This window comes from Lutjanus erythropterus, chromosome 14 (assembly GCF_056507025.1).
Source record: "Lutjanus erythropterus isolate fLutEry1 chromosome 14, fLutEry1.hap2, whole genome shotgun sequence".
Lineage (NCBI taxonomy): Eukaryota > Metazoa > Chordata > Actinopteri > Lutjaniformes > Lutjanidae > Lutjanus > Lutjanus erythropterus.
The window spans coordinates 23875503-23979003 of NC_139330.1; the positions used below are offsets into that span (position 1 = coordinate 23875503).

General features: G+C 38.9%; 1 protein-coding gene across 1 annotated transcript; it reads left to right on the top strand.

Annotated features, from left to right (window-relative positions):
• Positions 1-476: 476 nt before the first annotated feature.
• Positions 477-100361, top strand: LOC146315596 (AT-rich interactive domain-containing protein 5B-like). Its single transcript, XM_084735819.1, has 10 exons — positions 477-605; positions 937-1191; positions 14544-14778; positions 43547-43777; positions 73265-73428; positions 76162-76447; positions 84923-84975; positions 86034-86131; positions 96893-97097; positions 98236-100361. The coding sequence occupies exons 1-10, from the start codon at positions 585-587 to the stop codon at positions 100216-100218; spliced, it is 3531 nt and encodes a 1176-aa protein (XP_084591945.1). The 5' UTR covers positions 477-584; the 3' UTR covers positions 100219-100361.
• Positions 100362-103501: the final 3140 nt, after the last annotated feature.

Consider the following 103501-nt stretch of genomic DNA (forward strand, 5'->3'; position numbering starts at 1 on the left):
GCACCTCACGGCTCCCACATTGCCTTTTGAGGAATCATTTGATAGCCCTATTAACTTTCATGTAACATTGTTTCTTGAAGGCATCCACAGCAAGCGCCTCAGTGTCATTACTGTGAGAAATGTGCTTTCATACTGAACGTCTTTTACAGAAGTCCTGGAAGGAACATAGTCTGAGAAAAAAACGTAAATGCGGAATAGTCGCATAAATTCGGCTTTCATAGACAGATAATTTTGCAAAAACGTTGTTTTATGTATTTATATACATTTATTACTCACCGGTCATTAAAAAATCTTGATATTTTTACAGTTATAGATTAATATGTGGTCTAAACGTGCGATTATGCGTAATAAAAATGCGCCAATAATCATTATCGCATACTTACTCCAAAAAACACACACGCAGACTTACACAATATTTCTTGCCGCGTATTCACCCTGGAACACCATTTTTCCGCGACTCTTTATCGACTAATACACGATGTTTTAAACTCCACAGAAATATGTCCCTTGCAGGACCTTCGGCAATCCATTCAAGCCAGCAAGTTTGGAGAGCGTGTTGAGTTTAATCAATTCATAACGTCGAGATGGAGCCGAACTCACTGAAGGTAACGTTTGTTATCAACCGTCGATTTATTTTATTTTCTCATCGCATGAATCGACACCTGCTCTAAACTGTACTCACGTACCTGATCCACCAAAACTTTGACACATTGCATTTAGTATGAACACATCTGTGTCATATGTTGAACATCTAAAAATAGTTACATGATACTAATTGTGTGGCGAAAACGGAGATATCCTGATGTGATATTTGCCAACCGTGCGTAATAACGCAGGCATGTTTGAAATGTTTGAGTCCACATCGCTGCGATTTGTTTACCAAACGAGTTGATAAGCCATTCATTAATTTGTCCATTTGTGTTTTTTCCTCTACAGTGGGTGGGCTCGTCTTGCGGTTTACATGGACCATATATATTCTATAAAGCCTTTAAATTTCACCGGGACGGCAAACCGAGGATTCTGTCTCTCGGAGACTTTTTCTTCGTCAGATGTAAACCGGAGGATCCTATTTGCATAGCGGAGCTTCAGCTGCTCTGGGAAGAAAGAACAAGCAAGCAACTTTTATCAAGCTCCAAACTTTATTTTCTACCGGAGGATACTCCCCAGGGACGGACAGTCACCCACGGAGAGGTAGGAATATTAATCGCCTGCTGAGTGATCATTAACGACTGCTGTTTCTTCGTTTTTACCCCCTGTGTTCTCGAGCATTTGTATTAAACAACATCTTTACTGCATTAAGAGTTGGCAGAGGACGTGTAGTCATTCATAAACGCATGTATTGATGCTGGCATTGATGTATCCGAGCGGTTAAAGGATTGACCTGCAGCGCTATTTGTTCTCTAGTTTTACTTTAGCCTATTTGCCTATTGTGGTGTGTCAACTGCTGAATGTGCACTTGTCCAGCTGCGCTCAATAAGACTGCCGCTGCGCTCTATGGGGTTAATTGTGTTATAAAGGGGAAAATCCGCAAGAATCCTGCGCCGAGGCTCTGTCATTTCATTTCTTGCTAAAGCGTGTCAAATACTGACATATGGGCGGAAATTGCGAAACGGTAATGAATGCATGGGGTCAACTTGGCTCAGATCGCTCGCTACGATAGTTATTAGATATTTTGTAATGCCGCCTGATGTTGAAAGAGGCAGTGCGAGTCATAAAGCCAGCGCTGACACGTTTTAACTACTCTCCGAGCTTTGCATAATTTTCCATGTGGACATTTCCATCCTCAACAATGTGATGTTGTCAGCTCACATTAGAGGCAGCACTTAAAACGCCTCTGTGTTACATTACGCCGCTGCTGGCACAGAAAAAGCAATAGTTATGATTGACTGTGGCCATATGTGGCGCTTGTGATCCGGTTACGTCGCTGCACTGGATGGAATTACTCTGATATTGAGAGTTTTCCTTTAAAACAAATGATGTGTTGTTTGCTCTCTGATATTCCTCAGCCGTCGACAGCAGCACTTTAATTACCGCTCTGCGCTTTTTGATCACTTGCGGCTGGATGGAAATGATTCTCTGCTGCTGTTATATTGTTTGTAGGGAAGGACAAAGCCGTGTTTGTACTCGACTCTTCCGCTGATGGTTTACTTACATTCTTTCCTCTTGAGTAATAGAGTGGCTATCACATTTCCCTTTCATGAGAAAGGTGGCTATTTATGGCATGCCGCTTAGACAAGCTATCATCTTTGAGGCAAAATTCTTCTATGAACGGGTATCATCTCCTGAAGCCCTCTCGCTTTAGCCTTTAACACGCTGCAATTATTTAGTAATTACTTTGAGTGCATGCATCGCCGAGTCTGAGGCCACACTTGCGCAACGACACATCAGCTCCGCCCCTTTCCCAAAGACTTATTTGCATTGCAAAGTGCTTACATTCCAGTCCATTGGCTATATCTGGAAAATATTACATTAACTAGCAGAAGGGCTACACTGCCAAAGCAAATCAAATTTGAGAGAATCTGGGACGCAAAGTGAAACAGAGTGATACAGTTTGTGTATATGATAAAATCATAAAAGCAATTTCCCATGAATGCATCAATTATGCAGTAACTTGTACCACAGCACACAATCCTGCAAGCAGCAGAATACAGCTGCAGCGATTAGTCGATTAACTGATTAGCTGTCAACTATTACATTAAGCACCAACTATTTTATGTTTGTTTTATTTTCAAAGGGACAATGCACGTTAATTAACACAATCACTTAAGTGCAACGTGGAAATGTTCCAGATTTAGCCATACAGGCTCATTTTCATCTGCAGTCCCTGGCAGGTTGATGGCATATGAAAGACATTAAAAGATAATTCACAAAAGTGCAGAAACACAGACAAAGGCAGAGTGATTGCGTGCAAAAAAAACCCCAAGAAAATACATGAAAGAGCACATAACTATACAGAGAGCACATTAGCACATTTTGACAGCTGATTAATCATTTTGAGTCATTTTTCAAAAAGAAAATCTGTTTTCAGCTTCTCAAATGTGAATATTTTCTGGTTTCTCTTCTCCTCTCTGACAATAAAATGAGTATTTTTGGATTGTGGACAAAACAAGACATTTGAGGATGTCCCTTTGGGCTATGGGAAACAGTGATTAACATTTTTTGCAGTTTTCTGGTATTTTATGGACAAAAAACTAAAAATAATCATTAGTTGCTGCCCTACACCAGAGACAACTTGCACTTGCTTTGAAGTTTCAGTCTAATTAGAGAACAAACCATAAATAGAGCCTGACCAATACTGATATTATCAGCTCAGTATTGCTCTGTCACAACTATATTGGTCTATATCAGTATAACCGTATATGTTGACCTATATGAAAACTTTTTTTGAACAGATTATAGAGAATAAGCAGATTGTTTTGATTTGTTAGCTTAATAGGCAGCATTCTGTCTATCTTTGATCCTTTTTCTTAATTCATGTTTACACACATGTTTTGCTCTATTTGTACTTTTTATTTATAGTTACTTATAATGCAGCAATAAGTTTAATGTTTCAGTGCCCTGATATCATTTTGGGAACTACCTTTTATTGTTAAAAATGTTTGTCAGAAGTGTTAACCACTTTTGAGGGATTCATGCAAAAATAAGCGTATATGTATATATTTTATTGGTGTAAAGTATATTGGCCAATATTGCATTTTTTTTTAAAACTCTAGTGGTATCAGCGTTGGCCCCAAAACTCCAGTATCAGTTGTGGCGTAATATGAAGCAGAATAAGTTTGGTTGTTATGTCTAAGTGTAATGTAGGTGCCTGCAGGCTGACCTCAATTAAAGGGCTTGTCAAAGCTCCTGCTCTCAGCACATCAGACTACTTACTGTATATTACACACAGTGGAAATTGCCCTGACAACTTCAAGTCAGTTTATGACCTTCAGTGAGCCCATTCAGATTCTCGCTGACTTTGCCCCATAACACTAATCTGTGCTGCATGAGTCAGCTAGGAGCGCTTACAGATGCACATACCCATAATCCAAAAAACAAACAGGAAGGGTAAACCAGCAGCCTCACAAAAAGCTGCGATATTAAAAAGTCATCGGCTGTTAAATTCTGCGGCTGAGTGATGCATGTGTGAAAAGATTATTTGTTTTTTTCAGTGTAAACATTAGCAAAGTGTTCATTTTTAGCTGCACTGAGGAAGTGGAGTTTATAAAGCTCACATTAGTCATTTTTCTTCAGCACTCTGGTTGCGTTTGAAGACAGATTAATGGCTGTGGAGTTACTCTGAACTGTAAATCTGTAATTGACTGGCTGAAAAAAAATCAGGAGTTCAAATTAGCCCAGTGACTCACACAGATATGAAGCTGATAACGTACAGTTCTCAGGAAGTGTGCTGTTTTCACAAGGTTTAAGTGCCAAATGAGCACCAGCAGGCAGAGTTTTTAAAGCCATAACTCAGTGTCACTGAGGCTCATGACATTTATTCTTAGATCATGTTAGATCTACTTCTTGAATATTTTCACACGACATAAAACAGACTCGCAATGTTTGACATTTGACATGTAAACAGCCCGTGCTGTGAGATCACACCTCTTATCTTTGTAGATCGCTATTATCTTAAGCCTGAAGCCAATTTCCTCCAAATACCAAAAGACATGACTTTTTCAAGACACCAGAACGGCTGTATATTGAGCCGGCTCACTGAAATTGGATTACTGATTCACTTGTGTTCTCAGCGCAGAGCTATGATGTAATTTCCTGGTTATTTCTCAGGTATTTGTTTGCTCTCAGCCTCTCTTGCGCTCTGTTTTGCCATGTTTTTTTGCTGCGCTGTGCAGCGACAAGAGGAACCAACCCCATGACCTACTGTGCTTGTTTTTCTTCTGTCACAGGGTTGGAGGTCAATTCCTTTTAAACGCAGCCAGCTTTAAATCCAGTCAGCTTCGGCTGGAAATAGAAACAATGATTCATTGAATAAACCTTCCTTTTTCCTAATAGATGATGCACAGATACAAAAATATATTAATCTATTTATCCTGAGTTAATTATTAAGTCCATATGTGGAGGAAGCTCTATTTTTCATTGTGTCTCCGCCTGACAAGCTGTGTTTACCCCCACCAGTTGAGCTCTGCTTGCTCTTTAAACAGGCTTTGTGTCGAGTTGCTCACCCATTATGACAAACCCTCTATTGGGGCCTCTGCTCTATTTGTCTGCCTGCAAACTGCCACCGACTAAACAGTCACATGTGTTTTTAAAACTCATTGAGTGACACATTATTTCTTCTCACTCCAAATGGCCTGTGTCTCCTGCCGGCTGTAATACTTTCTGTTTTTGGACCCCGTGGTTTTCAGGAGAGAGCTGTTGTGTAGATAACAGCTCGCCCCACACACAACACCCACTTATTGTATACTTTGCTCCAGGCGGTTAATTGCTTATGCTTATCTTATACTATATATCCCACTTTAGTGCAAATACAGCAAGGCGCTCTTAATGGGAATTCACAACCGTGGAGAATATTTCTGGATCATGTTATATTAATGTGCTATTATCATCACCTCTGATTTCATCTGACCTCTCTTCTCCTCTATTCTGTCCCTCTAGCTGACAAGGCTTTGGCACACACACACACACACACACACACACACACACTGACAGGCCAGGGACTGCAGCAGTAGGCCAGTATTGATTGCTGTGGAAAACACTTTGGCATGCATCCAGAGCCATTTCTTCAGTACATGGCAGTAGTCCATGCATGTGTTTCAGTGCTTGGAAAGCCAGCTTGTAGGGAAATTAGATTGTATTCATTTGCTGCTTCTTTGATTTTTCCTAAGGGAAAAACCCTGAATGGGTAATTCAGGCATCTGGGATGCTAGTTGAATTAAGTGTAAGTGGCTTAGATATGCGAGCAGCATTTTGATGGATAAGGTCGTTCTGCTGAATGACTCGAGCGTAAATGTGATATGGCAGATTTTTACAGTGATCTTTTTAGAGCGTCCATACTGCCGCCTTGTCTTGGCCGGTCTGTGCATTATACCAAATCTCCCCATTCACACAACAATGGCAGGAATTTAGAGGTGGAGGGAGGCGTGGTGGTGGGGGGGCTTGTAGTGTGCATGTGTGGCGTGTGTGCGCGCATGTGTGCCTCCTCCTGCCGCAGAACAAGTCATTAACTCTGAACACTGCCCTCCAGTGAATTCCTCACCATTGCTGAAATAGCATGTAAATTATTACTAGCTTTTTAGGATAGTGTAATTTAAAACCTTTAAAATGGAATACCCTGGACTTCAAAGGCTATAAAAAACCTCCGCTAACATTTCCCATCGGTTTAGGAGTTGTCATTCTGCTCCTTCACAATCTCTCTGATTCTTTTCACCAAACTGTTTTGTGTCTTTGCCGCCTAAGTAATGATATGTTACAGCAGTGGTTTGGTTTGTCAACACACACAAGAGCCTTTTGGTGCTCTTTAGCTCAGATTTTTCCACTTTGTCATTGACTAACCACTTGAACAGGCAAACATTTGCCTTGATGCATGACTCCAGAGCCCCCGGCTACAGTGGATCGTTATTATAACCTTTGAGGAGAATGTGGCCGCAGATGAGAAGCTCTTGCTTAATACTCGAGTCAATATTTCTCATTCTTAAAGGGCCAGTTCAACCGAAAATCAGACACATATTTTTCTTCATAAGATAGATAAGATAAGATAGAACCTAATTAATCCTGATGGAAATTCTTGTGCCAGAGATTGCTCCAAAATGACAGTAACATAACCAGAAAAGAATAGCGTATTAAATATAAATTGAAATAAAAAAAAAACAAAAAAAAAAACAGCAGCAGTTATAAGATAACATTTAAAAAAAAAAAATCTAAAATAAATTAAAATAGAAAAGTGATTATGGCAGTGACATTGAAAGTAATATTGGTCAGTGATTGAAAAGTAATAAACAGTATTAATGCACCTGATAATCAACTTAATATTGCACAATATTAAACATAATATCGCACATGAAAATGATAACAATAAAGAAAAGTAATAGTTCCCATGATAATGAACATGTTTATTTTGTTTATTATTATTATTTATTATGTTAAATGTAATAATGTATGTCAAAAAGTTGGAATTAAAAAATTGCACTTGCTAATGAGTGCAATATTGCACATCATATTGAAAAAGTAATCCAGCAATAATACTGCACAGAATACTGGTATTATTATTCTTAGTTACCTCTAGTGCTATTTATCCATCTAGATTACTCAAGACCTTGTGTGAGCAGTTTCATTGGAACATTCCTCTTTGTATGTTAGAATCTACTGAAACTATTTTCTCTTCCTACATGAAACTGTTCACGACAAGGTCAGGGGACTGTTTTGAGTAACCGGGTCATGATTTCTGGAAAGACACACTGCTGTTGAGTTTGGGTTGTTGAGTTTCAAATATATTTCTGGGGCTCTTGAACCCCACAGTGCAAGTTCCATGTCATTCCATTACATAGGATAGAAGGCAGACATCTCTACAGCAGATAACTCAAAAACTCTGTAACTCACGCCAAAACTATCTAGATATATAAATAGCACTACAAGTAACAGAAAAAATATGAATTTTTGATTTTAGGGTGTACTGCCCCTTTAACAGCGCTTTAGATGTAGCATGTAGAATAATCACACATTCATTTAGTGTTTTTCTCTTTTGTCTGCGTGTGTGTGTATTTGCCAAAACACAAGAGCACAAAGATGCAGGGATTCGAGGGAGCTGACGCAGCTTTTTTGCGGTGTCACCTTACATGATGGATGCCTCACCCACTTTGAGAGAGGCTTTGAAATCTCCTGTTATCTTGCTATTTTTCTCTGTCATTATAGCGGCGGAAAGAATGCTAAGTTCATATATCACCCCGGCTCATGTAAGAGCAATCTCTTAATGGAATCAGTGAATAAAAGATGAGTTCAGCACCCTGCAGATATTACAGCAACTTTTTATGCATATGAATAAACTGCATGCATTAAGTGGCAGAACATTATGTACAATAACTCTCACCTTCTAAATGTTGCACCTTGAACTCTTTCTGGTCTTGAGGCTGCCTCCAAAAAAAAAAAAAACATATTCTAATTCAATTGTCGTTGGCTCACTCCCCAGAGCTGCTTTTTAATTCCCAGATAAGTTTGTTTTGGGACACTGAAGCCAAGGTCAGTCATGGGGAGGGGAGACAGATAATGAACTCATATTGTGTTTCATTCCCTCGTTCTTCCTCTCTTCCTTCTCTCTGCTCTCTCTGTCTCCTCATTGTCCATGTCACCATGTCCATTACTCAATTACTAATCTCCTTTGGCCTCAGGAATTCCAGAGCTGACCTCTCTGAGGCAGCAGGCTGAAACCTTCCCAGCATGACAGGAGCAGTGTGTGTGCGCGCGTGTGTGTTCGCCCACAGTATAGAAAGACACCCACCCACTGGGAGCGTGCACCCCTTGACTCTTAAACTGAAAGTCCTGTCCGAGCGATGAGACGCTCCGCCGCAGAACGCTGACAGTCAGGAATGTCTCCCTCGCTGTTTGCGCACAGTGGCGCGGATTTCTCGCAGGGAATTGTTTGGAGCGATATGGAATATTTCAGGGTGCATTGTTTCTAATTGGATCACCGAAAACAGAATTGGGAATGTCCCTTATGTGCTGTTTTTGCCACCAGTACACCACTGCATCCATATAAATTGAATGATATGGATTTTAGCGAGTTTAATTTCAATGAGATTGCCGGAGTCATGGGTTGCTGGAAGAGAGTTATCTACAGTTTCACAGCAGAAGTCCGCTTTTTTTTTTCCACTTTCACTCCATTATGTGCAGTCATAGCAATAAATTCACTCAGTAATGTTTTTGGAGATATCATGCTGCTGCAGTAATAACATGAATTATTGATAGAAGAGCAGAGACAGAATGTAACATTCAGCTGTTAATGTGTTACCTTGCATTTTAACTCAATCATAAAATGAGCAGTTTGAGAGTGTGAGCGTTTATTGACATACCTGAGGTAAAATTATAGTAGCGCATTAAGATTTTTAGTGCAGGATTCACAGTGTGTAAATGGTCTTAATGCATGTGTGTAGGAAGTGTCAGTGAAATGACACCCGGCTGTTTGGTATGTTGCTGATGTGGAGTGTCACCTCTTGGCTGTGGGCTTGCAGTCCTCTGACCTATATTATCAAGTGGCCTGCTGGCTGTGTCTGCCGCTCCTCTGAGCTATCAGCCGCCTAACTCGAAATGACAGGACAGTGTGGACAGGCGGCATTTACAGAGGAGCAAGTTTCTAAAGCTCATCTCTGAAACTGAAAATCCAAATAGTGAGCAGAAGCACCCCCATGATGCTGATGAATGCAGCTAGAATGATTCATCCTGTTAGAGAGCTGAAACAATTAGTCAGTTTAATTGATCTGATGGAAAATGAATCAACAACAACTTGAGAAATAGATTAATCGTTTAGATGATTTATTAAGCAAAAATGTAGGGCTACAATTAATGATTATCGTTATTGTCAATCAATCTGCCAATTACTAGCTAGATCCATTGATTGGTTAAAAAAAAGACAAGAAAATTTGACCAAACGAAGTAATCTGAAGTAGAGATTGACTTGATTTTGGGGATGATGCCAATACTGTGATACAAGGGCAGAAAAAAAATAAGATATCAATGTATTAGTTGATATTCTTTATACAGAATATAATATACAGAATACACAACATATACATAAACACTCATTGTTTCCAGTGGTTCCTCAAAAGTGGTTATCAATCACTTGTGACAAAGATATTTAATAGTGGCAAGATGTTTTACAGTTTAACAATAAATTTTGTTGTCCAAAAAGATACCAGGAGACTGAAACAGTAAACTTCCTCGGTAAAATTATTTTTAATAATGATAAATAACTCTAAATAATCAGAAATAAAGCAAAATATATCTATATGTTAAAGTTGAATTAAGAAAAAGATTTAAATATACACAGAACGCTGTCTATATAGACCGATATAAACTGTGAAAGGCCAATATCAGGCACATATCGGTCAATTAATGTATCAATCAAGGTCTTGAGTAATCTGTCTGCTTTCATTTTAGTGATATTCCAAGACCATTTTTCCTCAACAGATTGATATCGAGTACCAATTCAATATTAGTGCATTTTCTATACTGGTATCGTTATCAGAAAAACCCTACTGAATTTTTCACACGCAATAGAAAACTCAAATTTGTGTTGAATCAACAGATTATTCAAACAATCATTGGTTGCCCTATTTTTCTCTTTTTCTCATTATTACAGCTGTAATGTGTCAATATTTAAAGGTTATTCCGTGACATACAATGAATATTTTGATGCACCTTTTCTCAAAAATAAAATATCATTGGGGCTGGGAAAAATGGACGTACAGTCACAATATTTTTGACAAAATATCTCAGTATTGATATTGCGAAAATACTGTAGGGATGACTATTAGTGCTTTTTGATATTTTGATAAATAATCAATAGTAATATGGATAAAATGATTAAGCAGGTAAAAGCAAACAATAGAACAGCTAGAACGGTCTGGTAAGATCATAAATTGTCATCACTAAACTGTAATGCAGCCTTTAAAACTAAGAAAAGACAACACTTCTTCTATATCATAATAAAACGATCAAAATCTAACACAATATCTGGTTTCATATCATGATATTGACGTAGTATTGGTGTATTGCTCAGCTTTAGTCAAAATTCTTCTGTATTTTGTTCTATGGTGGAAAACCAGGCTGCTGCAAGGCTGTTGTTATGATCGTTTCTCAATAACTGACTGTTGTCTGGTTCGCAGGAATCCCCACTCATGCACACACACACACACACATTTCTTAATTCTATGGGCTCGTATCAACATTTCTCAATCAAATATCATGACTTGTGCAAACCACAAGCCAGTATTCAGCTTCCTGACTGCATGTGCTGCATCACACAGAAACCCACAGACGGCGTAAAGTTGGCTGGTAGAGTTAAAAAAAGAGAAACTAATGGGTGCAGCCTGCTTTGGCCCCGTTCATAGACTGATTATATTCTGGACTGTGTTGACAGCTGCTGAATTGCTCTCACCTGTTGTGTTTTGCTCTCAGGCCGAACAAGTCCCCAAACAGGATCTGTTGACACTCACACAAGGCACCATGTCATCCAGCTGATTGATATAGAGGGAAAGCCTGTGTGTTTTGAAGGTTTTGCTGTTGCCGTTCGTATGCTCTGGTGTGCTATTGAATTACTTGAAGCGTCGCTGTTTGACTCATACATCAACGGCAGAACATTCATTGCATTATTTTTGTTTCAAATGGACTCAACTGAGATTTTTCGTGGCTTTGTTTCTTTACGTGCTGTCAGTAGATCGCATCAAAGTACAGTAGCTAATTCTGCAGAGATACAGTACAATGTGGTTTTTGGCTGCAGGCTGAATGCTATTTACTGTTGCTCTACATTATCCAAATGGCCTGCTTTTCTGAAGGCAGAAACAGCAGTCAGTTTTTCATTGCATGGAAAGCCGGTTACAACCACCCGCCACCACTTGACAGCTGAAGACAGCTCATTATAAGAAGACCGAAAACCCATGTTTGATGTTTCTACTTAGTGAGGGAGGCACAGCTATATCAAGCTATCCCTCGCAGGCTTTTCCTTTATAAGGAAATACTGTCTCCAACTGGTTGGGATTTGATATGCCTGTAGTTGCAGATGATGTGAGAACTGAATATGGGTAATTGTATAGACAGAGCACTCAGTGAGAATATGAAACGCTGAAAAGTCATGTGTTTGTTTTTAGTAGGCGGCGAAAAATAACAGGAACAATATGAAATAGTCGATTAAAGGGATAGTTTGGATTATTTTAAGTGGGGCTGTATGACGTACTTATCGGTAGTCAGTGTGTTGCCTACACTAGATGGTGGTCCACATGCCCCCAGTTTGGGAAAGCAAACTGGAGTACCAGTGCAGGAAGAGAAACATTTTTCAGCCTCCAAAAGGTCCAGCTAAAAAAAAAAAAGAATCAGTTTAAGCGTATGCTATATTTAGGATATTTTCACTCCTTTACTTTGCTGTCAGACTGTCTTTTCTAACAATAAACTGACGTTATATAGGCCAAATAGTGTTCTCTCTAAACCAACCAAACGTCTTTGGAAAAATCTGTAATTTTACATTGCAGAACACACGAGTTGTTGGTCTACCAGTACTGTTAGTACTTAATCTGTTAGTCTGATGTGTTATTGTATGACTTAGGTGTTGGATAAGGTTGGTTTTGACTCACATAATAACACAAACAAACAAACTGCTAGACCAACAACTCCTGTGTGCTGTGAGGTAAAATTACTTAAACTGGTATTGATATATTATAGCCGAGCCTTTTTGAAGTGGCTAAAATGTGTTTTGTTGCTGACGCTGTCCACCACAGTTCATTGCTTAGCTTCCATGCTGGTACTCCTCTCTGCTTCTCCACACTGGGGGGGGGGTGTTGGCCACCATCTACTGTAGATGATGAAATAATTAGCGATAGTACCTCATACAACGTCATTTAAAAAAATCCAAATTATCCCTTTAAACATGGGACATGCAGCTGAAAAGAACTTGACTTGACTTTAAGTTTCACAAAGGTCAGATTTACTGCTGTTGAGTTTTTCTTCTGGATTTTATTGGAATCATATAGGTGTTGCTTTTATTGTGTCCCTCACCCTCTTTACATTCATACATAACAGCACGTAAACATGTCAATACAGAGTAATTGAATGTTATTTTAATGTCAGTAATATAAAGTCTCTTTTGAGGGGAAATGTGCACGGCCAGACAGATGCCTGGTAAATTGGAGATAACCAAGGTAAAAATCAGAGACCTACTCAGAGTGTCTGCGTTTCTGCCTGTACACATCTGTCCTCCAGATTTCCCCCCGTTTCTGTAAAAGCCATCTTCCAGCACACCACTCCACTCTGTTGGTAACAAACACTTCAGCCATTAGCCCTTCAAATGGAAACACATTTTACCGTCTCTGCTCGCTTCCCTCTCCATTGGACTTCTTCAAGTATGAGAGTTATTAAAAGGGGTTGAATCAACCTCAGGAGGAAAAAAAAAGAGTTGAAGCACATACTGAAGAGAGAGCAAATCCTATTAAGAAAGCCAATAGTATGTACACAAAACCACTGCAGCTTTATTCGGCGTACCTCAGTGTCAGCCATGCACATCACTGCTATAGATTTACATTTATAGTTTCCTGACAGTGTCACATTATTTTTATTGCGTGTAGTTACACTCTCACATAACTAATTACATTTCTTCTACTTTTTTCTTTTCTCTTTGAAGGTGTAATCCAAGCCGCTGAGTGTGACTTGATTCTCAAAAGTGTAAAATCTCAACATTCATGGTGCATGTCAGGACCCAGACTTCCTAAACGCTAATCAAAAAAGTCCAAAACATCTACGTCCTCATTGACATTGATTTAGCTGCTGGCATCAATTCAATTCAGCAATCATCCACATCATCCATATTCATGCTGCCGTAATTTACTTACATTAATGTGCATCCACACAGCCGTAATGCTACTTGATGCACATACCAATTTAGCTGATAAATAGGGACGCTCTGTTGTTTGTCCTGTTTCCTCTGCTGCTCTGATTTTGATTCTGATCTTTGTGCTCATTTTAAACCCGTTTTTATGACCAGCTGATACTGCCATACAGTACTTAGCAGTAGTAGAATGTAACTAAGAACATTTACTCAAGTACTGTAGGTAAGTACAAATTTAAGGCAGTCGAACTCTACTTGAGTATTTCCATTTTATGATACTTTATACTTCTACTGTAAGCAAGGTGATATTTTGCTGTTACTTAACATCAAATTTTATGAAAACTGTCATAATATAAAGAATGCAACACACCACATATCAACACTGTTACGTAACAGGAGGTTTAAACACGTCACAAACTTATCCTTGCTAATAAAATGTTTGAGTCGTGTGTTATTTCAGACATTTAAATTAAAAACAACCAACAACTAAAAATTACTTACTAATTAAGACCTCTGAGGACTCCCTCGGGGGTGCGGGCCCCCTGTTGAAGACCCGTGACCTAGACCTGTGTTGTGACCTTTGTGTATTAAAACATGTCGCACACTTTGTAAGTTTACAAAATACTGGACAAATGTAAAGACATGTAAAATGGTGTGACGTTACTTTGACATCAAATAGATTGTTAAAAGACTAGGCCTCAATAAGCTACAGCTTAATGGCATCATAGGAAGTAATGAAATTGTTATTTTGTTGTTGTTTGTTTTTTAATTGTGTTATTTTAATAATAAATTGATTGTGAAATTGTTTACAAAGCAAAATAGTTTTCAGTTTCAACATTTCTTTCATCTCCACATGTGTTGTTTGTGAAATGTTTGTATGTGCCTGTTTAGAAAAACTATTGCAAACAGCCGTAAACCTGTGGCACAAGTAAATGATCCGTGACCTTGGCACAGTTGCATTGATGTAACAGCCTTTATGTGCTTGTGATTGTAATTTGGATTCCTTCCTGCTTCCTTTCAGCATGAGGTAATTGCAGTGTCTGAGAAGGTGATTGTGCGGCTGGAGGACCTGGTGAAGTGGACTGTACCAGACTTCTCAGGATGGGCCCACTGTCTGAAGGCCGAGCCTCTCAAACAGTCCGTGCTCCGGGAGCTGGGGACCAATGGGAGGCGGGAGGCCCTCCACCGCTACCGAGAGAGCACCCTGACCAGCGGACTCAACTTCAAGGATGTCCAGAGGGAGAGGGCACAGCTAGGTGAGCGCCAGCAGACACCTCAATTTCTTTTAGCCTTTTTTTTCTTTTTAGGTAGGGTTTCTTCATCTCTAAAGGTTATTGTGGTTTTTCCAGTCTGTCTGGGGCTGCTGTGTTGAATGTTTATGTATTTGTGTCCCGTCTCTGCCATAAATCAGCTTATGTTTATTGTCCTTTGGTTGGTTTAACAAGTGTTGTCTTGACTGGAGTAATTCATCAGTGTGTAGTTGGAAATCCTCCCGATATAATGAGCTGAGAATCACACTAATAGAGGCAGGCTAGAGGTAATGGCAGCGTGTTTGCCAACGCATTACCGTCCTACAGTGGAACAGCTCTGTTTTCCAAGTGTGACAACAACAAAGGCAGCAAAAAATCACATAATTCAGCTTTAAATAATTGAGTCACATCAAACTAGAGTCCACAGCACCTCTGACACCTTCTTATCCCTCAGTTCAGATTGTAATTGGCCGCGTACCTCAGGAGCTTTAAGGATCATTGCTGTGCGTGTGTCTGAATGGCTGTCGGGCGTATTCATCATGTACATGGTGCCATTAAGTGCCAGTGATTGTTTGATTCTTGCACCGGGGCTCTCGGAGTCTCACTACGGCATTACCCATGAATCAGTCCCAACATAAAGCTGGATGTCTCTGCGGATGACTCATCCGATGCAAATAGGAAACTGGCATTTGAGCCTAATAATCAGCAAGAACATAATGTTCCCTTTGAAGCCGTTTCCCACTTATTTGCCTCCCTCTCTCACATGGCTGTGATGTAATGCCTATTGCTGATTGTAATGGTATAATGTAGCTTAGCAAACATGCTAAAAATACCAGCACAATTACAGTACATCTTGTCAGGTTTTAAGCATGCATCCTGCTGATTTAAACCAGAATGTATTACCCTTTATGAAAGAAGTAATATGTAACAATTGTACTGCAGTCCAAAGAGCAAGTTGGAGCCATAGAGCGTATATTAAATATGTTGAAATCCTATTTAATATACACTCAATGGTTGTTTCCCCTCACCCCCTCCTCCCCAGACTTAAGGACGCTCAGGCAGGCTGCGGGAGTGTCAGACAAGCGCAGCATTATAATTTGACAATAACAAGCAATGAAGAGTCCTACACTGTAAGTTGAGTTCAGTGACTGTCTGTCAAACTCCATTAACATGTTGCTCAATTTAACCACTATAAAAATCTACTCTGTCTAAAAGATTATTGATGATTTCTTACAAATCATAACCAGACCATTAGCTCATACAGTGAACATTCGGCATTAATTTTAACTCTGATCAACATGAAATGGTCTAAGTAAAACAGTCATTATGGCTTGTAATGGAAATTTCAAAGAATACCACAGCTCTAGTCAGAGAAGCCAGTGTTTTAACTTAGCATGTGTCTTTAAAGCTACTACAAGGAGTTTTTAACTAGTTATGAAACTATCTAGAAACTATATGACCTACATAAACAAACAAGACCATCATTGAGAAGACTGGCTATTTCTGTAGATATTCCCAATGCCTGCCACATTCTCTGTGTACAGTTACAGTTAGTAGCATGTTAGCCAGTTAAAAACAAGCAGGAGAAGATTTTTATTTAGATTATTTATTTAGATTATATTTTGTGCTTATAGCAAAATCAACAAAATGCGCACGTTCCTTGAAGTAACTTAAATTTCTGATGACATATGGTCATTTTAGGCTTTATTGCACTAAATATGTTACATATTTCCCCTTTAATTAATTTTTAATCATCATTTTATGACAAAAGCCTATGTGGAAGTGAAACTGCTACAGGCTTAAAAACACGAGCGGCTTCTCTATAGAAAATAGTGTTTTATTGATGACTGCTGTTCTGTTTTGTGCTCGAGATCTTCCAGGAACGCTGTAATGCCCTTGATTACTCGACTTTGCTTGAATCTCATACGCAGAAAGGACAAGAGAATCAATAATGGATGCTTTGTTGTTATTCCAGTAATCAATATACTTTGATTGTGCTTGTGTGTGTGTGTGTTTGTGTGTGTGTGTGTGTGTGATTGCTTGCTTTCATAATCAGACATGTCGGCCTGCTTCTTGAATGATATTATGTTCCATATCATGGCTTTCTATAAATGTGCTGCATCGTCTAGATTTTATAGATTTATCCGTCGCTGGTGTAATAACCTGACGATGACGCTATTGTTGCTGAGGGCTTGTGTGTGTGTGAAAATGTGTGTATGTGTGTGCATGTGTTGCTAATGAGCAGCGCTGCCGTTAATGACTCCATCAGGCTGTTTCTAAATGCACTTGTCACTCCGATGGGACACTCCGCCAGAGAATCTGCCCACTCAGCAGAACGGGCTCAGACTCTGGCAGGGCACCAGAGACACACACACGCACACACACACACACGCGCGCACACACAGACATAGATGGACACACGCACACACATGCTACACACCGACAATCAGTGGTGTGCACTCACTTATCCATTTGTTTATTTGTTCGCTGCATGTTTGGCGTGTGTCGGTTGTTGACAGTCTTAACAATATGAGAGGGGAGGATAGTTTGGTGGAGAGGGAGACAGAGAGATCACTTATTCATCAAGGCAAATGCACGTTACTGCGAGCAAGGGTTTGCATAGAAATATGAAATATGCCACTGCAATGCTGCTCACTAGCTGGATGAAATATTCATGCCACAGCAGCAGCAGATCAGATATAAAAGTAGCCTTAAAGCGTCCTGGAGCTGAATGTCTGTAATTCTGTGTAATATGTTGGCTCATTGACTAAACTGACTTCTTTATGATAGTGCCACACTCTCTTTTTTGGATTGTATTTATAAACAGAATAGCCCGAGGTGGCTGCTTGCTTTGCTGTATTACTTGAATGATGTATTTGCTGATTGTTATTCTCAGGCTGATCTGTAACTATGTCAGAGGAATTGAATTGTTCCCCATAACAGGATACTGCAGCAATACCACAAGCTGCACAGAAAACCATTGTGAGCTAAAGAGCAATAAAGTGTGCCATTGTTATCGAGGGAAACTGTTCTCTTTTTTTTTTTTTTCCGTGTGCGTATCCTAACTTTTCCTGGCACTGTGCCACTGTGAATTAAGTGCACTGTTATGGATTTGTGTCTCACAGGCAGCATATGAAAAATACTACAAGACAAATGTGTCTCAAATAGCAGAATGACGACTGGGTTGTTCTTGATCTACGTTACATGGAGCATTACGGTTTGGTGAGTGAACAAAGCTCCGCTCTGTCGTCAGAAAGGCATAAAGAGTGAAACCAAAGATGCCTCCACAAAGTAATTAATTAGCGAAACAAGTGACCTTTGCTGCTGTCCTGCAGCATCGACAGCTGTGACTCTAAAACCTGTGAGGCAGAGAGATGATTGGTATCATAATTCAAATTCCAGCTTTAGCCAGGCTTTGAAATGCAGCGTTTAAAGGTCCAGTGTGTAAGATTTACAGGGGTTTGCTGACAGAATATAATAATAACATAGTATTCATCATTAAGGATGTTTTCATTGGTGGATGAACACCTGAAAATAAGATTTGTTGTGTTTTCTTATCCTTAAAATGAACCCTTTATAGCTACAGAGGGAGCAGGTCCTTTTCCGTGTTTCTACAGTGTCCCCTTTCATGTTTTGCATGAGTTTTGCAATCAGCATAGTTTCTCCTACACATTTGGAAGTGGAGAGTGACACAAGGTGTTTGCAATATGTAAGCTCACTGCTAATTGCCACTGAATCTTAAACACTGGTGCCTTTAAAGGGTATTTGACTTGGCGTAAGAGGTTCTTGACAACGATGCAGCGTCCTCATAAACCTTTCAAACTAAAAGGACAAATGGTGGATGGTGATGTTTCTGATTGGCTTAACCTGATATTCTCACCCTAACCCTACTCAGTCACACTCCTCATACCTAAACCTGATTTAGACCTCTTCTTTGGGGCAACCTTTGAATTTAACATCCATGCCAACATGAAGGACGCATGAAAGTATGTGGGCAGTGTTGGTTACATCGTTTGTAATAGACGTATCTGTTTTCGTAGGCAAATAAAGTGTAAATGATCCTTAAAGCTCACTAAATAACATTTTATATCCTGTTTGTTTAATCCTCATATAAAAAAAAAGAAACTGAAAAAAAACTACACATTATGGTTTTAATGGGACAATTTTGTGGACAGTATCTTGGCTGTATCCCTCATTTATATCTTTGTACTAAGCCAAGCTAACAGCATCTGGCAGTAGCTTCATGTTTACTGTATAATAGCCATATGATTTTGTCTTTAAGTACTGTGTATTGTTTTTCAAGGATCAGTCTTATTGTGGTCGTCATAACACAAAGGACGTTTAATTACATTAAAGATACCACATAAAAATGATTGCAGAATTCTGAGCCAGGAGAGCAGCCATAACATATTTCCACGAGTGCATGTGTTGCATTGTGCACTTCTTACATAATCTGCAATGCAATTCACTTAATCAGGTAATACAAACTGTCCACTCAGTTTATCTTGTATTGAAGTGAGCATTAGAGCTTCTTTTTACAGTTCAATCCACCGGGGATGGCTTGCCAGTGAAGTTTACATTCTGCCCCTCTATCTCTCCCCAGAGAACTGGCCTGATTCTTTTTTTTTTCTTTTTTTTTTTTTCGTTGCTGCCTGCCGAAATTGGTTTCTGGTCGTATACTAGGAGGCCGAGCGTTGGAGAGCTGGATCTGCTGATACAGTTTGTTGGCTTGTGCTGGGAGGTACAGAGAGCTGTAGACGGAAAATAATAAAAAATGTAAAAAAAAAAAAAAAAAAAAAAAGAAAAGAAAAAACACAAAGGATGGCTCTTGCTCACAAAGTAGCTCAATATGTTTACTGTCATGTCTTTTCTTCAATTCAGGCCTTCAGTGCTGAACCCAGTGAGCAGAATGTGAGTTGAGATGTTGTGGAAGATTATACAAGGTCGTAGCCTGTGACTGCTGCATTCAAAGAACATAGATGGTGTTCCTGACTCCTGCCCTCACCTATAGTATCATCTGTAGCTGGTTCATACCTCAGTGCTGCGAGGATCTGGGTGCTCTGAAAAACATCCTGACAGGAAAAAGTAACCATGCAGGCGGAAAAATATACATGTATTGCAGAAGCAATCAGCTCTACTATTGATTTTTTTAATACTATTTTTGTGCTGCAAAGTCTTTTGAAAATGAAAGTAAATGAAACCAGAAATTAACAAAATAATAAAAAATGGGTTATTGATTTCTCTAATAATTATTTGTTTAAGATATTAAATGCTTCCTGCAGCGCTGAATATTAATTTGAATTTATACAGCTGATCACACTAAAGTCGAGGCTGCATGATGGATTAGATATCAGAAAATATGAGTATTTTCAGTGAATATTCAGTTAGTGATGATAATGAAGTTCAGTCATTATTATCTGATGTTCGTCGTGTGTCTCTTTGCTGTATGAAAAGCTGCGAGTGGTGTGCTTTGATTGATGTTTTCCATCCAGTGTCTCCGTCAATGTTCAGGGTAAAATTTGATGTGATAGATTTGAATAAAAATGCACTTTGTTGTAGCTGGTATGTATAAAAAAGAATGACATTATGGATTTTCCGATAACCCATAATAACTGACCTGCATCTCTATGCATGCTGTACATTATAAGTTAAGCACATTACATTAATTTGGCAGGTGCTTTTGTCCAGAGCGACCTGTATTTATTTTCATATACATGCATCAGGAGCAGTTTGGAGTGCAGCGTCTTGCTCAAGGACGCTCGATTGTGTGGACCGGAGGAGCCAGGGATCAAACCATCAACCTTACGATAAATGGCCGACCTTCTCTACCAACTGAGCTGTAAAATTGCTTTAAAATATTTTACTTTCAGCTGTGGGCTCTGCAGCTCCTCAGTTCTTTTGTGCACTGCATTGTGGGATAATAGTGCACATTAACACCACAATCAAGAAATGCTATCTAATCTAAATGATATTAGATTTTCACTAGACTACAATTGTGGCCAAAATGATTAATAATTTATTGCAATATCAACAGAACATCTGAAAAATCAAAGACAAAATAAAAATGGAAAGAAATAGATGTAGAGATGGACAGTATGTTTAAGAGGCACATTCACGTTTATTGTCAATACCAGAATATTAATTAGTAACTACTATAATTACTTAGTGTCTCAAAAAAATGACTCGCTATCCCAAAGTAATGACTTTGTTTCTCAAAATAATGACTTATTAACATACAATAATGACTTAGTGTCTCAGAATAATGACTTAGCATCTCAAAATAAGGAGAAAGTTTCTCAAAATAATAGCTCGAGTCATTATTTTGAGAAAATATCTCTTTATAATAACTTACAGAATCACACTGGATGATAATTTAAACTGCTAATATGGTATTTTAATGTTTTGTCAGCACTTCAGAAACAGTAACTATGATGACTATGATAAGGTTGTCTGATGTTGACTGCAGTTAGTTATTGGTTTGATAAATGGTTTTCAGTCTAAGAATATCTGTTTTCTTATTGATTACTGATGGTGGCTGATCAGGTTTATTATCAGCTAATTGCACTTGTAATTGTATATACAGTTTTTTCCTGATATAATGTTGCACCATTGGTTTTGGCTTTGGTGCCTCATTTTTTTTGCCCCCCCAAAATTAATATAACATAATTAATTTATGCAACAAATACTGACCTTTTCAGAGTATATTAAATATTTTTTTTCAGTAAGAACACATTTTATAGTCAGAACCTGCTTAGAATTAGAGTTTCATCTGGAATTGGGACACACTAATGCATCACTTTATGTGATCACATCTTAACACACATTGATTGAGCTGGAAGGTGCAGCAGGCCGGCGAGGCACGGAGCGATATCACTGCATTTCAAGATTCTTTACAGCCTCGCCCGCTCGGGGAGAGAACCACTGTATTTCCCTCTGATGCAACATCTGATCTGTATGCCAGGCTTGGCACATATACCCCAGTTGATATACCGACAATATTTCAGTCGGAACATTTCAATTTGATGTAGAGGGTAGATTCTGTCCCTTTTCAGAGACTGTTCAGAGCGTCTCCGAATGTTTATGCGGGTAGGAGCTGGTGATAAGGAGACAGACAGATGCTGTCTTCTCATGGTTGATTTGTCTTGGTGACAATACAGAACAATATTTGGGACTTTGACTCACTATCACACATGAAAATGTTTTATGTTTCGACTGCAACGTGGGAAGGAGTAAGCGGTTTCTTGGAAAAGATAAAGAGAGCGTGTCGCGGTGTTACGAGAGTAATGGCATGTTGTGACTCTGACAGAGAAAGAATGTTTCTGTAAGACACACCACACTGTACTCCTCCTCCATTCAGAATATGTGGCAGATTGTATCGTTTGCACTTGTTTGCTTTCCGCCCCTCAAACATATTTGCTTCCCCTTCTGCTTTTTTCCGCAGAACTAATTCTACAAACTGTCCAAAATCCCTTTTTGAACTAATTTAATGGAGTGTTTGTATTGATTATGTGCCTCTCTCACCCCCCTCCCTTCTTTCTCTCCTTCTCTGGTATGTTTTTTTTCTCTTTTTGGTGGTGTTGGGCAGGGGGTGGGTGGGTGGGTTTATAGCAGTATCTTCTTCATTATGCTCAGACCTGTAGGAGAGAGAATCACAAGCTGTTTTTCCTCACTGATGTGCTCATATCATTAATTCACTTCTGACTGGCCGGAAGCCAAAGAATTCTAAATCTGTAAGCAGTAAATTGTGTGCCGGGGTGGAAAAATCTATTAGATGTTTGAGCATGCCTCGAATTTGAATGGGAGAAAGAGAGAGAAAGACACACTGTGAGAGAAAGAGAGAAAGAGAGAGACCACCCAACACCCGAGCCATATCCTGTTATGGCTCGCACCGTAATCAAATTCAGCTTCTTTGGATTGCTATATTCATTAATAATTTGTGTTATTTTATTTCTGGAATGTCACATAATGTGTTTTCCGACTTGCGTGAGGGAGGGAGGGAGGGAGGGAAGGGGCTGAAGGCTGGTGGATGGTTAAACAATGAGAGTGGCCTCAGAGGAAATGAAGAGCTCCGTCTCTCCATTACAACAGTTGTGTCTCTCTTCTCTCCATTAGTCAGGTCTGGAACAACAGAGATGCTATTGATGTGACCTCTGCCTGGCATCTTAAATAGACTGAAAGGCAGTGAATTCTCTCTAAGAAATAATTTCTGATTTGTATTTCATGTTAAAGGGGATATATGTAATATCTTTGCTCTGCTTAAACATAAAATGTCATCAGATTTAAGGAAACACGTTAAATTGAAATACTGGCGCGACAGTCAGCATGTTCTCCTTTGAAATTTCCATTCTGGGCCAGAACATCTGTTTTTGTTTGCCCATTTCACATTTATTAGACTTAAAATTAATGAGTTGTAGAAAGTCATCAATAATCTCTTAGAAGGAATAGATGTTTATAAGAGTTAAATTGAGCAAAATGTTAATGGAGCCCAGCAGGCAGTGAGACAGGCGGTCACTGAACTCCAACTCCAGAATGTGGATTTTCAGCACTGGACTTTTCAGGATGACTGGCTTAGCTTTACATTGACAGACATCCGACAGCTATAAGCAGCTGATCAACTTACAGCGCAGGACTCGTCGCCTGTCAGTGTCAAAATATAATCTTGCTTTGAGCTTTGGGAGGAGGGGATGGGGGAAACAACTCGTGTCAACCATATATTGTACATAAAATATGGATTCACCCTATTTGATATACTGCACATGGCTCCACCTCAATATTTGGACTGCAGTACTTATTTTTGAACTCTAGGTTCTTACATATTTCTCCTTTAAATGATTTGCTATGAAAAGACTTTAAGTCACATGGATCAGGAGGTTTTTATCTGAGTTTGTGTGCTGATTGAGGAACATTTGCCTTCTTTACTTAAACAAATTGCCTGCCAGTTCCTGTTACACTCTGACTCACGCTTAAGTGTTACCCAACCAGCAGCCTTTCTGGAGAGATTTCTATATCTGTCTTTGTCAAAATGATGCTCATTTCAAGTATTACAGCAGCATTAATATTTCAGTGCAGGGCTGCCTTTTGTACGTCTCCCTGATATGCTTATTTCTCCCTGACAGTTCCACGTTCTGCCTTCAGATAGATAGATACGGATGACTCTGTGCTGCTCAGTAGGCATTCTAGACATCACAGATTGTACAATTAATAACTCTGCATATTTTATGAGCATGCCAGTCCATCTGCTTTATGCATGCATGTAAAACTGTCCTCTTCTGGACGCCCTGTTGTGCATATCAAAAGGAACTGAAGATCAAATCAACATTAGAGAAACACACATTGTGAAAGAAACGTGAACAGTTGTGGAATGTACAAATTTTACTTATTTTATGCTACTTCATACTTATACTCTACTGCAGTTCTGAAGGACTTATTGTACTTTTAACTCCGCTTTTATTTAACAGATTAAGCTAGTTCATAGATTAAGATTTTACATACAAACTAAATGATGAGTTTATTAAGTATGACATTTTCTTTTTTTTACATATTAAGTACAACATTCTCATAGCAAAATATAGGGATGCAACGATACCAAAAAGTAAAGGTACGATAATATCATGATTGCTGTGATTTTAAAACAAAAAGAGAAAATACAACCTGAAAAAATGTCATGTTTTGTCAGATAATGTGCAGTGATCATAATGCACAGTGCAAAGTGACTCTCTTAAGTGTTTTCTTACTTTTAAACCAGTCGACTAGTCTAAACTTTGACCCCCAAACTTTTACTTTCACTTCTAAAGATTAAGTTGTGTTTCTCAGAACCTGAATCAGGGCTCATTTTCTTCACGTTTTGTGGTTCCATGGTTAAATAAGACTGAACTGTGCATGTTGATGATAATAACTTGAATCCTGCAGCATGTAATTGTGTGTGTGAAAAAATGATCCCTCACATTAAATACCCATTTAATTCCACCTTAGCATTACAGTGTTGGAAAAACACTTTCGGTTAGACCTGAGCCAAGGTAAAAATAGCTCTCACCGCTGATTGCAGATCAACTTCTCAACATCCACTTAATAGCTGTCATAATCTGTAAGGCAGAACTGATGCAAGAGGGTCACAGAGGCAGGCTGCAGGATACATATACTGTAATAGTACACAGTATGTGGACGATAGACTTCTAGCCTTGAAGAAATAACATGTTCATTTCACAGCACAGAGGTAATGCATTTTACCCACATAGAAAGGTAATTGCAATGGGAGATTTGATAGATTCCAGACCTTTGGTGGAAGCAGTGTGTGTGTGTGTGTGTGTGTGTGTGTGTGTGTGTGTGTGTGTGTGTGTGTGTGTGCGCTGCATGCTCACACATACTTGCTTGGGTACATAACTGCTCTTAATGCTTTTATTAAGCCAAAGAAACACAAATGACGTAATTTGTATTTGTAAAACATGCCGGTGCAGATGGTGTAATATATTTTGGTTTCTTTGATGTATTGACTGCCAGAGGAGTTGGAAGGAGCGCCTTGGCTGCAAACAATAGATCATTGATGCCTTTCTGTCCTCTTTCTCAACCTGTCAGTCCGTTTCCTTGTTATGTACTGGCCCGAGGAGCACTTGGCAAAATGAGAGGCATTCAGCCAGTCTTGTTTTTTCCCCCCGATTTTCCCCTCAGCCATAACTCAGGGAAAGCTGTTGTTTCATTTGACGTGTCAGAGGATAATATCTAAAGTTAACAATAGCCGAGTCGCAGAACCACGATGTTCCAGCATTAGTAGGTGCAACATTAATTCACTGAATGTGGGAGAGAACAGCTGAGTAGATGGAGGGCTACACACAGATAAAGTCAGATAAATATGGAGTAAACTAACCTGAAATTTTAGTGTCTAGCTTTCATGAAGAGAAAATTGATTCAGAGGCCATTTTTGATCATTTATCATCCAGGCCTGTTGTAACAATTACACAGTCAGCAACAAACAAACCTAAAAAACAAGTCAGTACCAGTTTAAGTGTACACTATATTTAAATTATTGTTTACGCTTTACTTTGCTGTAGGACTGCCTTTTCAGAAAGTGACATTTTATGAGCCTAATATTGCTCTCTGCAAACCAGCCAAACTCCATTGGCGAAATCAGCAATTTTACCTTGCAGAAAAAAGAAGACGCTGGTTTACTGCTAGTTTATTTAATCCAGGTTATCCTTTTATAACACCTAAGTCACACAATAAAACTAACAGATCAAGATAGCGGTAGACCAGCCACTCCCATGTTCTGCAAAGTAAAATTGCTGATTTCGTCAATGGAGTTTGGTTGGTTTAGAGAGAGTAATATGTGGCTTATATAATGGTGGTTTCCTGTGAGAAAAGGCTGCCTGACAGCAAGGTAAAGAAGTGAAAATATTTTAAATGTCCCCTACACTTAAACTTTTTTTTAAATGAGCTTGAACCAAATACATGTTGTTACTGACCCTGTCCACAAAAGTACATGACATAGCTTCCATGCTAGCACTCTGCACTTCTTCCCCAAATTGGGACTGTGCTGAAGGCTATTTTCATTAATTCACATTCATAAGGACCCCATTTTAGTAAATGCTGTCCTAAGGAAGGTTAGTTTTAGGTTTTATTATAATAAGAACATAATAAAGTCAATAATCGATTAATAATATCTGTCACTATAAACTACATTCACTAAAAATACAACCCTCTTTCTTCCCTTGTTGTTCCAACTTCTGTAAAATGTGAAGAAGAAGAAGTTAATTTTTGTACATTTCCCTTCGCAACCCATTCAAGGACCCCTGTTGGTCCCCAGACCCCAGTTTGAAAACCACTGGTCTAGACGTCTCTGCTAATGGGCAGGTTCTTGTGTTTCAGCTCATATGAAAACATACTTCTGAATTCCCGAAACAAAAAAACACAATTAAATCGTTAATCGCAATTATTTGTATGACAATTAATTGCTCTTGCTCTGCAGCACAATATATCGATCATACCAGTGTTTTGCTCCGTCTGAACCTTTGCTGAAGGAACGTATGATCAATAAATTGTGATGCTGAGTAGGAGCAGTGTGCAGGATTTTATTTTCTCAAGTGTTTCTTTGCCACACACCTGCGTCTGAGACAGAATGTCTCCTTTGAAAATATTAATCAACAAAAAATTCATTATTGTGACAGCCCTATTATCACTTCTGTCTTATGACACACATGTTGACAGTCGTCACTATGACTTTGCAGACAAAAGAGGCCAAATCCTTTCTGTGATTCATGTCGTCGTCTCTTCTCGCTGTGTTATTACGCTGTATATAAAATACATAACAGCCCGTGGACTGATGTCAGAAAATAAACAAAAAGTAGAACATAAACAAAAATATCTCCTTCTGTCATTTCAGCTCATATTGGATTTGTTTTATTGTGGGTGGTTGTAAAGGAAAAGCAATATAACAGAGAGAAATGAAAAAAACATTTTTTGGCATGAGTGACCAGTGAACATAAACTTGTTATCTGAGCTCGTAGATATTCTCCATTGAAGTTCTTATCTTTGCTGTGCAATGTGAGACAAGCAGCTCCAAACACTGTATGTGCTGCATTACAGTGATTACAGCTCTGTTGGTAAAGCAGTGGTTTGCCACATCACAGGTCGTGTTCTGTAATCTGGAATGAATGAGTTTAAACCAAACTCGTAGCACTTTATCAGAAATTACCTGCTTGTTTAGCCAGATACTGTGTGTGTGTGTGTGTGTGTGTGTGTCTGTGTGTGTGTGTGTGTCACATGAATAACACAGCAGTCTTTGCAGGGCCGAGCTGGGGAACTTCAAACGGAGATCATTAGGGCTTGTGGAGAGAAAACAATTGTTAGCGGTTGTTGTTTTCTTTTTTGTGGCGCTTTTAGAATGTGTAATCACAGCTAATTGCACACCAGAATATGCAAGAGAAAAATCCTACAGTTTGCATTTCTGGGATTCGCTTTTGTGTCTTCAATACGCTTGATACCGATGACAGCACATAAACAAGAAATCTGAACAGATGGCGCTGGTTTTTAATGACATATTGCTATCTGTAAAGTCTCCCTCTAAGCCACAGACTAAAACGTCTCCCCTTGGGGAGCGCACCGCTCTAGTTGTTATCATCCGTTGCTAATGTCACTCCTTTCTTTGCCACATTGTCAAGTCCTCCAGCTAAATAAATGCAATGTAAATTGAGTATTGTGCTGGATGTAATTATTGAAAAGGGTTCCAGTTGGCTTAACTCAACGGGCTGTTTATTTAAAGCCTTCCTCCTCCTCCGTACAGATCTGATGATAGAGAGAGAAAGATACAGGGAGAAAGAGAGGTTCTTATATAATGACAGGAATTCACAATGGAGCCATGTTGAATGACAATCCCCCCAAACATCTCCAACAACTACCCCCCCCCTTCTCTTTCTCATTACAGTTTTACCATTGGGAAACATGCCTGTCCCAAATAGCCTCTAGTATTATTCTTTTTTTCCCTCCTGCTCTTTTTTTTTTGCTTCATTCTTGTACTGAAAACATATTAAATCATGTTTCCCTTTACACAGTGTACGCCCAGAGAAATAAGTCTGAGTTGATAATGAGGGGCCCTTCTTTGAGGAAATACACACGGCAACTTTGATCTAGAATGGCATGTAATTCCTTGCCTGACCCAATTCCCAATCTCCTGATAAGATGTTTTTTTTTTTCTCCTCTCCTCTCCCTCCTTTGCTCTAACCTTCCCGCAGAACTCACTCAAATGGGAACTTGCTGTCCCATTAAAGATACATTTAAAGCCAAACATGTCATCCATTTCATTCTGCAGGAGGAGGATATGTGAGATTTGGAAACGCTGTCTACTACAGGCTGAGCCCAGGAAACTCTCCCTCTTTCTCTCTGACTGTGACAACCTCTGAGATCTCTGATCACAGCTGCTCAATTGAGTTTGTGTCGGACAGAGCCGTGTGACAAATGAGAGTGGCCGTCATAGTAGATAGAGTATCATCACCTGGGTGTAAAAGCTTTTAGGCTTGTTTTTTTAGAGACATGGAGAGGGGTTTCACTTGTTTGTGTAGTCAAAAGGCAGCTGCATTTCTGCAACCAAAGATAGTTGATTAAATTTGCTCCCTGCGGTATTTGCACATTTTGGGTTCTTGCAGAGCAGCTTGTTTTTACTCTCTGAATTGACTGCGCCATAAGTGGATTGACCCCCAAAACCCAGCAGTAGTCTTTCATTAGTCGGGATGCAGCCGGGGACCAGACAGCGAACAGCGTTTAGGGCCAATCCATCACTACACAAAACAGGATCAACACGGCACAAACTTGTCTTTCTCATCTGAAAGCCTATTGAAACTCAAATCCACAATAGCTTTTGTAACTGAAGGTCTTATACATAATAGTGAGAATCTAAACAAATTAGAAATTGGTTTTAATCCAAATTTTTTATTATAATTCCAGACTCCTTTGACACAAACAATAATTTTACCTTGCAAAAGCCAATATTGGTATAAATGTATGCTATATTTAAGATCTATATTAATTATCTTCTTACTTTGCTGTCATACCAGAGTCCTTCACAGGTCCAGTTTTGGCCCCTCCCACATCTGAGAACCTGAACTGACCTCTTACCATTAATATTAGACCCGCACCCATGATTAAACACACATACAGTCGCCCGTTGTACTTTCATCTGGCACAGCACCTTTGCTCCTGCAGCTGTCAATGTGTTTCCATAGTGACCACAACGTACTATATTTTATGTGTTATATTATTGTTCTCACCTGCTGCTCACCCACAATTAGTTCATTTTTACCCGTGCCTGCACCTGTGAATTTATATAAGTATATTTTTTGCCCATTTCACAATGTTTTTGCAGGTCACCTGGCGCGCACATAGATGGTGCAGAGAGAAAGCAGTAAAAATGTTATAAAATACAGCATACGCTAAAACTGATATAGATTTTTTTTTAGGTAGCTAAAATACATTTTGCTGCTGCCCCTCTTTATAGCAACACATTTCTTAGCTTCAGTGTTGGGACTTCTGCTGGAGACGTCAGTCAAACGTGATCTTCCCACCTACACAGTCTTGAGAGATGGTCTAAACAGCAAAACATGATGTTTTTGAGATATATTTTATGAACGTTTATTTTCACTCAGATCTTGTGGATGCTTGATGAGAAACTAAACTTTGATATCATATATATATATATGTCCCTGCTATTTAGAGACATGTTGCTGTAAGTGACAGTGTAGCCTCTAACTTCATAGTGATCACGGTTCGAGCCTTTCTTCTTTGTCACCCTGATAATTCTGGGGGCGCCGAAACGATGTATAATTTCATCTCCGGCACAGGACAGGCTCTCTCTGATAGCTCGTTTGTTACCTGGCCCCTGTTGTTTTTTGATAGTCAAAAGAACCAATTTGGGTTTTTGACAAGGAGCCCCTCTGAATAATTCCTTCATGTATTACAGGACCTATTAAATGCAAACTTTTCAATCTGGCAATCAATAAGGCAGGCAGCTTTCCCTGGCCCCGTGCCAGACACATTAGGGCTGCGAGCGATGGTTGCTAGGGAGCTGAGCCTGCTCAGGGGAAAGAATGTTTAATGTAATAGAATCACATAAATCAACTGGAGGAAAGTGCTTGTGTTGTTTCTTCTCTTCTCTTCTTTTCTCTTCCCTCGCTCTCTGTTTAACTGAAAACATTTAATATGGGTGTGTGTTTTTTGAAAATGTGGTGCAGCCACCCCCCCCCACCCCCTTCTGTCAACCGCAAGAACATCTGGGATGGAATTAAGCTGAGGGAAGTTGAATTTTCTCTGTGTTTATGTGTGTGTACACTTCTTATGAGTGTTACTACCAGCACGCGCGCGTGTGTGTGTGTGCTTGTTTTTGTATGCATAGCTGTGTGTCCTCAATCCTTGTGCACACTTGAATAAATTGAGGTGAAAATTATATAAATGTTTCTCCTTTTTTTTCTTTGTCACAGGCCACTGCCCCACCCTGCTGAAATGAATGAGGCACTTTAGTGCTTTACTATAATTAAGAACAGGAGCCAGCATGCATGGAGGGCTCTCTTTCTCTATGTATTACTCTCTCTGTGTGTTACTCTCAGCCCTCTGTACAGTTTCAATAGAACATTTCCTCTGGGTGTTAGTGGCCTTTTGTGGGAATATGATTATCTTAGAAGAATTAGCGCACAGACATGGCCTGTGAATGTATAAAGCCAGATATCTCTTAAAGTCACACTCCACCCATTGTATCATCTGATAAGTCAGAATGTTTTTTTTATTAGTTAACGTGCAGCAGATGATCAGATTGAATTCATGATGGGTACAGTTGATTTATCGCCACAGAAACCTATCAAACCAGTCCTGCTGTTAAACCACTTGCCTACTTATCCATTTGTTCGCTCAGTTGGTTCCAAACAGCCATATTTTCACCAAAATACAGATAAATGCACTGCTGATGTCCCATTCTTCAGACACACTTTGTTGTTTGTTGGTCAGAAATTCTTCTTCCGTTTATTTGCCCCTGGGATTTAACTTAAACAGTTTCTTTATCAATAAACAAAACATCGACTCAAGCCAGCCATGCTCAACAGAGTTATATGTTAGCATTTAAATATGGAAAATACTGAGCCATCATGAGCTGTTATTGTTACAAAATACTGTTTAAATGAATGATTTCAAGCAGAAAAGGTTTTGTTCAAACCATTAGGGCTTACAGACCTTTTTCACGGCAGCTATGCTGATATGACATAGCAGGGTAAACACAGGTGTTATCATTGATACCAGTTAAGGTCACATTCCATTTAGTGTAGCAGACCCTTTCCAGTGTAGCCAACATGCACAATAGTAACACCCTGACACTGTTTGACCTGAATGGAACAGAACCTTTACTAGTATCATTGGTAACACCTGTGTTGCATGCCAAAATGGCTGCTGTATATATTAATTGATGTTTTTTTTTTTGGCAGTCTGGTTTCAGCTGAGCAATCAGAGAAAACAACACTAAAATATTACCACTAAATAATATCACTTCATAAAGTTAGTATGTTAAATGTGTTAGCAGTTGCATCTTTACACATCCAGCAAACACGGAGCAACATTAGCTGTCATATTTCTGGCAACTTAGTGAATGTAACTCAATACGCACTCTTCTTTTAGCTCTGTTTTGGTCTCCACCAACTCCAGAGGGTTAGACAATGTATAATTGCCAATGACCAATGTCAATATTAATGTTTGTTTTTGAGGGATTGTTTAATTAAGTTTTGTTGTTATTTATTCACCCTTTGTGTTAGGGAACAGAAGAAATCGTCATTATAACTCTTATGACTTTTCCCAGAGTCTGGGAAACTGTTGACTGATTACAACTGCAAAAAAACATTTAGTTACCAAAATGATGATGCAACACAACAAGCCTGTATTGGTGGATACCGATGTTTAGCTGATATGTTGTGCATCCCTAGTATTTAGGGCCTTTTTACTGAAAACAGATTTTTGTTTCTGCTGAAAATGGTGCCAATATGAGTCGTGAAAGTGAACCAAAACAGTGAGGTCACTGAAAGAGTCGGAAACCCTCCATAGAGCTGAGGGTAAATGCAGCCAGTTCTCATTCTGAGTCGGTTGATAATTAGTTGGCCACATTACATGTAATAACTTAATCCATCGTTAATATACTGTAACAATATTAATTAGTGCAGCTATCATTAATTTAATTATTTTATATGTGCCTTTGCATACATTAGCCATATCATGATACATCAATAAAGGAAAAAAAGCCTCTTAATAAAATAAGAATTTATTGATCTCCAGGGGGAAAATATACCAAAACAATAATATCAAGATATTGATTTCAGTCATGGTGCCGGACCTCCTCCAAAGATATATTTTAGGTGTCCCTTTAAAGGGCAGATTGTGTGTTTGCGTACATCTTGTGTGTTTGTGTGTGAGAGCACAGATTGCGGCTGATATGATGAGCAGGGGAAAGGCGAGTCAGTGTCTGTGACTGATGTGATGTTGATGACGGATGGCCACTGAGTCATTCACAAACACAGTATGTTATTCAATGCAGATCCATTGAAAACATCAGAAATATTATTCCAATTCTTCTCCCTTTGAACCAAATAAACCGAGTGTTAGTGCCACACTGGGTGATCGCTTCGCTTTGTTTTACTCCAGTACAGTGATTTATTGATGCTGCATCCTCCGCATAATTAATGTCTGACTTTGTTTACAGTACAGACTAGCTTGTAATTAGCAAAATGTTCTCGCACATTTTGTTTTATCCACGATGGTGTAGTCATTCACAGATTGGACGAGTGGTGAATCATGCAAATGAATTTAATCCATTGTTTTATGTAATTTTTCTTTTCGTAGAAAACACAAGGTTGCCGCAAGTGAAAGTGTGACGCCTCCCCCCCTACGCATTATTTCCATTTGGTGTCATTGACAGATGCTGTTCCCTCTTTATTTGGTCAGGTTTCAATAACATGAGACCAATAGCCAGATCGGGCGCCTGCTGCTGCTTATATGGCCCCCTCTCAGTGTCATGTCCCCTCAATGAGAAGTGAGAGAAAGAGAAGGCGGATGAATCAGAGATGTGTTATATATTATGAGAAGAGGCTAAATGGAAACAGGGCAACCTTGGAGATCAATACAGAGCACAGAGCAGAGAGCCTGCAGGATGAAGTGAGAATACCAAACAAGAAGCTTCCCCTCTTCTATCTCTTCTCGCTTTCTTTTCTGCATCAAAGTGTTACTTAATGCCTATTTTTTTAAAGCTTTTAGACTTGTTTGGGTGTTAAAAAATCAAATATGAAAGTGACATTATTGGCTGCGGGTTACATGCCTCGCCATTTCTCGCCAACCCCACAAAAGCAGCAGGGGGATCCAGTAAATTCCTTGGCCGAGCAGATAATGTGGAAATGTTGACAACAGCAAATTTGAGCCGAGTGAGTGATTTAAGGACTACAGCGGGTGACAGAGAGCATGAGAGTAATGGTTTTCAGCTTTTCCCTGCTCGTCTGTGACAAGAGAAAATGAGCGCACTTGCCTGAAAGATCTTGTCAGAGCTTGTGGGCAGTTTTGAATATTTTTAAGCTCGGTTGAATGTAAATGACACAGTTTACATGAGTCACATTTGGGTTTTAATTAGCCAGCGTAGATCTTGCTTTTAACTGTCAGCAGCCCTCATATTACGACTGGTTTTTATTCCCAGCCTCCAAAGCCGCTGCAGAAATTCCCCAATAAAAGCAGAAAGGATCTCAGAGATGCAGCAGTAGATCGCCCCTTTTTATTTTTCTGGTTTGAAATTCAATGATATCAATGATGTTTCATCTAACATTGCAATAGCTATTCATCCAGTGGAGCAGCTGCTTCAACCACAACTAATGAGTTTCATGTTGTATGCGGCATTTCTGAGATTTTGATTACGACGAGTAATTTATCATGCTTGTTATGGAAGAGAAGCAGAAATTCTTCCTTTGGTGTAATTACAGGAAATATTCTTTAACTCTTTCTGGTGTAATGCAGTGTCAGAGCTTGTTCTTGTCATATTTATTTCTACTCCTGTTTCTCTCTTTTGCAGTCTGAATGCATTACACCACTGTCTCCTCTCTTCCCTTTTTGTTAAGTGTTTTTCCTCACAGTGAGAGCAGGCTCACTGGAATATTATCAAATCCATCCTGTGTTGCCAAATATAATTTTGTCATATTTATAAGCCAAATATTGTGCACATATACAACAGCATGTTACTTTTACTATGCTGGAGTAGAGTGAGATCTGTATTTTAGTGTGCACAGTGTCTCATGACAGCAACTGTAGCTAATGACTTTACCAGTCTGCTGTGGGCTGCAGTAGTGTCTGTTACAGTGTGGTGTGATACATTAATGCAATATTTGTGATGTTGAAAGGACTATATTGTCACCATAGACTATGTAATAGGAGTGGAAGTAGCCACGGTGACGTCAAACATTGGTTTGTGGTAAGTGTTTTGAAATAGAGAGATACTAGATAATAGAGAGTCAGATGGCTGATATTATCAGCCTGATGTCAGCACATCACACCTATAATCAGTGTATATTGGTATTGGCCTATATATTGTCTGATATATGAAATATGAAAACTTATTTTGAACTGAACGTAATTCAGGCCCTTTTTTGCGTGTTTGTTTTTTGTTTGTTATATAAGCAGCATTTTATGTATATTTGTTCAAATAGTGCAAAGATATGATGATCTTATGGAATGCAAAGCTCAAGGGCCGGGAAATATGGTCAGAATCAAGTATCAAAATATTTTTGACCAAATACCTCCATCGATATTGTGACAATATGGTAGGGATGGTGATTGTCGTTTTCACAAAATATTAACACAGTAAGATGTTTAATAAAATGTCTGTGGGTATAATGACTAAGTATTCTCCCAAGTTCAGAAAATTGCATCACTTTACTGTAATGCAGCCTTTAAAACCAGGAAAAGAAAACACTTATGCCTTATTACTATAAAATCAAATTCTCAGACAATATCTAGGCTCATAAAACAATTTCGATATAATATTGATAAATTGTCCAGACAAAAGTCCAGTAATCATCAGGCTCTATTTTAAAGGCTCAAGTTTGGCATTATGTTCTTTATTCTGATCCAGAAGTGAAAGAGAGGGTGGAGCTTTGGCGGTCACTGTGGAAGCAACTTGACTTATCAATCACAAGATAGCCATGTCCTAAAGCATAACCTGCTTTATTGTCTACTTTACTCTAATGGGACCATAATTTACAGAATGAACATTACGCTGTATTGAAGTAGACTTGAAACTCATGATTTAGACCATAAACTCAATAGGAAACCGTTTACTGAAATAATAAATAGAGTCAGAAGTGGGGTCATTTGCTCATAGACTTTCATATGATCTAACCTGTTTTTGCAACCAGTGGAGCCGCCCCCTGCTGGCCATTAGAAAGAACACATGCTTAAGGCGCCTCACTACATCAACATGTTTTAAATCGACACATTTGAGAAGCTGTAAACGTTTTTTCTCAATAAGTCACTCAAAGACTGAATCATCAAAACTGTAATTTTATGTCGATTGACTAATCGATTAATCCACGACTAGTTTAATTTCACGTCAGACCGACAAAAAAGAAAAAAATCAATGTACAGAGACTTAAAACCTGCTAATGTAGAAATGCATTTGTGAGTGATTTGTCTGATTTGAAAAGCGATGATGTGTTCAAGAGAGATAAAATGTCCAAGATGTCCAAGAAACGAGAGTCAGCTGCTAAAAGCATCTCATTCATGAGTAATTTTCAGAGGGAGACAGACAGGAAGCAGACACAGATGTTGCAAAAAAGATGACATGAATTTCATCATGTTTTGCATTAAGATCGTCGCTGTTTGGCAGATGACTCTCAAATTTCCTTGTTCTCTTAAATATCAAAGGAAGAATTTCACTCATTCTCTGTGATGGATTACCAAACATATTATTAGCAACTTTAAAGTCTCTGCAAGTAGATTTGCGCACTGTTGTGAATAGAAAACAATGGCTGACTGGAAGCCAGGAAATCAATATAATCAAATATAAAAAAAAAAGAAGTCTTTTACTTTTTCCCTGCTGTACAGTTGTTTTATTTCACATCTTCAAGTCAATAACAAAAGCTCTGCTCTCTAACTACTCCTTTTGTTCACTGTTAGTGCTTTGCTCCTGATCTCTCTTCTGAAGTTTTTGATTAAAAGAGGCGCTGAAAGAATAATATTGCTGACTGGCAGATGTTTGTATGCTTTTGTTTTCAGAAAATCAACAGATATAGCTTTCTTTGACTTGAGTTGCCGTTTCATATGTGTGGCATCTGTCTCATCCCTCGGGTCAGGATTCATTACAAAAACGCGATCCTACAAAGTCACACCAGTAACATATTGTATTGATTCACTGTGTTTCTTTAATGCCACCTCTGGTCAAAACAATACCTAAAACACTTGGATGTTTCTCTGAAAGCAAGAAAGAAAGTATTGCTGTGTAAAACTTCTATGTGACTGATCTAATTTATGAGGTATTCGAGGCCACAAATGAGTTTAGCAGACTGTCCATTTTATATAATTGTCTTCCTGACATCAGGGGGTGGATGGCTTCAACCTCAAGTTGAAACATACATTTTAATCAGTGGTTCTGACCTCGTTGCACAAGCAGTTCAATAATTTCTGGACTCTCGCTGCAGTCATGTAATGGCTGCATCTGAAAATGTAGAAATTTGATTCCTGTTTGCGTTTCAATTTGCATATTACAAAACGGGTTCAGTTCTGCTTCTTTAATCTGGGGAATGTTAGTAAGATCAGCCCCGTCCTGTCATCTCGAGACACAGTGAAACTCATCCATGCCTTTGTCACATCCTGGTTACATTATTGTAATGCACTTTTTACTTGAGTAAGTCAGTCATCCTCGAAGTGTCTACAGCTTGTACAAAGTTCTGCTGCCAGACTCCTAAATAAGATGAGACGTATGCTAATATCACTCCTGCTTTTGCTCCTTTCAACTCACCATCAGTGCATTTTAGAATTGATTTTAAAATGTAATCACTTTTTTAGGCCTTGCATGACAGTGTTACAGTCTGCAGGGTTTTGTTATGGGGTATTCAACTGCTGCCTTTTCCTCTACTACTGCTGCATAACAACAACAATAATAAAAGTTACAAGCAGTAAAAACAAGTCATGTTAAAACTGATCAAGGTCTTTCAGCTGTCTGTGTGACTAGGCGCAATCAAAAGGAGAACAAGCATTTCTATTTATGGCTGCCAAAGTATGCCACAGTTTACGATACAGTATAATTTCAGAAACCTGTCGGTGATTTTAAACCACATTTGAAAACTCACTTGTGTAGAACAGACTGTTCATCTTCTGAACCTGTTCTGTAGTCTGTTGCTTTGATTATTTTATGTATCTATAGCTGTGTCTATTTTCTTCTTATTGTTTGGCTTTTTGTAAACAACTTCTGTGGGAACTTAAGATAATACAAGTGCAAGACTAATTAAGGGTGCAGTTTAGCAATGCAAAGATATGTCTGCAGGTCTTCGTCAATCACTGTCTTGATTCATTGATTAGTTGTTTGGTCCAAAATGTCAGAAAATGGCGAAAAATATTGACTGTTTCCTGAAGTCCAAGATGATGTCCTCAAATGTCTTGTTATGACTACAACCCAAACATATCCAGTTCACTGTCAGAGTGGAGTGAAGGAACCAGGAAATGTTCACATTTAAGAAACAGAAATCAAAGAATTTTGCCATTTTTTTCTTAAAAAGTGACTCAAAATGATTATTGTAATTGTTGCTTTGAATCAAATCCCAATCAAGAATCAAAAATCCCCAAACCTTGGATCCTACAATTCCCATAATGCAACTTGATCGTGTCTTTCATTAGGGCTTTCTTGGCTTGTAAACCCCAATGTTTCATATACTCCATGCACCCCAGCTTGAAACACATGTTTTGTGTTATAATTTTGTAGGATGCAAACCCAAGCTGAGATAACCCTGATGATGTCATCAGTTTCTTTTTTTTTCAGACTTTGTAAAGCTCCTCCAGAGTCACAGAAGACATTATGCAACTGTTTTCACAGGCTGAGTAATACTATGGGTGTGAGAAAGAAAATCTTAGATACATCATGATTTTCTCTTGAAAGATTATGAATCTATGCACACCATTGGAAAAAACAATTCATGATATTATGATCATCTGTAACATCTTTGTAGGACCAGACTGTACTTTCCTTACGACTGAGCCAATAGGATGGTGAAACAAGACAGATAAACATGTGCTTTGTGTGTACGTTCTGAACTAGGCTCCTTCTTGAGTTTTTGTGACGATGGCTGAGCAACTGCAGGTGGATACAGTTCGACTGGCACCCCCTGGCTTAATGGAGGTATTAACCAGGTACTCTTGGCTTATGGAAACATTTTGGCTTCTATGAAGCTGAAGGACCTGGATGAGAGCCACACTGTATGCAGCTTGTGTGTAAGAAAACATTAGAAAGTAATCACACAAGAAGAAAAAATAAATCTTGTTTAGAAATCTAAAATTTTGATGCGTCAAGATGCATCTATTATAATTTTCTAATGGCGTCGCAGCCCCCTGAATCAGTATTGAATCATGAGGTGCCAAGAGACTCCCAGCACAAAGTAGAAAACCACAAATTGATGTGTAAAATTAGCGGAGTGGCCCTTTGAGTGTAATACATTTGTACAGACCATCAAATATATTGCTAAATATTACTTTGCACTTTATCAGTTTACTGTATGTTGTGTTGTATTAGAGTTTATTGAGTGCTGCACTGGCTGAGTGGTTCTAACGTCCTGCAGAGCAGTTATGACCCTGACACTATTGTAGTTTATGAGGTCAGGAGCTTTACAGCGTGTTCTGAAAATAATCTCCTGCACCACAGCTGTTTGATCAACACGCTATACCAGCACCAGGAGAGACGACTGACTGACTGACAGAAAGAGAAAATAGAAAAGAGATCCAGGGAGAGAGGGGGAGAAACAAATTGCATAATGTTCTCACATAATGTCTTCCAGCTCTCCAGTGATGCAGCCGCAGCCCCGACCAATTAGAAAGCTTACGCAAAGATAAGGATGTCCTTTATTTTGAAAGGTCGTGCTGTAAGAACAAAAGGAATTTTTAAAGTGTACGTACACTCGATGTACATTACACGCACCAACACACACACACACACACACAGTGCGACATGCATACTTTAGAACGCCTTTGTACAGTTATTAATGCCCTGCGGCTCTCTCTGCAAATTGAATCTAATCAAGTGAAATGCTGTGAGGGTCCTCGGGAGAAAGAGCAGGTCTGACGGTGACCGCTTACAATAAAATCCCTGACATTTGGAAACAAAGCCTGCTCTACCTCTGAGCTGTAATTGCATACGACAACTGCTACAATCTTTGATGAATGTGTGTGTCTGCAGCGTGATATGTATGAAGGAATAAGTGTGTTTATACATATGCGGGCTTTGTTGCGACTGTCTCTGTGTATTGGCTGTGTGTGTGTGTGTATGCATGTATGTTTGTGTGTGTGTGCGCTGGTTGGATGGTTTTAATAATTTCTTTTGAAGTGGTTGTCATATTGGAGTACAGTGGAACTAATTACACTGATTGTTGGGAATGCAGCTGCTGTAAATATGTTATGAATGGTGTCCTTCCTGCCCTGTTTCTGCTGCACAGTTCAATGATGCTATCAGCCTCCAGTCTGATAAAATAACACTAAAAAGGCAAAAAAAAAAAATGCATTTTTAAAATGGTCTGTTTTTTCTTCAGGAAGGTGCAAAGCTTGCTAGTTAGCCACCCCTGAAATATTAACTTACCAGCAGAAATTCCCCATGAATGTCATGTCCAAGGGCTTTGTAAAAGCAGACAGGACAGTGAATAATTCATGTAAAAATCGTGTTTCGAACTGCCTGACTCTGCTTCATCAACTGTTGAACCGTGTAGTCGGCTTTGTAAGCTAGAAAAATATTAGCACTCCACTTTCAAACAACACTCTGTAAGAGTGAGTGAGTCTACAAAATGTGACATTTACTGGAGCTTAAAGGAACAATTCACAGGCATAGTTTATCTTTGTATTATAATTTGGCCAATTTCAAGTCATTGTGCAGTGCTGTACTGTGTTATATTACTTCTGCTGAGGTCAGGTGTCATTTTCTTATTATATAATCTCCACAGTAAATACCCATAAGAACCTTGGATCAGTGATACCATATTTTATCAAGTGGTGTTTAAAGTCAATTCATATTTATTTATATAATAATTCAACTGTCCAATATACTAGTTAATACTGGGATCAATACTACATTCATTTATTTATACTACATTTCATCCCACCAATACTCTTATTTACAATATTCTTGCATCTCAACACACACATAGACTCAATCTTTTCACATTTATTATTTTTCTAGTTTTCTATATACAATATATTGTTGTATACTGTAGTACATGATACACATTTTTACAGACTAGTTTCTTTTTTCTTGTAATTTCTCTGTTCTTATATATATTTCTCTTCTGGAATTGGAGCAACTGTAATGTAACCCACTTTCCGCCTGGGGACATATTCCTGATTCTGATACTATATTAGTGCTGAAACAATTAGGTAATTAAATCAAGCAAGCAAACAATAATATACAATATGCAACTATTTTTATTATTTATTTTCATAATTAACCATGTAAGTATTTTTTTTTTTGCTTTATGATACTTAAGTCAATACTTTTGGTTTTGGATTGTTGGTCAGACAAGACAAGACATTAATGTGTAGTTGAGCTTCTGGAAATTGTTATGTATGTGTTTTTTCGATATTTTATGGACTAAACGAACTAAACAAATTGAGAAAATAATTCAAAGGCTCTCTCCGTGTACAATATTTTATGTAATTTCAGGTTGTAATGTTTATTGTCAATACTTAAGATAATTTCCTCTCTGTGTTTATGGTGGGTAGGATTTAGGTCTGTTTTATTGCGAGCGCATTAAACATTGTAACCAGACAAAATCAGCTGAATATAGACGTCCTGCAGAGTCAACAAGGTGAAACACTGGATCCGAAATCTTCTTTAACAATCAGGAAATGTCTCTTCTATACCTTTGAAGTAGCTCATTAAAATAGTTCTTTCTTTAATTGTCTTATTCAGTCTCATGCTGCATAAAAATAATAACTGAGTATGTAATCATCAGTAACCTGTAGCCTTGACAGCTGAGGCTCTGCTGTTTGCATAACATCCACATAAAGACGATGATATAATGTAAGAAGAGGTTTTTATAGAAGCTAAATGAGGAGACTCCACTGAATAAAATATCATGAATAGTCTGCTGGTTTGTTGACTTTGTTAGTATTATGCAGGGGGAAACGTCAGGAACAGATATTGTTAATAATTACAAAACCATTCCAGAGCACTTAGTTTATGCCATGACAAGATCTGTATGGCTTTATCTTAGTTTTTAATTCACCATATGCTCTGTGTTTTAACCGTTCAGCAGTGAGTTTATGGTATTTTTATTAGCCAGAGATGGCAGTCAGTCAGTTGGACCACCACTTTGGCCCAGACTGAAATATCTCAACAGCTGTCAGTGCCAATTAGCAAACTAAGTTGGTGAACATCATGTACCTAAGTACACATAGCTGTTGTCAGTCCTGTTCTTACATGGTGTAATATTAACAGTTTAATTTGTCTATCAGCAGACCCTCTCGGCTTTTATGGCAGGTTATTGTGTCACCTCAGTCTGTACTTCCTGTCCAGAGGCTCTCAAAATAACAGAAGAGATTTCTTTGCCAGTTAGTTGTCACAGGTGATGGTAAAGTCTGGCTCTAATGGGAGGTTTAACTACTTCCTGAGTAAAACAGTGAGCTTTGTTATCAACCAGCTGTGCTAGATTACCTCTGACAAACAGCAGGCTGTAAAGCATGATGGGAGACAATGTGCTCTCACACAGTTTGCATTTTCTGTTTGTTTGTTTTTTTCATAGATTATATATATTATAAAACTCCTAAATTTTGAAATGGAGTTTAAAAAAATCAATAATCTTTTGTTGAGATTGTTTTATTTCCTTCTTATAACAACTGGGATATTTGAGCTTTAGAAATTAAAAATTTAATATTTCAAAAATTGCTGAAATCATTTGAGCTAAAGTGAATTATGTTTAATAATTTAATTATTTCGGTTGCAACCATATTATTCTCAAGCACCCAAATAATAACAAACCAGGTTCACAGCTCATTAAATAAATACAGAATTAGGGGTTTCTAAAACTCAAAGATTCAAATTTATCCAAGTAAGAAAAATAAACTATCTGAACAAAAGATTATAGACAGTGCACAACTTTTTTTTTTGTTTATTTCAAAACTTAAAGGAGAAATATATAATATGTACACAAACACTTATTCACACTTACCTTGTCTAAACTTCCAGCTCGAACGTGCTCGTTAAAAACCCTTATCAGTCAAAGTAGCGAGCATCAGGAGTTGTACTTGACATACCTCTTGTCACACCAACAGCAATTTCAAACATGCGGTCCAACAACACAACATATTTGCGCAGTACACATGAAAGGGTGTTGTGTCAGCTTGGTGACATGTACTATTACTACAACAATGAAAGAACTGTTCATGAGTCACAGTGAAACAGCAACTTTTGAGCATTTTGTTTCCTTATTGTGGTGCATTTCCTGAAAAACACAGAAGTGTCATTGGGATGATGTTTCACAAAGCAGGAGAAATAAATATATGTTGAATGTGGGAGACAGAACTGTTCAAAAAATCATGGTGTTGCTTGGCACTGGACAACTTAATGTATAGCAAGGAGGAATTATTCAAAATGTATGAAATTTTGGCATTTTTTCTGAAAATATTATATTATATTATATTTACCTTCTTGAGATTTGCTCAATAAAAGTTACAATAGGACAGTTACAATAGGATGACAGGTCTGTCATCTCAAACATCACAGGCAACCATGCAGTTTAAGGCCAACAGTGAGGAGTAAAAGGACCAGCACACTGGCAGTCGATGTGCCAGAATATAATAGTAGCCAAAGAATGATCTATGAGCGAGAAAAAATAGCAGTAAAACCTGCAGAGAAATGGAAGAGTGAATGTGTCCTGTAAAATTAAGTGCTGCCATTCCCCACAAATCTTACAGGAGCACTTGAAAAACAAAACGTTCTCTATTTCCCTACAAAACTTTTCCAATTGCATGTCAAATTTAACTGTGTGTAACCTCTGTGGACCTTTCTAACTTGTGTGTCTGCGTTCTGTGTGTTTTTCAGGCCAGGAGGAGGATGGGCGGAAGGTTCTGGTCCTCAGTTACCCCCAGTATTGCCGCTACCGCTCCGTCTTGATGCGGCTGAAAGAGCAGCCGTCCTCTCTGCTCATAGACCACACAGTGCTGGCACTGGGCGGCATCGCTGCATTGGGCGGGAGCACGAGGATCCTGTACTGCCGGGACACCTTCGAACACCCTACCCTTCTGCAGAATGAGAGCATCTGTGACGAGTTTGGTGAGTGTGGCAGCTGGAGGTTTGATTGTAGCCTTCAGATAAGTTTATGGTATCAGCTCATCTGAACTGCCAGCAGCCATCACTGTGGCGGTTTATGGCGTTTGGAGTGTTGCACGTTGCCCCGTGAAACATCAAACTCCTCATGTCCTGAGCTCTGAATATAATCGTGCACTTCAAACTCATTCTCACACTACGGTTCATCTCAAACTTTCAATTATGTCATTTTGGTTACCCTGACCATTTGTTCAAGTCTGCTTTTAGTGGAAAATGGACAGTGGTTGCACTTTCTGGGCCAAGCAATTTAGCTTCATAGTGTGAAATCCCAGTAAAAGTACTTGAGTCCATTTAAAATTTTAATTTGAATTTGTGTAAGGCCTACCTATCAGTTGAAGACCATCGAAGGGCAAAGAAAAGGGAACCATGGTATCATTTAGGTTCCAAAGCCAAATACAGTTCCTGTCCTGTGAAAAACATTTCTCCACAACAACAGTGTCTCAAGAGCTGACAAAAACAGCCCTGTATACACCTTCTCTGCACTTTTTAGAATGGAGGTGGACTGACTTTACACATCAAAGTCAGTTTACAGGTCACAGGGCGGAGAAAACCATTTGGGGATTAAGTCTACAAATTTGGAAATTTAAAGAAAATCTGTGGAAGTGAGTCTGTAGCCCACTCTTCATCTCTTGCTCTTACTCGAGGCTAGTAGTTCGAGCTGCTAGAAGTATAACATGCACGAAAATCTCTGATAGAACTGTTAGCGGTTAGAGTGCATTGTGGGTAATGTAGGAGGGAAGTAGAATGCATAGAATTAACAAGAAGATATTTCTAGTTATGTTGCATCACTTGAGATAGTTTTTCTTAAAGGCGAAATATGTAGCACCCTACTGTTCAAAAATGAGTACTGCAGTCCACATGCAAATATTGACGAAAGTTGTCCCCCCAGACTCAAAGGTCAGGCAGGTTCTTGTAGGCTGCAGGGACAGTGAGTCAACACGAGCACAAGACGTGACCAACATGATGCTTTGACAATGACGAGCAACAAGAAGTCTGTTGATTGTGTGTCAGTGTAAAGCGAAGCCCATTATCCAAAAAACACAAGCCCACTACTGCGAAACTAAACACTCTGGAGTGCTCAGTTTAACAGTTATAAACATCAACTCCGTCTAAAAGATAGAAATGGAAAAACAGAATGGAAATTTTGAAGGAGCAAATGCTGGTTGTAGCGTTGTTGTTGGAGAAGTCAGTATTTCAACTCAGCATGTTTCCTTAATCTCTGATGACACAGCATGGCCATTTTATGATTTAGTACAGTAAATATAGTTAATATGTCTCCTTTAAAGTTAATCCTTCAGTGTTTCTAAAAAAACAAAACTAAATTGAGATACTTGGTTTTCACTGGACAGCTACAAAACAACTGAAAACTCAGGAGGCTTTCATAATATCTGCCTCTTGGCTTGGCTTTGAATGAAATAAATGTAAAAAAAAAATAAAAAATACAGACACGGAGAAAAGAGAAAACAGAAACTGGGTTGGATTTGTGAAGAGATCATTAGTTTGCTGCTGTGCTGTGGTCTCATTTCACTCATCACTCCTTTGTTTCTGTTGTAACTCTTCTGTCCTTTTTGACCTTTCATTGCCCAAAAGAATTAAAGCCATCTAAACTGAACATGCCTTTGATCCATGCTCTTTTAGTTTAGTTAATTAAGGCTAAAAGACTAAGATTAAAATTCATCACAATGCAATTTAACCATCATTTGCTTTTCAGTATGTTTTTTAGCTAGTCTCAGTCCGTCTGTCCCCAGATCAGTCTCCGTGTTTACGAACACAAGTGACCGCCATTCAAACACCCTCACCAGTCACACCTATGAAAAGCATTCTGTGGTTCCAGTGAGGAATTTTGAAGTGCTGGAACATGTCTATTTGCCATTCACTGTGCTTTCCCCGCTGCTCATGAATCCACACATTTTATTAACCCCGAGCTGGGCTAAAACAAAGGAATAATGTGATTCATCTCTCTTTATATTTCCTCTGCTCGGTAGCGCTGTGGAGCTCAGCGGGCTCTTGTGCAGCATCAATTTGACATTCACAGTAACGGCTCCTCTGGTCAAAAGTCATTGTTTTTCTTTTCCTGTAAATTTGCCAGTAGGTAATTGCATTTTAAGAGAGCGGCAGAGGTGAGACCAGAAGGGAAAACGGTTTTAGGCATAGGAAAATAAGTTATGAATAGTAACGCTAACATCCTGTGGCTGCTGTTGCTCATTCACTTGGCTCAATAATGCCATTCCTCTGTGAGCCACATTTAAGCTAAAGGTTTATTTTCAGAGCCTAAGGGAGTTCTACTTTTTTTTTTTTTTTACTAAGGCAACCAGATTTCTAATGTTATTCACATGAAGGTTTACTAGTTTTGAAGCAGCCTTTTATTCCTGCTTGAATTGCTGCTAGGAGACTTGTTTGTGATTTGTTTCAAAACAGCAGAGCCAAGTAATTTCATCACTCTGCCAAGTGAACTGAGGTCTCAAGGGCGTCTTACTTATAGGCACAAACACACACATGAATGTTTGCACATGCACTTAGAAACATACACAACTGCTGAGTAAAGTCCTCCTGCCATTTATAGGCTCCGTATCAAAAAAGCGGCTATAAACGCCATATTAAATCCACCTTTATTAGGATAAATACCAGCGCTGTGGACACGTAAGAAGTAATACTGTGCAGCTGTGAAATATTAAAAAGTTAAAAGTCGATCTGGGGAACAATTTCAGGACTTTCTTCTATGCTTCTCTCCATGCTAATTCTGACCTTTTGGATTCAGCCAAATCTGCTGTGGCAGCTCTAATAGCCGTCCGTCTTGTCTAGGCTAATTCATGAAAGTGTGTCAGGCTACCTCAGGGGGTAGAGAAGAAGACGAGAGGCCTCAGGAAAAAAAAAAAAAAGTGCTATTGCAGATTTTCAGCAAGCCTGTTGGTACAGTATTGTGTGAAATGTAGCCATCAGATGAAAGGCTGCTGGTGAAATCCAGGCTATTCTTGGTAGCCTGGTTATGGCTTTAACACAGGACTATTGTAGGTGTGTGTACAGCAAAAATCATGTACAGATTTATTATATAATCAGCAGAATATGTTTTTTTTTTTTATTTGAGCATGCCCTGTGTAGGGGAGACAGGGGAGTGTTGTAACAACGGGTTGAACTGTCAGTTTGACCTTTTAGAAAACTGCTGCCCTCATTTCATTTTTGAGCTCATGAAAGGAGTGGCATGTCACTGTGGTATTTTTGTGGATTTTACAACCAAAAAAAATGTTTTTTCTCTGCAGTTTCTCTGGTTTGATTTGATGCTTTGCATTCATGGTACCTTCAAGCCAAGATGCTAAAACAGTAGGCCTGGGACATTACACTTTTTATTGCAATTTTTGTTTTCTTTTTAACATTAGACCATAGGAAAACATTGAATCATACACTTACAGACACTGTATATCTGATTCAGCTCATAATAAATAACACACATCACATCTCAATCAATCCTTTTGAGTTTTAGTTCAGCAGCAGCATTTTTATACTGCATATAAAAGTAGCAAATAAAATACATTTTAAAGTAATTTATTCCATTTAGCTGTTTCTGTACAGCAAGAACAATTATTAAATTAAGAACAATAAATAAAATGATAGATAAGATTTGGGGTCAAAATGAATAGAGCCCCTGAAACTGCACACAGGGTTTTGACCCTTTGAGGTTGCTGTAGTTCCTGAGAGGTCAGCAGCTGTTAGTTTGTAGAGCACAGGAAATATGAGCCTCTAACTATGAGCACAAGTGTTGTTTTAAGCATATGAAGTAAAGTGGACATATTTGTTAAGATAATATTACTAAGATTGCAGTGCTAATTACTGCTAGTGCTTTAATGGAAATTCCCATTATGTGTCATTGAGCTAATGGACAAAGCACTAGTTAATTATAAAAAGACAAATCAATTCAGCAATTCAAAAATTGATTCCAGAAAAAAAAAAAATTAAATGACAATCCTCAAAAGAATTGATTTTTTTCTCCCACCCCTGTATAATAGGTAGCTATATAATCGCTACTTGGGGTGAGGACAGTTGTAATAACAGTTCATTAAAATTAAAACTCAAGGCAAAAATAAGTGTGGGTCAAGTGTGTCATTTCTGGCCTCACAAAGCATTTGCATTTGCTACAACTCTTGACAGTGATTGAACTCTTATGTAACACAGTCAGGAACACAGTCCACACACACACAAGTGTTTTTGTTACTTTAAATTTATTGCTTTATTCAAAACTGTTCATTCTTTATTCTTGAATGAAGTTCTTTCATAAATTAGAGAGTATGGAGTAATGGGACAGTAGTTGGGTAGGTTGTAACAACAGAATATAATCTGTGATTGTGTAGGAGATGTCCAGGTGAGTTTTATTTGTAGTAGACAAATACGGGTACAGTGTTTCAAAGCTGGAGAGATCTAGAATGAACGACCGCTGAGCTACTGATGCCCAAATAAAAAGTGTACAACAATCCCTTTTCTCCCCTACTCTCCTTCTCACTGATCTGTATTTTCTGAGAGTGACTAATGAAACATCGGCGCATAATGACTTTGATATCCTCAATATCTGTTCTGACTTTACTCAGTGATGTAAGGTCGTTCGTGGTATGACAATGACGGTTGTCGGAGACTGCGCTTTTTCCAGCCCGATCTATATTCATGTTCTCTCGTCCACATCGCTGCCGTGCTTTTGAACCAGCTTGAGCAAAACTGCGGTTGCGTCAGTTACCAGATATTTAGTCCTGTGATCCATATTTATGTTGAGCATCGCCTGTCACCCCTGCAGCTGCTTTCCTCACGGGGAATGACACAGTTTTTGTTTATAATTATCATGCATTCTCTGCCAGCGTGGATTGATTATACCCATGCTACTTTGTGTCCCCAATTTACTTTCTTGCCAGGAGGAATGTAATATTGCCTTTGCACAAATATAAGTTGTGCACAAAGCCTTGCTGGTACACATATTCTTTATAGCAGGGGAGACCAGGGGCAATTGTAACATTTTTTACATTTTCCTTTATAACTCACAGACTCACAGACAGAAATACACTAGTCATCTTTTAATATAAGAAATGTACATATGTGTACTAATTAATAATTCAGTTAATATATATTCATTACTAAGGTCAAGACTATAATATTGAATTTAAAGCAAGAAGTCAGAGTTGCCCCCTTGGTGTGGGCAGTTGTAACAGTTGTTGGGGGGCATTGTCTTCTTCTGTACATATTGCACTGTGTTACTGCTGCCCCCAATCTTGCAGGCTTGATAGAATTTTGTGTGCTTGCAACACCTGCATTAGAATAGTTTGTTCTCGTTAGTTTTTAACCAAGAGATAAAGTTGTTGGCTTGTTTCTGATTGAAGGAATTGAGTGTGTTACAGTTTCCCTTGTTACAAATGCCCCTGGTCTCCTCTACTTATTCTATATACACTGACAAGCTCTTATATAAACCTCAGAATAAAGACGGTCTAACATACTGTACTATAATAATATTGGCATTACTGAGGCTGCTCTGCTGTGAGAAAGAGACGGAAATAGTTTGAGTGGGCCCGGCCGTCGCGGCGCTGAATGACAGATGACACGGTTCAAGGTTTTGTTATTAGTTGACATGGTTCTGTCGAGCATTACTCACATTCATTTGGCACAGAAACTGCATGCGCGACAAAGCAATAACATAAACATTTGTAAGCTCGACCTCGAGGTGATGTATATGATATATTTAAACAAGAAGAACCGTCGCAGAACCACAGAGCATCTTGACAGCCACTCATTTGGGCGTCTGTTAAGGAAAATATTATGACCAACATTTTTCCCGTTTTCTCTGATTCTGAAGTTAGACTCCCGAGCTGCTGCCCTTCCTCCACCCCGTCAGAAACTTAACACTCCTTGTGTGCGCATAGCTTAAATCAACAGTATTTTGAAAGTTAGTGAGGCAATCACGTTTGAGGCAAAGCAGTTGAGAAGAGTTGCCCCCCCCTCCTCTTCTTGCTCCTTCTCATTTGTCCTATATTCCCCAGGTCTCTTTCCTTGGCACAGAAAGTATATATTTCATGCTCCGCTCAGTGTGTTTTGTTTGAAATATCTCTCACTCAGTGCTGGTTTGATTTTTATTAAAAAGAAAGATTTTCAATGCAATCCTTTGGAATCCTTTTTTGTAATCCTCCAGGGTGGGGGGAGTATAAAAAAAACTATTTATTGCTTCAGTATATTAACGTTGTCCAGATGCACTGATCATAAACAGAATTCTCAGTCTATTTTTGTAATGTGGTGCGTGTGTGCTAGTTTTGTGCATCTGGGGCTGAATTTGGTCGTGCTTCGGGTGTATTTATGAGGGTGTTTTTGCATGTCTGAGCTAGTTGCATCTGTGTTTAACACAAAAAAGACTTCCTGGCCACTCAATGAAACTGATAGTAAAATGTACTCTACTGATGAAGGAAAAGCAAAAACTGTACTTTGAGATAGTATCTTTAAAAACATTCAGTCCTGCAGGCTTGATTGGGTTGGGTCACCACCAGATGAATGTACAACAGCATGATGTCATTGTTTCCACAACTTGAACCACTTTCTCGCTCCCTTTTTAAACATGGAATCAGATTAGATGAAATATGCATACGCCAATATCGTCCCATGACAGGCCCGTCTGTTAATGTAATAGGCGAACTGCTTGCTAAGCTCATGTTTTCCCATCTCCTCTGCAGATTTGTGTTAACCACCCGCCCATGAATTTTTCATTGTCCATATGTCATGGTATACAGAGGCCATGGAGGAGAAATTTTGAGGAGAAAAGAGCACATGCTGTAGCTGTATAGTCAGTATTCATTATCAAGACATGACGGTATATAACATAGAACTGAACATCTGGGGAAAGGCCACTTATATAGTACACTGCCATGTCCTTACGTATCTATAAAATACTGTTTTTACAAGGAATGAAAGATACATGTTTTTACACTATAATGTAACATGACATGCTATAGCCTGTGGGCAGAATATGCCTTATTTATTGCTATTATAACTAAAAGAACTTTCTTCTACTAGTATCAGCATAAGAAGGCTGAAAAAGGCTGAAAAAGGCACAATCTTCCTGATTATCCCTATTATGTCATCAGCGACACACCAGCTCTACTACACGTATTGCTTTGCATTGCTGCTTATCTATTTTTAGCAAACAGTGCAGAGAGATAAATAAGCATCTGGCTATTGGCGAGCAGCTTTTCAAAGGTCTGGACCTGTTATTTACAGTGCAAAGGTTTCTCAGAGGAGTATTGCTGATCGAGGAGAATTTACAGTACAGGAAGAAAGAGCACCCAGGAATGCTTTTATTTCAGTTAAAGGGTCATAACATGACACAACATGACATCTACTTGTCACTTTTACAGTTTCAGTTTTGTTTCTTCACTAGAATTCCTCTAAACAGTGTCTTCTACCTGTCCAGCTGTCAAAATCCAGATGAGAGAGGAGTTCATAAAAACTGAAACAACATGCACTCACAGCATTAAGCAGCAGCGTTAAGTTTTTTTTTTTGGTTTTTCCTCTCAGGCTACATACTCTTTCTATAAACCCTCTGATAGATTGAGGATGTGCCTGCAGAACATGAAAAAATATTATAAAATATGTCTGCTCTAAATCTAAGTGTATTATTATTCAAGCAATATTTTTCTAAAAAGATGCTAAAATTGAACATCAATCAAAAATAAAATATTATAAGGCTGTACAGAGACAATGCTCGTTTTACTGAAGATCCCAAACAATATTATATGCAGGGATAATTACTAATAATCAGATATGGGTCAGATTACTTTGTAAAGAAGTCAGTTACTGAATACAAATTACATGGCAATACATATAATTAGTAACATAATCCATTGAATTACAAAAAAAAATGCAAATTTATATGATATATATTTATATTTTGGATTACTTTTGGATCAAAATCAAGTATTGAATATATTGCACTTAATACTAGAAAAATGTGGAGTCCCACAAATGTTATTTCTGGTCTGCCACAAAGTAGAGCCCTTACCCCATATGAAAGACCAGACACACTTTTCCTGAATTAAAAGAGTATTGATAACCATGCAAAAAGTTTCATAACTTGAAAAATGGCCATATTTTAAGGACATAATCAAAAATGTAATCAATTAATTCTTGACAACATAATTATAATCTAACATCACATTTTTTAAAATGTAATCTTGGCTGATAAAATGTAAATTGATACTAACCAGCCCTGTTAATATGCAGGAATTTACACAGCATGCATATTTTTTTTATTATACTGTTAAATTAATAGAAGGTAGGATATTACCAATATGAAGGAAACTGCATTCACATGCTGTCATTGTGAAAACCAAACATATGGCTTTAAATATTTTACATATTTGTATTACACAGCCTCCTGCCCTTCGGGCAGCCGTTTAAGATAAAAATCTGTTTTATATAGGTGGTGATCCACAGTGAAACGTTGAGTCACCTTTTTATAGTCAAACTATCATCACATGTTATTGCAGCTGGGACTGTTTTGAAATCTCTCGCCATTGCTGCATTTACGGATCCTCCGACATCCAAGATTAAGGAGTTATCTGCCAGGAGGAACCATTTTACATGAAAGTAATGGACAAATTCACATTATCCTAAAAGATGCGTGTTGTTCTTAAGGTTACGTGTGTCTGTCAGCTCACTAAAGATCTGCAGGGTTTCTTATTTTTTGGTGGCAGACTTTCAAACATTGGATGTCAGAGTGTCATTGAAGGCAGCACTGAAGTCAGTTATTCAGACTGGCTCCTGCTTGGAACTGCGGTAACACAGATGTTAACACTGCCAAAAAATAATAAAGGTGCTAAAATGTCACTGTTAAGGAGGACTCAATACATTTCATGTCTCTACATGTTGATGGCAAACTGAAACGGCACAAATGTAGGAAATAAATCTAAAGACTTATACTTTAAAAGTTTCTGGGTAGTGGACATAGCCGCCTGAAAAAGGCAAAACCTTGTCCTCCTCAGGTGAGTGATTAACCACTTTATTATGATGGTTACCAGTAATTTGACAGGTCATTATCAGGCTTGGAAATAAAAAGACATCAACTTTTTTTTTAAGCAGTTGTGTAATTTAAAACTCTGATAAACTGCAGAGCATGTTATTAATTACTTTACACTCCAGCTGACCAGGCCGGCCTGACCTCATTCATAATGGCTTAGATGATTATTCCATTAATACACTTGTCAAATTTTGAAGAACCTCTGTCGGTGAACACGGTTGAAATGATATTAAAATGCTAATAAAAAAAACAAGGGATGTGATAGGTTTGTAGCTGTAAATGACTTCACATTGAGAATCATATTTTCACAAATTCTCAGATACGAGCTGTGATACAGCTCCTGAATGTCCCTAATAAAAATTACAGAACAGCATGTTGCAACCTGGAGTGAACATGTCTGACTCATCAGTGTAACTGTAGATGCTGTTTACAAAGTCTGCCTCTGCCAGTGAGGCTGCTGTAGAAACAGCTCCTGAATGCAACCCTGTAGCCTGCTCGCTGGGTTACAGTAAGTGTCGAGCATCTTTGACATGTCTGCAGGTAGAGGCTTGTTACCGGCTGTTGTTTATGAAAAGAGCTTGTGTAACTTAAGTGACGTCAAAAATCATTGTTACGACACTGACACATGACAGTAGCAGAGGATTATACTGTACGCGATGGCTCTGATTGATGTTTCCAGTTTTTTTTTCTAAAATGACGCAGACATTTCTTGGAAAAGAAAAGAGAACGCCTTACTTAACCACGTCTCTGTTGGAGGTGGATTTAGACATTTGTTTACAAAAGTGCTGTGGCAGAAGTACTAATACCACACTGTAAAAATACTGCATATGCAATAATCCCTGTAAAAGCCATTCATTGAAAACCTCGCTGAAAGTATGTAACTATAATCAGTAAGATCTACTTAAAGTATTCAAAGTAAAGGAAAGCGTGTCAATTTTACTGTTTTAGTTGGTTTGGGTGAAGCTCAATTTTATTATTTTGTACAGGACTGCAGGTAACTGATTAATTTCAAACTAATTGATTAATTGACTAATTGTTTTAGCTTCACTTATACATAGTAGTTATATTCATAACAAAACATATTTGACAAACTCTTTGTATGTTTTGTACACAAAAATTCTAATCTGTAATGAAAGTATAGTTTTAAAATAAGTAGGAAATTACATGAAAAAGAAAAGACTCAAGTTAAGTACAAGTACCTCAAATTTGTACTTAAACATGCCACAAGGAGTTTTTAACTGGATTAAAAAAACAGTCTCAATTTAATACTGACACTCAGATTTTGCTGATTTACAGCATACAGACTGGAAAAGTTTACATTTTCCCAGGAGAAGTTACATTAGTTAGGTTTATTTTAGTTTTAATGCTGTATTGTATGGTTATGACACTTTTGTCCACAGGTCCCTCCAACATCAACAAAATATGAAAGTTCCTCGTAACCACAGTAAATACAGTACTTGAGTAAATGTACTTAGTTACATTCTACCGCTGAAAAATTTTATTTTTTAATTACTGCCTGGTATAATCAACGGCTCGTGTGCGTGTGTGAGCTAGACTGCAGCTAATCTTGCTTTTTGTGCAGATTTATAACTGTATGCTCACAGACCGACTGTTGACTGCTGACTCAGTTTCTTAACCGGCTGGTAAAGGCGGCAAGTCATCAACAACTGCTCAGCTAAAAACAAGGCCTACTAGCAGTGTTTTAGGAGTAACTAGTTACAGGTAACCAGTTATATATAATTAAATTACAAAATAATAAAATTGTAATCTGTTACAGGATACTGAGAAAAATTGTGTAATTAAATTACAGTTCCTAATTAAAATGTTGGTGATTACAAAGGGGGTACATCTGAATATTCATTTTGAGCTGCCTGGTAAAGATCTGCACTCTTCTGAATATATTGCTACTTTCCTGATAATGAAAAGAGAAAAATATGAAGAGCAGCAGAGAGTTTGTTGTGTTTTTTAAATTATTTATAGATGACTGGAATAAACTCCTTCAATCCCTAAAATACAATCCATTAGCATATAAACAAGAAAAATGAACAGAAAGATAAAAGTATCCATTGGCCTATTTTGTTATGGGAATGATGATTATTTATAATCAGCGTAGCTTAATGCCGTGTAGCTTTTCAGAATGATAAAGTCCCTATGATTGGGCTCATTGGCCGACTCAATCCCATCAAGTGTAACTAGAGCGTGATCTATTAGAATACATATGTTTTATTGATGTATGGGCTTCGTGTTTATCCTGGCATTCATTTATTTATAGGTCGATGCTGTGATTTTTTTTCCTCCAGTAATGAATAGGATAAGCCTTGAAGCTTATCCACTGCTCCCTTTCATCTCTCCCTCCCTCCCTCTCTCCCCCCCCCCACTTCCCTCCCTCTATCTATCCCTCCCTCTCTCCCTCTCTCTTCTCTAAAAGCCAAATTGAAATACTGTATTTTTAAAGCCCCGGTCCTACTGAGTTGTTGCTGCAGTCTGTCAGTATCAATGATGTGGAAGCGTTTGAAGGTTATCCCGTTTTTAGCAAATCCTCCACATTATGTAACTTTGACTCTGTTTTACATTTGGCACTCTTGGAACAACAGGGTGTGTATTTGGGACAGTCCCTCTGTGTGCTCTTAACATTTCTTTCGCAAAATTGGATTTATTTTTCAATTTCCTCTCCTGGAACAATAGCCATTAAGAGCTACTTGCCAACACTTGGGCACAAGCAAAAGCTAAAGTGACACGTTCTCTTGTCAGATATTTACAGCCTGTATTGTGTTGTAGTTTGTTTATTTCTGTCCTGACAACAAAGCAGCGCTGTTAGTTATTACAGATTAAACACACACAGAGATATTGTGTCGGGTTGGACTTCAGCCAGCACTGAAGAATTTCTTTCTTGTATAATAGAGAGACAAAGTTCCTCCTTAAACCACCATGGGACCTTATTTGAGAAGAAACATGAAGGGTAGTCAGCGGTAAGAGACAAATATTTTGTTATGGTAGGTACTACTTGCATCCAGATTGCAAAAGTCTGTGTGCCTATTTACACCCGAGTGAATATAGTCTAGCATGGCAGAGACAAGCACCCAGGTGTCCTTAGCCAACATCACAGACAAACTATGATCAGTCCCTAAACCTAACCAAGTAGTTCTGTTGCCTAAATCTAACCAAACTATGACTGGAAACCTAAAATAATAATGAAAAAAATGTATTGAACAGGTACCACTGACATATACTTTTACAATACTGTCAAATTGCAGCAGTCCAAGGCAGGACGTGAAACACAGCCTCCAACAGGAAAGCCCTGAACTTAACCCATTCACCCATCACATCCTCCTATTCACAGATAATTTATTGCTCTTTATAGCTAAAATAAGGGAACGGGTATGAATAGCAAATTTGCTGTTGTGTGCGTATTTGTACCCAGGTATAAAAGGACATTATGTGTGATTTGTGAGACAGTTCAAACACAAACAAAAATCTTATTTTCTATTCGCCATCAACTACCGTTCACATTTTTTCCGAAGTAAGGTCCCACGGGTCACACAGGTAGGGAGTCTCTTTTTACTGTCAGATATTTCATATATAAATTATGTGACTTGCAACAAATCTCTAGTTATTCAGACCATCATTGGAAAGAGGGAAATATACACAAATGTATAATATTGTATTTTATTCCCATAAATGCTATAATTTTAGCCGGTGCAGTGCCTTTTCATCTCCTCTTGCACTGTGCGCCTCAGGCAGGAGGACAGTGTTAGGCAAGTTACTGAAATTTAGTAATTAGTTAAAGTTACTAGTTAGTTCTCTCAAAAGTAACTTAATGACTTAATTACTAACACCAAATACTACATATGCAAATGTTAAGTTACAATGGGGATTATTTGTGTTACTTTTAAATGCACACACAGTTAAACTATTGTACTTTAGCCATATTATTTTATTTTAAATTGTAGCTACATTATTTTATTTTATCGCAGCTATATTAATTTATTGTAGCTATATTGGCTATATTATTTTAGTATAGCTACAATATAGCAAACCAACTCATCAACCCCTCATCATAGCTCCAGCTGTTCCCACCAACAGTGGCGTGAAATATCTGCCCTTGCACTGAGTGGTTTCACACAATACTAAACTAAACTATGACTTTCTTGACTCCAGCCATTTTTCCCATGTTCCCATGGCACACACTGGAAGGGAGGGACGTTGCCTTACACTGCGTGTCTGCGTGTGTGTGTGTGTGTGAGAGAGACTTGAGCTAAATACTTGGTGATATTATGAAGTTCTGCAGGGTCAGAGGTCACTGCATTCCTCAGTGTGTGTGTCAGTCAATGGATCTGGGTTAAGATTAAACCCAGCCATGTCTCGAATGTGATGTGTGTTAATAAGTACTTAACAGGCGACGCTACCATCATGAGGCGATCACATGAGGCAGACAGGATGAAAGAAAAAAAAAGGGGGAATTGAAAGAATGACTGATTTTCGTCCCTATAATTACCGCTTTATTTTGACTGTGAATTAAGTTTGTGAGATTTGTCTTGTAAAACATGCAGCAGTGTGACTGCGTGCCATAATTTTCTATTTACTTTGCAAATGGAAAGCTGGAGTCGACAGCCTTTATGAGTTTGCGCGGTGGTAAAGTACACACATTCACACCCCTGTCGAAACACACACCCCAATGAATCCGATGAGAATGATTTCATAATCCGTCGCAATAATAAACTTCTTTGAACAGTTTAATTGGCTCTTCCTGGAACGGCACGGCTTCGCTTCATTTGATCTGATGAAAGAGTAATGTTGCTTCTCCCCAGGGGGAGCATGCACAACAGCGCACAAATAATGAATTAAGAGCACTACCCTCTTTTTTTCCAAATGACTACCATAATAAAGCAGGAAAAATTCATACCGCACTTACACCATTTTCCCCCCTAAATTGCTTTCATGTTTACTTGCTTATGTATTTAATTTTCAGAGCTTGCTTTAAGTGAAAATAATCCTGATTCCTGGAAGGGTAATGGATTGAGGTCACATGGAAATTTATTGTCATCTGAAAGCACCATTGTCGTTAGAAACATTTGGAAAGGATCCAGAGACATTCCTCATGTGTGATGCGGTGAAAAGTCACATTTACTGTACACTGTTCTGGAAATGCTTTGAATAGACTGTATGGCAGACAGTGAAATTTGATTTGAAGGCATTTGCTTTATGTAAAATGGAAACTGGAGTAGGCTATGCAAAAAAGGAAAAAAGGAATATGTAAAATTGAAACTGACAAAGTCATGATGGTTTGGGAGAATGTCCTCTTCTGTCGGCTGAGGAATATTAACAGTGACAGTCTGAATGGAGAGTCTGTGTACGGCAACAGTATGGTCACAGAAATGAGCTCATTACTGGCAAAATGCATTATGTATGTGCTCATACACACACGTTTATCTTAATATTACTATGGTGAAAATATTCCATTTACATCTGCTAATTGTAACCCCTAACATGCCTGATCCTGAGGGCAAGGAAATCGGTGTAAAACCAAAACCATAACCTCAACCCAAATGATCCTAAATTCTATCCCTGAAAAATCTCTTTCCCTACGATGGCTTGGCAGGAAATCCAAAACACACACACACGCATCTCAACAGTGGCTCAAAGAAACTCAAAGAACAATTTACACGATATTATAAGTGCGAGATAAAAATATGGGAGTGTATTTTTAATGTCTGGTAAACACACACTTGCTGGGATGTGGGCTTGTCTCCATGGCAACGCCAGTCAGAGCGTGCCCGGCCTAGCATTTTGACAGGTTCTCCTGATGATGATTGATAATTACTACCTGACTTGTTGTCCCCGTCTCCACAAACATATGGCGGAAGCTGCCCTCTGCCATATATCTGCCAAAATGTTCCCTTTTCTGATAATAGCTTTTTAATGTTGCATTTTGTTGTGCATGCACAGCGATCACCCCCCCACCCCCCCACCCCCGCCCCACACACCCTCCGTACACACACTCCCCCTGCCAACCCCACCCCTTTGTAATTACATTTGCTGCCGCTCACATAATTATTACAGAAAGGAAAGAGAAATAGATAGGAGAAGCAGGAGAGTGGGAGAAAGTCAAAAAGAGGCGGAGGAGGGAGGGGGGGATTGAATTGATTTCACTTTGAATTGATGTGTTCCTCCCAGTGCTGCTGAATTTAAATTTGACAAATTGTCAGGATCAACACAAAGAAGCAGCATTTTTACAGTATAGTCACATATTAGAATATAAACACCAGGTAATAGCCGGTGTGGTGGGCTGTAGTTTAAAATGGCAAGCAAGACTCTTTATTCCATATCCATGCACGCAGTATTTTATTATGCAGTGTGTTTGCATGCATAAAGCTCATATTTAGATGCAATTGGAAGCAATCTTGTTATATTCACAGAGGCCATAGACGAGGACATCAGTCTATAAACATGATTTATCTACTGCACACTATCTGCCAAGGCATTAGCATAGACCCTCTATTGTGGATCTTATTACCTGACTGTATGCTGAAAACTCAGTCTTCAGACCTGAGCAGCATTTTAAAGCTCAACCAAACTCAAATTAAAGATTGAAGTCACTTAGTATTCTTGTTTTAAAGTTTTACTTGCCTGAAGTTAACTTAGTATTCCCGTTAAAGTTTCACTTCCTTGTAAAAAAAAAACAAAAACAAGAGGAGACTGACTAGGTGAGTTTATATGACAAAAAGGACATGATTCTTGTAGTGCTTCAACTAATGATTATTTTCTTTCTTAATTAATTTGTCTGTTATTTTCTCAGTTAATTGATTGGCTGTTTGGTCCAAGAAATACATAAAAAATATTGATCAGTGTTTCACAAAGCTCAAGATGTCCTGAAATATCTTGTTTGGTCTACACCCAAAAGAGATTCAGTTTACTCTCGTAGAGGAGTAAAAGAAAACAGAAAATATTGACATATTGACAATGAATTTTGAGTTTTGTCTTGAAAAAATGAATCAAGGGGCGCCTCCGTAGCTCAGTTGGTAGAGCGTTTGCCCCATGTACTGAAGCTGTCAGTCCTCTGCAGTGGCCGCTGGCTCGACTCCCGCCTCGCTGCATGTCATCCCTTCTCTTTACACCCTGTTCTGTCATATCTTCAGCTGTCACGATGAAATAAAGGCAAAAAAGGCCAAAAAGTAATATGAATTAAAAAGACAAAAAATACTCAAAATGATTAATCAGTTATCAGAAATAGCTGATTAATGTTTGATTAATCGCTGCAGCTGTAGACTCCTGTTTTCACTATTTTGAGCTCAACCCAAAAATCAAGAATAATATCCCTCCTCCTACCTGTAGTGCTGTTTATCAATCTAAGGTTTGGTCGGAGTTGCTGAGTTTTGGAGATTTCAGAGAAATGTTTGTCATCTCTCCAGCAATAATGGAACTAAATGGTGCTCAGCTTGTGGTGCTCAAAGCTAAAAAAAAAAAATAACAAAGAAAAGAAAAGAAAAGAAAAACTCGACAGTAATGTCTTTTTCCAAAAATCATGACCTGATTACTCAAGATACCATCTTTTTGTGAACAGTTTGATGTAGGAACTATTTTATTTCTCATACAAAGAAAGTAGTTACAGTAGATTCTACCATAAAAAGAAAATAGTTCCTACGTGAAACTGCTCAAAACAAGGTCTGTGGATTTTCTTAAGTAACCATGACTACTGGAAAGAAACACTGTTGTTGAATTTTTCAAATGTGTGTGGGGTTTTTTTTGTGGCTCTTTTAGCATGTTCAGAATGTCATTTAGTCCCGTTATATTTGAGAGACAGCAGAGATCTCTACGGCTGATATCTCCAAAACTCAACAACTCACACCGAAACAATCTTGATGCATAAAGAGCACTACAGGTAAGAGGAAAAATGTGTATTTTCGATCTTGGGGTGAACTGCCCCTTTAAGTTTAAGCTATTCTTAGAATGATTTACATTCATTCCGCTCAGTTGTTTGCGGTTTTTATCTTTCATTTATCCAAACAGTTTATTGGCCTCACTGACCTTCGCTTCCAGGGACAGACACATTATCAGCAACACTCTCACTCATTATGTCTTCTCCTCCTCAAGCTAAATCAAATGAACTTGTTAGCCTCAAAGTACCTGACTTTACATGTCTGTAGTTCCAGATTGGCAGGACAGGTAGTTCACCTACTGTAAATCCCATTGGTTCATATAATGTGTGGTACACCTGCAGCAGGCAAAAGCGCGGCACTCTGCGGAAACGTGAGTCATTTCTAATACTGTGTGATTGAGGTCTGCCACAGGCTACGGCAACAGACAGGCTCTGTGAAGGAGATAATGATGCATGCACACACAGCTGTCAGTCAGCCGGCTAAGGGGAATCGTCTTTGAGGAAAATAAAAACAGACTGTAGCCGATATAATGCAGTATTTGTATAGGAAATGATGGGTTTGGGAAATAGAGTGGAACGGCATGTCAGAGCTGTTGCAACAAGAAGAAGAGATCTGGTGAGAATCTCCCCAGACCAGAAAATCTCACATGGATTCCTGTCTGTGTAGTGTCACTATATTTATACATTCATACTGAACACATGCACGGATGTCCATTAGAGAGGGTTAGTTTGATTTAAAGGACAGGTCCAACCAAATTACATAAAAATATGTTTTTTCACATCATAAGTGGTATCCGACCATACAAATATTTTTGGTTTAATTTGTTTGGGGGTTCGGCCTCCACCCCATAATAATGGAGGTCAAAGGAATTTAGTTTGTGGCGCTCACAGCTTTGAAAAATAACACTGAAATAATCAGTAACATGTGTGTCTGTGTCTTTGTTACTCTGGATAATCCAGGCAAGTAGGATATCATTTCTTTGACAGAAAGTAGTTCCAACATATTTTGGAAACAATTTGGACATATGTTTGTTCATTTAAAGCTGTGCTAATCAATATGTTCACATTAAAGCTATAATATGTAACATTTCTGCATTTCCAATGATGTTCAAACTCAGAGAAATAATTTAAGGTAACAGTGCATTTCCTGCTAGCCATTGCTAGCTAAACTGTTGCTAGCTAGTTGCTAGTTCCTATAAACTCTGGGAAAAGATGGGATACATCAGATACGTCAAAGAGTGAGGAAGGAAGTCGGTAAACATGACTAGACGTGTGAATAAAACTTAAATATTACCTCTTCCATGAATGTGATTTCTGTCTGAGTTGTGTCAGATACATTTTCATCAGCTGTGGTGGTTGTTTAAAAGTGAAGACAACAACTCCCATGATCCCACACTACTTCATAACATCATGAAACAACATCTTTTTTTCTTATTTTAATGTGAGAAAGACGATTAAAGACAGCGGATCAAAAACATAGCAGAGAATGAGCGGAAAGACAAGGAACGCGGTGTCCAAATGGTAGAGTAAACACTGAACAACTTTCCCATCCCCATAACAATTTTATAAGGTGATAATATGACTGTTGTGTTTCTTGTTCTGCTGCCTCAGAAAAAAAAAATCAATTAGTGCAGCTTTAAAATGTAATTGTTCAATGCTGCGAGCAAGCGAGCAAAATTCAATTCATCTCTGTTTGGTTGGGGTGTAAAAAAAACCTCAGAGACAGATATCTGAACAAATAAGGTTCTGAAATATGAAAAACAAACAAAGGAAAACCGATACGGGCTAAGGAGAAAATGCTGTTTTTTTGTCATATGGGCTGACTTGGCCTTTAAAAGAGAGGTTGGAGCAGAGTAAATCTCGGCTGCTGTGTGGTTAGAAAGAAAAGACCTGTTTACAAGAAGCTGTTGAGGACCTGAGGATGAGTCGGCTGCACCTCGGGGGACTGTTGTTAGAGCTCTTTTAGTAACAAGCCGGACTAATCCCTGCCTTTTGCTCAGGCACATGCTCTAATAGCCTTGTATTACAGTGATTTTCTGTGTGTCAGTAGTCAGGACAAGAGTTCCTGATACAGGTGCTCTTTCCAGACACACCACTGCTCATTGACTGTGAACACAGGTGAAAAATTTAAATTGTCACTGTCGCTGCTCAGTGGTGTTTACTGCTTGTTCTCTCCATCTGTGTGATTCCCTTACTGCTCTCTTCTTTTCTCCCTCGCTCTCTGTTACATTATAGAAGGTGAGGTTGTTGTTGTTGAAGGCCAGGCAAAACTTGGATGTGTTTGTGTAATAACAGTAACTAGTATCCATTGTCATGCCTAAGATGGAGCCAAATGCATTCCTCATTAAATTCAGAATAGCTCTGAGCCACGGCCGTATAAAAATATCTTCTTATGTTGCTGTTGCATTCACGGGTGAAAAAGCAGGCAAGAAAATAACACCAGTGATGAAAATATTCCAGCGTTATTGATGTTAAATCCCCCCGAGGTTGACCTAATATGAAACGCTGTACTCTTACATTCAGCTGTGAAATGTTTTTACACTTTATCAATGATGATCTCCCTCTGTATAATTATGAGAAATTAATTAACACTTGTATCATCTATCAACCTACGGAGGTTTTGATGATTAATAAAAACAGTGTACTCTGTCCACCCACACACTCTGTCTCACTCTGTGGGCGCATTGTGTAATTTCTGATGATTGCAGTGATAGAGATGCTTGAAGTATTACTGTTCATTAAAATTTTTTGTGCTGTCAGTGTGTGTCTCGAACGGCTCTGTGCAGAAACGTGCCTCGAGCGCAGGAACAGAAGAATATAACTCTGCTGTCAGATGTGACAAAGTGAGAATTATGAGCGCGTCAGAAATGCCTGATATTAGTACGTGAAATGCAACGGTGGATACAGTCAGCAACAAAATGATAGAGAAGAGGGAGCGTTTAACACTCACTGCTTTACATAGGAAAATCAGGAGCGCAGTTTTGGTTTCAGACACATGACGTCTGTGGCTGTTAGACCAGACGGAGCAAAGAAAAGAAAGCTATTAATGTCCATACACTTCTATTAAATGTGCCCTGTGGAGTTTTATTGTGAACAAACAAACAAACAGCATTATTTACATCCATGTTTACGAGCTTGTAGTTTTCTTGTTCCCTGCCTGACAGATTGCTGCATATTTTTGGCCCATTACCACCACCAGTACAGTACATCACTGAAATAGTGGGAAACCACTGGTGGGACTGTATATCACATCAACAATGTGCATGAGACAAACAAAATGGGACCCGATCGTAAAAATACAGCTCAGAGGTTAAAAACTTTAACCTTCAACAAATAACAATAATGACATTGGTACCCTTGCATTCCATACATATAAAATGAATTAGAAATCTGATTGCACAGAGATCTACTTATAGGGTAAAAACTATATAAAATGTCAGGTTATTTGAAAAGCTTTAAAGGACCAGCAAGTAGGATTTAGTGGCATGTAGCAGTCAGCTTGCAGAATGCAAATAGGTTTCAAATGTATAGGAGAACCTATGGTTGCCGTGAGACTTGTGCAAAACATGCATGGTCCTATACAGAGCCAGTTTTTAAGATAAAGAAGACACTCTTATTTTCCAGTCATTATACACTAAATAAAACATACTTATTCTGCCAATGAACTCCTGTGAATCTCACACACTGGTCCTTTAAAGTAACTAAATAATGTAATTTAGTGCAAAGTTATTATGACCCATGATCAGAACGCTCACAACCATGAGAAAAATACCAGAATTTCCCTTTAGTATTGCTCTGACTGTGTGGTAATAATACAAAGATTGATGTTATCAACAACTCTTCCCTTCTCTCATTTACATTTTAGTAGCTGCACAGGGAACAGATAGTGTTCAGAGAAATTTAAGTGAGTCATTCAAACTGAAACTGTAAAAGTGTGGGAGAAAAATATGATTTTTAATTACCCAGTGGAAATTACTTTTTTTGTGTAACATAATATATACCATACTGTGATTTTGTACTAGTTTGGAAGGCAAATGTTACTAATTTAATCTTCTCGTGTATACAGGTAAGATTTGTGCTGTGTAAAGTTCCATTCTGCATTATGTTTTCTTGAAGGTCGGTCTGATGTGGACTTGATATTTTGTGCAAGAAAACCTTTAGCATATGAAAAAAAAGATATTTTTATTTAGAAATGAGCTCGACAAAGAAACTTTGTGGAAGGAACTTCCAGTTGCCTCCTGAAAGTCTGGTCAGAAACATGCAGTCCTTGAGCAGAAATACTTGAAATCCCTCCAACCTCTGGGATCTTTGATGTATAGTGAAGACGCGCCGTCGCCTGTCACTACTGGCTGAGGAATCAGTCATCGCTGCCTTTTTTATATTCTCTCTGGTACTGTTGCCTTGCTGCTTTGGAGCCTCCCTTGTCACATCCCTGTGCCTCCAGTGGAGTTAAAATGTTCCACCAAAGTGTAATATCACTTCACTGATCACACATTTAATGCTCCGCTGCTCTACAGATTAAAGTCTGTGTCCCAAGAGTTGTATCAGAGACTGTTTTGTGCCGTGATTTGTCAGCTTTTATTCACTATTTGCTAGATTTTATTTACTTTGGTTTTACATTCTGACAGGTGCTGTTATTGTTCTTTGTGATTCACATTTTGAATCTCATGAATCATTTTCTATTTAATCCTACTTTATTCTAACTTGAGTCACCAAACTCTGATTCTGTTTTTCTATCTAAGAAGTTCCTCTTTTCTGCAGTGTTGTTGTTTCATTATCAGGATCGTTTTTTATGTACGTGAAAATACATCTGCTCAGTGCTTACACAGTTAAATACTGTCTGTCATGGTGTCTTATGTTTTATGACTGGCTGTAAATTTCCAACGCACCACTGTAACCCTGTATGCTCGACTTGAGTGACCTTCTTTGTCTGGGCGTGGGCGTATTCGCAGGTAAAGTTTCATTTACAAATCCGTCCCAGGGGAGGATTCCTCCTCACCTGTGCAGATATGTATCTGTCCTGAAGCTGCAGTCGTCTGCACTCGTTGAACATTTTACAGATGACTCTGCACTGTTTTGGGTTTAAAATTATTTAAGTCGTCCGTCCCCTCAACATGTAACTCATTAAGGAGCGGCTTTTTGAATCAAACTAAAATTCTTAAGATTTTAAATAAACTAAACATTTTTTGCAGACTTGTCGTCTTTTAGTTATTTTACGTCTTTAGACAAACTTGAATATTTGGGTTTTAGAAAACCAAAATATTTTTAAAACTGTGTTCTGACTTGTCATTATTTGGGTGCTTGAAAATTAAATGGTTGTAATTGAAAATATTAACCATTATTCACTTCAACTCAAAATATAAACCTAACCTAAAGAAGAAAAGTAAATTATATCCACAAAGCATTATTAGTTGGTAAAACGTTTTCAAAACTTAAGAGTTTGAGTGAGACTTAAAGTTCAAGAATCTATTTAAGTGAGTTGCCTTGTAATTATGAGTTTGCTCAACTTTTTATTATTTTTTTTTATAGTACACTTGCTCTAAATATCTGGTTTGTGTTTCAACATTTATTAACATGTATTGTCTGGTGCCCTTTTGGCCTTGTCACTCTGAGATTTTAATCTCAGCGAGACATCAGATGGTAAATTAAAATGATACTGTAATGTATTGTGTTCTGTCCTGGGGGACATTATGTACCGCACAGACACGGCCATGTATTTCAACATGAATGTTACCTTTGGCTGCGAGCGATGTTGATAATTGCTGAGTGGGTGTCAGCCCTTTAGTGAATTTGCAACCAAGTGAGACGAAAAAATATGTCAAAACATGTTTTTCACCTACCCAAGCTTGTTCTAGTCATGCCTCACTCATCCTCCTCCTTCTACTTCACCCCCTTGTCTGACCTTGGACCTCATTATGGTGAGATGAAGTTGAAGTTATACTGTAGAATTAAGAGTTTGAGGGAAGACGTGAGTGGGTGTTTTGTTTCATACAAGTGCAGATTGGTAGATTCTGCTTGTCTGCATGGGGGATAAAAAAAAATCCTCTTAGATGTTTGTTGCATCTGTAAAGAGGTCCACATTTAATTTGCACATAATTGACTAAATGTTAATGATTGAGCTCAGCAGGTTTTGTAACCCTGATGTTGGACCCGAGCTGCTTTGTCTTTCATTAGTAACTTTTACACTTTAGTATTCCTCAACAACTTTTATAAGTGATTTATTTCAGCTTGACCTTTATGAATGCCCATAAAATGAATGATCAACATTCATAACAGTCTCATTGCTCATTTCCATAATATGATTACTAAGGAGACTGCAAAGACGATTGCAAAATAGCTCTCCCTGTACTCCAGGTTTCGGCTGTTTAAAGGCATACTATGAGGGTTTTTCTAAAAAAAAACAATGCAAAGACTCACATATAAAAAATAATCCCTCTCCATCATCACTTATGACCCACTCGAAGTGTGTGGTGTTGTTTGTATCTGCAGAGACCCTGCCCTCTGTCTTGATTTCCATATTTTCTCATTATTTTGCTGTCCTCTGGGTGCTTTACCAACCCCAAACATTGGTATTTGACATCCTGGGTATGAGACTCAACAATCTTTCTGGTGTGTTTACAGACGAACTGAAAAAAGCTCTCTTATACTAAAAGACTAGCTCTGTGAGGCTGTGCTTAGGCACAGTGGTGCTTTGAGCTAAATGTTTTATCAACATGCTAACATTTTCACAATGACAATGCTAACGTGATAATGTTAAGCTGGTGTAGTTTATCATGTTAACTGAACTCTTAGTTGGGGTTACTTCACTTTACACAGTTGGCTTGGTACGCATTGTTAAAAGTATTTACCATTTGTTTTGTAGGTAGTGTTTTTAAGCATTTTGAAAATCACCTCAGTGTCTTAGATAACTGATAGCAATGTTAGCTAACTAGCTAGCAATGTCATTGAAACAGTGTCACCAAATATGTCCTGGCTTGTCTTTCTGCTGTTCCATCAATCACTAACTCTGGTCTTAAGCTTGGTCAAAATAAATTCTCAATTCACCAAGTTAGAAGTGAAAATATTGGGGCAGGAGCAAAAGGCGTTCACAGCCAGAATATTTTCACATCACATGCAGTGATGAAAGGGTTCATTTTAACCAAACCAAAGCTGGTGATTGTTGGAGCGGCGAAAAGATGAACCAAGACATTTTTGGTGAGTTTCATTTAGTTTCTGTTGACTTTGAATGAAGATGACAGTGATAACATCGATGTAAGACACTGAGGTGATTATCAGCATGTTCAAAAACAGTATATACAAAACAAAAGTGAAACGTCAAGTAACTAACTTAAGGATGAAAAATCACGAAGTTGTCTTAGTGATATTACTAAAGCTCTTTTTTTTTTTTTTTACAATTTCAGTCATAAGTGTTTTTCCAAGCTGAAAAATGAAAGAATGGGTTGGCTGCTAAGCTACTGAAGTACATCAAAGTGTTTTTTTGATTCTTGAGCTTTTAATTTCTGCTTGCCAATCAAATACACCATCAGAGCGATCATTTGTCCATCTCCTTTAATGAGGATTTTTTTTTTAAAGAGGCAATCATTAAATGAACACATGTAGATATTGAGCTTTCTCCTCAGTCAATTCTGTGAGTGTTATCAACGGAGGCATCCATCAGTTGAATTCTCCAGTCGGCTTGATATGTCTCTCCATTCCCAGCAGCCTCTCAATCAATCAGTCCATTTTGTTGTGGTTCCCTGTGGCTCTACTCTGTTGATGCATAGAACCGTCAGAACCCTTCCCGAGCTGTCTCTAATGAGTTTTTCATTATCAGTGACATCAGCTGAATGGCAATGAAACAGAGGTATTAGGGCTGTATTTAATTGAATCTGAGGGGTGAGAAATTATTAGACAAAGCCGCGTTGTAAAGCTGTTAAGAGCTGAGAGCGTTCGTCTGCATCCGGAGATCAAGTTGTCAGGCTGCGCATCTCGCTGCTGAAGTTGTCGAGACTTCCATGGCTCGGGGGCTGTGCTCTGTGACAAGACATGATGGATTCACACCCCAGGGAATACCCCTTACCTGTATTTATATATGTGTGTGTGTGAGTGTGTGTATGTGTGCATGTGTGTGTGCATGGACTCACCTCCCTTCAACAAGACGTGATCCACAATGCTGTTCAGTAGGGGAGAGCTGTGGCAAAAGTATGGGGGACGGTTGTAACACGGACTTTTTCTCTTGGAGGTCATTTTTGCCAGAGTTGCAGTAGAAAAACTGATGCTTAACTTGGAATAAAGTAAATTAAAAATGTTGTGTTTTCTGCCTTAAAGGTATTTTTATTTGTTGAAGATTATCTCACCCATTCTTAAGAATTGGGACAAATCATGTCTAACAAAAAAAGTATTTATATGTGTGTGTTTATATATGTATATGTTTAAATGTATATATATATATATATATATATATATATATGTATATATGCACACACACATGAAATATATGCCAGTTATGAAACACCCTTGTCCCAGAAAAGAATTCACAACATCAAACAATGTGTTAAAAGCCTTTAAAATCTAAAACTAATGATACCTACTGATACATTTTTTATGAAAATGTTGGCCCTTTAAAGTTGTGTCCCAGATTTCTGTCAACTCTGTCAGATTTTCACAAAAACATGATTTAATCAGGCATAAAAAGGTTTAGCTATACCCTAAGGACCCCTGTCTCACTGCCAAGTATAAAAAAAAAAGGCAGGAATATTGCTCAAGCACTGGTAGGCTTTTTATTTTTCAACAAACTGATTAAATAATATTGCTATCAGATGTGTCTCAACCATAATATGTCAACTCCATACTCTGGTTTTTGATTAGCATTAAGAAAATAAATAAATAAAATGTCTGCTCACTACAACTATACTGTGAAATGAAAAAGTATAATATTGTTTCAACTCTGTAAGACGTCAACTCCAGCAGACAGAAAAGCTGATGTAGTTGATGTCTACATGTAATAAAAACATTTGATTACTATGAGGCTGGCCAAGAGTATGATCTTTTAAAGTATATTTTCCAAGCTTGATTGAAGAGTGATAATCGAAACCCCCTCAAAATACGGTTTTGTCCCAATTCTCAAGAATGACTGATATCATCTGTTAGACTTATCTGTAGGCTAAGTATCAGTGCAGGTTTAATTTATCATTACTGCCTGTCTTTGGTTAAAAGAAAAAGAAAAAAAAGAAAAAAACGCTGTACTTTTGTCCCAACTCTTCCCCACTGTTCGGCTTCATACGTAGTGTGCGTGTGTGTCTGGGACTGTGTACTTGTTGTCGGTTTGTGTGTTTGTGTGCACAGTACGCCTGCTGGGGTTTGTGAAGGACCAGGCAAGAGTCCTCTGGTCACTTTAAGGCACGTCTCCAAGTCATGTCAATGAGCCAGATGAGCACAAAGCCACAGACTGAGAAATAAGTAACTCGATGGGAAGTAAAAGAGGAACTTGGTAGCTTGGTCAGCAGCCGTTTTTGATGTGTGACTGTAGTGCCCATTTTTGGCTCGTTGAGAGAAGTATCATATATACTTAAATGATCTCTTTCTTTTCTAGTGCATTGACAAAAACACTTAATGCCCACAGAGTGGTAAAAATATCACATCTCCCAGGGTGCTGCAAAATCATTATCTTGTGATGTCGGCTTTGTTTTTTTTTACAGACTAAAAATGTCTATGTTTCCATTCGAGAAAATCAATCTGCACAGAGTCAGTCCATGTTTGATTTTCTTTGTGTTATTCTAAAGCTGATGACTCCTCCCTTATGCAACCCTGCCACGAGGAGAGCAGATCAGCAGTTCTGCACAACTTCTGCAGCAGAGAATTGACCTTGTGCGCCTGTATGTGTGTTTACAAAAATACATGAATGCACCGTTTGACCCCAGTGTACAGTTATATCTGCATGTGTTGTCTAACAGCGTTCGGGTTGAGCTTCATCGATAAGTCAGTGGACGTAAACTGGCTCACTGTCGTGTGTCGCCATGTGTTATGCAGCAGTGTTTTGCTGTAATTGCAGCTTTTTCTTACGCAGCAGCGTTTGACCTGATGAAAAATGTAAACAGACAGGCAGGTTATGTAACTCAGTGTAGGGTGTCAGGGGAGTTAGTGATTGGACTAAAAACAGAACCGCACTGAGAGTGTGACCTCAGTCAGACCTATGCGACGTTTGTTTTAACTGATGTCACATGTTAAAAAATAAATCTCCTGCACGTCAAATCCTGCATGCACATAACGTTTGTGTGTTTTTAATGCACTGTGTGTGTCTGGCCTGTAGTCATCAGTTACTTTTCTTAAGATTATATCCAGTTTAAAAGCCCATTAATGATATATGGTTTGTGTTTGGTTTAATTACATATGTACTCTTTTGTGGAAGCCCACGTATTGCTAATTAGCTTACACTCTTAGAAATGAAGAGGCAAAGTAGAACCATTTAGGGTCCTTCAGCTTGTGCCTGTAGGAGAACCGTGTTTGGTTCCTGGTAAAATCTTTTATAAAGGTCCTACTTGGAACCCTTTGGAGGTTTAAAGGAGAACCCTTCTCTGTTGTAATGGTTCCATTCAGAACACTTTCTGGGGGTTCTATCAAGAGTTTTTCAACCTTCTGAAGGTGACAACGGGAACTCAACCAGGGGGTTCTACTAAGAACTCTTTAATATTCCAGTGGTTTCATCTACAACCGACCCAGGGTTTTTTTTATTTATATTATGGTACACAGAACCCCTGATGAAAGAGTTCCTCAAGGATTTCAACAGTCCTTTTCAATGAGCCAAAAAGGATTGTTTGGATTGAAGGGGTTTTTAATAGAACCATTAGCCTTGCAAAGAACCCTCTTTAAAAAGGGGGTTCTTCAGAAGCAAATGGTTCTGTATGGAACCCTTTTGGAGACCCTTATTTCTAAGAGTGTAGGCTATAAATGCTGTGATATGTGGAATTAGTGCATCCAGTGAATATTTAGTGCTTATGTATCTGTTCCCCTCAGAAATAAGCATAAGTAAATAAATAAATAACAGGGTTTATGTAATTTCTCAGCATTAATGAGTAATTGGCAGAATAAAAGAGGCAGAGTGAGCAGCGGAATGAGAGAACACTGAAAGAAGAAACACGCCCAGTGCTTTCTAAGTAAAGATTACAGCGTTGAAAACTTGTTTTTTTAGTGCCAAAGGGATGACAAATGCACAACAAATGCCCTTGGAATTTTCCCTGCGCTGTTTCTCCACAGCGTAGCGGTTGTGAAAATAACAACATGAAGTGATAGGTTGCTGAGTCGTGATCATTTTACCCTTTTTTAATGACTGCCTCTTCGTTTTATTCGGCTCCGGTGTTATTGTAACATTTTTCTTGATGGGAATTTGATCCGACAAAAATAATCACAGAGTCCTTTTGGCAGAGAACAACCTTGGATGTGATTTAATTGTCATTGCAGATGGAAAGAAAGAATGTTGACGCTGTGAAATACGTGACTGAACTTGGATTATTTGAAGTTTCTCTCTCTTTTTCTCTTTCTCTCTCCCTCCTTTGAGCTTATCTCTGTTTGTGTTGCTGCGTGGAGGCAAGGCTCTCTGCCAAGAAGTTACATTACAGTCGCGGGTTGACATAAACGTGGGTGTACAAAGGACTTGGAGGGCTTAAATACTTTATTGTGTGTGTAATGTGAACTGAGCAATTATATCTGCCAGCCTTTCAAACAAAGAGCTCCTATCAGGCAGGTTCATGTGTTTTTAATTAACAGCGTTCAGCTTTAAGACATGAGCAGGCTAAACAGGAAAACAGAGCCATGATGATCAGCACATCTGAACTGCTTTAGTATAATGCAGTTCTTTATGATGCTGCTGCTGATGATGAGGTGATAACTGTGGAAATCCTGCTGTGAAAAACAAGACAAAACATAGCAACATTATATATGTCACTGTGGCATGCAAGCTCTGAGTTTTTCTAGCAGCTGTATCAAATATTTCTCTTAGCAGAAAGAGTTTGTTTAAAACATCTTCCTTTTTGTGGGTCTGTGGGTTAACCAGCGTCTGTCATTTACAGTATTACACTAATTGCTTGACTGTTACAACGCCCTCATTTGAAATCTTAAAAATACATCTGTCTGAATTTAAATGTAGTTTTTCTTTCAGGCTGGGAAGGAACTTGAGCATCATGTTTACTGGCACATTGGAGCAATTTGGCAGCCTGCTACCCCATTCAGCACAATGTTGCACTAATCCAGTTTAAAAATAATTAGCTACAGGCTAGCAGGCCTGTGAAATTCCTTTCCCTGATTGTAAATGTTTCTGTCGTAGCCTCTGTCCTCTTCAGCTAAGAGTCAACGTTCCCAGAAAGCAAATGCAGTCCTTGCTCTAAATTTTTTGGATCTATTTTATTCTTCCTCTCAAATATAGAGAGATTATAACACTAGACTTTACTAAATGTTGGCAACAAATAGATGAAAATGCATAATCAAACAGTGCTGTATTTAAATTTCCATTAAATGGATGTGGATCTCATTGTCACTGTTTCCTCTCCCTCAGCTCCCAACCTGAAGGGGCGACCTCGGAAGAAGAAGCTATCCATCTCTCAGAGGAGGGACTCCCAGGGTCAAGCTCAGGGTCATGGGTCATCAGGGTTAACCCAGGGGTCAACAGCAGTGGCAGCACAGGACCCCTGCAGCACAGAGAGTAAAGCTACGACCAAGGTAAGAAGAGATAAATAAAATAAGACAATAACTTTTTGAATGACTTAAAAAACCCTAATATCATAATAAGTGTGTAGGATTTAGTGGCGCAACCAATTGCTTGCCCTCCCCTTCCAAGGATGCCACCTGTGGTGGCCGCAAAAATTTGAGAAAAACATGAAAGGCTGTATCTAGAGTCAGTGTTTGGTTTGTCCATCTTGGGCTACTATAGAAGCATGGTGGTGCAACATGGCAGCCTCCATGAAAAAGGACATTCTAAAGCAATGATAACACCGTTCTAATTTTCAGGTGATTATTATTATGAGTATTAATGTGATTATTAATGAAAACATACAACACACATCTTATCAATGAGTTAAATATTCTGCTAAATCTTAAACACTGGACCTTTAAAACGAGTAATGCAAATATTTATGCACAAGAACTCCAGTATGAGTGGCAATGTTTGCATTTTTATCAGAGAAATAAAGTAAATTACATGAAGAGTATCTCATAGTAAACAGTAACTTAAAGTCCCTTTTTATTCGCCAGGTTTGCAGTAATCACATGTGACACCTAAACTTGTATTGTGAACCAACTGCTCCCCAGATTGTCCTTGTATCTCTTGTTACAGAACAAGGATATAGTATTTTATTTATTTATTTTCCCAAACAATTGAATGTGAGAAAGACAGCAGCAGCAGAGCGGTGCAGTGTTACATACTGTACAGCACATGCAGTAAAACATGTGACTGTGAAGGCCACATGTTTCATGAGGGGTTGACCAAGTATGACAGAGGTGAAATGCTCGTGTACCAGAGAGGGACTGGTTAAGGGAAGAAGATATTATCATATTCTGGGGACTTTGCTTCATTAGATCGCTTGAAGGTTTTTAGATGAAAATGATTTTTCTAATAAGGCTTCAAATCTATGATACAGGAGGTCAAACAATTTACTTACTGTAGGGCTGCAACTAATGATTACTTTCATTATCGATTAATCATTAATTATTTTCTCAGTTAATCTATTGGTCTATAAAAATACCAGAAAGCAGTGAAAAATGTAAGTCAGTTTCTGAAAATCCTCGGCAAGTCTGCCTGTTTTCTTTACAGGAAAGCACAGGCTACCAATTAACAGTGGAAGAAGTTAAATAACAACTAAACTGCCCTAGGGAGAAATCTAGTTTGGCTAACTAAAGCTTCCTAGTAAAAGTAACTCAAAGTACGCTGTAAAACTAAGATCACATTGACAGTGTACATGTGATATAAAATTGTAACAAAATATACTACAAAAAAAGTCACAAGTCAGCAAGAAAAGCCACTTAAATGACACTTCCTAACGGTCTGTTCAGGCTATCAGCAGCACAGCATCAGGCTCCATGTCATTTTCAGTGGAAGTCAATGACATGAAGCCAGAAACTGACATCTGACACTTGTCACTGTGTGTTGGACGTGAAGTGCTACAAAATAACTTCAGCACTCGGTGACAATGTAGCCGGCCACATTTGACCGTTTTGTAGCTAGGTCGACGGTAATGTGAGCATACGGTAAATCTTTCCCCTTTTTGCTATGCGCTCCAACCACAGCTGAGCAGGCTCTGCATCTCTGACAGCTTTTCTCCTTTCCTGTTTCCTGTACTTACGCTATGTGTTAGACTTGTCTATGTTTAAAAAAAAAAACATCACATCACATCTAAAGTTAGCCAATGTTAGCTAGTTAGCTAGTGTTTGCTTAAGATCTGACCCCATACATCAAAACATATATATATATGTGTGTGTGTGTGTGTTTATATATGTATATGTGTATATATATATCCTGTTATGGCCCCAAATTGTTTGTAGTTTCAATAGTGAACTACACAAAAAATGGCAGAAAAGTTATTTTAGAACTTGAATCACTGTGCAAATATGAATGTAAGTAGGCTACTGAAAAAATACACTGCATAACACCAAGAAAAGCAGCATGTCCTCACAGATGACAAGCTGGAACTAAGGAATGGTTTTCATTTTTACTTCAAAAATGACTTTGACAACTAATCAATTAAAAAAATATTTGCAGATTATTTTTCCTTGTTTTGTCCCGAACAATAAAATTTATTTTCATTTGACTGATTTATTCACTGACGCATCAGTCACGACAGCATAGTTACTGAGCAGCAGTCTCTTTGTCTGTTTGTCTTTTCTCTTCCTCCAACCACATAATAGTCATTTAAACAAGTACAACATGATCCCGCAGTGGACCAAGATGTTTTCACTTTGTTTCCACTGTGATTTCCAAGAACATGAGGCAGTATTATGATTGCAGAAGAATCAATTACCTACCACCAAAATCATGTTACTTGATGAAGAACATTTAAAGCTAATTTGTAATATGTATAATTGATTCTGTATTTTGCAGTGCTTCCTTTCTACTGAGCTTCTATCTGACATTGGTTGTACTATTGAAAGGGAAGGAAATATCTGCCCTAAAAGCTCTTCCACAACTGTTATTCCTGTGACCTTGGACAGTTGAATCAATATTAGCAATTCTCTCTCGAAGAGTCAAACTAATATGTGCCTAATCTGTGATGACAAGAAGAGCAGCTCCATTGATAATCAATGAGAGGCTGCCTCTGTGGCTTGTAAGAATATTTGTTTATGCTTGAACCCAAACACATTTCATCCAGACTGTCTGCCATCATTGAAATAACACTCCGTTAAGGGTTCAATTTTCATCTAAAGTTACATCCACTGACTCTTAACGCTCTCTCTTTGCAGGTCAAACCCAACTGTAAAACGGTACCCAACGGAAAAATAAGCCCGGCAGCCAAACACAAGGCCAACGGCCTCAGCAAGAAATCCTCCGCTGAGGAGAAGGAGCGAGGGAAGGATAAGGAAAAGGAAAAGGAAAAGGAGGAGAGGAACGAGGAGGAGGAGAAGAAAGAGGAGGAAACATCAGAGGAGAGCCGAGCGGAGGAGCAGGCTTTCTTAGTAGAGCTCTACAAGTACATGAAAGAGAGAGACACGCCCATAGAGAGGATCCCTTTCCTCGGCTTCAAACAGAGTGAGTAGGACAACTTATTCTCTTATTCCCTCACCGGCGATGTTTAAAAGATGGAGTACACTCAGGTTTAAACTCAGCAGTCTGATAGTAAAGTTTGCGTGGACACGTTTTGCATGGCTTGTTTGGAGATTCAGGTCACGACATCACCAGTATGGAAGGTTAGCAGGCTGACGGACGTATCAGAATAAAAGGCACTTGTGGGAACACTTTATAATAACCATCATTATTAAATGGTAAATTGATAGTTAATATACCTAAGTTAGCAGTTATTTCATGCTAATCATAATGTTTCTAATTATCAGTAACAGTTCATTAGTTTGTGTAAAATATTACTTAAAATAATATATTACATATTGTGTTACAGCTGATAATAGACACAATTATACTGTTATAAACTTACTAAACAGTTTAAACATTTTATTTACTACATTAAGTATTTGTTAATGATTTGCTAACCTGTAAGAAATCATTACATGGAAAGATGGACCAGATGTTTGTAACACTTTGTTAATGATTAACAAGTGACCCATCCTAAGTCCTGCCCCTTTTATAACATTTGAGCAACCTTGGTCAACTTTCTCCTTTTCTGCTTCCTGTGTTTAGATATGCTATGTACTAGGTTCATCTATGTTGAAAAGAAAACCAAAGATATTGCTGGGGACCTGTAAGAGCAGCATACGGTATATCGTGACATCTTAAGTTAGCAAATGTTCACAAAAATATAACAATCGGATAGCCAATGTTAGTAAAATACTAGTTCACCAACACGCTAATGTGCATCAATCGTTGGTTTGCTAGCTAGTTAGATAGCATTTTGATAACATTAGCATTACCAGGTATTTTGTTTTGCTGTTTCTATCAACCTTTTGCTAACATAAACTGACTTAAGATATGACTATATATATATGCTATGTCACTTTTATAGTTCCCCAGCAACATCTTTTAAGCTTCTTCAAACTTTGGTTTTCTTTTCAGCATTAATGAGTCTAGCACATGCCATACAGGTACAGGAAACAGGAAAGAACAAAGTTGGCTAAGGTCAATTAGATTGTAAACTGGCTATAAACATTATTTGGATGGCTATTACAAAGTTGGAACTGATGATTATATAATATCTTATGTAGGCCTATTTATGTATCTTTTCCTAGCTGTACCGTTTGATGAAAGTCTAACAGAATGTTATACATTTATTAGGGATGCACCAGTACCAATACCAGCATGGGGTATCGGTCTGGTACTGTCATCATGGGCTCATACTGGTACTCTACTACTCCAATACCCCACACTTGATACCACATCATGAAAAATGGCCACTCGACTCAAGCAGACATCCAAAGATCCAACACAACATAGAGTTCAAGAAGTTTGCTGATGCTTAACCTCTCTTTTGGTCACACCGTAATTATCAGCGAGAGATTCGTTGTCCTCAACATAATCCACTATAACCGCAGCAACAACTGTCTGTAAAGTCAATGTAAGTCCATGTAAAACTGAAATAAGTGCAGAGTGCACCTGTAGACCACAGCTGCTGTCCAATAAGTCTCAGCGGGTGTAAAGTCGTTGAATACCTCGACTAATTAATCCAAAGATGAAGAAAAAAACGCCACTGCCACCAGTCTGTAACCCCCTTTTCTTGGTAATAAGCTGCTACAACTTCTCTTTGTATACTCTCCTTTATTCTCCTGTTAATATTCACCAAAAACGGCCTGACAGCACAGAACACGCAACTTCACTCTTTGAGGTTCACAGCAGGGTCAACAAAACTGTTGCGCACATGGCACCACACTCATACCTGTCCCCCCTAAACAATGCCAGGTAGGAAATAATTAGCTCTTAGACAAGAGGGACATGAAGAAGAAACTTAAATACTACACGTATAAATGTGTAATTAAAATATGAGGTGAAGTGCTGTAAATGACAATGTAATAATTATATGTAACAGTAAACTCAATTTTGCAAGTCCATAATAATGTTGTGTAATTATTGCTACTGAAATATATCATAGTACAGAGTAAACTACAGCTTCATAAGGAACACAAACTTACCACAAATAATGCAGAAATGTAATGTGTATAGTAACCATGATTACACTAACAGCAGGAAAAAGCAACAACGATTTTTTACATTTAGAAACTGAGGAACATCTAATTAAAATAAACATGTTTATAAAGTTATTGTAAGAACTGTAATTTCATTAAGTACTTGTATAGGTACTCAGTATCAACAAGTACACAAATTTAAGTATTTGTACTTGTACATGGTCTGAAAAAAGTGGCATTGGTGCATTCCTAATATTATTTATTTATTGCTAACTTGACCACAGAGCCGTGCACATGCAACAACAGACACTAGAGGTGTATAAACAGTATCCCCATGGTTGTAACTGATGTTTATAACACTTTCTGAATAGTTGATAATTACTGTGTAGTGCATCTATAAACATTATTTGGATGGTTAGTAAAAAGTTGCAACTGATGTTTCTAAAAAATGTTTAATATGTGTTTTATAAATCATATATAAATATCATTTGAATGTTTGTCAACAATATAATAACTAAAGTATAATTAACTATTAATTTCCCATTTATTGATGAGAGTTATTATAAAGTGTTACCGACACTGGTAAGAACAGGCTGTAAAAGCACCAAAACATACTCACATTTCCGTGCAAAGAGCAAAAACCACATTATTTGAAGCCTCTTGTGCTTGGAGAGAAGAAACAGAAGTATATGTGCCAAATTACAGTTTATACATGTGAGTGAAACTGCACTCTGTAAGTCATTAAAACCCAGACAGAGGGAAAAACCCAGTGTGGATTTTAATCAGCATCTCTAACCACATGTTATCTATAGTGCCCCCCTGTTGTGATCAGACGAGAAAGCAGTAGTTGCTTCTTAGTCAAGTCAAGGGCAGACTATGTCCTAACTATCCAGAGTTTGTGAGCTTTAAGAGAAGAAGTGAAGCTGTCTGCCAACTACTGTAGGCATTATGCCCAAAATCTCTGAATTACACTGCTGTTTAACAGTAAAAATACATTCAATCTGCAGTAATAATAAACTAAAGGAATAATTGTCTGTGTTGAGAAAAATCACATCTAGCGAATAGAAAAAGACTCTGGAGGCTCCCTGTCAGAGCACATTTTGGCTGGCTTTTATATAGGGAGAGAATATCTACTCACGCTTGTCAAAGGGGTTTCCTGTGAAGGCCAAGAACGTCCTCTAACAGTGTTAGAAGAACATCACATGTATGGGAAACACGTCTGCCCGAGATGAAAGATTTCTAATATAGGTCGGATGCTTAGCTTGCACTCAGTGTGCACGGCACAGAGAGGAGAAACATGCACGTAAACATCATAAAGGGCACGCTCTGGTCTCTTGAAACTGAAAAAGTGCGTTTGTTTTTTTTTTTTACGCGTTTGATCTCGAGGCAAAGACACATGAGAACGTGAGCTCTCATCTCAAAACTGTGGTTTTTCAAATGTACCTCTTTCTCTCACTCTTTACTCAAGGAAAGGAAATCACATTTGCATTCATGTCAAACGAGCCAGGAAAGATTTAGCCGTTCACATCAGAACGTGGCTCGACAACAGCGGCAAATTAACGAGAGGCGGGAGACGGAGAGAGATGTCTTTTGAATTTAACAGTGACAGTTTATAGCACAGTAAAACTCATTACTCTAAACTATTACATGAAGGTAAAGCTGTGGTCGCCTTGACTCTGCTAACCTCGCCACGGTATTTTGACAATCCTGTCATCTTGACTGCCGACATGTTGTTGCTTAAATAGGTCATTGTGGTTGAGGGAGATAGAGGGAGGGAGGTGTAGAGAGATAGAGGGAGAATTACATACCCAACATGCTTTACTTTTAGTTGGCATTTCTCGGTTTGAGCTCGGAATAAAGTCGAGGTCCACGCGCCAACTGTTTTACATACAGTACATGCTTTGAATCTCAAAACCAGACACATCATAAGCAAGGCCCTCATTAAATGGTGAAATCATGCTGTTTAAACTTCGTCCTTGGCAGCGAGCGCACATCAGCACATGTAAAGAGGAGAGGAAAAAAAAGGAAAACACATCATAATTAATACAACAAACCCTTAGATGTAATCAGGCGCCGTTTTCATATTCTTCCCTTTAAACTCGCTACAAATGCATTAAAAGATCAAAGAACTCACTTTCCTGTAATGGAAATTGAAATTATGTTATTTTAGTTGCGTTTGAGTAATAATCTTTTTATGAAGTTCTCTGGAGTTTAACAAAGCAACAGATGGCTGAATGATTTACCACACGTACCCGTGCGCTATTAGCTGGGCCACTAAAATATCCATTTCATTTATTTCCGAAAAAAAAAAAAAAAAGGATCCAAACATGCACCATATAATAAACTCCACCTCATTTCTGAGCTGTGAGTCTCACCTGATTTCTTTTAAGACTGCACTTGTGACGGCCCGTCAGAGAGATATGATCCTATCTCAGTTGGCTCATAACATATTTTAAACCCAGTAATGTTCATTTTGTTAGTTTAACACAGTCCCTGCTTGTTTTCCTGTCTCACCCTCATGTTAAATTTATATTTCACTCCAGGGTTTGTATGCATTAATCATCTTAGAGCAAAGGTACTGATCTGAGACCATTCAGCCTCTTAACTGCACAACTATAATTATCACCGTTCACAAGATCTTCAGTTTACTATGATGATAAACTAAACAAGCAGTCTTTACATTTGAGAGGCTGGAACCAGAGAATTTTAATCTTTTTTGCATAAAAATGGACTTAAACACTTATAATGGACTTAGTCACTGTATAATCAAGATTTAGGGCTGCTAATTTCTTTCATCTGCCTTTTCCTTTTGTGTTTGAACGTATCAATTATTCATTTAGTCTTTGATATGTCAAACATAGTGAATAAATGTCTATCACAACTTCCCAGAGTCCTCAAATGTCTTAATTTGTGCATTCAACAGTCTTTTGGTAACTGTAAGTTTACCTACACACTTGGAAGAATAGTGAGAAATAGGTGCTTTCAATCTGCAAGTCCACTGTTAGATGTGACTAAATCATACACACCGGTCCTTTAAATGATTATTGTGCTGGCAATTAATCTGCTTGATCGATTTTTCATTAGTTGATGAAATGTCAAAAATAGTGAAAAATCGCCAGTCCAAATAATAGTAAAAAAAACCTTAAGATATTCAGTAAAATTATATAAAACAAAGAGGAAGAAGACAGTTTAATATTTTATAAACAGTTAGGAAATAGTCACAGATTATTTTTCTATTGATCGAGTGATTGTTTCATCTCAGGGGCCACAAACTTGGAATTTTCATAAGTGTATTTTCCGGAAGGGGACATAAATAATATTACCAACATATATCAAATGATCTGCTGTAACAGGCAAAGTCTTAATAGTACCTTAAAATATATAGTAATGACTCACTCTTAGCCTGCTATTATACAAATGTACCTATTTTACAGAGCCACACATCCACAAATGCAGCACCATTCAGTCTGAAAATACACACATAAAGCACATGGTGAGTCATCGTGTAAAATCAGAATTTTGAGGCTTAACTCACTATCAGATACTAGAATAAGTCTCTGAATTTTTAAATGAATATAACTACAATATAAACACCTGTCTCAAAGTTTTTTTTGTGGGTGTGTAACTTAAGTTTACAACATAGCTAAACTAACTTGCTACCTACCCCAACATCTTGATCTGGCTGAGGAAGTTAATTCACTTGAGGTGGTAAATGCAGTCAGTACATGGCATCTGTCACAGGAGTAACATATGGTTCTAGCAGTCACCAGCCACTAGACCCACTCGAGGAAGATGCAGCTAGATGCAGGTATCAGGATGAAGTAAACCGTTAACCGTTAATTACGTAGTTAAGTAAGAGGTAATTTAATAGGGGAGACAACTTAATGTTTTTCAGGAACTCGCACACTTCAGCTGTAATACACGTCTCTTAATTTCTTATACATACTACAGTATATGAAATACCTCAAGATGGATCCACTCAACAGTCCTTGATTTACTTTTTTTTCCTTTGAAAGGCAAACTGTGGCTCTAGATGACTTCAGTAAACCCATTCACACAGACTGAATGCACACTAGCACCTGAATCACAGGAAATGACAGAAAATAGTTGGCTGTTACATTTGAGGCACAGTACAGTTGGAGAGGAAAAAAAAACTGTTTTGTGCTGCAGTTTATTCATGCGAGCTGCTGTCCTTCTATTTTTTTATCACTTGGTTAATATTGACTTTGCTCTACAGCTGCTGCCATTGAAGTTGTATGGGTGCAGTCAAGGCGTCGAAAGAAATGAGAGATAGAGTGGATTGAGGAGGAATAAAACAGGAGTAGTTGTGGTTACATTGTATAGTCTGAATGCCCTTGATCTGCAAGATTAACTGGTAACTGTATGTGTGTGTGTGTGTGACTGTTTCAGATGCATGTGTGTGTGTGTGTGCTTCACTGCCTGGGCATCAGCATGTGATTGTGAACATCAGTTCCAATTTGTCTCCCTCTTTCAGCCTTGTTGTCTAATTGCCATGCCATCGGTGTGTCATTGAGGCTGCATTGTGTTCCTGTTTTGTCATCCTTATCTCAGTGATAATTGCCCCTGCCAAATAGAGGGGAATTAAGAAAAGAAATTGCTAATGACAAGACATCTAAGAAAAGGCATGTTCGCTCATTTCCTTTATCTGTTCTGTTCCCTCCCAGTCCCGTGTGCTATTGTGGTAATTACAGTCGATGCATAACAAGCTAGTTAAATAGACCATCTTTCTGTTTCTACAGTCAGAAAGCACAATACGCCGGAGTGCTCAGTTCAAACAGAAAAACCTACCCAGCTCCCTTTGTTATTCCACCCGTACATTGACAACGGTCGCAGAGAGGAGGGAAGGAAAAAATCAATGCTGTCAAATGCGGAGATAGGAAAATGTCATTTTGACAAATGCAAGGCTTTGTGTACGCACAGATTGAATTTTGATGGATTTCTCCCCAGGCGAGGCCTCCTTTTCTTATTTATAGGCCTTCATATAAAAATGTTAAACAATGATGTTACAGAAAGCAAATACAAATGTCATTGGCACAAAAAGTCCCCCAATGAACTTGTGCTGCTTTGTTTGTGGAAAACATTTTCTTTCAAAGATAGACAGCCATTTGAAGCTTTTCTGAAAGCTTACAAGGCTATTTTTAGGAAAATGTTACACAAGACTTGTATTTTGATATGGCTTGTCATGGGGTATTTGCATGGGGAAATCAATGCAAATGAATTTGCATTAGTTCAAACAGAAGTTTGAGCATATTGCCAAGCGTTTGATGCTTGTAATGGTTTTCATTCATACCTGCAGGCTGCAGTGGAGGGTTAACAAATCTCTTTGTCAGGATGAAGCATATGCTGTATTTTATCACATAGTGGTGATTGTTCAAGTGTTCAATATTCATTTGCATCCTTTCAGCTGAAGTGCAGCGTTGCTTTGTGTGAAAATGATAAAAAGCTGTTTTCATTTTGCCAATCCAGGAATATGTAATTATTGTATTCCTTTGAGATGTTCCCAGGAAAATGATTACCACTGTTTTATCTATCTATCTATCTATCTATCTATCTATCTATCTATCTATCTATCTATCTATCTATCTATCTATGCACCTCATGTATTTAAATTGTATTTAAATGGCACATAATAGTTTTACTGTACATTTTGTGTATTGTTTCTCTTTATGTTGTACATTAAAGTCCTTAGCCCATTGGTTTACAAAACCAGTTAGAAAAACATGGTGCATTGTTAAAAATTACACCGCTTACTTGCCATTAAATCCTACACACTAGTCCAATAACTACATTTTTCTGATAATACTCAAAGGGAAAATTCAGCACTTCTCATGTGGATGTCCTGTCAGTGTTGATGGTAAATGTAGTCAATTGAAGCAATAAATTCTTCAGTGTGAGCTATATTGACAAAGAAAATTGAGTTTTTATGCTGCAAGATCTGTTGTTCTTCCTGACATCACCAGTGACATCACTGATGTGGCTGATGTCATTGGTGTTTACGAAGAACTCCAGGCTATTTCAGCTTGCATTTCTAGTCTCTGCCTCTGGGTAGCCAGAACTAGATGAGTCTTTTTGTCACCTAACACTATGTTTTGGCCAACATAGTAACAGCTATTGGCTAGGGGAGTGATAGATGGGCATAAGAAGCTTGCGCACAGTGCTGAATTTACTATGAACATTGACTGCATATCCACTTGAAAGTGACACATTTTCCCTTTAAATGACAGACTTTAACTGGTAATTAAGTATTTCCACATTTTGGTATTTCTGCTTTTGCTTAACCAGGATCCAAATACTTCCTCCAGCTCTGTATTTATCTCCACTCTCTGGTGTAATGACTGTATATGACGTCATGTGCTTCAGCTTAGGTCCTTTCCCAGAGTTCCTAACTGTCTTGTTTGTCTTCTGTCTCCCACAGTCAACCTTTGGACTATGTTTCAAGCTGCTCAGAAACTCGGAGGATATGAGTTGGTAAGTATTCACATGTGTGGCAATATATTCCTTCTTTCGTCAAGGTCCCCTCCCTCCTTTCTTCTCTTTCCCCCCTCTCTCTGCCTCCCGACCCTGCTCTCTTTTTTCTATTATCTCTTCCTCTTACACCCCTTCTTTCCTCCTTTTCTTTTACTGCCCTCCTTTTGCCCCTTGAGGTCAATCACTATTTTCCCAAGAAGAAAGTCTTGCTCAGAGCCGCATTTAGCAAAAATGATGCTGTTGTTTCAAAACCCCCTTGGAGTGGAAAACACATGTTCCCCTGCCCTGCACTGGTCAGAAGGAAATTGGTCAAATCGCTCATTTTTTCCCATGTTGGAGATGAAGTGAATTGCACATATGTACCCACAAAGGCGCACATGTACTGAATGCACGCACTTACACATAAAAAGTGAGTCAGAAATAAGTATGTATGAGGCACTCAACTTGGCCGCTTCACCTGCCGTTTATTCATTCACTATTCATGTGCGACGTGTTTCCAAAGTGAAGTCAATGTTTGATGTGAAGTCGTCAAGTGTATTGCTCATGCCTGTTTCTTCATTAGCTTGCCGCTATAATGTCATCCAAACAGACAGCCAGACCAGACCATAAACAGGACACAGCTCATATAATGGGGGCTCATATCCTTTTAAAACCCTCATATCTGCAGCTGATTATCTCACGTTTCATGTCAAGGCTTTGTTAGCTCTGTGGCAGCCCGGAGTTTGGTGTTTTGTGCTGTTAGCCTGTCATCTGTTATGGGATAAGGGGTTAGAACAGGAACAACTGGCTGCATGATGTTAACAGAGCTTATTATGTTAGAGAATTGAGTGTTGAGGATTCAATAACTGGAACATCATGACTCAGTAACTCCCCAAGACCTCAAAATGATGTCAACCACTTATGTTTTTCTCTTTGTTTTTTTTTTTTAATTCTTTCTTTCTTCCTCTCATATTTTTTCGATTTCCTACACTCAACCTCCATCTCATTGTCATGTTTTTTTTGTGTCATTCTTCTTCTCTTTGTCTTATCGCTCTTTGTCTTCCCGTCCATCCCTCCAGATCACAGTCCGCAGACAGTGGAAGCATGTATATGATGAATTGGGCGGGAACCCCAGCAGCACAAGTGCCGCCACGTGTACACGGAGACACTACGAGAGGTGAGTTATTATGCTCGGCTGTTACATGTGACACATTATTGCTATGCATGCACACACATGGAACAGTTTGCATCGCCTGAAGTGTGCAAACTCCCCCACAGCTGCATCGAATATGATTTCACAATGCTTTATTCATAACATCAGGACACTACAAGACAAATATTGATCTTATTCTGGGGAAGCCAGTGCACTCACTTACATACATGCATAATAGCGTTTGCAACAGCATATCATTGTTATGGTATGAAGTTTTAATATGATTAATAAATTTATTGTTTATTGACTTTATGAGGTGAGAGTCAGTTATTTTCTTTGGATTAACTGATTAGTCGTGTGGCACTATGGAACCAATTATGCAGTTAACTCCACACATGATGCTCTATGACTCAGAAATAAAGGTGCAAATTAGAACCATAAAGGGTTCTTGGGCTTGTCCACATAGGAGAACCCTTTTTGGTTCCTGGTTGAACCTTTGTAAAGATTCCACTTGGAACCCTTTCAGAGTTCTACCTAGAACCCAACATAAAGATTTATACCTAAAACATCTGTGAACGGTTTCACCCTGAATCCCCTTAGAGAGGTTCTATCCAGAATCTTTCCACCTTCTAAAAGTACTTATAAGAACCCATCCAGAGGGTTCAACAGAAAACCCTTTTATGTAAGGGCTTTATCTGGACCTCACCTAAGGTGTTCTATCAAAAATCCTTTTATATAAGGGTTTTATTTAGAACCCACCAAGAACCCTTTTATATTATGCTACAAAGAACCCTTGATTAAAGAGTTCTCCAAAGATTTCAGCAGTCCTTTTTTTTCCAAAAAGGGTTCTTAATTGAACTCTTAGTCTTACAAAGGGTTCTTCAGAAGCAAACGGCTCAGTTCTCAGTCCTCCAGGAAGAACTCTTTTGGAACCCATATTTCTAAGAGTGTACAAGTAGGCTGAAGAGGGTTTAAAAGCACAAAACAACAGCAAAGTTTTGAATTATTAACTCCCCTACATGGATACACACACATACATAAATCCAGTAAGCAGCCGTTTCCTCCATATATGCATTGCGAGCACACAGAGCTGCCTGCCTGTGAGACAAAATGAAAACAGCAGTTTAATGTATTCATCTAATCATTCAGTCAGATACTGCAGCATTCTCAACCTCCACATTATAATCACTCAGATGGTATTACCAAACCAAAGCAAGCATATGGATATGATCCTGAGGGAGCTGTGAGGGTATTATGCAGGGCTGCCTGCACACACTCACATACACACACACGCCCACTTTCCCAAGGTTAAACAAATGCCAAATCTTCCCAACAAGAGATAACCAGTCGCTCATGAGGCAGGTCATTCCTCTGGGCCAGCGACCCTCTCCACATCCCCCCGGCTGCTGCAGGTTCAGGAATCGGCACACACACACATACACTCACACCTGTCAGTAATACAGCAATATGCCAGCAGTACCATATGAGGGAGCCGGGCAGCTTCATATTGTGTCAAGATTGCATGCTGTAAGCGAATTTGCGAGCACAGGCAGTGGCGGCCGGAGAGGCTTTTTCCAGGAAATTTGTGAAACCATAGGTGTGAGGAGTGTATTGTTCAGTGTGTACACGCGTTGACAGTGTGCTTCTAAATGTTCTGCTGAGGGTGCTTTCAGTGTTTACACTACGTTCCCACTGCCTCAAACAGGGATATGTTTTAAAGGGAGGCGCTGCTGTGCGGCGGAGCTCCTTATTTATACTAATAATAGATGTGCCTTACAACAGCTAGCTGCAGATATGATGCTGGCCAAATATCGTTTCACTGCAAAAGACAGAAGGTGTCTTTGATCCTTGTTTTGCGACTGTTTATCTAGCTTTAAAATCAGTATGGTCCATCACTGCTGAGAAATTACACTCTGAGAAATAAAGGTTCCAAAAGGGTTCTTCCTGAAGGGCTGAGATTCTACCCAGAACCATTTGCTTCTGAAGAGCCCTTTTTGAAGAAAGAGTTCATCAAGGGTTCTTTGTAGGAGTTACATTAAGAAACCTTTTTGGAAGACAGAGTTAATTAAGGATTGTTGAAATCCTGAAAGAACTTTCTATTCAAGGTTTCTTTCTACCATAATATAAAAGGGTTCTTAGTTGATCCCCATGGCTGGGTTCTAGATAAAATCCGTGGAATATGTAAGGGTTCCCAGGAGAGTTCCCACTACACTTAGAAATAAAGATGTTAATTAGAACATTCAAGAGTTGTGTGGTTTGTCCCAACAGGAGAATCCTTTTTGGCTCTTAGGTTCCACTTGGAGATTTCAGAACATTCTACCTAGAACCTAAAGGTATGCAAGATATGTGAAGCAGCCATGGTGCATATGGATGCATATGCAAATGCTTTGTTAAAAGCAAGTACATCTCCGGCCTAAAGGTGCTGATCCACTCAGGGTGTTCTACTGAGAACTCCCTCATATTATTGTGTAAAAGACACCCTTTAATGAATGAGCTTGTCATGGATACCAACAAGGGTTCTTTGGATGAAAAGGGTTCTTAATGGAACAGTTAATCTTACAAAGAGCCCTTGGTAAATCCTTTCTTCAAAAAAGTTCTTCAGAATCAAATGGTTCTGGGTAGAACCTCATCCCATCAAAGAACCCTTATTTCTAAGAGTGTAGATAAAACCCTTGGAATATAAAAGGTCTGGGTGGAACCATTGCACCAGAGAAGGGTTCTCCTTTAGAACCTCTCATAGGGGGTTCAGGGTTAATCCGTTCACAGATGGTTCTAGGAATAAAACTTTATGTTGGTTTCTTGGTAGAAATCGCTGAAAGGGTTTATATAAGGTTCTGCCAGCAGCCAATAAGGGTTCTCCTACAGGGACTAGCTGAAGAACCCTTTATGGTTCTAGTTGCAACATTATTACTTAGAGTGTACACTGAAGCCAGATGTGAAGCGCTGTATTGTTCGTCAGTTTATAAGGTGTAAATAGGGTCATAGGCAGGCAGGTCGCAGTAGGACGAAGCGTGCGAGAAGCGCTGAGGTGTGACTGCTGCTGCGCTGGCCTTTCCCTCTCCAGCCACCGAGAAGCAGCTGAGAGAAAATAATGCTGAATCAATACAAAGCAATAATATCCACACACTGCAGTGAATATCAGGCTGACAGAGAAGGAAGGTGTAGGAGGGAGGGGTGGTGGGGGTGATGGGGCATGTGCGTGTGTGTGTGCGTGTGTGTGTGGGTGTGTGTGTGAGTGTGTGAGGGAGATCAGCTGAAGCTGAGCAAGTTTCCATTCAGGGGAATAATTTTAGCTGAGCCTTGGTGTTTGGGCTGCTTGGAGGGCAATTAGCTTCATTGTATTAACTCAGCAAACACGGCCATTCTCTCCGCATGATGAATGAGGCTGTTTGTGGGCTCGCTGAAGTGTGTGTTTGTTCCCCAGAGGCGTCTTTGTTTCCACCTTTAATCATTAGTCAATGTGCTACAGAAATATAATTCACAGGGAAGAATGTACAGTGTACAAACTGGAACAACACTCGTGTTTTCCTCTTCTCTCAGAAGGATCGTTTCTGATTTGTCTCACTGGGCCAGAGAAAGGTAGAGCAGGAAATAAGGAGTCTCAAGCCAGCAGGAAGAGAGGAAATAATATTTCAGGGCATAATTGCTTTAAATTAAGTGGATATTCTGGGCTGTCTTGGTGTTCTTTGGGTTAAAGATTGTGAATATCCACAAGCATTCAGCTCTCATTTTAAATTATACACATTATCCCTTTACAACCCTAATGGTAAAATCATATGAAATGGTTTCCTAGGAGATGTTATTGTGAAAGATGGAGCCAGGGGCATAATCACTGTATTTATGCTGTCCAGGAGCAGGTGGTAATCACTGGTAGTAATGGAGTTACATAGCTGGAATTGAACAGGAGATAACCTCGGCTAATTGTCATTTTCAAAGTTACTGTTTTTTAGTCGCGGAGCGGCGTTCATTAGCGCACAGGAGAAAAAATCAATGTAGAAACGTCCAAACCAAGGTCTGCCGCTGCAGCTACGGGGAAGCTTTAATGATATTTATTTAAACCGTTTCCCGAGATTAGCTGTCAGGGCCCAGCGCTCTGAATTAAAAATGAGGTCATGAAAAAGATGGCATCAATAACCTTGAAATAGACTGCCTTTTGCTTCTGTGCTGTGCCATTTTCTCTGTGCTAACACCCCCCCCCCCCCCCCCCCCCCACTCCCTCTCTCCCACTCCCTGCCTTGCACTTCATGCTGTTTCTTTCATTATACAGGTCAGCGCCTTTTAACAGCTCCTACATATTTAATCTTCCTGGTTTCCTACATGATCTCTTGTTACAGAAACATCACATTTCACTATCTCTGTTCATTTCTGCCTGTTACAGATTTTTAATACCTCACCATGCCTTGGCACTCTAATGTAATTGCACAACGGGGTTGGTATTGGGGCGGGAGGGTTCTTTTTTTTTTTTGGAGGGGGGGTATCCATGGCAACAGAGAAGCTATTTAGAATAATTTGCTATTTAAAAACTCTGAGGTTTTTGGGCAATAGCGGAGAGTGCAGATGAGGGGTTTTCGGATTAGATCATTTCATCTTAAAAGTATTAGATGTTTGCCAGATGTAGTGTACATATAGAGTGTGAGGCCTGTGAAATATTCTCCGCCTCAGATCATGCAGATATGTGTTTCTTTTAAGACACATGCACGCCTGTTCCAATTTTAGCCGACTAGATGTTTTATTGATTCAGCCTTTATTCATTCCTCCTGGTATCGATGTTCCTCTGCATTCACTAAAGCTGCTCTCCAGATATAAAAATACATTTGTTACTCATAATTATTAGGAAACCTTGAAGCAGTCCGCATGCTGAGAATTATAATAGAATAGAGCTCAGATTCAAGGAGGAGGAATAAGATTGTGTTTTTTAAATTTTATTGTGCTAGATGCTCAGTATGTTGCACTTGTCAGCATCTCTCTGCATTGTCCTTGATGTATTGCAGATACATCAAATGTGGCGCATTGCTCTTTAGCTTACCTTGTCTAGTACTGGAGCTCAAAGACAGATTTCAATTACTGTAAAGCAGAGGGTATCACTGGATTACAATAAGAAGTGCTATCACCAATATGTCCTCCCTGTTTTTTATTGCCAGACCTGAGAGAAGCAGGGAGACAGAGAGACAAAATTAATGACAGATTTTAATAAACAAGCAAAAATGATACAATATTAAGTAATAAAGCAGGAGAGAAAAAAGGCAGAGAAGTTGCAATATGAGAACATGCAGAGATGGGCACCAATATATCAAGAAATATCTTTTGTTACAAATTACTAATACTTGCTCATCAAATGCATGAACGTCCAGTGTGTAAGATTTAGTGGCATCCAGTGGTAAGCTTGGAGAAGAAACTATGGTTGCCAAGAAACTCACGAAAAACATGAAAGTCTGCATTTAAAGCCACAGTACAACATGGCAGCCTCCATGAAAGACGACCCGCTCCCTCTGTGGACATAAAGGTATCATTCTAAGGTAGCAAAAACACAATAATTCTTATTTTCAGGTGGTAAGGCAATAATGAAAACATACTTATATTCTGGACTGAACCAAACAGTGACTGTTTCACAACTTTAACCACATGTTAAACATAACATGACTTACATAACCTACTCAAAGTCCAGTACACTAGTTGCTGGTACAAATACGTATGTGGTTTTGGGAGTCGCTGGCAATGGACCTGTTTAGCAGTTTAAATATGAGGACCTGTTTGTGATCTTTAATAATATATTTGCCAGTTGTTAAGCACATTGTTTGCTAACTGCTCTGTTCTTCTGTTGTACTTAAGTGCCTTGCAGTAAGCAGCCTTAGCTGTAATATCTGATCATATTTTGATTATATAACTTTATCTGAGGGGAAATTTGCACCAAACAACCAAAGCAGCTTCTGTCTTACTTATACTTATATTTGTTCACAATAATCATGTTGCTGGACTTGGCAGGATGTGTCATGTGATTCATTTACATTTATACAAAGACTGTGATTAGGCAAATTGTTGTACAGTTTCTTTTTCATACAGTTTAAACCTGGGGATTCAATTGTGTTTTCATCAGAATAAAATGATATTAAATGATATGAAAGTATTTTTTTACAAGTTACATCTTATTTTTTTCTTCCCAGAAAAAACAAATTACAGAATACTCAAAAATAATTAAATATATCTTTTAAATACATTTAATTGAAATACTACCCACCTCTGAGAACATGATTGCATACTGTCTGTTAGCATTCCTTAACACGCTATAAACAATGTCTCAACATGTTGTCCGCATCAAAAGCACGGCCAAATTCTTTGTATAGCCACGACTCTTTTACTGAATTTGGACTTCAGCTTCCCTCAGTGGGAATGCAGCCAAAGAGCCGCATGTTCTTTACACTAAAATAGCAGGCAGCTATTTTAACCTCTGAGAGCTAGATGGCCTCCTCAAGACAAAACACTTCATTGAGCATCCAGTCATAAAGCCTCTTTTTTTTTTTGCAGCGATCTAACAAATCACAATATTGGCTAATTTCTCTATGCGTGGAATTTAATCAAAAGGTCCAAGGTTTCTCTCCCCAGTGGCCATGAGAAATCACAAATTACTGCACTGACGTGTGACAGGCAATTGACTGTATGAGAATCTATTCAGGTCTACTGAGATTAATAACTAGTTCAGTGTAGCAAATTAAATTAATGACATTCTTGCAGAGATTTGAGTCCACTGTAGGGCAGCGTGAGGGATCATATGCTGTATATTTTGGGGTGTTAATACTCAAGTGTTTCTTTATGCAGAATAGTACACATTTATTTTAAACAGTTAGCACTCTTGGCTCACACCTGCTATGGCGAACATTTACTGCGAGCTGCTGCAGCAGCTAATGAGAGCAAACCCCGGGGGAACAGTAGAGGTCATTTTAAATCTGGTATTTTCAGACTTGACAAAGGACTTAAGTTTTTCATACATTCCTGCGCTGCCCTCCTGTTTTAACTGCATGAATGAGGGTCACCTCAAGTGGTTTGGCTTCGAGACAAAAGAGGGGCTTTGAGGCATGAATCCAAAGCAGAGGGACCGGCTACAATGTCTGTTTATCCTTCTGCTGGCATCTTGTCTCCCTCTTTCTCTGCACCAGTTATTGTTTTCTCATTGCTGTGATGATGCTTAATCATTACATTTAGAACTGATAAAGATTTGATATCTTTTTTATTTTATTCTCTTTTCCCTCACAGGCTTGTAAAAGTAAGTCATTTTCTCTCCCCCAAATCTTTCTACAGCCCCCGGGGCTTGTACACCAGCTCTTTAAATAGTTTCTTTTCCTTTTTTTTTACGCATGAAGCAGCTCTTGTGATCTTAACACAACACCAGTTAAAATTAATTTCAGCACGGATGGGAGGGAAATTGTTGAAATGGAACAGCCTGCAGGCTTTTTCCACTTATTTGGTGACTTAGGCATTTCTTGGATTCTAGCACACTGCTTGTTCCTGTAACACAAAACTCAGATGAGAGCAGCACATTGCTGGTAAAGTCACCTTGTTTTTGCCAAGTTGTGTTTTTTTGGGGGAGGTGCTTTGTGTGCAATCCATTATTTCAAAGGCACAGACATGCTTAGTTGACAGTTGTGGTTTAATGTGGAGGTTTACACTGTTATTGATCTTACTGATTCTTAAAGGCATAATATGCAATATTTTCATAAAGAACAATGTATAGAGTGGTATAAACATAATCCCTTTCAATCATCGCTTATGACACACTAAATGTGTGTGTTGGTGACCCAATGTCTGTATTTTATTATTTTCTCATTATTTCGCTGTGCTCTGGGAATGAGACACTATACTTCTTTCTGGGACAGATTCTGCTGATTCTACCTAAGATTAGTCAGATTTAATGCATACATATATGCATATGTATATATGTATGTATGTATATACATATTATATATGTATACATACATATCATATGTGTGTGTATATATATATGTGTATATATATATATATAGCTTAATTACATGAATCATCTTCTATCTCTGCCTTTTCATTGTTTAATCTCCTCTCTGCATATTTTAGTTGCTTGTTATCAACATGGAAAACGGCTGCTTAAACAAAAGCCGAGTGATAAATTGGCATGAGAGGAAGTTAAGTATTTATTGACCTCATAAAAATGTTGCCTCTCCTGCCTTAATGAAATTCTTTCCTGGAATCTCTCAGTGCAGCACACGCCCCCTAGTGGCTTAAATTATTAACTGTACCTGGCTCTGTCTCAACTAATGCAGTGGCTGCCAAGCTCAACCTTTCCCCTTCTTTGGGAGGAAATTGCTACTTATATAAGTGGTATTGTATTAGGAGTGCTATATTACATGATCATGACTAAGTTATATATACACTACTTGAATTTACTCCAGTCTTACACACAGAGGGCTCTATTAGGATTTTACACATTTTTTTTTAAGAAGACAGTTAAAAATGGAGAAAAGAGCGAGTGCCCTGTAGCCTGAACCTTCTGTGCTTATTCAGCCATTTCTGAAAATTTACATAAAACTGCAAAAGGTGTATGTCTTGGAATTGAAAGAAACTTGTAAAAAGAGTTGTTTTAACAGGCAGCACTTTTCATCTTGCATTTATTAAGCATAACAAAGCAAATAATTCTGACAATGAAATGGGACTTCCTGAGACTGATTTTTTTTTTGTTTTCTTGGCCAACATAGCTTCTTAGTCTTTCCATTTGGAACTATTTAAGGCTCCAGTAATTTCCCGGGCTCAGCTCTTACATTATCCGGGCTTGCGACGCCCCAACCCCCACCCCATATTGACATTCCATAAAGTTGACCCGGGCCAAGGCAGTCGTCTCTTTCCCACAGATCATTGTGATAGTCAACAGTGCACCCTGGTATACTGTATGTGCCACTTTTCTAGCTCTTTGATCACTAATAAGGCAGCTGGACGTTTGCACATGTTGAATACGCATTCGCCAGCCTGAAGAAATCGAATCCACCGTTTTATAATGCTGAAACATTTAATCTACCTGCCTGTTCTGTGTCATAATTCCTAATAATAGAAAGCCTGAGACCCACTTTACTATTTGCAATAAATACCACTGCTGCTGTTTTAAAGACTGTATGTTTTTATCTGTTTTCAAGGATTTTTTTATTCCTTCATTCAGAATCATTTTTGCTCTTCATTAACATGCCATTATCCTCTCTTTCTCTCCCTCTGTTTCTTTTTCCTTTCACTCCCTTTCCCTCCCCTCTTCTCTTTCACAACCCCTTTGCTCTCCGTCTTTCCAATAAGTCACATTTAATAGTACATTTCCTTTCTTGGCCTGGGGCCTGGTGCCAGACCAGCTGTATGAAATGTAGTTTCACCGCTTTCCCTGCCAGCACTTTTGTTCAGAGGAAAAATAACAAAAAATCCCACAGAGCCTCTTGAACTCTCTGAGGCTTTTTTTCTTCCTTTTGAAGAGGAGGCGAAACAGCTCTTGATTCATTGTTTGTTTTACCGCCATGTCCCTTAAAAGGAATACTGCAACCGTCTCTTGTCGTTACACGAGAAGACCTTATTTTTTCTCATGACTGAGAAAGTCATGTTTCTGTCTGGCTTTTATGGATTGTTATTGTAAAAAACCTGACAGAGGAGCTGGAGAGATTTTCACAGCAGCTTATTGAAGTTTGGAGTGTTGTAGTTTTTCAGTTGTCCTGGTTTCCTCTTCCACAATGTTTCTTATTTCTGGTCTAGTGCCAATTTCCATTTTCTTTACGGAGCAATAAAAGTCTAAAAGTTTCCCTCGCCGGTTTCTTCATGTCATTATTTTACACATGGGTATTGTTATGTTATCCAGATCTTAATGTTCCCATTAGTTATGACATCAGATACGGAAAATTGACTTGGGAAGTATTCAGAAGAGAAATAACAGAAGTCAGAAATAGTTGAATGTTCCCTGTCACTTAGTAATTAAGTTGAAGCATGTGCAGCCATCCTGCATTTAATCATGTCAAATGGACAGTGTGTTAAAAATTAAAGTATAGTGTTACTAGCTGAAATATTTTATTACTGTAGCTACTTTAAAGACTCCTGTGATTAATCATATTAGTATATTAAATGACAGATTATATTCTCCTTTACAGGTTCCCGGAAACAATTTGATCTCAACTCTTCCAGACATTTTCCTCTTTTTTTTTTTTTTATTACCAACCGCATTAGCTTTACACACCCACAAACACATTCTTTTCTCTCTTTGTTAAACTAATACCAAATGTGATCTGTCTCAGCAGGAGATAGCTGGTTATTCACATTCTCACACTCACACGCGCGCGCGCGCGCGCACACACACACACACACACAAACACACACACTGTCTCTCTCTCTCTCTCTCTCTGGCACCAATCTGAACCTGGATTTCCCCTAACCTAGATTAATTACAATAGGATTGTTAATGGTTGCCAGGTATTAAAACAAGGAGGTTTTAAAGCAAGGTATTTGATACTCTGCATGCCTGTGGCTAAGCTGCAGTTTGTTCTGTTTTTGGGATCACCAAACAAAACACTTGTGTGGTTTATTGTATTTTACTTTTTGCTCTTTGGTATGGACACCAAAAAGCTAAACGGATGTATAGTTTTGTGTATTTTTTTCAATTTTAAATTATTGTTTGGCTATTTTTGTTTGTGTGTGATGAACCACAACATAGATTAATAACTGTACCTCTCAAGCATGACATGACATAACACGGTCATAGCACAAACTCAACTGCATTCCTGTGTCTGCATTCTTCCTCAGGCTCCTCCTACCCTACGAGAGGCACATTAAAGGCGAACAGGACAAGCCCCTCCCCTTGACCAAACCCAGGAAGCAGGACACTGACAAGGAGAAGGCATCAGGAGCCAAGAAACTGGGGGCTAAGAAATTGAAAGGCCTCAGTGCTCCCAAGTCGGAGAGTAAAAAGGACAGAGGGGAGACGGTGAAGGGCCAAGAACAATCACAGGTCAGTCACAAACCTCTTCGAACTGCTGCCTCATCAGGACTCCTTCTCACTCTAAATTCAATTTAAAGGCATACTGTGCAGCATTTTGTAGAAAATACAAAACAAAGCAAGAATGAAAAGAAAGGGAAATTATTTCAGAGCATACATACAGTATGTTTCATAGGGTTACTTACATGGTATTATTATATGTATGTGTATTATTAAGATGAGAAATATTTATTTTTTTATATATCATGATCAATACTGGTATATTGGACGTCCCTAGTAGTGAGTGACCAACAGCTACATCACTGTCTCCATCTCTTTTCCTCTTCTGTCTGTCTGTGAGGGCTGCAGAAATAGATATACACCCATGCAAATATACAGGTGAAGCAGACTGAGGATGTGCTCAGGCTGTGTTCACACAAAATCCAATGTCGTGTGGAGGTGTGGGCCTGTTTATTTGTGCTTTAGAATGTAACCACTATACAACAATCAGAAGATAAAGTTTTATTTCTCAGATTCACTGCTTTGTTCTCACTAATGCCACTCCCTCTCTTAATCCACCCCCTATGTCCCTTGCCCTCTCCGTCGTTCATTGAACTGGGGAGGAGGGACTAACTTTGAATTGCATGTTTACAAACAATGCTGTATATTCTACCTTTAATTTTTTGGGGGAGGGTGGACAAAGTGAAAACAGACAGAGTTGGATATGATTTCAGAGTGTACGGTATGTTTAATAGGATTATTTACACAATATTACCACATAAAGGCAGAGCAGACTGAGGATTGCTTTGGTTGTTTTCACAAAAAATCCCATGTTGTGCAGAGGTGTGGGTATGTTTATTTGTGCCTTATTATGTAACCGCTGTGATAAAAGAGAAAATGTTTTATTTCTCTGATTAACTGCTTTGTTCTCACTAATGCAGCTCAGTCTCCTAATTCACGCTCCATGTTTTTCTCATTCATTGAGCCAGGGAGGAAGGAATCGTGCATTTACAAACAATGCTGCATATTGTGCCCTAAATTGTAATTTCCTGGTGCTTTCTCATCAATGCTTCACTAGCTGTCATGTATTCCTGTCTTCTTTGAAATTGCCAAATAATAAAAAGATATATATGTATAGTGCCTTATTCTGTTATCATGTTTCTGTGTGCAGGACTCCAAGGAGAAAGATGAGAATCGTGAGCTGTCTGCAGCCATAAAACCAGATAGATCTCTGTTGGATGAACCAATTGTAATAGAGGAAGAAGAGTTACATGTTACCCTGAAGAAAGAGGAGTCTTTGGCAACAGAACAGCCATCGTCACTCCGCCCCAAAGAGCCAGACTGCAGAGTCACACATGCCTACCCCTCTACACGGGGGCACGGACCCCAGCCTGAATGGAGGCAAATCAGCGAGGCCCTCCAAGTAAAACTCTCCTGCGAACAGCAAACTGAAGGGCATTTCATTCCTAAAAACCCCTACCTGCCTCACCGCTGGGATCAGAACAAACCTGCTGGACATGTTGCTCTGCCTGAGCCCTCCTCCAGAGTCAAAGACTCCTTAGAAAGTCACGGTGGGAGAGTGGGGAAGGTGTTACCGATGTGTAAGCAGGAGGACAGACAGTGTATAGACTTGAGCACAGATGAAGACTATGGGGTCATTAAGAAGGAGGGCTCCGCACAGACGGCTGTCTACTGCAAAGCCAGTCAGGGGGTCATGTCTCCTTTAGCCAAAAAGAAGCTCCTCTCCCAGGTGTGTGAGTCCAACCCTTTCTCCTTTACTTCTTCTCTTCAGCCTCCACCTCCCACAGCTGCCTCCTCTCTCCCTGTCATATCAGTAGCTGAAAAGGAGAAGAGAAAAGGTGAGAAGGAGGTGGCAGGACAGAGGCATGTGTCAGAAAACATCCCAGAGGTAGCGCCCATATTCAGGCCATCAGTCATTCAGCATGCCCAGAGCAGCAAACCTCACCAACAAGCCACCAGTGGCCCATCAGAGAGGAGCGCTGCAGGGGAGATTTCAGAGACTTACAGTGGCCGGACAAGCCATCACCTCCAGCCTCAAGTCAATCCGCCATGGCAACCCTATCTCCCCCGAACCAACGCCCAGGATGGTGTGGAGAATGCCGGGGAGGCACTACTCCATGGTCCAGCCGCTCAGCCCCGGAGCTACGCAGGTGACTGCTACTCCTCCCCTCACCTCCACAGTCTGTACAGGCAAACTGAGAACTGCCTGAGCCAAGAGAGGATGGCCGGTTTCCCCAACGGAGAGCGGAGAGAGCACTACACCAGGGAACGCGAAGGCAGCCAGAGCTTCGTCTGTGGTGGCCTGGAGCAAGAGGGCTTGGCCTTCAGGTCTCATTACAGTGACAGGACTCAAACACATGGAGAGAGAAGGGAGGCAGAAGATGAGCCTAGAGACTTCACAATCTCTAAACCTCTCTCGCAGAGGGTGTCCTCCTTTTCCAAGCCCTCCTTCTGCAATCTCCCATACCCAATCATGCACCAGGGTTTGGATTCCCACCCGAAGGCATGCCGAGTTCCTCCTATGACCATCTCTCCCCCCAAACAGAGCCCAGCAGAGTCATCGCAGCCATTTCCCAGCCCAAAAGCTTCAAACGACTCATCCCTCACCAGCCCCATTCGACCCAGTAAGCGGAGCCTAGTGGAACCAGAGAGTGAGGAAGTTCCGGAAAGGAAAGTCCGTGTGGTGACGCCAATCCATCCTGCTGGCGCAATCCGACGCAGCGACCCAGAAGAGCTAAAACCAGCTGAGCCGGCCCATGCCGTTCACCTCAACAACCACCTCCCTGAGGGCCACCCAACGACTACCTACCCCCCACACCACGCAGCACCCTTCTACCCGGGCATGTACCCGCCTGGCAGTCTGGTCTCACCAGGAGCCCAGGACGGGCTCCAGCAGCACCCAGGTCTGCAGTACCTGAAGAGCCAGTCAGCAGTGTCCCCTCTCGTTCCCCCACTAGCCTTCCACTCCATGATGCTCCACAGGCAGCTGCTGGCCTCCAGCCCCAGTCCACACCACTTTTACAGGCACCCGGGTGGGGCAGCACTGTACGGGGACCTGCTGCACCACCTGTACCCTCTGTCTACCCTCCCACCCCCTCAGCTATCCTCAGTTCACCCCAGCACCAGACTGTGAGGGAGAGAGGAGGATGTATTGAGACGCGAAGTCCCTCCTCTTCTGGCGTCCCCCATAGGACCTAATTTTCTGAAAAAATATGAACTGTAGTCAATGATGAGAGACAAATAAGGTTGTGTCCCAGTCTGAATTGTGCCATGAATTACACAAAAGATAATTTTACAAGTCAAGATCACTGTAATTTGTGGCAGGTTTGTTCAATTCGACCAAAATAACCCAGTAGTATTGAAACTTCTCCATACCTGTATTTGATCCTTTTTGTACCCAGATCTAGAAAAATAAAATACTATTTGTATGGTTTCTCACACAGCCGATCACTACAAATGTTCTTTGGTTTGATGTGATAAGTGATTGGCCTACTGCTACAGCTACATCTAGCAGCATGTAATGTTAGCTTCACAGTCTTAACTTAAACAGTTTTCTGACAAATTGTGACTTTCTGGACTTGTAAAATTATCTTTTAAATTGACAGACATCATAATGTGTCATTTGTGGCACAATTCAGGTGGGATCAAAAAATAATTTGCCTCTCGCCATTGACAATAGTTCATATGTTTTCTAAAGTAGGGCCCCATGGTGGTTCACTGGAAGGGAGGGGACTCTGGGACTCTTATCTCTCTCGTCATCCTCAGAAACTCTGTCAGCTTCTATTCGTTTTTTCTGTCTCTCTTGCTCGGGGATTGTGGCTCAGTCAAAAAAGAAAACACTGATTATAAAACTTTGGCTGATTACAGACTGAAACTCACCAGTCAGGCAGAGTGAAAATTCCATTTTCTTTTTTTTTTTATTTGTGTATGCATTTGTTTATATACTTTGCACTGTTCTCTATTTTTATCACCACTTACTGTATCTTTTTGTTGTTGATGTTGTATCCTTATTTGCACAATGCTCATGTGTATGTGCTCACAAATCAGTTTGCCGCTCTCAGTCACCATGAGTCAGGTTGTTGCTCTGGATGTGAAAAGTGGAGGGCAACAGAAAAAAAGCCATTTGTTTACTGCGTCTGAGGGCTAAACTTCTTTTGCTTAAAAACACTACAAGTAACATGACGACGTAAATGAAATTCTTTATATAACTAGAGGTGTGTTCACCATCACAACGTTCAACAGCTGTTTAGCGCATTATTACACTTTAGGCAGCCAGTGGTGTTGCATCTGTTTACATGTCTCCCCGCTGAAAGCTGCTGCCTGTTTGTGCCACAGTAAATCCACCTGGACTCCTTGGAGCAGACATTAACACTCACTGCGGTGCTGCATAACATGAAATAGTTTCATCGTAACATTCAGAGGTGCTGTGTATAACAGATGTACTGTAGACTCATGTATTACTCAGTTCAGGTTTTTATTTGTTAAAGTGTATTTCAGTTAAGATCGTACAACACAAGCAGTTGTCGCGTTCAGTCTGTTGACAAATCATGAATGTTTTTTTTTGTTAGAATTAATAAAATGCCGTTTAAATTCTTACTTTCTTAACTGAAAGTAATTTGACCCCTTAACCCTTTGTGATGAGTAGACTGTAGCAGCTTGTTTGTGTCTGTAGGACCAGCATAATGAAGCAGCCGTCTGCTGTGGAATGCTCACCACAAGAAATCAGCATTTCATCTTTTTGTTCTTGACTTGAAAAGCTCTTTTTTCGGTGAACAGACTCTTTTATTCGACACGCTGAAAAGACTCACTGTATGATTTGATAGGAATGTTGTCACTTAGGATATTATTGCTTTGCAAATATCTGTGCCTTTCGCAGTCTTGGATTAGAGTTAGCACTACAGTTGTTAAGGTTTATCTTCTGTAGCAGGGTAGGAATATCAATATTACTGTCACTCTTGTCTGAAATGCAGCACACAGACACTCATACAAAAACTATATGGCACACTTGGCTATCAGACGCCAGACTTGATAGGTAAGAACATTTTAAATTTAAACAGTATATTTGTGCTTAAATAAATCTATTTACTTAGCTTAACTGTGTCAGGCAGTCGATTATAGAAGAAGCTGAAAAGATTTACAGATAGTTGATATTGACACAGGTCTGGTGTCTGTCATCTGCAGGGCGTGTGTGCTCTATGTGTTTTCTAGCGGTGATGAAAAGGTACCAGACTCCATAAAGTATGCCTACCATGCTCCATAGCCTGAGGTGGAGTGACAACACCTGCTCCGGCTTTTACAACCACTGTAATTGCGATCCAGGATAGTCGAAATACACAGTCAACATGTCTGGTGTTTCAAAAAGAAGAAGAAGAAGAAAAAAAAAGCTGTAAACGTCTATGTGTAAAGTTTTACTGAATACTTAGATAAAGACATTCATTTCTGATTAAGTACTGTACATTGCTGTGTGTAGGTAAAACTGGCAGTAGTGCTGGCTCCTGTACAGAACATTCATACGGGATCAATTCATGACAACCCCTCTCTCTTGTCTTATTTTCTGTGTAAATAGCACTGTAGATAGTACCGCGTGGTTGTTATCATATAAACTGTTGTAATCTGTAAATAGTATAAAAACAGTATAAAAGTCGGTTACACAATCTAGCTGTGTCCTTGTTTGCTCTGTTTCAAGGTCACCGTGATCATGTTAGATTTAAACGAACACTACGATTTAAGAATTAGGATACTCTTTTTATTTGTTGTCGTTTCACTTTTTTTCCACGTTGTTTCCATTAATGTGCATCCTGAAAGTGTTTTTGATACAGTAGCCATCTGTTTACCAATCACCCAGCTGGCGAGCAAAACAAAAAAATAAAGACATTTTGTATGATATGACCTCCTGTATATTTAATTAAAATATTTTACTATCTATAAACGTTTCCTCGGTTGTGTTCTTTAACTTAACTGCAGATAAATAATAGCCAGGGCTGAATAAACTGCTATTTAACACCAGTGTACTAACGTCAATGTTATGTTCTTTTTTTCCCTGAGTAAATGCAGTGTGAATGGGGTTTTATTATTGTAATACCATTATCTGGCTATGAGATTCCATCCGCCTTAATCTTCACAACAGGCTACGTCTGGGCTCAAAGCCAGAGAGGCCTCTCCAGTATTTGCTGCAGTGGAGAAATGTGCCCGTGCATGTATCTCTCTGGGATGTGTGTTGGACTGCAATAAAAGCTATGCTTTGACTTTTATTGCCACCCCCTGGTAAACCTTTACCATGAAAAATATTCAGTAATACTTCCAAGCTCAGCAAAAATAAAGCAGCCTCACCAGGGTAGAATGTAGGCCGTTTTATTGCAGATCAGCAATAATAAAAAATACAGTTAGCTTCCAAGACAACAGTGAACACAGAGTGA

Bases quoted from the DNA above. Each gene is read 5' to 3' on its own strand.
- LOC146315596 (XM_084735819.1), top strand. From the start codon at position 585: ATGGAGCCGAACTCACTGAAG. The intron at 73,429-76,161 runs GTAAGAAGAGAT...CTCTCTTTGCAG, and splicing joins AGAGTAAAGCTACGACCAAG to GTCAAACCCAACTGTAAAAC. The intron at 86,132-96,892 runs GTGAGTTATTAT...ATTCTTCCTCAG, and splicing joins ACACGGAGACACTACGAGAG to GCTCCTCCTACCCTACGAGA.